The sequence below is a fragment of the Haemaphysalis longicornis genome, unplaced genomic scaffold (assembly GCF_048455015.1).
Source record: "Haemaphysalis longicornis isolate Haplotype H1 unplaced genomic scaffold, Haemaphysalis longicornis Haplotype H1 scaffold_10, whole genome shotgun sequence".
NCBI lineage: Eukaryota > Metazoa > Arthropoda > Arachnida > Ixodida > Ixodidae > Haemaphysalis > Haemaphysalis longicornis.
In genome coordinates, this window is record NW_027526204.1 from 47,497,193 (window position 1) to 47,640,592 (window position 143,400).

The following is a 143,400-nucleotide window of genomic DNA, read 5'->3' on the forward strand; positions in this document are numbered from 1 at the left end:
GTGAAACCATTATATAATACTAGCGGATCGAGAACGCGTCAGTACTTATCAGAACTTATCAGTACGCATCAGTACTCAGTACACACAGTGAAAACAAATGGTTGCAGTGGTTTACAACAACAACAAAAAGAATTTCAGTTGGTGGTGAAATGAGCGAGCTGTGTGCTAGTTGAACAAACTGTAGAAACAATATTACTACAAGAACTGGAAATATGCGAAAAACATATAGGGACAAACACAACGGCATAGCAAGTGACATCATTATATAATACAAGAGGATTGAGAACGCGTGAGTACTTATCAGTACGCATCAGTACTCAGTACACAAAGTGAAAAAAAAAAATGGTTTCAGTGGTTTACAACTACAAAAAAAATTTTCAATTGGTGGTGAAATGAGCGAGAGCTGTGTAACGATTTGATATTGAAAGGTAACGAGTATTTTGTAGATGGTAAAGGCACAAGAGATAAATGATGTAGGAGACAGACAGCAATGAGATGGCTATGGATAAATTAGTAATATAAAGAACGAGAAATATGCTGCGGAAAATACCAGTGCGTTTTGATAAAGACACAAATGCGCCAAGAAAAGTGACCGAGTCTGAGGGGTTAATTGCAAGGATATAGAACAGAATGGGTGGTATCGCGACAGCTTCTTTAGAGTGAGAAGAAAAAGCCATGTAATTCGTGTTTTTCGGATAATTTTTAGTTGATTCATTAAGAACCTGTTGCCAACATTATTTAGATAATTGATTCAAGTTAAATTAGTTCGTTAATATTATTGCTTCACTAAAAGATAGCTGTATTATCAGTATACCGAAGGGCCCATCAAATATCCCCTGTTCAGTATAAAAAAGAAGAAAGAAAAAGTCAGAAACATAATACGCAATTCTTTTAGACTACTATCCAATGATTACAGGATTGAAAACAAATAAAATATTAGTGAGGAATATTGATGCGATACAAGTTAATTAGTTCTAAATCCTTCACACGTGGTTTGGTGCTGGCAAGGTCCAAAAAGGTATGTTCCACAAACATTAGAGCTCTGTGTGCCTTCTTGGGATATTGAATGTTGAAAACCCAGAACGATGCAAACAGACTATACAGTCCTCCCAAAAAAAAAAGGTGATGCAGTCAAGACACTCTGGCCATCGATGCGGAGGCTAACTTCCCCGTTCACGGAATACAGGCTTCGAACATCTGCCTGAGAAAGCAAAAAAGAAAAAAAAATGCCCCACATGTAAAATTCAAGACAGACACTATGGTTAAATGAACTTAATAATTCGGTACAGTAATAAAATTGTTAGGCCAGGTTCCCTGCGAATTTCAGTACTTAAATTAGGAATGCAAAGGCTTCATAAAACCAAGTGCCAGTACATTAACCATCGTGGCTTTTGCAGCAATAAAAAAGATATTACTTCCGCACAATATACTCGAGCACAACTTTAAACGTCAGTGAAGTTAAAATGTTAAAATGCAAGTCTCTCTAGGTTGATAGATTAGCTCACGGAGAACACTATTATACCCCTCTTACACCTGGCTTTTTTTTTTAAATAAGGTTGAAACTAGCAAAAACACGGTTTCACCGGAAGGTCTTAAATGGCCTGACGCGCGCAACTTCTTTCTTGGCTGCCGCTGGATGGTGCTACTCGTCCATACTTGGGATGGGAGTACCGCTTTCCAAGGGAGCATGCGAGCTACGCACGAGAAAATCGTTCGACGCCAACAATTGCGGGGCCTCAAAAGGCCAATGTTTTTCTTCAGTGAAGCGTAAATACTGATCACGGGTTCAATGGAGAAACATTTTGCTTAGTGATCTGAACGGCAAATGACAGGGCAGTTTGGTTCCCGGAAGCATGAGCGATTTCACGGAAACCGACCGAACTGCCTGGTAATGTTGTATTGAGTTGCTTGTATACTGCTATTAATCACCGCTGCTTCACTTGCTTCCGGTTTATCCTGATGCAAACAGCGACTGCAGTCGTGTTTGCGTCACGTTTGACGAGCATTTGAACAGCGATTTCTCAGCACTTAAGGCATCTTGGCACTAAATCAATGCTGAAATGGCTATGCGGAGGTCCGACTTCCGTTTGAAACCAACTTGCTGGTTGCCTTCAATGACCATTTAACAACAAGTTACCCTTATGCCTCATCACTGCAACCGATTGTTCCTCCGTGTGGTGCAAAGTGTGTTACTGTGAGTATTTTCAACGTGAAACGAACCGTTTCTGTGATTTGTAGGACTGATTCTGCTATTAATTACTGCAGTGACAACAAGCTATGAAAGAAAATCCCGCCATCTCCACGAAGTGAATGATGATGAGAGGGGCGAAGCTAAAATGCTTATCAGCAGACAATGAGACGCATTAAGTGCAAGCTGCTTTCATAGTGTGTGCATTGACATTAGGATTTGGCCCCCTGGCAGAATGATGCGCTGCGCGAGATTTTGCCGTACCTAAAAAGACAGGCAACTCATTTTTACGGATTATAGGATCTGTAAAAGGGTTGAGAGTTGGGCGAGTTGGTAATGATGCATCTCGAAAAACAAGCTGCGCGCAAATTAACGAGGACAAGAACACATGAAGACGGCACAAGCGCAGGCTCGCAACTAGTTTATTATTGCACAATTCAAAGCTTTAAATGCCCAAGCGCCCAATTGCCGCGCCCCCAATGCGTCACAGTTCTCGGCGCACTCAGCCGAAAATACTAAAAAACCGTAACAACAAAACCACAAAACGAACTTTGAGGCGCACGAAAGGCGAAAAATCAGCAAAGATAACCGCATCATACATGGATTAAGACCCAACTCCCACCCCTAACACGCATGCCCAGAAGAGGCACCGAAATAGCGCTCAATGTGCGTCTAAATATGCGACTTCTCGATTAAGCAGGGCGATAGAGGGATGACTGATACATTCGGAACCAGCTTTTCTGATGTGGCTGGCTTATACAATTTCTCGCGTTTGCTGGTTCTTATGTCGGAAAAGGATGGCTGTGCGCTCAAACACAGGGACACAATCAGGTCTGCATGCACGGCAATGAGAAGATAAGTGGCTCAGGTCACGTTGAAAAATGAAAAAAATATACGGTACTTTTAGACGTCGTACGCTCGAGTTTGTGACAACGTACCCGTGTGCGGCTCTGTCCTAAAGTTCGGAGAAACGCAGGCGGGTTGCGTTCTATTTCTCGTCTTGCATTACGCTTTCTTTTATATATTAGCGCCCTCTTTCCCGATCTATCTACCTTCCTTCCCGCTTGCGTCTGACTGCGCTGATTTTCGCCAGCACGAAGTAACCGTCACGTTGCTTTGAAACGACGCCGCGCGCGACAAACCATTTTATCTCGAATGCCCTGTTACAAACCGGCCTACAAAAGAATGCGAATGCATACCTCAAAACCCACAAACAAGTAAAATAATACGAGTGTGCGCTTTTTTCTTTGCCCGTGCGTGTACGTGCTGTGAGCGGCACGGGTACGCGGGTACTTCGATGTTAACCCTATCCAAACGTTTGACAAACGCATCGACTTATGACAGACCACTTACCAGCGAGCTGTCCACAGCTGTCGGCGTATCCAAATGCTGTTTGAGGCCGTTCCTCGTGTGACAGGGGCACATGAAAATCTTTCCACCAAATTGCACTACTAGTCCTTCACAAATAAGAAAAAAACGACGGCCCAAGGCGAGGCTTGAAGCTCCGGCCGCACCGAGTCACCGGCCGCGCTGCGTTGATAACACAGAGGTTGTTTACATCCGGGCAGCCAGTCGTGCCGCCAGGGCAATTTGAGTCGCTGCAGTCGGGTGCGTTGGCGCGCTGGCACGAGAATTTAAATCGTCTATGTACGCGCAAGCAAGCGAAGCAGATGAACATTGCAATTGTTTGCAACGGCGAGAACTGTCTCTTCGTTAGCAGCAGAGTTTGACAACACCTATCACCAAAATAAACAGATTGAAACAACACGGCCGCGCTGTCTGCCTGTGATCGCGCTAGTTGAAGCATCTATACGGGCATACGTACGGTATCGGTTTTGTAGCTGCATGCGACCATCGCGTCCTGCTTACTCGTTCTAATTAGCATTAGGCCACGGTTGAAGTGCTGATACACGGAAAGAACACAAGACTAACATGGCGACCGCCCGCTTGAGATGATTACCTCTGATGGGGAGTTTATTGTGGACGTGGTGGTTTACAAGGAACCGAACGCCATCTCACAAATGGTGTTAAGTGGTTCTAAATCCTCCCTTTTGCTACATGAATGGGCAAGGGTACTACCATGGAGGTTCGTCCACTTTTTTAGATCATGCCTGGAGTCCATTTTTTGGTATAGGTACTTTTCAGGGCACATTACTTGATTATAACTCCATTTCCGGCTAGTTTGCGTTTACAGTGTAAGGAACTGTATTACCTCATCATCTAATTCCTGAAGTTGCAGCATTCTCCACAGCAGTTCGCTGTTTACGTTGTCATATGCCCCTTTAATGTCGAAGAACGTAATCCATAATGGTCTATTCTGCGCTTTCGCAATTTCAATGCATTGCGTTATCACGAACAAATTATCATCCAATCGCCTGTCGTGTCTAAATCCAATCTACAGTTCCCCAGGGATTTCATTTTCTTCCATCCATGCTTGAATTTCTGATTTTATCGCCTGCAATACGAATCTATACACCACTGACGATACTGTGAGTGGTCTGTATCAATCAATACAGGCTTTGTTGTCTCTACCTTTATATATTAAATTCATGTTACTTTCTAGCCAGTCCTCCTGTATTGCCGCGGTGTAGTGGCGTCATCTAGGTTGACAACAGTAAACACCCCTACACTGTATACAACGCACGCTGTTGGAGGCACTCGAAGTACCAGCCGTAACATGCGCGGATGATGTGCTGGCCTACTCCAGACCAATGCTGAAATGCATGGAGCAACGCCAAAACGAGTTGCGCCGTTGGCTTCTTGGAGGCAACTGTGTGACCCCAAACTCCGCCATCACAGGCGAAATGGGCTGGTCCCCCTACAAAGTCCCAGAGGCGAGGGCAAAACTACATTAAGCTGGCAGGATCAGATTCATGGCGACCGCAATCTACTGCAAACGCATATACATGCACCTTCGTTACAGAAATTTGAAAACTGACTGGATAAAAAGACTCACCAGCCTCGAAATGAAATACAGCCGAAATTCGACAAAACATGAAGCTAAATCTGAACAAAAGTGGCAAAAGATCGTCAATAAAGAGCTAGCAAGTGCGAGCACATTAACCTGTCGCGTAGCAGTCTGCAGAAAGCTAAGCCTCGCCGAGTACTACAAACTTAAGGAAGAGCCAGCGCAGCGCCCTGCTGTTCCAGGCACGCACGGGATCCCTGCTCATGCAGCAAAGACGACACCAGTTCGGCGCGGACCCAACGGGTCGGCTATGCGGAACGCAGAACGAGACGATAGCGCATGTTCTCCCCGAATGTCCACAGCTAAACGAACATCAAGAAGCGACGGCATTAGCCGACAGCCTGGCTTTCACGGGCGCCTCAGAAAAAACAAGAGCAGCAAGACTCGGACACCAAATGACGACTGCGTCGTTACTGCCGAGGTCTCGAAAAGGTCCCCACTCGCCGCATTTCCTGCATAGATCAACAAGTGGGAACTAAGTGGACCGGCCCGCCGGACCTGTCGACAGCCTCACTTTTCTGCCACAACCGGACCGGTCGTGGTGGCACCTGACTGCGACCGGCCTTCCACGCGTGTGTGCGAGCGCGCATGTGCTTGGTGTTTACCGTGTACTCTGACACCCGTGGTGCCTCCTGACGGGGAAAAAGAAAAAAAAATTACACCATCTTCCCGCGAGGGGAACAATGGGGTAGATGCAACGCATCGGGGGTTGCCGTTGCGTTTCCGTTATGTTAGCGATGTCAGCGTGTGGATTGCTTTTGTTGTGTATCCTAATTACGCAGCATGTTCACCCCGGATGCGTCGGGAGCGAGCGCAGCCGAGCGCAAGCTGCGCGCTGACCGCGGTGACGCACAGATGGAGCTGCGGTGAGAGCGGCGGAGCGCGCAGCTTCTGCGGCGAGAAGAATGGGGGAGGGATGCGGACTACGCTGCGACAACGACGCGGGACAAGGCGAGTTAAAGAGATGCGTTGCATCTAAAATACTGTGCCAGGAAAAGTTCTCGTAGTGCTGGTGCAAAAACTTTATCGCAGGCGGCACACAACGAGTGGCAACAATTTATTAAGCGCAATTTCTCCATATGTGCGAACATATGTTCGAACTTCCTGTGGCGCTTGATGCGCCTGCCCTAAGGCAAAAAGGATCAAGACCACGAACTTACTAAACAAGTCTCCGCTCCAAACCAAGTTTGGCTGAAAGGCCTGTTATCATGATGTCATTGCAAACGTCGTTAAAACACGCGGTTTGGCTCGAGAATCAAAATATTAGCTTAAATTGATTAATTTCGCAGTGAATAAACCATCGTTTGCTTCCTGACAAGCGCTGGGGGCAATATAGAACACGAAATCTTTAGAATAAAACAAACTTGTATTTTGTCCTCATGTACCCTTTAAGTTCGCCCTGGTTTCATCCAAGAATAAGACTATCTCTCCCCTGCTGCCCATCTCTACCCGCCATCGGGCCGGTGCTCTGCGTAGGGCGCTCGCGGAAGGGGGTGTGGTTTGACCTGTAGCTCTCAAGGTCAAAACAGGTCACCCCGCGAAGAGTGCCCGAGGTAGCGTAGTGTAGCTTTCGCTACAATAACGCTGGCTTCCGCCTATCGCCCCCGCAGCGCCCGCGAAGCGACTGACAGCGGCGCGTTTGGGGAAGTCGATGTTCATGCATGTATCACGTTCTTTGCGCTTGGAGCTGGTTGCGTTTTAACAGCGTGTTGTCTAGGAAGACTGTCCTCCCTGTTCAAACCGCGAATGAATGCTACGTATCGTTTTTTTTTTCAGAAATAGGCTATCGAATAGTGGCGGTCTCACTATTCATCAAGCCTAGCCCATTCTTTGGAAGGCATAATGATTTTTCACATATAGAAATTAATATAGCTCATAGGCCACTCTGCTATCATATACTTGGACACTAGCAAATTGTTATCTTTGCTCCAAGTTTCAGCCCTAGAAAGCAGTTGCTTAAGCTGGGCGTGTGGGAGTCGTATCTTCTATCACATAACGGAAAATAACGTTATGGCGTCATTCTAACTAAAATAACTCCCACCTCGCTTCTTCTCAGAAAGCCAGCTTCTGCTGAGATCAGAAAAGTGGGTGTTTAAGCATAGTTAGAACACAACCAAGGGATAAAGAATACCCCAGAGAAAGAAGAAAAAAGTGCAACACAACTAAAACGTTTATTCATAAATAAGTTCATTCTTGGAGATTCACAACACTGGTTCAAAATTTGAAAGCACGAAGCCATAGAACTGTCAACATAAGTTAAACGTAGAGCAAAAATACGAAGTGGCAGCATACCGCATAGGCTCGATATCAAGCACATTCGAACCGCAAAAATAATTGGTACTAGGCTGAAATTAGCAGTTCGAATAAATATAACATGGAAGCACATAAACAGGTTAGAAAAACTGTAGTGTCGTTACCGTCTGCACATTTCATGAGGCACACTTACTTTTACGCAAAAAAAGAAACATCGTTGGCATCCGCACTGACGCAGAATTTGTCAGATAAGTTGCACCACCTGGAGTCCCTTACCTTGCACCAGACACGGCGCAAAGCAACACATTTATTGTATTTCACTTTCAAGACTGCCGCATCAATATATTAAATCTGTATCCTTGAGGCGAGGAGAAAATGGCTGAGTAAAATCACAGTGACTTAGTAGGGCGCACCGGACACTACAGTAAGTTCTCTTGACTGGAACGTTTTCTGTTAGTGTATGAGTTAAAGTAATGCACAGCGAAGTATTCGAATTTCTAAAGCAAGTAAAATTGCTGTAGCGCTGCTTTTATGCAGTCAATTTTCATTGTACCCTTCCAACTCAATGACACGCCAATACATTTGTGCTAGTGGCGCACGCGTGATTTCATTTTGGGAGGTGGTTGTGTGTGTGTGCGTTGAGGGGAGGGGGTACAATTCGAAAAGGGAAGAGGGAAAACATAAGGAAGCAAAAGCGAAGGCAAAAGGCAACACAAAAGAACGGGGACACACTGGCAAGGAGACAATTAGGACCTAAAAAATGAAACACTTCGGGTTGGGGAAGGGGGTATTTTTACGTCTTGCGATGGCTTTATTCCTACCGCCTTGTTTTTGGGAGCGACATACCAAAACGGCTGATTGTCGAGGTAACAGCGGACATCGACGTCACGCGTAAGGTGGGCTTCTAGCTTGAGTCAAAAAAGAATTGCCCGTAGACGTAATTTGCTACTACGCGAAGTTTAGGGGCTCCTTTTTTCTACCTTCCTTCTTTTCCTGCGCCGTTTCGGAAAGGTTCGGAGACCCTTACAAGGATCATTACGCTACTGACGCAAGTTATAACTGTGAGATAACGCCACTGTTTGTATGGTTATGGGGATCATTACTAAGTTCAGGTTCTCGGTGTTCTACAAGCAGACCAAATGAAACAGCTGGAAATGGGTTTGCAACGTTAGAACAGTTTATCCGGTGCGAGTGGCTTAGTTATAAACGGCCTCAGCGACTGATGGTCGTACACACGGAAGCACTGTTATTCATAATGCAGCAAAGACGACCAGTAAATTAAAACGTTGTAGAGATAACCGCGGAAGACGAGGTTCGATGATTGTTGATGCCGGCCTCGAGAGCCATGTTGTAAAACGTCGATGAAGGGTCGGAGAGCAGCCTTGGAACGGTGTCGAACTCGCGGACTTTGCCGTCGTCCAGTACGAGTATCCTGCGAGTGCATGATTGTCCAGCAAGCTCAGGTATTCCAGCAGTTTTCGGAGCAAGAAAAAGCAAACACTTAGGGAGCAGTTTTCGAGCCCCCTTCGTCCATTCCCCCAAACAAAAACAGCCCTTTCATTTAGAGCGGCGAGATTACAATTTTGGGATCACCTTTGGAGCTGTAAAAAAGTAGCTTGTATTACCTGGGCGCTGTGCTCTCTTAATATTGCTACACCAATAATACACATTGTTCCACAGAACACAAGAAGGCCCCCAAAATGTCGCAAACCTTGGAAGTTCCATAAGAGTGGACCCCCCCCCCCTCCCCCCCTGTAAAGAACGTCCACATCCTCCCATAATCCTGAAAGACTCTTGTGTTACCATTTTCGACTGCAGCCTGCGCGAAAACAGCGAGAAAGCATGGGACATATCCGATTCCAGTGGATGGCATGCTTCAAAAGAGCATATATACGAGTGGCATATCGCACAAAAAGAGACCAGCCAGTGGAACCAATGATCAGCAGAGCCGTCGAAGAAATGAGGTGCACGTCTTTGCGAGAAGAGTGTTAGTGATATGTGTTACCAATGGCCAAAGTCATGTACAGCTTAAGCGGAAGTCGCCAAGGGAAGACCAAACTGTATGGGTAGCGAAGAACAGCTATGTCTGGCTAAACAGGGTTACCAGCGCACGCAGACGGGGACACAGAAAGAAGAAATGACAGGGCAAGGCGCTTTCAATGCCTTGTCCTGTCGTTCCTTTCTTTTGTGTCCCCGTCTGCGTGCACTGGTAACCCTGTTAATATGCATCACGAACTAGCTCACCAAGCCATTCCCATATGCCTAGCTGTTGCCGGAATGAGCCGTGTAAATGCCTGCGTGCAAAAGACAGCTGGTTATTCGTAACCTAAGCGGATAATTTTTCTTATTTAACGGTCCACAATAGTTCCTGGAAGTTTTCGGGCAGCCCAGGACTAGGAATAGAAATTTCGCAGCTTCAACAATTCGCAATAGGTCTCGCAATAGGAATTTCGAAATGGGTGTAGCACGTGTTAAGAAAAACTGCCAGGATGCATTAAAGTCCAGATGTACATGTCATGGACAAATTAAACGCGGACACATAAATATGAACCAGCAGGACACACAAAATTGAAAAATACTGTTCATGGAGGTCCGGTAATGGTGCGCTCTTGGTATATTTGGAAAGCCAGATTTTCAAACTTCGTTACGGTAATTAATTCCCGCGTCAATTTGATCGAACGGAAAGAAATTGCTTTTTTGTCTATTCTGGTTCATATTTTCATGTTCTAGTTTAATGTGTCCACTACTCTACACAGCGCTCGTCTGTGTATTCATTTGACTTTTAGTCTACGTTTCTCGAGCTGTTTTCCTGGTCAGATAGAACCAACTGGCCCCACTTCAGGAGGTATTAAACTATCGCGCTCTTTTTTCCCGTATCATGAACCATTTTTTAAGGTGTGAAGCCCCTTAGGGGCTCGGGCTGTTGGCATCTCCTGTCGATGTCATAAGCGTCGCTTCATGTAGTCACGGTACTAAAACACCGGGACACTCGTTTACGCCTCGCGCTAGAGAGCTTCGTGCTTCAAAGACACGAGACTTTTACAGCAAAGCTGTATACCTCTACTCCCCAACGGTTTCATCTCCGTGGGCAGAAACACCAGGGCGTCAAGAATACACTTATACACTGCTTGCTTCGCCTTTCACTAGGTTTCACGTTAGTGAAGATGGTCCGGGATCTTCCCCAATGTCTTAGGAAGGCCTACTTTGCTGTCACGACTGCTGATCTCAGCAGTTGTCATAATACGACACATTTACCGGTTTCGTGCTCTTATCCCCGCTGGCAGGCCTGCGACCTGCTTACAATAGGACACTGCGGAGGCCGAGCCTCACCTGTCGTAGTCGAGTACCGTGTGCAGGCGGTGCGCGATGGTGAACAGCGTGCAGTGCGCGAAGGCGTCCCTGAGCGCCACCTGGATGAGGCGGTCCGTGTCGCCGTCCATCTGCGACGTGGCCTCGTCCAGCAGGAGGATCTTGTTGCCCCTGAGCAGGGCACGCGCCAGGCACACCAGCTGCCGCTGCCCCACGCTGCGATCGGCACAGGGAAGCGTAGTCAATGGGACGCCCGGGGAGATTAGTTCTTACGCAAAATGGAGAGACGAGCTAGCTGGTGAACATCCATGAGTGAAACTTAAGCGCAACCTGACACAGGGTCGCGAAAGGGAAAACGACACGAGCGCTTGTATTGCAAGCGCTGGTGTTTAAGCGTTGGTGTCGTTTCCCTTTCTCTTCCCTGTGTCAGTTCGCGCTTTAGTTTCGCTCATGGATTAGTTCTTGTGTAGAATTGTTTTCTTAGGACGATATAAGACGCCAGCAAGTCCAAAAAAAAAAAACAACGGAGAAAAAGCGAAGGTTGAAACATTGCTCGAGGCAAATAAAATACCTCTCAGTGAACCGTGTGTACTGTGCATGGTGTGGTACTGTCCTGTCGTTACACGTATCTCAAAATATAGCTCGACGTACTTGGTAAACAAATTGCGGGTGTAACTTCCAAGCTGGGACCAGCTAGGACTGATCCTAGTTTGGAAGAACAGCTGACTATAACGTGTCGGAAGCAACTATAAATGGTTCCTGCTGAGACCAGCACGTTGTGCTACACTGTTGGGACTGTGTCCACGAACCAGTTGAACTGGGACCAGGAACCGGAAAAATATTTTCTCTTGGAATTATGAATCCAACAGGGAACTTTGCTGCAGTCAAACAATAGCCATGGCGCAATAACAAAAACGTCAATTCAAACTGAACCTACTTACATACTTGGGGAAGGAAACGAAAGGGTAGTGGTCCCACGAGGAGACTTTCTGTCGCTGAATGAGGTCACTAGGAGCTCTTCGAAACAGGCCTGCACTGATGCTACTAAACAGACTGATGCTACTAAACTCAAATGCGAAAGGTCGAATCAGGAACGGGACGCCATCTGTCTGAGGTCATAGCAGCGTAGCTAATACTAGTACCGGTTTTAATTGAAGGGCGAAGCATATGACTGGAAAAGGACCCGTCTGCGCAATAAACTTTTTTTTATAGTGTCCCGCTTCCAGAGCCTGTCTAGCTGCCGGCAGACCACCCGGACCGGCCGCTATTTTGCCGCACCGCGTCGGAAACCGGATTTGTTGAACCCACACGTGACCAACGCGTGATTTCTTCGTAGCATGGTTGCAAATGTCAAAGAGTGCAAGTACAGTGACTTCATGCGCACCCTCCCCGCACAGGTTCAGTTCCTTGCACCTCTTACAATCCGGGGCCGGAAATAGTGTGCGCATGCGTCCCCTGTATCTTCAGCAGCAAGTCTGGCAAGTTAACAGCGCACCGGCCATAACATTACCTCCTCCAGGTTCAAACTGCAGCTATAGTTCAGCGAAGACGCCTGAAAACGTGCGCAGAAAGCTTTGAAGCTCCAAAGAGTTGAAACTTGGGCTGGTTAGTTCATAACTTTGAGAGAAAGCGACAACACGTCAGGCGGGACGAAAAGGGGGGAGACAAACGCTTGCGCTTGTTTGTCTCCACTAAGTGTTTGCCTACTCCTCTTCCGTCCCGTCTGGCGTCTCTCACTTTTTCTGTGCAAGCTTTGAAGTGTTTCCACAAGTATTTTTTTCAAAGCCCTGTAATTCCCTCACAAACCTTAAACTTCGGTCGCACAATTCACACGAAAGACGTGAAGAGGAAAGGCCTGTCTTAGTCTTTCACATCCTTTATTTGCATTTTCTGCGCTCAAAAGTGCTGACCATGGAGTGACAACTAGCCCGATCACACTCTTTGTTAAGTTATATTCCCACTGGCCACGCCCATACCATCCACTTCGTCTGGCTATGCCTTAAACACACCTTACCAACCCCAACTTTTCTGTAGAGAGATGGGAGTGCTTTTTGCGCAGTGGCCGCCTTGAAGACCTGGTTGTACTAATCAACCGAGATAAGGCCGCAGCGGCAGCAGCCCTTGGTCGGCCGGAACAGAGGACCACCAACCCCTCCTTCCTCATTTTCCCGGCCTGTTAAACTCCTTCTTCCTGTATTAATGTTTTACAAATGGACGAAGGAACGCACAGGCCATAATTAACGTACACACACAAAACTTCTACAACGAACCACCACTTAATTTCCCTATATTATCTCGAAACGCCGTATTTGCACGATTTTAATGCGCACTTTCTTTTGCCAGAAATTCTGGTGATAGTTACAATTGAGCTCGAAACTGAAATCGGCTTCAATGACACCAGCAGCATCGCCATGGACCTGAACTCCTCCAAAAAATCCGACTGATTCCAATCCCAAACAATCCTTCAACATCAAGGGTACCACAATGAAACGCCCACCAAGAGCAAGGTAATTTTACTTGTCGACAACGCGGGGAACCAAGCAGCATCATTCACACTGGGAGTTCTGGAGACGTGAGTGCGCGACTGACAAAAACAAAGCAGATCTAAACAGTTTTAATGTTCCCCGCGCGAGTTGTAACTCCAGCAGGAGGTGGATGAACAAGTTTACGAATCACAGGGAATTTTCGCTGTCACAGTTGCGTGCGTCCAGTAAGATGTGCTATGCCAAGTACGTGGTGTTGCCCTTTACATGTGCGCGGTTGCATCTGCGTCAAAATATTTTCTTTTCGAATTTTTAATAAACACTTTCCTGCGCCAAGTTATGGCGGACCACACGTTAGAATCGTGAAAATGGGATATAAACCCGGTGCACCATTTTGCTTACACAGGGTAGTGGACCTGAACACACATTTAACAGTTTTCAGTGGTTCCATTAGTTCCTTCGGAGTAAAGTGGTAGCGTGAGTACGGGACCACAGGTGTCAGGTTAATTCCCACGTATTTACACGCATTCTTTTTCTAGTTAAAAAGCGGCGACACCCTGTATGGTATATTGGTGTTGCGGAATCAGCATAATCGCACAGCCCTACAGCTGGTACGAGCGGCAAGCGGAGCCGCTCATAGCAGCTGGGGTGATCGGCTGTGACTTCAGACTGAAACCAAATCCGAGTGCAGTGTCACAACCTAATGCTTCTTACATCGTATTGGCGCAACAAATGACAAGCTACGGAACTTCGTGAGATAACCAGGACATATCGCCAATAGGGGTGAACAAAAATAAAATAATCAGCTAACAAAAATGATGCAAGGGCAAAAAAAATCACAAAATTTCGTGGACAGGACTCGAACCTGCAGTCTTCTGATCCGATCATGGCCTTTTCCATTACGCCACGCGGACTGCGTGGTTGACGGCGTAAATTTTCGGAGTGTTAAGGCAGTTTAGCCAACTGGTGCACCGTGGTATTGCATTCCCCGTTTGGTGTGGCGACACAAACATAGGTTTTGTGGCCCTCCTTAAAGGAGTACTGACAAGAAATTTGAGATGCGACGCATCTCTTTCACTCGCCTTGTCCCTCCGGCGTCCGTCCGTAGTCCGCACGCCTCTCCCCCATTCTCGTCGCCACGCCAGCTGTGCGGTAACGCCGCTCTCACCGCAGCGCCATCTGTGTGTTAGCGCCCGCTCTCACCGCAACGCCAACTGTGCGTCAGCGCGCGTTAGCGCTCGGTTAACACATGCGCATGCGCTGCTCTCATTCCCCTCGCCGTTAACGCGCGGTACATATAAACGCGATAACTGCGCCGCTCCGCTCAGTCGTTCCATCGCCGGCGCTCCGATGACATCCGATGACCACCGATGATTTGAATGGAGACTAACTATTCTGATATCGTGCTGGCTGGCGCGATCATACCCAGCACCAGCCACCCCGTTACCCCCGATGCGTCGCATCACCCCATGGTTCCCCCCGCGGGAAGATGCTTGTAATTGTTCCTTTACATTTTTTTTTGCGGCTATAAGTGCCTACGAGCCCAGAATAATCATAGAATGGCGAATTAGATTGTCGGGCGCAGCATAAATAATTACTTACAGCTCCGTTTATTCGTGTAAGTTTCGGTTTCGGTGAAGCGGCCACCCAGGCAGCCGCCATGACGGAAAGGCGTATTTGACGTTACTGTTATCGTCGCACCCCAGCCGATTGCGGTCCGGGCACGCGCGGGCGCGTCAGACCAACCCATCTGGCTGCAGTCGCACGCGAAGTGAGTCCCAAGAACTATGACGTGTGCACAAGGCGCGGCAGCAGAACCGCGGTCGCCTGGATATGTCACGGCAGCCCTGACGTCGGCCGTTTGGGTCGAATTGCAGATGCCGTCATGAGCTCGCTCGATGGCGCGGATGAGCTTTCTCGTACGCGAAAGGATTAAAATTGATTTAAAATATGTTATACTCCATGGTTTCGGATTAAAACTCCGAGGGGGCATCTTTATATACAAAGGAAGCTTTTTACATAGTTATCCGAGCTTTGAAATTTTGTGTCAGTACTCCTTTAAGGAATACTGTTTGCCGACACCGTAAGTTATGACAGTCAATAAGTGTCGAGAGGACATACATAGGAGCTGCGAATATCGGCGTGAGAAGTTATTGCAAACAATTATTGGCCTATTAAGCTTAGCGGAGTTCTAATTGGGAAAGGGAAGGCCTGTAGGCCAGAGTGGTAAAAAAATTCGGATTTTCACAGTTCAACGTTCGGGCCGTAGTGAAGGGCTGCGTATTAATTGTTACCCCCTGGGGTTCTTTAACGTGCGCCGGAATCTTGATACAGGGGCATTTCCGGTTTTCGCCTCCACCTCAAAAGTAGCTACAGTCGGCGGGACCGAACCCGCACCTCTGGGCTCAGCAGCACTACGCCTTAATTAACCACTGAACCACCGCGGCGGGTAGAGGGGTAGATGGACGTAGCAGAGGGGCGGAACTAAATTCTTTGACTGATTATATTGCCAAGCTTTGGCCGAATTCCCGCCGTGGGTACTTTCCGATCAGTGGGTGTGATTGAGGGATGACAACCAGCCAGGCGCAAATATAGGGCAAAGACTGGAGGGGACATTCCGTTGCCTCGTGGGCACAAGCCCGCCATTTCCTGTGCGCAGTGAGCGCCATCTATACTGCTTCGCTTGGAACACTCCTTCTGTTCTTTTATGCCAGTTCTAACACCCGTGCCACACGTACACGAAATATGACCTTAAAAGACCTTAAGATACCGAGTTACATTATTTGGGCGGGCCTTGCTACATGCGAAAACGCAAAGGCATTAAATGTGTTAGGCGTGATGCTCATAATGGCCAAAAAAAGAAATGCACTCATACTTTAGAAGTTCTTAACTTAGGTAAAAATGCATTAAAATGTTTTTTTTTGTGTGTGTGAAATAAAAGGTTATGAGAAATAGTGTTTCCAAAAAATTGGTGTGAGCCATTTCTAAAAGTGGCTTCAGCAGCTGCCGTCGCCTGCCAGCGGTAGCCAAATCCGAAAAATTCAAACCGACGATTCACACGATGTTTTGCTTTCTAAGCCGCTGTTTTAATGAACTTCGTCTTCTTCAGAACTTCGCCACCAAGGGGGCGTTTCCAATTTCAGCTATGTTTCCGTTTGAAAACTCTGGTGCTGAGAGTTTTGTTGGTTTTTGGTGTTCATAGCGTTCGAGAGTAGGCAGATTGAGGGCGTTCCTGAAGGGTAATGAGTTGTGTGGAACTCCTTAAACCAATAATAACATTAGAGCGAATGACATTAGATTTTTGCGTGTGGCAGCCAATTAATGACACAACTGAAGTCCTTAAGCACCTAATGTAATTTTTCGTGTACGTGTACCACAGGTATAAGAGAGCTCCGCTGTTCTGGCTCAGTACCCTAGGGGTAGAATAGGGTTGTTATGGCCAGTATGTCTTCCAAGACTCCTTTTTTCCTTTAAAAATGTTTCCTTCGTTCAATTCTGTCCAGTCTTCTCGTAAATAAAACTGTTTTGGTATCTTCTAGGCCACTTTGGACGTGGGGCACCGCACATCAACACGTTTTGCATCACACCGGCAGTGCCGGGGCTCGTACCTATCTTGGAACGGAATGTTGCGATCAAAGGGCCTGAATACCCCCCCTTCCAGTTTTGATGTTGACGTTCGTGGAGAGGGAAAGTTCAGCACCGCTAAAAAAGCTACTGACAGTTTTGCGAAACATGTTTCGCATGTTCTAACAGTGGCTGCTCTGACAACGGCTGAGGAGGTAAAGCTTATTCTTCATGTGCTAGCCATAAAGCAGACGAAATTTCAACGACCTGCAGCGGTATGGTTATGTGCGGAGAGAGAAGGTCGAGCTATTTTAAAATAGTCATTTTAGCTGCATTTGAGCATGATGGGGTGTGTGGAAAATAGAAGGCTGCGAATGACCGACTTTAGCAGCCGCATGCATCTGTTTATTTTCATTTAGGCCGTGCCTATTCTTTGGACCAGTGAGTGACGATGATCACGAATGCAGGATAATATGCAGCATTATTCAGTGGACCAGAACATAGGGAAACGTTCAGGCTTTTTCAGTGGTTATACGTAAAACTGGGCATACGGACGGGACAAGGAAAAGAAGAGACTGGGCGAGTGCAGACTCAGTAGTTCATTGAAAAAAAAATCAACATGCTAATATACCCGCACCAGCACATGCGCGCACATGGCACCATCCGTACCACATGATATAACGGTTTAAAAATTCATACTCATTTCCATACTTCCTCTGTGGACCGTACGCCGGTATAGTTGATCCTTATTCGCCTAAAGCAACCTAAAAGATACCAATCCACGCTTATTTACATAAATAATGCGTAGAATTGACTTGCGAGAACTAGTCACAGCAAAAAAGAAAAGAAGGTACGTAACTGCTAGAACTCGAACGCAGGGTGTTAGCGCAAAAACTCAATTCTCTAACTTTGCGCAACGGAAGGCGACGAGCCGAGCCCTCTTAGCAGTAGCTCAAAACTGAGCATAACCCTGTTTTCTAGACCCCAGAATAAAGCTGAGCATTATTCTGTCGTCTGATCCACACAATAGGCAGTGCGTTTCATTTGTTCGTATTTCTTTTGGCATGACAAGTGCGCCAACCCCATGGCACTGTTCGTAGCCCTTTTTCAGTTTCTTTTAAACTGCTGAACTCTACACCTCCTTTTTAGTCCACAGTCGGCCGTTAACACCGGTTATACTTGGGCGGTATACCGGTAGGCGGCGACGTCTCTTTACTCGAAAGATCCCAGGTGGTCAAAATTAATCCGGGGCCCTCCACTACTGCGTGCCTCATCGCCTGTGAAGCGTCAGCGCGTTAAAACCCCCTAATTAGTCAGTAATATGTTGTTCGTTTGACTAGTGCTTACAAAGCACTGAAAGAAAACAAGCAGGAATACTGGTAATTCCGGGAAGCTTGGTAACGGGAAAACTTTGGGACACAAGGGTATAGAAAAAAATTAAAGCCGTTGCACCCAATGTGAAAGCTGTCGGAAATGCAGAGCAGTGATTCGCCATAATGGGCTGTAGCGCTGTTATCCGCTCACTGCTGCCACCCAACGCATTTCAAGGTTCCCACCTTCTCAGTGCTCGCGCGCCCCCTGCCTGAAACGACGCCAGCGGGAGTTAGGAACGCAACGAGCGTTCCTAACTGAATGAACGGTGGCGCTGCCGATTAACTAGGTATATTTTGCCTCAAATGTTCCTACACTTTTCTTTGCGCTAAACAACGGGGAGATGTATGACAAGCGCCAGCGGTTCACGAGTTTCGAACGCTTCTGACCATATATAAACCGCTTGGCTTTCGAAACCTCTAGGTTACGCTGCGACGACAGCCGCTACGGCGAAATGCCGTGTGGCTCTACTTGGGTCCAGCGAGCGAGCTACGACCACAAGGTGAGCCCCTGAAGTGCTCTGCGCTTAAAATTGCGCCCGAAAATGAACCAATAGCTAGCTTGCACTGGCGTCATTGTAGCTGACACGTTTCAGCACCGCGTGCAGCATGAAACGCCGCAACCTTAATCACTGCTGTCACCTCAAGCCGCGCTGGAAAGCTGAGAAATACAGTGCGCCAGAACGAGTGGTGGTGACGTCATGTGCGAGCCATGTTTACGGCCGCTTTTTATTTTTATTGCCTGGTTTGGGTCAATACATACATGCAAATCATCGACTAAATTACACCACGTGAAAAAACACTAGCACATACCTTGCTAGTGTGTAAGGTTTAAAAAGGCGGTAGTCTCGCCACACTCTCCAGCACAGTCAGCCACTCGGGTGGACTAGGCTCGGCTTTCAACACCTCTACTACGTAGCGGACATTTTCACAAAAGTATTCCCTCCCTGGCCTCGCATCGGCATCATTGTACCGACGAGCCATGCGAGCCTTCCATATACCGTGTAGGGCCAGTAACATTATGAAGTCGTATGGAACATCCCCTTCATTTTCTATGGCTAAAAACCGAATTCCATGTTTACGGCCGCAGCTGTCGCATGGGATGGAGATTCGGGGGGATAGCACCGGGAAGACAGCTCTCCCTGCATCCCTTTATGTATAATTACCAAATCTTCGGGATGCCACTGGCAGGATACAATTCAGGCGGAAAAGTTCGTTCTCAAGCGGATTTACGAAACCATTATGCCTCCCCATTCCCTTGTGCGTGCACGCAGATGAACGTGGAACTAAATGCTGAACCGCATGCCGTATTTTTGGACGCGAATTCAGCGCGCCAGTGCGGTGCACGCGTTTTTTTTTATACTTGCGGCGGCGATTCCACCTCGACGGCTGTTTTCTGTCTCCGGTGGGTAGCGACGTGCGACTGGCGCGACAGTGGGAGGGGCCTGCCTCTTTGCGCCCACAAAGAGAATTAGGCGCGCCTATGGCGGCGGTTTCAAAGTGTTAGCAACTGACTGGCCCTCTTACAAATGTTTAGGCTTACCATAATACAAACAAAGAGGCCATAACAATCTGATCCCCAGTACCTTACAAAGTTCGTTACGATCCAAACGAAAAAGACCATACAGCGATCATAGAGATATCAAGGCTGGTCAAAAGGATCGAAGACAAGAAAGATTATACGTCAGAAGGAACGACCATGCACTGTAATAGATTATTAGTATATTGATATTGTCATTAATTTAGGCGGTCTCAGAATGTAACGCAGTTGTTGAAACACTTTTTAATTTGTTTTCTGCTCACTTTGACTAATGTTCTCATATTTTGTTTTATAATGTTGCGTATCATTGTTTTATTTGCCGTATAAGCTTCCCGTTGTACTTCAGCGGTACAGGATGGCATTTATTTTGTTTTTGCTTTTTTAAACACACAATTGCTACACAAGGTTTTCACGTGTTTGTGTATGCTGACTCGGTGGGAAAGAAATGCAGCGTGCGGTCAAATGAACCCGACTTGCCTGAGGTTAGTGCCGCCATCTGCAGTCTCAAGGAACAACCCCCTGGGGTCGCTTGATACAAGCTTGGCTAGATGGGCTCGCTCTAGGCATTGCCACACCTCGCGGTCCGAGTGAGAATTTGTGGGGTCCAAGTTCATTCGCAGGGTTCCTCTCACCAGGCTGGGATCCTAGAAATAGGTGAAGCGCCAGCGTCAAGCCGTGGAGAATCACTTGTTTGAAACGAAAATGCGGAATCACTTGAGTGATTTTTTTCGATGCTAATAAGTTACAGGGACTGTGCAAGACTTCTGATAAACGCTTTCACTCTTTTCTTCGCGTCTGGAAGCACTGAGAAAGCTATAGTTTTCGCCAGCATGGAGCGGCACTCCGTGATTTGCTCGTCACAGCAGATGCGCCTACCGTGTTTTATTTGCTCTTGTGGAATTTTTAAAAGTGGTTAATGAATTCGTTTGTAGCTGCGAGGGAAAGCCAAGAGCCGCTACATCGCTGTAGCCACGTGATACCAGCGGTCGAAGAACGCCAAGAATGGGTAAGAGAGACAAATCTTTTGAATAGTCTTTTGAAATAATCTTTTGAAGTTATCTGATGGGCAGAGAGCAGCAATATTTGGCTGAGGTACTTTGCGACCGCTGATACTAAGTACTGTGTGTGTTTGTTGACAACGTTTTGAAACCATTTAGGATATCAACAAATGTTGGAAAAAGTGCTGCAGGCTCCCTTTAAGCTTCGACTTTAATTGTAAAACGCGTTAGCGTTATGGGGCCCCTTTCGCATTGCGTTATCATTCGCTCGTAATGCTCGTGAGCCACATTATGACTGAGTCATCGTGACACAACCCTCGTTTATTTTTGTAGTGCCCACGAGCGGTGAAAACTTTCCGCTCCTGTCCGCAAGCCATCTGTTGGGATAGTGCCTTACAGTCCATCCGGGGAGTTTCAACGGGCGCCACAAAGGTGCGCTAAAGGATTTTCCCCTTACGCCGAGTTTTCGCTAAGGCTCAACGCCGCTGAAGACGTCAGCTTTTCCGCTGCACGGGGAACTTAACGCTACGCGTTATAAGGTGGACACAACTTCTTCGATGTCCGTGTACCGTGCCACTAAGTTGATGAAGGTCTCTTATTCTTCGTAGACAAGCTTATCCGGTATCCAGTGGCTCCTTCAGATTAGGCAGGCTGTATGCAAACACGGCCGCCAGGAAGGAAACGACATGAGACTATAGACAGTGCAAAACGTGGTGGCCAGGTGCGGCGCACGGTGAAAAAGAATAACGTGAGCTGTTTGCCGAGTGCAAAATGATTGCCCCGGTTTTCTGTTGCATCGACAAGTAACGGTAAAAAAAATGTGCGTATACTGGTCAATTGCATTCGTAAACCGTGAGAGCAAAAGCGGCATGCATTGACGGAGGAAGTTGCATCACTTGAAATGCGCCGTTCCATTTCTTCAGCAGAAAAAGTAGGTAACACTTTTGCACCAACAACCTATATATCACCTGAAAAGTGTTCCTAGCATTATAACTTTGAAGAAAAAAGGCGGCAAAATATTGCGTGACTAACCGGAAATTCGTAAATATTACCGTCAGCAATACAATTACATCCAGAAGGCAAATGGTGAATAGACAGAGCTGGTGCATCTAAAAAAACGCGTTCTTTTCTTGCAACAAAATTCACCCCATTCATATCTTCAGTTTTTATTCTTCATATTAGGGGAACTACACCAATTGCTTCGATTTTATGTATCTGTAACTAGCCTTTCGCTAGGAATTCGAATGCATACTTCAGCCTTTCCATGAATTAAACGTTATCGAAAAAACACACTCGAGCGCATTGCCAGTTTTAATCACCTGAGGGATGACCGTAATGCTGCGTCGTAGCTTGCGAAGCGGCACGTCAGCTATGTCGATGTCATCGATGAGGATTCGCCCCTGCGATGGTCTGAGCATGCGCAGGAGGGCCAGCACCAGCGAAGACTTGCCTGCTCCCGTACGGCCAACCACGCCGACCTGAAAGTTTGGTTGAGCTCTTGGTACTGGGTATCCGGCTCTTTCACTTCAGTGGGCTTGTGATACACAACGGCACACACACCAACGGGACAGTTGTCCAAGGCACAATAGTTCAGTAAGGCTCTATTACACTTCCTCACTTAAGTAGGTAACTGGACGCAAAACTTGTGAATTCCACAATGCACTAGTAGTGGAGGGCTTGTTTTAAAAACCAAATTTCGCTTCCACCCAAAACGTTCAGGGAGAATACTTGATGTTGAACCAATATGTAGTCCGGCTGACAGCTTAACGAACAGTCTCGGCTGTAATCGATTATCTTGGTAATAGGCCAGTACGGCTGTTCCACGAGCAGTAGACGGGCCTACACGAGCGCCTTCCTTCTTTCCCACTTACCTTTATGCACAGCCTTCACTATATGCCACCATAGCGAATTGGAAAAAGAATAGACCCGGACACTTGAGAAAGATTTAAACAGCCATACTGACACTTGCACTGGCTTAGTCTCGCAGCGGGCTTGCGAGCGGTCTCAGGCGAAGGCGGTCGCGTGAGCACGCGCTCACATGTCTCGGATAGGAAAAAGAATAGGAGGGTGACGTGGGCGCACTTGGGCAGTGCTTCGCAAAGTGAACGCCACGCTGGTTCCTTTTGTCTTGTTTTGGTCACAAGGTCACCCATAATAAAAGTCCTTCGTTTAATTGTCATTCGTGTATACGCGACAATGTAATGTGCATGAAGGTGTCGTCGCGTAAACTACTGATGAAAAGGAGGAGCAGGTACTGGATATCCGGACGTGGGGCGGGTTGCCGGAGTCGACAAAGCTTAGATGGATGCGCGATTGTGACACCATTACACTCATTTTTGGGAGGCAGTTACAATGTACGTTCCTGGTTTTCTCACTGAAACAAGGCGCCTTGAAGCTGCTCAGCGCGATTAAGTGAAGGTTGAAAATTCCAGACTACAAAGGAAATGAAGGGAAATCATCTTCATTAAAACGTGGACAAACCATATTGGTGAATATTCAATATTTCAACCCATGGCGTTGAAGGGGCCACGCAGACATGATACAAGTTCGGTTTATTAAAACACTACTTCGTCCTGCTAACAATCATACCATTTTTATCGCAAACTACAAAGGAAGAATGAAGATATTCCGCACAGCAGATGCAGCAGTGGCGACTCCACAGCCACTTTCTGGCAATTCCTCTGTGACGTCACATAATCTCGTTTGTGCGATTGGCGGCCGCCACACAAGTAACCGTCAAAAGACATAACTGTGGGGTGCAGTAGCATGTGCCTCTAATTACGCTTGATTGTACTGCTCGGCCACTAACTTATCGCTTGGATGCAGTTAACACAACAATAAGTAGGTTTTCAATGCTGTCCTATACTGCGTCACCGCTGTCCATATTCCGTAACTGCGGAGCGAAATTTTAGTATTTCATTTTTTTTGTTTTTTTTTATGGTTGAAAATTGTCTTTCGTGGCTAGTTTCCAAGGCTAGTTCTATAAAACTGAACCAAGTTGAATTTTGTCTTCACGGCACCTTTCAGTTGGGCACATCGAAAAAGGAGTCACATACCATCGGTGCTAATGGTGTTCCAAGCACGTTTGAATGACGTTGAACTTCATTTTTCTACTAGCAAACTCACCTTCTCCATGGGCTTCACTGAAAATGTGACGCCAGTGAGGACGTTGGGAAGCACTCCAGGTCGGTAGGAGGCCGAGTAGTCCTGGAACTCGACTTTCCCTCCTATCGGCCACTTCGACAGGGAGTCGGCCAGTTGTCCGCCGCTGCTGTCGTCTCTCATTCCAGCGGGGTCACTCTGCGAAAGTTCGCCATTTTTGTTTAAGTTTCGGCAATCGCCCATGCTGGTGTTTTAGGGCCATACACTCTTCCTTCAGTAGTTGTGCTAAGGGCCAAAGTGGTGCTCAGATATGCAATTTACTTCCACAGGTTTGAGAAACACAGGAATATAACAATTAATCGAAGTAAAGACACAAATTAGGAATTGATCTATCAAGGCAGCATCCTACGGGACAAATAGCATTATTGCTAGGGAAGCTCGCGCAAATGATTTTCTGAAAAGTGTCCACATTATACAAACTGATCAGTACCACCTTAACAGAAACCTCGATGTTTTGGACGTTTATTTCCGAACGTCGTAATTTTATTTCGCGTTCCTGTTTGTATGGTTTCCTGTTCTAAAATTGTGAGAATAGGATTTCTATCTTAGAGATTGCTGCGCCCAGGTACTGGTTCCGCTGGAAGTGATAGCCTGAGTTTTTTCTTGCTTTCCTGAAGCACAGATACTTTTTTTCGAATTCGAAAAACTTATATTTCTCTTCAAGCGAGGGGAGACTGGGACTAAAGGCACAGACTGCCTGAACGACGTCCTCAGCCCCCTACACATTGTGTCAGCAGCCCTATGTCGCCAGCAAAACATTTTCGGGCGCATCAGGGTTACACCAGTGATGAATTTTGTTACACAGAGCACGCCAATGTATTTTATGACTCAACCAGCCTGTATTTGAGTGATACGTACGTAATTTTTTGTCTGATGTTAAATATTGCTTCAAGCGGGTAATTTGTTTCTGAATGTCTGTTTTTGATTGCAATTAACATGTATGTTCGAACTGCACGAGGAAATGGCCTAGACAGCCTAAATTATGAATTAGATTGAGCCCCCCCCCCAAGGATTGTTCATAAAAATACAATAATCAAATATGTGCCTCGAAGGCGTGCTAAACATTGCTACCGTAATTACACTAATCTCAGCAATTATTGACATTTTGAATGAGCAGAGTGATTTACGAATAACGTGTTATTCCCGAGTCTAACGGGAGCTACTTCTTGCGATAAATGTGTACTCCCAAATTCACAAAACAATAGTAGGCATCCGCGAAGTCTTGATTTCACGCATTTACACGCATGCTTTTTGCCATTCTCAATCCCGGAGTAAAAACATCGTGTACGCGACTTCATAGTTGGTCGTCGCCACCGCTCAAGTTCTACCCTTGTGGCAACTAAGAAACACACACCGCGGGATAACGTGAACGACTAACTTAATCAGAATAATTTTGGTCCATTTGTTTTCTAAACTGTTATGCACAAAACTCGTATTGCTGAACAAAGCAATCCCCCGTACCTCCGGAGGAAGCTCTGTGTACTCGAGGCAGCGTTCGTAGGAGACGACCATTTGGAGACAAGTGAACAGCATCACGCACAGCATCATCATCGACAGCGGGACCTGTGTACACGTCGGAGAAAATAATCAGGAATCGAGGATGTGGCTGTTAGTTTCGAGAAGTCGAGATCCAGACCGCTACTTCGTCACGTCATCATACGGGAATTTTAATAGCTAAGCATGCGCTGCAATATAGGGGTAGATTAAATTGAAAGACGTTTTGTGATATGATTGAGCGAAACTGTGAGCCATGGGGAGACATCCTAGTTCCGTAGTTCACGCTTTGCTGCGGCGGCTCGGGCGCGCTTCACGAGAAACTCCCTATTCGCGAGCTGGCCACTGTACAGCAAGCTTTGCCACAACTCAGGGGTGTGTTGGTTGGCGGGGGAGGGGAGGGGGTTATGGCCCAGCCAAACCAAATGAATTGCTGTATTCTGGGTGCCGGGAAGAGTAGATCGTTGGGGGGTATGCGGCAAGGGAAATAGAATGAAGGAAGGTGTTGTAGGTGTTGGAGTTCTCGCCAAACGCTTGCGTCGGCAGCACGTAGGGATAGATGCGAGGACGGTAGCTCCCTGCGGGAAGCTCAGTAGTGATGGAGTATGTCGGAGTAGCTGCCGCTGAATGGTTCGTCGTCTTCCCCTTAATTCTGGGAATACCCGCTGGGCGCGGTTGTGGGAACTAGCATAATTCTCTAGGAAAGGAGAAGCATTGCTTCTAGAGAATAATGACAGAAAGGTCCGCTGTTCATCCCATCAGAGGAAAAAAAGTCCCCTTTAATACTTTTTATGTTTCCCAGCGTTACCCTCGGGAACGTGGACGAATGGTTTTATACGGGCGATATTTTGTACAAAGCGGACTTTTATTTCTGACACTAAATTGGCGAGAGAACGTGGTTGCAATATTTGCATTCCCAAGGGCAGTAATCGCAAAATGTTTTGCCAAGCGTAGCCATTTCCGTGCATAATCCAGCTTTGAGGCACGCTCTATTCTGTTGTGGAGTCTATTGTTCACCACAGCCTTTTTGGAGTATCTTTAACCACTACGCGTGGCTACACTTCTAGGGACCATATAGTGGAGACAGATGTAAGCTTTTAAGGACCCCTGGGCCTTCAAATCTGGGCCCATCAGGTCTGTGCATACAGCGACTAAGCACGATTGCTTAATCCCGCTTCGTGCATGTTTGCAGCGAAGCGGGATTATACGGGATTATTGGCCTTCACGATGGCGAACTGTGACTGGGAATGGCTTTTGTCAATAAGTGGGAACTTCGGCGACACACATGATCAGCCTTAGTGCAAGAGATGGATTTCACAAAAAGCGAGACAGATAGTCAGAAAGAAGACCCCAGGGAAAGTAAGGCCAAGATTTCTACAAAGAAGGAAAGTAACGAAATTACGCAATAGATGACCACGCATATAACAATTGTAGCTATTTTCTTAAGTCGTCTCTGTTGGCATGAACAAACTAAGGCTGTGCAGACCACATTGAGGAATTAAACTTGCTTATTTTAAGGGACCTCGCAACGCTTTTCTCAACTTTTTTTCTCAATTTTAAATGCTTTCAGAAAGTAGTAAACAAATGCACACAGTACACAAAATAAGGGGTCACAAAAAACCTCATGCAAAAATTACTGCTCTATGCCTATCAGGCAAATTGGATACCTGCTCAAAATATTTACTCTCTTTTCCGAGTGTTGACGTCCTTTGAGCGCTCGAATTACGTCACTTACTCAATACAGCTGCTTTTGGCCGCTTCTGTTGTAGCAATCAACGCATTGGAAAGCCGCTAATTAAAAAAAAGCCACAAAAGCAAAGCAGTAACGGGAGATGTATTTGGTGCGACGAGCAAACCACGCAGTGCCGCTGCGTGATGTTAATGACTACAGCTTTGAATCCACCGCGGTGGCTCAGTGGCTAAGGCGTTATGCTGCCGAGCACGAGGTCGCTGTTTCGATTCCCGGCCGCGGCAGCCGCTTTTCTGATGGAGGCGAAAAGCAAAAGCACTCGTGTGTACGAGATTTCGGCGCACGTTAAAGATCCACAGGTGGTCAAAATTAATCCGGAGCCCCCCACTACGGCGCGCCTCATCGCCTGCGTTGCGGCAGCGCGTTAAACGCTATAATCAATCAATCAATCAATCAATCAATCAATCAATCAATCAATCAATCAATCAATCAATCAATCAATCAATCAATCAATCAATCAATCAATCAATCAATCAATCAATCAATCAATCAATCAGCTATAGCATTTATAATGCTTTCATAAACGGAGGAAAGAGGGAAAGCGTTTATCGGAAGCGTTGCAGAGTCCCTTTGGGTGTAGGCGGAGCGCAGCCTTACCGACATGGCGACGCTCAGGGCCAGTCCGAGGCTGCTGGGGTCGAGCCCCTCGGGGCCGGCGAACACGGTGTTGGCGAGCAGCGTGCACAGCACCACGAGGAAGCCCGACGTGGACGACAGGAAGCGGGTGAAGAGGAAGGCGAGGCCGAAGCCCGCGTAGCCGCGCGTCACCTCGTCCGCCAGGCGGCAGAAGTGGCGCTGGAAGCGTTCGGCCACGCCGTAGGCGCGGATGCTGCTAAGCGCGTCCACGGTCTCGGCCACGTGCTGCAGCAGGCGGGACATGGCCAGGCTCTCGTAGTAGCGGCCATTGTGCGATGCCTTCATGGCGAGGTTCTGTGAACGGCAGGTCAAATAGCAAGCGATTGATATGAAGGCATTATAGTATACAACTTAGGACACAGCCAGAACGATTACACTTCGCCGTTTCAATTACTTGGCTTCCTTAGCTTCCGGTTTAAGGAAGGCATATTAACACCTCATTTCCTATGCTGGACCACGCAGGCTTTGAACTGAGGGCAGCTTTGGGCCCTTGGTCGGACCCACGCCAGGCCGTGCGGGCTACCAAAGCTCTGTTCGGGCTCTTGCGGAGCACTGGCATTGAGGAAGTGTTGTGATTAACTTCGCTGCCTAACTCTGTGTATGTGTTTGAGAATTCGTGCGCATCACCTCACTTTCTAACCCTACCCTTGACAGTGGGTGGCGACGCTGACCAGCTCCGACCCCTGCTCCCAGCTTCGGCTGGTGAATAGGGCACGAAAGGCCGGCTACAGCCAGGGAGTCCTCGACTGAGGACACCCCTCACTGGTCCGGAGTGACCGCAATTGTAATGTATGGGATAAGTAATGTTTTTTCCTCCTCATACTTATCTAAATTCACAGACCTCCATGTTTTTGTTCGTCATACGGCGTAGCTAGCTAAGCGAAATGGATCGGCCAACCTCGATTTTACCATTAAATGTATTCTCTCTCTCTCTGACTCTCAACGTACGTTTATGAAAGTTACCCATCCTGAAATACTGTCCGTGTACTTTTCCCCACCGAATTAGGTATTTGCTCACTCATCCCTACCTTCTCATGTAATAAGTGATCTTTTTATGCCGGCAGACGTTCAATGCAATATCACATTGCCGCTCATGAAACTTCGAGAATTCATCCACGAGCTTAGCCTGCTTGTATTCGTTTGATGTTTTTTCTTTAACCGAACGCAACTTGTAACGGTCAATGCACACACCTAATGCTCAGTGACTGTCGGAGCTGGTGCCGTCCCTGCATCACATCACATGCTTCCTTAATTTAGTTACCTGGCCATTGTTCAGATATTCGAGGATAGCTCCAGTACGCCCACACACTCACTGAAACTATTAAACACTGACAGCAAGACTATTGTAATGTATAATGCTGCTACAATAAAAAAAAAACGTTTATACAGCTAAACATTACGTTTAGAGATATATTATATCTAATGGTGCACCAATCGGTGCACCATTTTGCTTGCACAGGGTAGTGGACCTGAACACACATTTAACAGTTCTCAGTGCTTCCATTCGCAACTGCGCAGTAAAGAGTTAGCGTCAGTACGTTACCCCAGGTGTCACGTGACCACATGTGTCACGTATTATTTACACGTATTTTTTTCTAGTTAACAACCGATGAGGCCCTGTATGGTATATTGTTGTTGCGGAATCAGCATAGTCTTACAGCCCTACAGCCAACAGCTGGCGATGCCACTCGTAGCAGCCGGGGTGATTGTCTGTGACTTTTTTGACTTCAGGCTGAAACCAAATCCGAGTGCAGTGTCAAAACCCAAGGCTTCTTACTTCGTATTGACGCAATAAATGACAAGCCACAGAATTTCTTGATTTGACAAGGACATATGGTCAAGGGGGAGAACAAACAAAAAAATCAGCTAACAAAAATGACGCTACGGAAGGCGAAAAAAAAAAAAATTTTGCGTCCGCGACAGGACTCGAACCTGCAGTCTTCTGATCCGAAGTCAGACGCCTTATCCATTAGGCCACGCGGACAACGCTGTAGACGGCGTAAATATGTTCACTGTCAAGAAGTTTAGCCAACTGGTGCACTGGGGTATTGCATTTCCCGTGTGGTGTCACGACCCAAACATAGGTTTTGTGGCAATTGCTTGAGAAATATTTTTGCCAAAACCGGCAAGGTATGGCAGGTATTGAGAGGAGGACATACAAAGAAGCTGAGAATATCGGTGCGAGAAATTATTTTGTCAACCACGAAGCTGTTTAGCAAATCATTATTTTTTGTGTCCGCATTTAAAAGTTCCAAGAAATTGCTGAGTGCACGCACGTGAGCGCGGGTCTCCCGGCGACCTCTCAAAAGTAAAAAAAAAAACCAAGAAAATGCCTAGCGCTCGTGTGTGCGTGCATCGCGGCGACCGCTCAGCGTCCCCGACGCACATTAGCAAGCCAAGCATGCCCATTAGAAAGATTGGCCAAGATTGCCCCCCCCCCTCCCCCCCAAAAAATCTCCAGCGTTCCCCCTAATCGTGGTAACACTTGCTCGGAACGAGAAAGATACGTCATAGCATACACCCCTCCAATGATTATTACTTTCAAAACTGAAGGAACCTCACACTTATCGCAACCTCGATGGAGTAAAGGTCATTGCGGCAGAGAAGAAGAAGCTAATCGGCTGCAATCGTGCAGACGTGATGGTCGTGAAAGTTGAGCGCAGCTTCGCTACCTTCAAGTTTTACGCGTTAGTGTGAACTTCCTTCATTTTTTTTTTCAAAGGATACAAAGACGCCATCTTACACTTCAGCGATTTACAGCTAAGAAGCTCTGCTGGACTATTACACTGGAAAACAGGAGGCGTCCCAATGGCATAGAAAGAAGCATGTCTCAACCCAATCGCCAAGCGCGGAAATTACTGAGTGGTCCTGCGGTACTTCCTTCTATATCTCTGACATGCACCATGGCACAAACTTTCGAGCATATGGTTGCACGCTGCCCGATTTGTCAACTAGAAAAGGATCATGCCTTCACTCCTGTTGAAACAGGTTTTCGGACACACCTATACTTCCGACAGCCTGCTGATGATCATTCATGACATTAAAGCTGCAAAGCAACCAGATAGGCTCGGAATTTTGCTGCTTATGGACGCTAAGAAAGCGTTCCTACAATGCCCCAAAGCGGGAGACCTCTCACTCTTTCAATAACGGTTCGGGCCGCTTGGTGATACTCGCGGCCTTTCAAACACTTCGCGCAAACCCCTGTGGGCTATGAATCTTTCTACTGTGGCATAATTGTTGTAATTATGCTGTAGAACGATGGCGAGCTGCACTGGCCCATCCAATGTTCACACAATAATGTTCATCATCCGTCATCCCAGCAAGACACTCTCGGCAGACAGATGGCGCAACTTACCATTCCGAAGAAGGCGAGCAAGGTCACCAGGGCCGTGATGCCGACCACAACGGGGGACTGCGTGCCGATGACTGCGATTTTGGCGAACGTGATGAGCGCGTTCTGGACGCACTGCTTGGCGCTGAGGAAAGTGTTCGCGTCCATGGCGTCGATGTCGGCCGAGAAGCGGTTCAGGACGCGGCCTCGCGGCGACGCGTCGAAGAAGGACACAGGACTTCGAAGCACGTGGCTCAGCATGTCGTTGTGCAGAGACCTCGAGACCCACTTGGCCGTCACGGCCAGAAGGACGCCCCCCAGAAGGCGCAGGAGCACTGCGAGACACACCAGTGGCTGCAGTGTGCTGTGGACAGGAATTCGATAATAACGTGCGCTAATAACTAGCCCCTAAACATGCCTTTATTAACTGTGGACAGGAGTTTACCGTCTACTACCAACTAGCGGCGTAAGCACGCTTAAAACCTTGCAAGAGGTCTGTGTATAGTATAAAGCCCATTTCCGGATCAATACACATTGAAGGTGTCATTTAGACGAAATACTGGTTTGGTTTATTAAAAAGAACTTTTTGTCTCGACAATAACGATAAAAAAATTTATAGCAAACTTTCCACCAGTAGCCTATATTTTAGGGAAAACAGGCGAAGCAGTGGCGACCACACCAGCGACTTTATCGCCGGGTATATATGACGCCACAAAACGTTGTTTTATTGGCGGCCACCTACAGAAGCCACTACCGAAAGGCATGACTGTGCGAGGGCCTCCAGTTTCGCTTGATCGTACCGCTCGAATGCTAACGCGCAGCTAACACTCCGATAACAGTCATTAGGATTTCATCTACTGCGTTATCTCTGACGTCGTATGGCGCGAAGTTCGAAAGTTTTAAATGCAGAGCATTTCAGTAACTCACGATGTCACCCGCGTTGGCGTCCGTAGTCCGCATCGCTCCCCCTACACTATATAAAAAAATAATACTTACCGGCGCCAGGTTTCGAACCAACGACTCTGCGGGCGGAACGCAAGATACATGGTACCCTACCCACTGCACCACAAAGCCGACACAGAATGGAAGGTTACGAACACGCCTTATATCCTTGACTCATTCAACCGTCGGCCACAGGTGCGCCCTCTCCCCCGCGTTCTCCTCGCCTTCTCTCCGCTCGCAACGCCCTCTCTCGTCGCGTTCGGTTCGGGCGCACAACAGGTGGGGACGTGCGCAACACCCTCTCTCGCCGCGTTGGGTTCGCGCTGATCAACAGTCGGTACGCGCGCAAGAACAGCTGGGGGCGCTCGCATCGCGCTCTCTCGCCGCGGTCGGTTCGCGCTTAAACCACATATGTCGTTCGCGCGTGCTCCGGTCGCTAACGTCTGTGGCGTGATCGTGATGTCAACATCACGCGTTCGTGTGGTGGCGCGATTTTGGCGCTATAACACTCTCTCGCGAGGGGCATTGGATTGGATTCGATCGGATTGACTTGGCTTGGCTTGGCTTGGCTTGGATTGGTTTGGATTTGGATTGGACTAAAGTGGATTGTGTTGGATTGTGTTGCGTCATAGCCGCTCCACGTTGCGTCATAGCCGCGGCAGGGGGTTCACGGCACGTTTCACGTTTCACCACCGACTTCATCGACAATGTCTACGCTGGAAGACAACAATTACAACAACAACCAATACGTAATCCATACGACTTGCAGGCGCGCCCCCTGCGGAAATGCTCTGCATTTGATCGTGCCCCTCGCCAGGGGGGTGTTTTTTTGCGTTCCAAGTTTAAAGAATCCCTTAAAAGAGTTGACTGATACTCGGGTTTATTGCGCCGACGCTTCACAGGCGACCAGGCGTGCCGTAGTGGAGGGCTCCGGAATTTTCAACGGTTTTCTCTGTTTCTGGTTAAAAACCTCTGTTGTGGCTGTCATCAGTGGAATCTTCATTGGGTATCGTTAGTTGTGGCTATCGTCACTGGGGGTCGTCAGTGATGAGCATTACCATCTCCGATGCACAAGGTCACAAGAATAGCCACCCAGGGCTTCTGTTGCGTCGACGAGGCTTCATCGTAGCCAGCTGTGGTTGCATCCGTCCAATCCTTGATGACCAGCTGCTCCATCGCAAAGGCACAGGCAGCGCAAACGAACACGAGCACTCCTAGCGGTGCCGGCCACCGCGATAGACGGAACAGGCTTTTCGTCAACTGCCACGCTGTCTGGGGGGAGTAAAAAGAAACGACCTCGTTATTAGTGAAAGTGAAATCAGGCGTTACTGCTCCACAGATGTAATTACTCTCGATGACAGTGGTAATATGCGTGTCAAAACGTCGAAATATTTTTTTCTCGCCAACCAAAAATTTGTTCGGCTTCTTGCAAATCTGCGGCAAAACAATATTCCTTGAAGCAGCTTTTTCTTGGAGGAAATGGCGCCAGCCTTCGTGGAAACGGCATTGTCGTTGCTAAAAACATTTGTAGGAAAGTAAACACATGAGTGTCAGCCGTGCCGGCTGCTTTTACGATCGTGGAAGCTTTGCGCGGCCTCATGCGTATTAGTTCTTTAATATGCGCAGTTACTAAGGTAATTTTCCAGTTAATTTGCATATGCCGTATGTGACACGTTTTATGCGCAACCACGAAAGCCTGTGAAGGCTTTGAATTCAGTCGTTTGAAAGGTTTGGTTTATTATTAAGCCGTAATTTGTTCAAAAAAAAAAACAAAAACAAAAAAAAAACCAAGAGGGCAGGGTGAGGAAGAGATAGGCGTCGTACGGTTCCATAAAAAAGGTAGACCAGACAGCAGCACGATTGGGGGAAAGGAAACTGCAACGCGCTTAGCTAGAATTGGCAGAATTTAGCTTTAATGAACAATTTATGACTCTACAAAGGGTAACTCAATGTAAATGACGGCCTGCATACCTGCGTTCTTATTTCCTATCGCCCCGAAATATACAAGCCATCGCGAATTTCACTTGTGCCTCCAGAGCCTTAGGCATGCCGCAAGACTTGAATACAAAACCTGCAATCAGGTTCCTCAGCTGACTGGGCCCACAGGATAAACATAAGTGCAGTGCCTTCCAGTGCATGCATTTCCAATATGCAGTGGTTTTTCAGTGGAAAAAAGCACCAACGGCGAGTTTGTGGTATTTTAATTAAGAATGCTTACCCCAGTAAGTCTTAGAAAAGTGGCGCCAAAAAGGGCCATGAAGCCAAAATACAAGTTAGGTTAAGTAAAATAACTTAATTGACACAGTAATACTGAATCCAATTTTAAGGCAATCTTCCAGGAACTAACCAAGATATTAACAAACACTAATGAGGCAGTGGAAGCTGCCCGGTCACTTTCTGGACGTCACAGAATAGTGCTCGCGTGTTTGGCAACCGCCGACCAAAGTCACTGCAATGAAAGATGAGTGGTGATTGTAGTGGTTCCTCTAGTTTCGCGTGATCGTTACACTCGTATGATAACATCCAGTTCATACGCTGACATCTATGTCTTAGTGTTTATTTCTACTGCATCACTGCTGAGGTTTTGGAAATTTGGAAGTTTTTAATATTGCTGTTTCTTGGTTGAAAAAACGTCTTCTGTGGCTGGAATAGAAATGAGTGAGTTAGCAGAGGCTATTTCGTTCAATCTGGATAAAGCAGTAATTATTATTTATGGTTCTTTTATAGCGTGCCTAACATAAACTCGTGTACACCTGTCAGAAACTTTGGCTGCAATTTCAAAGGAAAGTTGAACCCTGGAGGTACTCGATGCTTGGGTTATTTCGTATGGAAACTCCGATCATTACGGGTCTAATAAAATTATTCGCCTAATCAACGCTCCCTTGATGCATAAAACTAGACCTTTTATTTCTCTTTGGAAAATATTGCGGCCTAGACGCATAATTTTTTGATGTGGTGGAAGTGGGACATTCTTTCCTTGTGACAGCTCTACAGCTTTTCATTCACCGGCCATTCTTTTAACAGAGAGTAGAGGTGGCCATAGGTACGATCACCTGTTCACATTGACACTTAATTGATATATTTGAAGGCTCCACGCTGCTATTATTTCGAATATGAGCGTGAAAAGTATTACGTCCACAAAATTGTTAAATGATGACACAGAAATAGCTGAGGCCAGATGATGCTAAAATTTACCCACGCTTTCTCCCAGTTAACTAGTACATTCCTGACGGCATTTCAAACCTTTAATTTTAGGAATGAATTCACATGCTCAGCGCTTACTTTTGTGGACACCCCCGATTCCTCTTCCGTTATTCTCCCAACGGTGTCGTTTTCTTCCATTTCTTCAGTTGGTGGGCTGAAAAAAAATATGGAGGAGACAATTGGCTCCAAGTTCAATGAATTTCATGCTACTAGTGAGATTAGGGCTGGCATACGTCTAAATTTCGTACGGTTCTGCAACTCCTACAATGATCACAACACCGTTAGATATAGTTATCATAAGCGTCAATTGTGATATCTATTGCAGGACATTTAGGAATGCCTGAGCACTAATTTTCTTTCCCTGGCGAACATGAGGCTCAGCGTGATGCGCATGCTTTGCTACGGGTTTAGAAGCACACAACGCGAAGTTTCTCGTACGCCTATCCCCCACCGAGCCAACCGTGTTGTAATGCAACCTGGAATTTGTTTACGAATCCCGTAAGCGGATATTGTAGTATAAGACATCTGTAGGCTCCGAACCCAACAGTAGTAGTAGGAAATTCCTTTATTGGGGAAAGGTAGGCCGGTTGGCCAGAGGGTAAAAATTACCTGTACCAGTACGTCGGAAGTGCGGGTAGTCGCAACGACGTTCAGGAAAATCCGATCGACAAGAACGTTCTTTCGCATAGCTCAGCTGTAGACGTCGAAAACCAATTCACATGCTGCGCAGCATTTTCACCTCTCTATCCTTCCTTCGCCATTCTGGGCAACGCTTAATAAGGCTTCGGTTTTACAAGTAATTTGTAATCGTGTTACATGCAATTATCACAATATGAATACTGTACTCAAATAAGCAGCATCGTCCAAATGTTTAGGCGCCTAAATTTCACCTACCATTTTCTGGCAAACTCACCATTACCATATCACTAACAATACCAATCGCACGCTCGATTACCTTTGTCGCAATTTCTCAATGACCTGTCCCAACATAAAGAAACTTCTGTACAAAACACTAGTACGCCCCACGCGTAACAATGCTTCTTTTGTCTTGGACCCTGGCGAAGACTGCCCAACAAATGCAACAGATTTTGTACACAGTCGTTGTGCTCGTTGCATTATTACCAACGGTTGTCGGACATCGCGAGTAACATTTATGAAGGCTACCTTAAATCTCCCTCTTCTCTCACACCGTAGGAAATTATCACGGTTAGAACAACTGCACACAATTTATTACTACAATCCAAAATTTAAAGGTAAGTTTCTCTCGGAACCTTCGTATATATCATCTCGTACCAATCATCGCCATAAATTGCTTCTTCCATATTTCCGCAAAAATCAATGTTCACTCATTTATTCCTAAATCTGTCAATGAAAGGAACAATCTACCGGCATCAATTGCTAGCATATCTGACCCGCTTGCATTTAAAATTGCAATAAAAAACATTTGTTAATCTGAACTGTTTGTTTTTTATTTTCCTGCTTTGGTAACTTTTACTGCATGGATATTCTGTATTCATTCCACCTCCTCCTGTAACACTTTCGAGCCTTTTAGTACAATAAATGAATGAAATGAAAAATAGCCTGTCATTGTTACCCCACAAAATAACGGGCGCTTGGTCCATTTAGATTGTTTGTGCACGCTGGATGAAAGATCCTATCACATCGTAAAACTTCAGAAATCTAAAAATGTTTGGTGTCGCAGGTGGAGCAACTTGGCAGCCGCGGTCTTTTCGTACCGGTATAAATTGGAGGAGGGAGCCGTGAGAGCCAGCAAGCTTCAGGGAGTCCTGGGCTAGGAACGCTTCCTGAAGGGTTGAGGTCCTATCACCATAAGCTGGATCAAAGCTACATGTTTATAGGTCGATCATTGCAGACATAATTTCCCACCTGAATACAAACAACCCGCTAATAGACAACCAACATGGCTTCCGTACTAACCATTTATGTGACACCCAACTATTTGAATTGCTAACGGACCTGCACGATTCTATGAACAACTCTCGCTACACCGACGCGATTTTTATCGACTTTTCCAAGGCATTCGTTCGCGTGCAACACAAACGGTTAATGGCTAAAATCTGCAATCTACATCTAGATGATAAAACAACCCAGTGGATCAAGGGCTTTCTTAATAACAGGATTCAGTCAGTCAAACTTAACAACGTTGTCTCTAGTCCCAACCCCGTCAAGTCTGGAGTACCTCAGGGTTCCGTGCTCGGCCCTTTATTGTTCCTAGTCTACATTAATGATATCGGGTCCAACATTAACTCTTCACTGCGTCTGTTTGCCGACGACGTCGTCATCTACAAACCCATCTCTAAATCTAACGACATAACCATCTTGCAGTCGGGCCTGACAAAATTATCGGAATGGTGCCGTATATGGCAAATAAAAATTAATGTTAGCAAAACCAAGCATGTCCGTTTTTCATCTGTTGGAGATCCTTCGCCTAACGTGTGTGTCATAAACAACATAGTAATCCAGACTGTTCCATTCAGTAAGTATTTAGGCATTCTTTTTCATTTCGATTTATCTTCGACTAGCCATGTAGAATATATAACCGGGAAAGCATTAAGAAAGCTCGGCCTCCGTAAACGTCGTTTGAAACTCGCGAACAAAGACGCCAAACTTCACGCATATAACGCAGTAATCAGGCCAACCTTAGAATATGCTTCAATTGTATGGCACCCGCACACAGCAGTTCTTATCGAGATGCTTGAATCGGTTCAAAACAAAGCCGCACGGTTCATCTCGTCATGCTATTCCCGTTATGAAAGTGTGTCATCCATTAAGCAAAGTCTAAATCTCTCCCCACTTGCCATGCGCAGAAAATTTTCCCGCTTATCCTTCTTCCACAGGTTATACCACACTGATTCGCCATTTCGTCGCACTTTCATTCACCCGGCTTCGTACACTTCCATGCGTATCGACCATGATCATAAGATAGAACCAGTATTTTCTCACACAAAGAAACACCAATTTTCCCCTCTTGCTTTGTCAATAGATGAGTGGAATTCACTACCTGCTAGCGTTGTCGCACACTCTCTGCAATCAATTTTTCAAACAGCGTTATTTGCTTTTCTTGAAACCGATAACCAATTTTAGTCATTGTAATCTCTTGATTGTGTAAAAATGATAAGTACTGCTTTCCCAATGTGTTTTCTCTGTGAATACTTGTTGCGGTATTTTCTGTATTTTTTTGGAAGTCCGACTGAATTTATTGCTGTACCCTGTATATTTGAAGCAATTTTTTGTTGCTATTACTGCTGTATGTCACCCCCATTATGTAATGCCCTATTGGGACCTTAAGGTATATAAATAAATAAATAAATAAATAAATAAATAAATAAATAAATAAATAAATAAATAAATAAATAAACTCCTTCACAGGAGGGGCCAACTGCATGTTTGGCGGGAAGGAACATTCATGCTACGCCACAAGGTTCGCACGGTCTTACCCGGTCTTGGTGAACAGTTCTGAGGGTCGTTGTTCAAGAGCTTTCCGGAAGTTCTGCGGTGACTGTGGGTCCTTCAGAAGATCTTGCAGCGTGTCGTACACCCGGATATTTTTGCCATCCACGATAACTAGTTTGTCCATGTGGTGTAAGTAATGTCCTTGGTTGCATACCATGATGCGTGTCTAGGATAAAAAAAGATAAAATATTATTGAGTTACAACAGTGACCCGCCAAGTATACAAGGTCGTTTCATTCAAGAAACACTACACATACACGCACCCGCGCAGCACGCAGACAGACAGACAAACAGACACGCTGAAATAAACTTTTCGGTTTGGAATCAGCTTGCACATGCAACGTTTATGTGCCACAGGCGCTAATTATTCCAAGGTTTATCATTCAAAAAAGCATTGTCAAAATTTGTTGCAAGATTTGCCGTATACTAAGTTATCCGTTAGAGGCATCAGTGCGAACTTTCCAGTTTTCTGTAACTACCAACCAAAACATGAAAAAAAAAACCGCAGTGGTGTTAGCCCTATAGTGTGTCGTGGTCACCTTCATCTATATAGTCGAACCTGGACATATCAAACTCCAAGGGGATCGCAAAAGAGTTCGATATATTGATAATTTGATATGTAAAGTATTTTTTGCATAGGAGTTCCAAGAAGTTTCGACATGGGATTTCGATATATACAATAATTCGGTACATCTGGGTTCGATATATCCGGGATCAACGCTATAAGCAAACTGGTGATGTCGATATGCATGCGACAATTTCAAGGATGATCGAAACTGGCAACTTGGAACTTGTCCGAAGAGCACAGCGGCTATTGTAAAAACTTGGTCTTTGTACTGATGAGAAAAAATAAAAATAATAAAATATAAAAAATACGAACATTTAACTATTAGAAGTAACACTAAGATAGCATTAACTAATTTAAATTGAAAAATATTACGTCATATGAATAGAAGCGATATAAGTATCGACGTAGAGCCGCGAGATTTTTTGATAATATCGGGGAAGCGTCGACCGGCGGATAGGTCAGCGCCTTATAACGATAAAAATTGGCGAAACAAACGAAGGTATATCGCACAGTGCATGCGGGAACGAAGCCGCAAGTGCAACTCTCGTCTGTTAGGCTGTTCCCAAAATCACGACACAACCCCTTTTCCCTGCTAATCTATAGGGAATCTTCATTGCCGGGTGGTTACAGTGATTTCTTGTCCAAACTCCGTCCAAAGATTTCGGGCATGACCTCTATGGCACCCTCTTTTATACGCCGCCGCGTCCATGTTTGTGAGGATTCCCGCGTAACCTCAATTTTGGGATTTCATAACCTTTTTTTTGAGAATTGCTGGCATTCTTTAAGGTTTTCACTAGTATTAGAGACTATCACCACTATTTACCCTGCTAAGTTCTTCAAATATCACGATAGAATTTAAATGTTGTGTAGTTTCATTCTGGGGACACTAATCTTGCGTCGGATGTATGACCGCATCATTGAACCGTGCTTATAAACGACACAACGACTTCAATGATATACCCGCCGCGGTGGCTCAGTGGCTAAGGCATTGCGCTGATTAGCACGAGGTCGCGGGTTGGATTCCCGGCCGCGGCGGCCGCTTTTCTGATGGAGGCGAAAAGCCAAAACGCCCGTGTGTGCGAGATTCCGGCGCACGTTAAAGATTCCCAGGTGGTCAAAATTAATACGGAGCCCTCCAGTACGGCGCGCCTCATCACCTGCGTTGCGTCGGTGCATTAAACCCTATAGTCAATCAACTTCAATGCTATGCGCAAATGCTTTAGAACTCCGCCAAATGGCGGCAGTGCTAGGCTGTAGAAGCACCGCAATTTTTTAGAAACATAGACATAAATTTTTCACTAGTCTTTAACCAAGCGTGTTTTTCAATGTAGACAAAAGAAAGGAAAACGCCATATTCCTTTTGGATTAATCACTAACGAGCTGTGTTTTCTTTAACGTCTTCGTGTCTTCTCAGCGCAAATTTGACCCATGCGAATATATTTCCGGTTTTAAGGATAACATGCTGATATTACGACCGACATTACACCTCTGATGGAAGTCACGTGCATATGACAGATATTTGACTGCACATGGGCATGCGAACACCGTCAATAACTATCTTTGGTGCAGGTTGGCTTTAGCTGCCCTTGCATTACTAAATACATGCAACATACATACGACACGCTCCTGCAAAATTGTTACTCCGCGTAGGCCATCACATTAAATCTTTACAGCCGAATGAATGGGCACAGAATACACTCAAGCACGAACGAGTGAAGAAGTTCGACACACTGCGCCATGACTCCGGAATAAAACAACTTTTACACCTAAGCTAAGCGTGTGCTTTTTTGTGTATCGTCTGAAATTTGCATGAGGATATTCAGGAAGGAAGAATTTAGAAGAAAGGCAGGAACGTTAACCTGGCTAGAGCCTAGTTTGCTATCCTGCACGTGGGAAAGGGGAGATGGGCAAAAAAGAGAGGGGAAAAAAGAGGAAGAGTTGGTCCAGACACGTATGCCCAGCACTAAGGCACTGACAGTGATTGACAGTGGAGGCTCTCAGTCTATAGCCTAGTGTTCAAGTTCGTCGCCCATAGAAAACGTAATAGTTCCTTAGTCGCCTTCTGAGCGGATGACTGAGAAGGCCAGTGGCACAGAATCTTCTCCTCCGAAAATGGCCGCCGAGCGTCTAAGTTCCTCAGTGCTGATGACAGCTTCTTCCTTGCAGGCGAGTAGCGTGGACACTCGCATAAAACGTGGTGTATCGTCTCCGATGTGCCGCACGTTTCGCACTCCTCCCTTGCTGCCATTCCTATTAAGTACGAGTAAGCATTTGTGAATGCCACCTCCAGCCAGAGACGGCAAAGAAGAGTTGCGTCAGACCGTGGGAGGCCTAGTGGAAGGGGACGTTGCAGGTGCGGGTCAAAGCACCAATGCGTGCACATGTGAAATCTTCTGGAGACCATTGGGCGATAGCTGTTTCCCGGGCAAGAATGCGGAGGACCCTAGCTGCGTCCGTCCTAGACAATGGGATGAGTACAGTTGTCGCTGTTTGATGCGCCAGCCGGGCGGCAGCGTCTGCACTTTCGTTGCCGACAATGCCGCAGTGGCTCTGAAGCCACAGTAGGGTGACATCATGACCCGCCTGGGCAGCACGGTCGTACACCATTCTTATTTCTGTCAGGAGCTGTTCGTGAGGTCCCCGGCACAGCGCTGTCTGAAGTGACTGAAGTACAGGCTTCGAATCACAGAAGATAGCCCATCTGCGGCACGAACTTTGCTCGATGGTGTGAAGAGCGCTACGGATGGCCGTAAGTTCTGTAGCCGTGGATGGAGAATATTCAGAGTTGTACTAATTCCCGGGCCCTGAAAATTCGCGTGTTAGTTCCCACAAGCTGTCGTGCTGTAAGAAAAGTCAGTCAATTCTGAACGTTTCACCTTGTTTTTCAGGAGACCCTGATTTCCGATGACTTCCCTGAAGACCCGGCTTCCAACGACGGCGTCCAGCGCGCTCAGAGGGTCGTCCAGCAGGTACACGTCGCTATGGCTGTACACGGCGCGGGCCAGCGAGATCCGCTGCTTCTGGCCACCGCTCAGGTTCGTGCCCTGTTGGCGCGCATGCGTACAAAAGATAACTCGGCTATGGCAGGGGAAGTAAGCCAACCTAACGCTACGTGAATAAGCGATGCTGGGGGTGATTATTTTTTTTGTGTACTGGATCACCTAGAACGTCCCTGTTAGGTTCACGTTGTGGCACAGCGCAAATGACAATGCGCGAAAAAAAGGAACACGGACGAGCACTGTTTCTCAACTTGTATATAGCCTTGCGTAGATAGTCGTGCTAGGCTATGTAAGAAATATATTCTGTGCAGCGCGAGGGTCGTCAAGCGAAACTCAACTGCAAATTGACATCTCCCTATTTTTATGCATAAAAGCGTCCAGCAGAACGTACGCAGGAAAAAAAAGATTATCGAGGTTGAGGCTGTCGGCTTTTGCTTCTGGACACCGCTTATGCAACTGGCCTTAAACTTCATAGCTCTTTGTCCGCGTTAAAGCGAAAATTAATGCCCCAAACTCCACAATGATGGTGTTAATTTATTTGTCATTCGCTTTCTTTAATTTGGTCAGCAGGCCCTGCCGGACACAATATTCTCCAGCCAAGTAAAAAGTGTTCCTGAAGGCAAGGCAGGGTAAAGCGGGTACATCAGGACGGCCACATGCGCATTATAGTCGGCAGCCTTGAATTCAGCGAGAAGGGAACGGCTCAGGCCTAGGAAGAAGAGGTGTGGTTTCTCGGGCTTAGTAGATGTTACCAATTGTTTTATAAATGCTGTGCTGTAGCCTGAGTTACAGACATTGTACCCACAGCTGATGTTCATTTTTGGAGCGTATAACCAGGAAGGGGAGGCATGGACACAATATTAGCGTGATAGCTAGATGAACGGGGCACTTGGTCTCTCCACCGGCGCTGGACTATGTCGTTGTGGTATGAATAAGGTGGTTTGTTGAGCCCTCCAGAATGTTTCATCGCACTATTCTCACACAAATTAAAAGTCCTAACTTATTTCTTATTTTATTTCTTTCTTTGCCTTTGCCCTACTGTCTTTCGGAGCTTTTGTTTCGAACCTACCCCTTTGCCCGCCGAGTATCATGTCTGTGTCTAAGATCTGGCAAACATCTTGGCTTTCTCTTCTAACAAAGAACTTTGTCCCTCTCTCTCCCTCCCAACCAAACTTCTCAGTCTTAGCAACCGGGTATTAAAGAAAGGAATATAGAGACGTGGTATCGCAAAAAAAGCATGTTCGCGAATTTGTCGCATGCTTTATGAAAGTTTTCTATGAATTTATTTTTTCGTGTAAGTGATGTTCTATGGGTCACACAAGAAGATTGTAATAATTATCGTCTGCAAGCGCGCTATGAGGCATACAAAACAATTTTTAGCTGTGCACGCATTTTCGGTGGCCAACCAAAAGAACCAACGAACTCATGAGATTTATGAAGCGTAGAATATTCCAGAACGCAGCGACGCGAGCGGGAGTCCTCCGTGCTGACAACATATATAACTATGGAAATAAACTAGATACATGTCACATTTCTTATACTAGGAGCTTTATGTTTACTCACACACTTTAGGTTTGTGTCCCCGTTTTAGGTGTCTTTAAAGCCGTTCATGTAAATAAAGCATTGGTTGTTAGTTGGCGCTTCGCCATGTTGGTCCACCTTTGTCGTGTCCATGCCAAAAATCTACAGTGTGAACATTTTTTTTTTCACACTGAGACTGTTAGGCGGGAATTGGTGAGGTTTGATGCGCTCTTAAAAGACATGACATTGGCCGCGTGACGGAAGTAAATCGATTGCCACAAAATTTATTTTTTCATCTGCATGGCACAAAGAGACGCAAGAAGTTAAAAACAGAAAAAAATCGCGGATAGTATGTGCAGTCTCTCTCAGAATTTTGTAGGCAACGTCGACTTTGGCTGTAGCAGGTGCGCGGCGGAGCAGAGGCACTGCGGTTGCTGCTGTCGGCTGGCTGCACGGCTAAAGAGAGCGCAGAGGAACTTTCTCTTTTGCTTTCATAGTGCGGCCGGAACCACAAGTGCGCTGGAAGTGCCCGCACTGTGCGAAGTGCCTGCTTTCAGAAACCGGCCGCACGCCGCACTTATCGCGCTTTTAGTTACCGAGGAATAAATTTGTGAGTATTCGCACATAGGCTGCAGAAAGTCGAGTTAAATAAGTGCTACCATGCACGTTTCAACGTTCAGGTGGAGTGGAAAGCCCAATTTACGCCCTCTTCATACATGCCAACATACGAGGAACAAAAGCCCGAGTGCGCAGCGGGCGCTGTGAGGCAAGAGACCCCGACTGAGTGCTTGCAACGTGTACCAAAAAAGCCTGCTGTATTACCCGGAAAAACTCATTGCTGATGAGCATGGGTACCATGTAGATGCGATGACGGAGGAAAACACGGATGCGTTATCGAGATGTGACAATTAGCGCTTACTGCTTGAGCTTATCATCATATCCTGTTCGTATCCACTGCAGGGTGAATGTCTCTCTCAAAAATCTTGAGCCCCTATCGCGAGTTTGCCTGGCGCATTCATTTACCCACATTTCTCTAGTTCATCCCTCCACGGAGTTATTTTATTTGTTCATTCATTTCGAATACTGTTAGCCCGTTTTGGGCTGGTACAGGGTGGGAGGATTGACACATTTTGTCAACGCATCAAGCAATGAAACAAAATAAACGCATCACGAGAGGCCCATTTCCAACTTCCGTTCAAATGATTACACAGTCATTGCGCCATCAAAAATATGTGCATCAAGGGCATTCCAATCTTCTATTGTCTTAACAAGGGCAGAATATTTACAAGCATCAATTCTGGCATTGTAAGGCGTAAAAACATACGGGTGATTCACACGGGGAGAGACTCTGCCAGGGCGGAACAAATAGTAGTAAGTGTATTGATCTGAACTTAATACTTTTACGGTCTACTGGTATAGATATACAGTGGAATGGATGGTCGACTTGTTGTTCATCATCCTCGTTACATGACCTTCCGAACCCCGCTTGTTTCGCCTAATTTGAACCAGATAGTCTTCCACCCGAGCTCATTTTGTAATCCGTGCTACTGTTTTCTCATCTCTAAATGTGACTCCCTCCCAGCATTCTTGAAAGTAATTATAACTGCTCGGCGGGTTTAGAGTACAGGAAAGATGTTGTTATATTTTCGCGTGTTGATCACAGGTGCAATATCCTACCTTCTCTCCAATTTCGGTCATGTCTCCCGACTGAAATTTGTTGATGTCGTTCATGAGTTGACAGCTTCGAAGTACACGCTCGTATTTTCTCGGATCCATCCTCTTGCCGTAGAGAATGTTGTCTCGCAGCGTCATGTTGTGCACGTTCGGAAGCTGAGGTACGAACGCTACGCGGCCCTGAAATAAGAACAAGATCAAAACACTTGTGAGCGTCATTGTGTGATAAGGTTGATTGGTTGACTGTGGGGTTGTAACGTGCCGATGTCTACCTGGGCTATTAAGCGCGCCGTAGTGAAGGGCTCCGGATTAATTTTTGTCACACGGGCGTGAAATTTAGACGAATATTGGCGTGTTCTACACTCTTAGTCGCGTCCCGGATAGCGTCCTATTTATATACGGTTGGCAGCCTCAATACCGTGATATAAGAGGCCCTGACAGACTTCTTTTCCGTGACAAAACCTCAGGTGGTTACAGCATGCTTATATGCTGCGCCAACGACCCGTGTCACGGCTATATACTAGCGGACAGCCTGACGCCAGGAAATAAATAAAAAGAGGGGGGCAATCGTGACGCTCCGAGCGATATGTGTTGCTTGCGGCGCATGCGCGTATTCCCCCTCACACAATGGCCCGCAACCTTCCTTTGCGGCGGCCGACGACACGCGCCCGACGACGCGGCGACAGCCGAAAAACATTAAAAAAAAACTTGCGCGCACATGCGCAGTAGGAGTGGAAAAAAGTTCGTGCGTGGCGAGTTGTGGTCCGGTAATTCGTCTTTAGCGCGCGTGCGCAGTATGGAGGAATTTCAGCACGGAGCAGGTTGGGGTCCCGCGCTTTGACTCATGCTCTGTGTAGTTCATACTCAGTTCCGAGCGTTCACACTTGACCACGTTCGCTTCCGCTGACATCAAATGTGTGCATCGAAATCAGTGTAACAGGAGAAGCAACTGCGAATGCAGTTGCTTCCCCTGTTAAACCGACCCTGCTACACCGGCCACCGGGAACGCAAGCCAAGCAGCGGGGCCATATCAAGCCGGCTGGTGTGTGTATTAGGGGCATAGCCTGGTTGAACACGAGCGGATAGGTAAGTCCCTGGATTTCTTTTTTAAGTGCGAATGCACTTTATAAGCGACCCCAAACCATCCACCGCCGGCGGCGGCGGCGGCGGCGTCCGCAGTGCTCCTCTATATTTAAAAAAGAAACAGCATCCGGCGCCAGGTTTCGATCCGAGGACTTTGCGGCCGCAGCGCGACGCTCTACCGACCAAGCCACGGACGCGACGCTGATATCAGTGTTAGTGACGCGCCTTATATCTTTAACGCATTCAAACTACGTCGTCAGCGGCGTTATAGCGGCTTGATAACTGCGTGGTGTACACGTGATACTACAAACCCGATGGAAGAGATGGAAGAGAAGGCGGCGAGGCGGTGGGCTGCGGGGGCCGAGCGCAAGCGCCGCAAGCGGGCTGACAACCGCATTCGTACTTTCACATTCTCCCCCTCGGGGAAATGCGGGGGAATTTTTTTCGAGGGGTGGGCGAGCGCAGACTGTAAAAATTTGTGTTTGCAGACAATATAGCAAGGACCACAAAATTATGCCTTTTGCGTCGTCGTAAGAAGCCCGCGCCAAAACCGGTCTCCGATACCCGTGGTCGTACGGTAAATTTGACGTTCTTATAGAGAGGATTCGGTTTCCCAGTGCGGCGGCCGTTTTGGGATCCAGGAGGAAAACGAAAACGCTTGCGCATGTGGGGTACTTCCGTTGCCGTAATGAGTATACCGCGGTGCCATAAAGAATTTCCATTTTTACACACGTCCCATTTTCAAGTTCAAACCACATAAAACCCAGTTTGAATTTTGTATTTTTCAATATTCTATGTCCACTGCTTGCCATTTTCGGTAAGAGTAGCAAAAAGTTAGTTATAACGTTTTTTCGTAACCAGATTTTCGCGTCGTCGTTTCGGCTAGTGAATTTTTTTGCCCGTTGAGTAGTCTGGATCCTGTGGCGATTTGGAAACTTTCTTACGGTGCGTTTAAGTGGTAAAGTTTTCACATGAAGCAATATTCATGAGTAACACCAGCCTCCATCTTGTTGTGTTCGGCAGAGCTGTCGTCTGTCTGGAGTGTCAACTCGCGGTTTGCAGAAACATGATGCAATGGCAGCGCAAACGCAGCGCGGCGCCGGCGTGGAGGTTGCTCAAAGCGGTGGCTTCTAATGTTGTTACTCAGCCTCCTGTAAAGGCGTTATACAGATGCGTTGGCTGTTGGTCGGTGCGTGCAGTTTACCTATGCTTTAGCAAAAGATATTGCTAGCAGTTTTATTCGATCTTTCATAAAATGTTTTGCCCCATACTATTGGTGGAAATTGTTTCATAAAAAGAAACTAGGGCACATTACCCTCCGCGTGTAACAGCGAAAAGGGTTTTTTTACGACGTACAATTGACGTGCCAGCGTCAAATAAAATTATGCCAAAGTTTTCTCGCACGCCTTCACACTGAAAAAGCGCTCGGCCTTCCTATGTACATGACGAAACGTCCTTTTGGAGAGCTTTTGAATATAAAGCAGAAAGAAAGAAATAATTGCCTAAACTACAGCGATGCACTTGCCTGATTTATGATATTTTCACATATCTGCTAAGGTGTTGGTGATACTTCTGCTGCGCTCCTTCAGGCTATACTGTTTTACCGCCGATAAATAACGCCACAATTTTGTACCTGGTCACTTTTTTAGCTGCTGTTTCTTTTCTTCACGCAGTGCCAACACAACAGAATGCTACACGTAACTCAAGGTTTTTGAAATGTTTACAACGCTGTTTCCATTCAAGTGCGACGAAATTCCAGAAGCAGCAGCTCCCGGGCCAAAGATTGCTGGGGGGATTCTACATAGGCCTTCTACATCATCGGAAGTGGTGTATTTCTACCCCCTCGTTTTCCCTTTCTCTCCCTGCGATACATATGTGGTGCAGGCTGGGAACCTCTTTCCCTCTCACAGTCACCTCACCTCACCTGAACCATAATTGAAGCCCGGAGAAAGTACTTTTTCTTTGTTTGGTAATATATTACATTAGGACATGAGGTATACCCGTCAGCTTTAGGCCAAACATTGGGCTTTATACAGTCAGCAGCCTGCAAAAAAGATTAGTTTCCTCCCTGTTCAGCAAGCTGCTGAAAATTCCATATATGAAAGAATAATTTTATCTTGACAGGTCCTTATTTGCTCTTCCACAAAAGAATATTTTCATTTGTGTGTTCCATAAGGGCAATCTGCTAATATTTGTATTTGTTATTTCAGTATAAGTATTTCGTGTTCGTATTTGTATTTTTGATATCAAATAAAAAGAAAACATCGTTCCTTGGACATGGTGTCATTCATGTAATTTTAATCTCACACTTGTGCATGGTCATGAATTCAAAATTGACAAAATACTTAAAATTTACATACCCAACTCAGCTCTCTGCTAATGTCCCAAGCATGTATGAGTAGACTATCACTTCGAGATCCGGATAGGTTTAAGGTATACAGATATTTGCTTTACAGCTTTGCTTGTAACATGGCATTATAAATATAGGGAGTTTTTTTTTTTAATTCGTGGTATGTGCATTGAGGCCTGATAGATCAGCTGGCAAAACACTGAGATTATAAAGGTAAAACCTCATTGCATGATAACTGAGGTCATGAAGGTGTTCCAGAAGTGCACAAGTCACAAATGTGTTAGTGCAATTACAGCCATTGTAACAAATTTATTGGTGGCAATGTTTTATACGGTCTAAACTTCAGATGCACAAGTGTGTTCATTACCAAGTGCTATGGTTTTGGTGAACGACCTTGAAAATGTTGAAAATGCTCAACCGTGACCTTGCGCTTCCGCGTACAATAATATAACTCGCTAATAACTGAAGCGCGAGTTAAATGAGGCCACTTAAAAAAATTGCAAAAATTAAGAGAATTGTCTACTAATGCTCAGCATTCTTATGACGCTTCTCTTGAGTGTGAGTCTTTTAGAGCCAAATTTCTTGAATTTTCTAAGTCCTGTCCGTCAAATAATCTCCATTTACACTATTATAACGATCACAGGTGTTACTGGCGCCAAATCTGTATTTTTTGTAAATAAAGGGCGTTACACGGCTCACCATTTCTCGTATTTGTTTATATTTTTCTTGGTTTTTCGTTTTTCAAAGTTATGTTCGGCCAATTCTCTCGATCTACGCTATGATAATAATTCCAAGTTTCCGCAAAATCTGCATTATTGTGGAAATGCAGGGTGTTATACTGTTTACCAGTCTGTCATTTTTTTATATTTTTTTTATTTTTTGGTTTCTCAAAATTTCGTTCGACAAATGATCTTTACGATACTATAACGATTAAAGGTGGAACTTCCGCGAAAACTGCATTTTTCTGGAAATGCAGGGGGTTACAAGTTACACGGCCGAGCGCCTATCCGATCTGCGCGAGAAAACGCTAAGATATTCTTTGTGTGCTCGCGATCACCAATTCTTCAGGCGACGCGGCAATTCTGCAGGCGTCGCGACACAATGTTATATAGAATGAGTAATTTATTATTGGTTCATTACATTACCAGAGACGTAATTTACTACCGCCCCATATTACAAAAATAAAGGTGAAGGCCTGTAACAGCACCATCAGAAGAGCTACGACGAGCAGAAAAAATTCAGTACACCATTTAATGCTTGGTATACTTGCCACTCGTGACCAAACAGCTCTTATGTTCAGCACGACAGTGCGCCTTACGTGCTAGTTATTTGCAAGCATTGTCATAGGGGGCACTTTCTGCCAATGGCCACGAATACTTTTGGTAACCAGGCAGAATACCTGTTATCGATTCCGTTTGCATCGATTGAAGAAATCCCCGCACGGCGCATCATACTGTTGGAACGGGCACACAGCATGACAAAAGGTTTCCGCTCATACCAGAGTGCTTAAATTCCCGCAAGCCGTAGTGTTATGCTTCTTTGGTAGAGCGATTCAAAAACGGTGGTCTAAAGAACGCCACTCGCCACCGAATGTGTTATTTAAGACTCCTGCTTTACGCGCAAGAGCATGCAGAATACTTATAAGCCCATGTTTGCACTCCTCAGCAGCCTGTGGGGTGTGGTGCAGTGGTTATGATATCCGCCTCTTGATGCGTTGTAGTAGACCTAGGTTCGAGTCTCCGTAGGGTTGTGTGTATGTGCCTATGTGCACTGTGTGTGTCTCGTATGATGTAACGTGTGTTAGAGCATTCGTCACGGGATGCTGACGTTGACCTGGCAATGCGAGCAAAAAAAAAAAAAAACCGGATAAACTGGATTCTGGCCGATTGGCTGGTTTTTTCTTCTTTTTTTGGTGGAAAGCAACAAGGCCGCTTATTTGAGGGGCCGTATGATTTGCGGGCCGCTTCGTAAGCGGGAATAGATTAGCATAACGGGCCGCGTAAAACAATTACGGCCAGTGGCCTGCCGAACACACGGCCCGGTGTTTAGGTGGCCCGCTGGTTAGGTGGCCCGCTGGTTAGGTGGCCCGCTGGTTAGGCGGCCCTCAATACGGCCGCTTAAACACCGGGCCGCGTGTTCGGTGGGCCGCATGTTTGGCGGGCCGCTTGCGCGCGAGGCCGCCTGAACCGCCGCTTTATAAGCGGCTTTAAAATGACGTGGCGGCCCGCCTGCATGCGGGTCGTATAACCAGGAATTGACTGAGAGTGTAGTGTCAACAAATAGAATACGTGTTTTTACCTGTAATTTTGAGTTTTAACAATTAAACCGATGTTTTCTTGAGCGGCCACATTAGTACGTGTGGAGGAACTCTGGCTTCCCACATAGGAAAAAAGTTTATGAGGTTATGATGTGACGTAAAGCGAATGCGCAGAATCAGCTGAATTAGAATGCGCCCGTTCCAGCTTGTAAGGCGGCCTCTTATTCGGTTTAAAAAGCTTAGCCGAGAAGCGCGGAGAAAGCAAACTTCCCAGATGATCGTGCTTGTGCAGCCGAGTTCATCCTGGAACGTGCCCCGTGCAAAAGGAGAGAGCCTGGAGGAGAAGAGAGATCACAGAGAGCAGTGGGTGATGCGCCATTTCGTCACTTTAGCTGAGCAGGCGGTGGGTGAGGCATCTGTCGTAGGCTCAGCATAATTTTTTGCGCCAAACGAGGACTCTTCTTGCAGGAGGGGGTCACGACGAGCCAGTCGGTGCATCGTGTTGACCAGGATAATTCGAAACAGCGGTAAAAACAGGACAAGAAAAGACCGCACATGACGCTGACTTATTAGTAGCGCTGTTTAAAAGCTCTGTTTTGAATGATCGTGAGCATGCACCAACTAGCCCGATTCACCGCCCTAACGTCTCGGTCAGAACACAGAAACGCGGATATAACCGCATCTCGAACTGCCTAGGCGCTAGCCACGAGATTCGCCGCTGGAGCGTTAGAGGTCGCCTTAGAGGTTAGAGGTAGTGTTTTTAGGCTCTGAATAACATTTTGCTCAAATGAGTCAGGGGAACTTTATGAAGCGGTGTGGGTTTTCAGAACACTGGTGCAGAGTTCACTGTGGGCAGGTAAAGCAGGCAGAAAGCCGCTCGGCTAGCCATGATGGTTCATGACGTGATGGTCCAGAGTAGTTGGTGGATCGCTGAGCAAAAAGCTTTGCGCTTAGAAAAAATTAGCAAGCGACGAACGGTGAAGTGAACGTGGCACAGAACAGGACGAAGTGGAGACTGCGAGTGCTTTAGTGCACATCACGCGCAATCCGGTATTGAACGTATTTTGAATTTCAGAGGCTGCTAACCAGCAGTAAGCGATACGTGGATGGGACGTGTCACAGATGCCTAAATATGTCCTTTCAGGGGGACGAACATCCCTTCCTAAACGCTGTTTACGCGTAGTCTTCTTCCCTGTCTTCAGCTAATGACCAGCTCTCGCTACGGTGTGCCCTTAACCGGCGTTTTCCGTAGTACCGAAGTTGGTGTCCACGTTTCCACGGAGTGGCCCTCGAGCACCTTTAGATGTTTACGTGGACATTTTCCGGGACGAAAGATGCCTGTGGCTGCGTTTTTCTGTCCGTTTTTCTCCTGACCGGCGGTGTGCAAGTGATGGGCAGCTGGCTGACAACGTTTCCATGGTGCGTATGGTTTTGAAGCTTTTGCATCCAGATGCTCACGTGGAAGAAGAGAAGTAAAAAAAGTGTAGCCTAACTATTTTAAAAGACGTCTGCGGATAACCAAATACGTGAATATTCTTGGTCGATTAAACATAATGAATAGGAGTTCGGGAACTTCTCAGAAAAATTTCTTTACCAACTTATGTTTATTGTGTCGCGTTAAAAGCTCCGTGTCGCCGAAAAGCCGACGTCATCCAAACATTGGCGTGTGTGAAACCCCCGCCATTAGGCACTGCCGGAGGATGACGTGAGGGCAGAAGAGAAAAGATTTCACTGCTCATAATGTATTTATGCGATGTGAACGGGGCCAGATATATGCTATCGCGTTGCACGACTAAAGCTTAACAGTCCTCTAAATGTTTCTTGTACTTACCGAGCACGTAATGTTGCCCTTGGTGACGTACATGTCCCCCAGAATTGCAGCCAGCAGGGACGACTTGCCGCTTCCGACGAAACCAACGACGCCAACCAGCGAACCGGGCGCCACCTCGAGCTCGATGTCCGAGATGACCGCCTCCGCTTTGCCATCCACCGGTTTGCTCCACGACAAGGAACATCTGTGCATCCTCACGTAACCTGGAAACGTGTGCACCGCAGGTACCAGGACGTTCGTTACGAGGACATTTAATGTCGTTTACGTGTTCATAAATGTTTTACTATGGTGCTTGCTGGGAAACCAGGAGTCGGTAAGTTAATGGGCTAAATTTTCTTTCTGGGTGAACTGTACAACACCGGTACTGAATACGCAAAGTAAAGCCGTGGCGAATCAGCTACCAGATTCGAAGAGGACCATTATACAGAGGCCGTTACGAAATCATGGTTATAGATGTTTAAATTAAAGTGCTTCTGTTTTTCTAGTTACAACGTAAGACCTTCGAGCAGTTTCATAAAGAAACTTGCAGAGGGCGAACAGACTTCATTGTCATTCCTTTTAAAGACACGTGCACCTCGCGGGAATGTCCTTGCAAATCTGAGTAAATAAAACATGGCCCATCCCTCGAATGCCTGCGCGGCTTAAACGAAGTGAGATGTGGGCAAGTTGGTAAATGTTTATGATTAGTTTTTAGCGCACGAAAGATGACGCAAAATGTACTAACCGACAGACAGCACTGTGCGGTCAATTCCAAATTTTGTTACCGCCATTATAAGACATTAAAGACACTTAAATACTGCGATGAGCTTGTGTGAATAAGTTTCAGCAAACATCGAAAAGAGAAATTTCTGAAGCCTACGTGATAAACAAGATGGGGGATAAATGATTTAGGAAGCCCTCAAAGGGGTCTATTTTCTTGCGAGATCGACTATCTGTATCATAAGAGTGCGCACCTGCCGTCATTTCTCTTACATGTGTCTTTGGAGCATTACCACATGGTGCATTTTCTGAGCATTATAATCGTCGTCGTAAACGCAAAAACAGCGTAGTTGATAGAGTGCCCCTGTCCTATCAATGTCAATTAAAGCGGAGAGTTGGACGAATTGGTTATTGACTGTACGTACGTGTGTTTCGTCTTTTGCTTCTTCGTCAAGTGTTAAAGTTAGTTAGCAGTATGAGTTCATTAGCGTATCCATGCCTTTTTCCTGAAGTCCTGCTTGGCGCTTAAACGTAGCTATTATGATTATATACCGACTAACTTGTATCGACACATTGAACAGTTCTCTACCGGATGCTTGTGTTTCAACGAGAAAATTTATATAACATACATAAATTTTGCTCACTATGTAAACGCATGCCGATATCAAATAAAGCCACCTTCCAGCCATAGCCCGATCAATCTGTTCACCGTCTTGTCCCTGAACCGCGCTAAACTTCGTTTTTTGTATACACCACCTTTCTTCTCAGTCGACGGGAAGTCGGAGTCACCCCTGGGTTCCTTATGCTCGTCGGACGTGCAGAAATCGGCAATTCTATTCAGGCCCACGGATGCCTGATGGTAAGAATAAAAGAAAACGGAAGGAATGACACAGGTAAAGTTAAAAACAACAAGGAATGCGGGTGTTAGGGGTAGGATAAGTATAAATGGGCTTTTATGTTTTCGTTAAATGTTTATTTTTTGTTGTCCTAAGGTTGAATGGGATAAACGTGTGCACAAAAAGCCATGTTTATGGTTTTTTACAAAATAATGTTTACAAAAAGTCCACAATTTATCAATGTTTTTAATCTTTGCGGTACGCTGTTATCGATAAAGCGAGCCTTAAATTTCGTTCAAAATAATTCTAAACGTTTTTATAGATGTCCTGCAAATTCGGTCAGAGAGGTGTTTTTTTCGACCAATTTTCTCATATTTTTCCCCCTAGAAAGCTAGGTCAAAACCTGCTTACTGTATTTTACCGCTCGCTCAATTGGCTGTCGAAACCACTCACATAAACACCTACCAACGATATCCTGACATACTCTATAAAGTAGCCATTTATTCACTTAAACTCATCCTCGCACGGGTACTCTGAATGCTCATCCTGTATTGTATCCTTCGCTACGACGCCCCGGACTGAAGCATGATCCAAGGCTGAAAAAAGGCAAATTCACACTGCCCAGGGAGAACTCGTGTGGTACCAGTTTGTTGTCTCGGTACTAATCCTTCCCCCCGTTCTTAATCCCCCTACTTGCACCACGAGTCCTCCTGCTCAATAATAGGATTCCTTATACTATTACTACTACTCTACCGGGCTATTGGTTGCTGTTGTAATTGCAGCTGGCTAATGAACTGAGGGGGTTTGTTTTTAGGTTACACATTCATCCTTAACGTTAGGTTAACTAGTGTTAAACCTAACGACGGCCCAAGCCACCTCAAACTCACTGCACGCCAAATATTGGGTACCGGCTGGGGACGTTATGCCAGAAGCGTAGCGTGAGACTAACTTTGTTGAACCGGTTTCGAGCTTCTGAGGGTTGAGGGTTATTTATTTAAACCAAAAAAGATTTACATACAATGTACACAGGGACCCAACAATGTTGTCAAAGGGTCCCAACCAAAAAATACTACACTTTTATAACAAGATGGTACTGGCAATAGCAGCAACAAAAAAAAAAGGATAAAAATGAAGAACAAAAATCACGCTATCACATGCAATTTTCAGACATAAGATGTTGCTTGACACGTTTTTTAAACACTATAAAAGAATTAAGGTTCTGAGTTTCGGCATTCAGACTATTCCAGGAAGTTGCTCCTGTAAATTCTAGTGTGTTTTTTCCATAATTGGTACGAATTTTAGGCAACAGAAGACGTTGTGGGATCGCATCAGTGGATCGATGAGAAGGTTGCAAGCAAACAGTGTTTATATTTAATTTGTGTTGAGGAATTTGGAACACGAGTTGCGCTATGTTATACGCTACTAAATTATAAACATTAGGTACACCAAAAAATTCAAACATATTCACTATTTCATTACTTCTACAACGTAAAACAACGCGAAGTGCTCGTTTTTGTAACTGAAGAATAGGCAACAGATGTGTTTTATATGTGCAGCCCCAGACTACGATACCGTAATTTATGTGACTGTGTACGAATGCATAGTATAAGTTGACAAGTATATCCGAAGTAAAAAAATGTCGACATCGCGCAAGTAGATGCAATCCATAAGACGCCTTTTTTATGATTAAGCGTATATGATCAGTGAATTTTAAATGAATATCAATAACAATACCTAAAACATTTGTGTTGCTAGTGCGTGCAATAACCGACGAATTATAAATAACAGGGGATAGCTCTTCTACTCGTTTGGCCTCTGAGTGGAATAATATGTAAACTGTCTTTTGAGGGTTAAATTGAATGGCATTAGCTGAACACCATGAATATACGGTTGCTGATGTTGTCCCTTGGCAATTAGTCTGAAAGGGCATGCGGGGGTCGTATCCAATTGGAGTTCCGACGACAGCCTCGGATCATCCTCATTGGAAACGGTGACTTAGAACAACTAAAGCGCTAAGTTGGGAGAGTTAGTTACTAAGGAATTAATTGTACTAGAGAACATTAAGACAGGGACAAAGCTAAAGAGGAGACGAAACACACGCTAGAACTTCATCTCAGTTTATGCCACAGAAACAGGGAAACACCGAAATGTACATGATATTTGAAAGGGGTATCATACAAAGCCGCGAAAACAAACAAAACAGTATCACTCATATCGCAGGCCACATTACAGCGTCGGCCCATATCACATGGCGTAAATTAAGCCCACACGTGTGTACAGCATTCATCGATCTACTTTTGCCAAACCACTTTTTGCCAAACAGGTCAAGCGATGCGCGAGTGACGCTCAGGCAATAAATGCTGTTAATTAAATTTCTATCTGGTAGTAGCAGGATGGGTCAGCAACCTTAGCTCGTGCGGAGTAAAATCACGCATCCATCTATAGCATGCTTCATGCTATCTGCAACAAACTGAATCAAAAAGAGCGCAAGTCTGCCAAAATTTTTCGCGCACACGCCAAGCCCATATACCAGCTTTATATGTAAGTAACTGTTGGCTGCCGCTCTTTGGATTTTTAGGCCTTGTAGGTGTCGTAGGCGTATAGTTTCATATTTACATATACTAGCAGGAAATCTGGCGCTGCAGTCGCGGGCCGTCGTGTGCGCCGCCATTGCTGCTAGCGACATTCCTCGCCTACTTAGCTTTGCTTCACACGGCTTCTTTTTTTCTTGAAGCCGAAATCAACAAAAGAAGGTAACATGGTTTTTTTGTTCATCTTGCATTAGGCTACTAATTTATCCCTGAGAAATAAATCCTTCTGTAGCTTTAATTTTATAAAAACAAAACAAATTTGATGAAGCTTCTACAATAATATTGTGCTTTTTCGCAGCCAGAGGCAACTCTCCAGCCTGTTCATGAGCCATGCCACGGACAAGTGCAACGTGCCTGCCAGGTACATGACGGAATGCTCGCTGTAGTGCGGCTGCCCTAAACAGTGGCGCGAGGTTTCCCTCTACTAAATATTAGTATGAAAATCTATGGTCGTAGGGGCATGTTTTGCTTGACACAGCTGGTCTATTTGCTGTCCGTGATTTCGCAAAAGTATTACAGGGAAATTTTATTTTCGCTGATAAACTGCTCGGAGCGTGTTTTTTTGCCTCTCAATCTGGGTGCTGTCTACAACCCTAAACAACTAACGGCGGCTTCTCTTTTGCACGTTGCGTACACACATGAACTTCTTACCTGGCCGAACGTTCTTATTGCCTGGCCGCAAGTGTTCCAGGTCAGCTCGGTCATGTAAATGAGAGAGACGCAGGAGAAGGCCAACGATGGGGTCAGTGAGATGTCCGGCTCCAGCAGTGGCATGGTAGCAAACAGGATGATCATGAGCTGGAAGAGATTTGACAAGGTCTATTGGTTCAATGGCAATAGAACGGTTGTGACTTCAACCGAACAAAAGTTTACTGAACAGCATTACCCAAACACAGTAACCTATCAGTCAGTCCGAAGGTACCGCGTATGGCTCCCAATATTCCTCTTATTCCCGAGTAAGTGAAGGGCATATTGCCGTAAACTGTAACTTCTGCTCTGTTTACTTATGTGCTTTGTTGCCAGCGTCTGGCTGCGCTCAGCTGTCTTATCAAAGTTATGAGGGAAGCGCGCGTTTGAGTCTCTGTCTTTTGTATGCTGCGCAAGCTATCTGATTTCTCAGGAAGAGTATATCGGCTGTCATCGCTAGAAAAGAATGTTCATCTTTGATCGCCAATGTTCCAAATCTGATTCGATGGTTCTCGAAGGATTAACGCAGAAAGCTAAATGCTGGCAAGGAAAACACCACGTGATTCCATTCACCGACACTTGCCTACGCAAGTCACCTTGTTGACTGCTCCTTCAACGCGTGTGTATTCTTTGACTTGTTAGCAGAGCACAAGTTCGCTCCAACGAACTCTGTTTTTTGAAAAAACCTCCGTTGTCCTAGACTGCGTGACAATATTGTCGCAATAAACGAAGAACACACAAAGCACTCGTAAAACATTGAACAAGTGCCTGTGATTCCGACTTGAGAAGCGAACGGCCCTGAGTTCGCTCTCCAAAGCAGAAGAATTAGCCACAGCATTCTGTTTTCTTGGAGTGTGCTCGTTCCTGCATGTCCCGTGATACCGGTGATGGAGACTTGGCAACTAAAAGACGCAGGACAGTAGCACATCACTGACAGAAGTCGGTGCTATAGGAGTTTAGGTGGCCGCGTGACATTCAACCGTAAGCGGTGTAAGTGTAGCCCCAATTGACAGCCCTCAAAACCTTGGTACATTTACGCCCGCAACTGACAGAGAAATACATGAAGTTCGAAACACACTGCAACGATGTCATGACTCGAGAAGTGTGCCTCCATTATAAGCTTCAGTTAAATTTCGCGTGTAGTTGTCCCACCTGATTTTCCTGCGTCATCGAACATTTACGCACGTGTTATTTCTCGTCGTGGTCGCCCACCAGGTTTCAAAAACTGGCTTGTTGGCATCTCTCTCCCCAACAGCTACGTTTCCTTAAGGAGGCTGAGGAGTCGTTAGGGCTAATTTTCTCCCTGAGGAGTACACTGTCTGTTTATATCTCACTTTCCTGCACACGCATGCGCACAAGCACACACGCAGCCTTGTAACTAGCGCTGACTATTTCTATGTTTTAGGTTACTGAACACAGTAAACTAATAACCTCCAAGAACATTTTTTTATGTATAATGAGTTCATACATTCTTTGGTATGCTGGTTACTCACCTTAGAAGGGCCATGAAGACAAAATACAACGGTGTTCATTTCGAAAGCACTAGTCTTTGGCAACCCAATCGGATCCATCCAAGCCACGAAAAACGCTTTTTAACTGAGAAAACGCAAGCCTTAAAAATGTCAAATTTCTCGCTACAGTGACGTCATGGGCACTAGTGAAGTGATATGGGACAGCACTAAAACATAGTTAGCAGTATGCTGACCCCACGTTAGAATTCTACTGCTACGATCGAACCAAACCGGAGGCCCCACTACAATGGCCCAGTCATGCATCTTGGCGGTGCCTTGGGACCGCGGCCGACAATCGCCCAAATGAGATTTTGTGACGTCATAGAGAAGTCGCTAAAAAGTAGCTTTGGAGGCCCCACTGCTGCACTTGTTTTCTGTGATAACTCAGTTGTTTCTTTGAAGTTCGCGATGAAGCCGGCGGCATTTCTATCGGCACAAAGCAGACTTTTGCATCTACAAAACTTGTACAGTCATGGACAAATAAATTGCAAACACGAAAATATGCACCGAAACACCTAAAATTGACAAATACTGCTTGTGGAGGTCCCGTAATGGTGGGCTATTGGTATATACTTGAAAGCCCCATTTCCCAGCTTTGTTATTGTAATTAAGACACGCAGAAAGCCATCGCGCTACTTGGGTTTTGTGGTTCATATTTTCGTGATCGCGGTTGATTTGTCCATGACTGTGCATAGTTTCTCTTTGTGGCCCTTTGAAAGGCTCAGGAATCGTAGCCTCTCTTGCAGAGATTCTGTTTGCAGCAACAGGAAGCAAAAAAAAGTTCACGCATCTCCACAAAGTAATTCATGACGAGTGGGCGAAGCACTGGGAATCGTTCTTACCGTAAAACACCCGTGAGAGTGCTTACTGCTGCTAAAACAATTTCCAATCACAATACAATCCAATACAATTCAACTTATTCCAATCCAACTCCAAATCAATTCGATCCAATCCAATACAATTCAATGCTCCTCGCGCATGCGCAGCACGGCTCTCCAGGAGCACTCTCTCTCTCTCTCTCCCTCTCTCTCACTCTAACCCATAGAGTTTCATACTAATATATACTAGACGGGAATCTGGCGCTGCATTCGCGGGCCGCCGTGGGCGGCGCCATTGCAGCTAGCGACGTTCCTCGCCTCCTTGGCTTGGTTAGCCACATGGCTTCTTTTTCGTGTTGAAGCCAAAAGGGGTAACATTGTTTGTTCATCTTCTATGAAGCTTCTAAATAATCCCTGACAAATAAATCTTTCTGGAGCTTTAATTTTATAATAACAGACCAAATTCGATTAATTTTCTGCAGTAATATTGTTGCATTTTTGCAGCCAAAGCCGACTTTTCAGACTGTTCGTGAGCCATGCCAAGGACAAGTCGAACGTGCCTGCCCGGTACATGACGGCACGCTCGCTGAAGCGCGGCTCCCCTAGACAGTGGCGCCAGATTTCCCTCTAGTATATATTAGTATGAAACTCTATGCTCTAACCTTTTGTGAACCTTTGTTCACAAATGTTTTGATTTAAACGGTGCTGTGCCGTGAGCAGGGACGCCGGAAAAGCCTCAGCCTTAAGGTGTTTCGCCCCTAAAAGCAAGCAGGCGCTGAGGGCGCCGCAAAAGGAGCTATATATGCGTTTAAAAGAGCATAACCGCAGCGTCGTGCTGTTCCCTTAAGCCCAATTTTTCTCGCAAGACACGCACCAAGGAGCTTCCGGCGCTGTAGATGGAGTCGAGACAGGAGTCCAGAAGGTTAATCCGGAACAGCCACTTCAGCTGCGTCTCCCGGGCGCGAACCACGTTCTCTTGCAGGGCGTCCTCCCAGGCGTACATCTTGACAACTCGTATCGTCGACAGCAGGTCCGTGGTGGCTTTGAGCCGCTCGTCCCGTGCCTTGATCGCGTGGCTCTTGATAAAAATAATGCAGAACCGGGTATGGGTACCAGGTTGAGGGTAATGAAACACGCAAAAAAAGTTGGGAAATGAAACGCACGCGGGTAAAAACGGTGTGCACAGTAGGCTCAAAATGCAACACTATTTATCAGCTTAACCCGCCTCTTCCGTGAACGGGATTCAAAGTTTGATGCCATAAACCTTTAAAGAATTTGCTGACTTTGGGCTGTCCCTTCAGCCCTTCGTATGGCGGTAAGTGACAAATTCCCGAGGACACACTACAATGGGGGCGGGGCTTAACGGTAACGCAAAACGTATCCCTCGGCGCTGCGCCCGCCAGTTTTAGGCTTCCAGCGTCGTTCATTTTCATCAGTATTTTTTGAAAGGGGGGTGCTTAGTTATCATATTAGTTGTTTGCTCAATATACTCAAAAGTAAGCAAAAGTGTGAAAATTTCTTGTAGTGTTCGCTACCTGCTGTTTTCCAAAATTCACACTAGGTGTGAAGTCTACTTTCACCATTCATATTGCTCGCCGATGTTTTCACGAGAACTGCGAGAAATTTGTGTAGCACAGAGTTGCAACGTTTTTTTTGCTCGTGCTTTCCACATTACATTCTTTGAGACTTTTGACATGAGCTATATTTTGTTCATTCGTTCTTTTAAGCCTGCTAAAATGCGCGACGGAGACTAAGAAGACACAGTGACCGGAGGACATAGTGGTGGCCCTGCATTTTGTCTGTCTTCACCTTAGCCTCCGTCGTTGTTGCGCAGTAGCAGAATAAACAATTACCAAGTACCGCAGTTCACAGTACTTCTACATGCGTACCTACAGTTACGCGTGCGTGGCAGCAAAGCACGTGGCTGCCTCATAGCGACGTAGAATGAATGAATAAAATCTTTGATCAACGACAGGTAGCAGCGTTAGGGCACCCGTTCGATGGTAACAGACACAGACGTGGAGAAAACGAAATAATTCATATAAGTTAAAGCTGTGTCCTGGGAGTTATAATTTCGAAGTTCCAGCGGTAATGCAGCAGCACCTGTTCTTGATTAAAAATTTTGAATGATTCACACGAAAAAGGTAAAAATTTGTAGAAGCCCAGCGCTAAGAAAATATACGAATTGTTTTTGTAAATATCATGGTTGTAATGGTCTCTCTATCCGTGTGCACCTGCAGAGTTCTGCTTTTTTGTCTAAAGTTATCGCTTGCCTGACTGTGTGCAATTGTACTGTTTTTTTCAAGATGCCGATTGATTATGCGCGCTAATATATATAATGTTTGTGCTGTTGAACCCCGATGTGTATTATTATGTGATTTTTCTTGTACAGCTGGCTAAAAAAGTTTCCAAAGCAGTATTACAGAATAATTTTGACCCTTGAGCTATGTTTACCCGTGAAACAGCGAAATTTCTTGACCGTTTGCTCTCGCACATTCCTAATATTTACGTGTTGCGGTATGCTGTCCCTATAAACAGGGCTGAGGGTTTTAAAGCTGCCAAAAGCAGCTTTATTTTTTGCTCCCTAATGTCCTACTTAGAACATAAAATAAATACTATTATCATCATTAATTGGTGAAGTTGAAAGGGCAATCGAACTGCGCATCCTTGCAGTTCCATCTGCGACGGGCTGAGATAAAAATGCGGAAACTGGGCAATATTTAGGCCTGATAGCGAGCCTAACCTTCACCTCAAATGTCCCCAAACAGCGACGCTCACCCAGAGGCGCTTCTGAAGAACGGAGCTCCAGAAAGGCAGGCTGAGCACCACGATGAGGCCGGCGGCGCAGCAGAGCGACGGCCCGACGCCTGCGCGGGCAGCCAGCATCCAGAAGAGGAAGGGCAGGAAGGCCAGGCCGAAGATTGGCGCGAAAATGACCAGGGCCATGTTACCCAGCACCCAGCAGTCGACGCCGATCAGCGAAGTGATGTGGCCGGCAGGGTATCCCGCCTTGGAGCCGGCCGACATGGTGGTCACCTGGAACGCATCATGGCTGATGTAGTTGAGGAACAATTGCAACTGACATGTCTGCATGCTCCAGTCAAAAATTGAAAAGAAAAAGAAAACCAACGAGGAGGGCATTGATGGCTACCGTAACAAGACACCAAGGCCACGATAAGAATGAATGTCCAAACAAGGTCTGTTAGTGCAACGTACGCACGCAGTCACGTGCACACTATGCAATATATACACATATAAATACATACATACATGCATACACCTTTTCATACATAGCTATATACGTAGATACATACATACACTGCGTGCGATTTGTGTGCTTGCTTCGGGCCCAAGCAGACAGAATCTAGATAAGCACTGCTCGACAACATTCCTCAGATAGACACCACGGACCAAACTCATCCCAAGCATTCCAATATCACTACAAATTCCATCGTAGATTTTTACAAAACTTTCACAATTGTGTACATGAGAGTGCGTGTGATTGAGAGAGTGAGTGACAGAGTGAGTGAACGTTCAGTGAGGCGCAGAACCCCAAGAGCTACGGGTGTGTGGGGTACACGTGTTGTACTTATGAACGTGTGCTATTTTATCTTTCCCGTGTGTTTGATTTATCTGTTTTGCTACCATGAAACCGAAACAAATTTAATCACACTTTTTTTCTTGTGTGGTGGTCACTGCGTTGTTATGTTGCTCAACATGATGCGAAATCAAGGCGTTTTTAAATACCGTCATTCGACGACACTTTCCAAATGGTTTGAGCGAATATTACGTCGAAGGGCTGTAAACAGCCCATGCTGCTGCCCGTCTTCAAGTCCATCGTCTGACATGTATTGTATACACAAAGCTTGCAACCACACGAACGTTTTGTGACTTAAATGCATCAGGAAGAATGGAAGAGTTCAAATGAACAAGAACAGAAGCCCGAACACACATGTTTCAACCGCCAAGCTGTTTAGCAATTCGTTGATTCCGGCGGTTCACAATACTCAGTATAACAGCATCAAGAGACCACCGCAATCGGCAGGATTCGAACCTGCGTCTGGTAGATCAACGGAGTTAGATTCGGGCGCCTTACCCACTCGACTATGGCCGTGAGTTAGCACTCGCAAGTCAAACGGCTTACTCACTCGGCTGTGACTGCGGGGAGAGGAATCACACCACCTGCTCGACACAGAACACGTTATAGGGTGCAGGTTGCCCCTGCAGGCGCCTAGTTTAAGTGAGCGCGTTCCGTTAGTTCGTCCTGCTTCTTCGATTCACTTCTTCTTCGCCATTAAAGCAACAATAATGGAGTAAAGGTAGTTGCGGCAGCGAAGAAGACGCAAATCGGCTGTAATCGTTGACTTAAACCGTCGTGATTGTCGGGGAAGTTGCGTACTGCTTCGCTACCTTCAAGTCTTATGCGTTAGTGCGAGCTTTTTTTATTTTTGTTTCATTAGTATGACAAAAAATATTTGCTTTCTGGAAGTCTAGGAAAGTTATAGTTCATTTACCGAGGTGCAATGACTAATTGGCGTCTCGTTCCCGGAAGCAGGAGTACTGTCATACTGTCACGATTGGGCGTCAGGACGGGTCAGTTGGTGGCCTTTGGACCAAAAGCTATGTACAAAAGACGGTTGAAACATTATTGTATTTGTTTGTCGGAAGTAGCATGAAAACAACATTTATTGGCGCATTTCTTCAGTTGTGTCGTTTGGCGGCCAGAGCAAATCAGAGCCTCTCAATGTTCGTAGTCCTTGCGCGTCGCCCTAAAACGCTGCCACGTTCACACGTGCTTGAATATGTACAGTTTAATCTTAACACAACTATTCGCATCCCAACTCAAGGTTATTTCATTTTAAGTCTCCTTTACCCCTTACATGAGAGGTGGTGGACCGAATAACTTGAGAGAAAAAAAAAGCAACATAATAACGAAATCAAGGAATGTTGACCGCCAAGCAGCAAACACCTGCATGTAGTTTAATCGCACTAAAATGCGTAAACTTTGGAAACATTTGTGCTGAATTTTCGTTGTTCCTTCAGCCTGCGTTTTAGAAGGACCGTGTGGTGCAAAAAGGAGCAGGCGAGCAATAGAAATGGCCGTCGATTACGCTTTTCTGCACTGCGACTTCTGAGTGAAGCTGTTGAAATAATTTAATTTTGCAATAGAGTGCGCGAGAACGAGGAAGAAACCAGCGCATAAGCGCAACTTTAGTCTCCTTTAGTCTCCTTTGGCATTTATTTCAGCCCAAAGTTTTAGAAAGTACATTTTTAGACCGGGAATTTCAAATCGTTTCTTTTTTTCATTTTTAGAGACGACTGAAACATTAGGAATGTAAGAAGACTGCAGTAACTGTTTTAGAGTTCACAGAAAAAGTGTAAATATTTTCAAAAGTATAAACGTTGCTTCACGTGTTACTAAGTGAGAAAACAATGCGCCTCCAACAAAAAATGCTCGAGCAATGTTTCGTTCTACGCTACTGAAGCAATATAAGGTTTAAAAAATGTCAGCGAAGGCGTACCTTCTTGAAGATTATCCCAAGAAACATGGAGCGAGATCTGAGGCCGAATGTTTGCACGGTAGTCATTTGGTAGCATGAGACGAGGTACTCCATCGTCGTCGTAGCGGCGAAAAGCACCAAAGCTGTCGTCAAGCTGGAACCTTTCGAGCTGTTTATCAGCAGCCTTAGAAGTGAAAAAGAAAACAAAAGTCGACGAGCTTTTTTATGATGCTCGTATGACACGCAAAGGCGGCAACAAATGAAACCCTCGAACGTATAGATGCTATTAACTGAAAAGTTTGGCTGTAAATTTTTTTGCTTGGCAACACTGGAAACGGCCACGGTCATGGACGAAGCGCCACGGACATGGCGTGGCTTGTGCCACGGCGCCCGCATGCGGCATAAAAAACAATACACCGGCGTGCGTCGTCTGCTCCATTTCAACCTGATTCTCTCAACGGTGGTGTCAACAGAGATGTTATTAATCGCACTCACATTGGAGTCGAGGCATTACTTTTGGTTCAATGGGGGCACAGCTTGGAACCTCCAACACACATGCGCTTAGCACTAAGGCCCCTAAAATTTTAGGGGCCTTACTTAACGAGGATTAGTACCGCCATCTCGCGGAGCCCGGCGTAATTAGTGACGGCACACTCACATGGTACCTGCATGCATGCCTCGCCAGTGAATACAACCTATACTGTCGCATATGAAAGCGATTTTGTGTAAACCATGTAAAGCCTAGGTGTTGAGGTGATGGGGGAGTTCTGGAGTGGAGTAGCTTGTGTGCTCACTCACTGCGGGTTCACATTCGTGTCCGCCAAGGAGCAACTACTTTGCAAAGAAACCGCCGACGGCTGTTCGGCGAATCTCTCTATAGCATAGGGGGGATAGGTCTTGTTCTGGCCCAGGGCGACCAGTCGCGGGAAAAATGAAGTCGTATGCGTTTCCACTCATGGGGTTTCGGGCCCGCCGGCCATAGCTGGAGTTTTGGGTGTCCTTGAATGATCGCTACAACTAATGTGCGTTCACGTTGGGCGCACACGTGTTTGGTTTTGGTCTTCGAACTGGGAATATATGTGCGAGAGATGAATGGGTTGTGGGACACACAATTTCATCTCTTCACCCTGAGCGTGATGGGATGGATTTGTGAAGAATTTTCACTTTTATTTTTTTTAAATTCAGAGTACGCCTAAAGGCTTTCTCGAAGGAGGGTATTACATAGGGTTGGAGTGGCACATACAATGTAACGAATGAACAACTAGTCACACAAATTCTTCAAATTAGAAAACCCACAATCATTAGGAATGAAATTCAAGCGCTATTATTCTTGCCGTATATTGAATAACCATCACAATGAACCTGATTGCCTCAATTCGAGCGAGAGGTTGCGGTATTGACGATCCTTTTTTATGCAATTGTAGTGATAAACGTACCCGACAACAAAGTTAACAACGGCAAAAAAGTTGCGAGAATGTCTTGAGAACGCCGGAAATACGGCAGGTAAACCCAGAGAAATGGGCAAAGAAAAATTATAAATACTTAGCGACTTTAATACAGCCGCTAATAAACGGGCGGAGTGCTCAGTATTGCGTCAACATTTGTGGCAGCTTTTAATCATTTATTTGTTTTAAGAGTACTAAAAGCGAGTGTAAACACACGCGAGAAACATTTATGTAACGGGCGTGAGACACGAGCAAAGCTCGTGTTTTTTTATACTAGCAGTCTGCTGCGACTTAAGACAGCCTCCTGTGTTTTTTCAATGCCAAACGCATCGCCCACTTCTGGGTGGGAGTGATGGGGACGCCCGTTTTGTCCACATGCCGTAAGGTGGGGCCGCAAAATTAGCCGCGCTAAGCCAATTGTCCAGAAATCGGTAACGACTTGTGACCGCTGCTGCGGCGCTCCGGGCAGCGATAGAAAACTTAAAGGGGCACTGACACAAAAATTTTGCATCTTGTTTTTTTTGTTGCGATAAGTAGCTAGTGACCTACTTATAACCTGTAGAAACCTCATTTGCTTCAGCGTGCGATGGTTGTTTAATTAGAGGCATTTTCAATGCGGCCAGTCGCAGTTTCGGTTTCAGCGAGTGCCGCGAAACGATGGATTTTGTGGATTTTGTGTGAACAAAGCTGTCCACGTGACCGTCGGAGGGATATCACAGAGCAGAGCCACCGTAGCACTGTCGAATCCGCATCGACGGCAGTTTCTGCGAATGCCCCCACGTACTGATCTCGTGAAGCGCTTAATTAAAAAGCGACCGTGGATGTGACGCAGGCGCTGCGAGTGCAAATGCTACCGCGGCTAAAGAACGACGCTCGACGCTCGAGACGGTGGGTGGCAAGACGCGCGCTGGGAGCAGCCGGCCGGACTGCCTACAGGTCCGCCTACAGATGTGTTCGGCTTAGCACTGCGGCGGATATTCGAGTGCCGCTCTCGTAAGCGGTGCAGATGACAATTTTTAAAGCAACCCGCCATCGCACCATTAACTCCTTTCTCATGTAAGCCACCATGGTCGGGACTTGGGGACAATTTCGTGCAGCGATAACAAGCTATCACTCGAGCTACCTGCGCCGGCCTGGGCCACTTCGCGGCCGTGGCCGCCGCCTGCACAGCGACCGTGCGGCTAGCTCAGTGGGCTTTTCGTGCCTCCGGCGCGTTTTCGCATCCAACGGTAATAAACAGTAATAGAAACAGAGTGCCTGGAATCGCTGTAGAACTTTGGTCGCGGCCAGCTGCCCGATTAGCTGACGAAATCACGGCGCCTCCGCCGCCAACGATCGGGTCGTTCGTTCTCGAGAGCAGAAGCTCCGCTCTCCGGCCCTCCGATTGGAGCGGCGAGCCGGGCGACCTGGCGAAAAACGCCGGCAGTGCGGAAGCGGCAAACACAAACTCGTGACGTGTTTGAATGTTGTTTATTTACACAATACCCTCGGGATGTCGATTGCGCGTGGTCCTCTGCTGGCTGCTCGGTTGCGTTTCGCACACTTTAAAATTGATTTTAAATATGTTCTAGGCTGTATTCGCCGCTGATATTTTGCAGATGATGTATATGTGTTCCCACCAATCTATCTCCCAAGTTATCTCGCCTTCAAAGCACGTTACGCGTGTACTTTGCCGCTTTCCACCACGCGTCACCCCGGAAGTAACTGGTCACGTGAAAAGCACTGGGAATGGAATTGTCTTCCTTATGAAATTGTTACTAGTTCATCCCTTGATAATTTTGCTTCTAAATTGTCTAAGTTTTTGCTTAATATTCCTTCTTGATATATGTTCTGTACTCCCTATTGCTGAATCTTTCATGCGCTTCTCGTTGTTATCACTTGAATTGCCACGTATTAATGTGTGTAGTCTGTTTGGCTGATATTGCTGTTTTCACCTTGACCCTTGTTTCTGCTTTCGTGAATTGTTTAAAAAGAGCACGCTTATTATTCCTGTATCCCGCAATCCTGTAACAGCCTCTAGAGTTGAGGCTAGCAGTATCAATAAATAAATAAAAATAAACAATTGGGAAGGGTAGCAGGAGTAGCAGGAAAAGGCTTAGTTGGCCGCGTGGGACTGGTACGTTTGACATAGAAAAAACACAGGAGGCGACGGTAAGAATTACGATTTTTTAAACTACGTTGCACTCTTCAACAGCAAAGGCCTTCCCGATGGGAGGATTTTTATTTTATGGTCTAGGGTAAAGCGTTACTACTGTTTGCTTTCTAGAAACCTTAACAGCAGGCGAGGCAGGTGGACACCACCTTCACTCGACTCTCCCACCATAACAAAAAGACAGAGGGAACTTAGTGCAGTTTACAAGGTTTGAACTCAGCTCGTCTTGTAACTATACTCACTCAAGTGCTGGGATTCGTGCGAAGATGCAGGCGAAGTATGCCATGTAGCTGAGAGTGATTCGCAGAACGTCCACCCACAATACTTTAAGAGTGTTGAATAAAAAGGCCCTCTTCTGTCCGGCCAAAATTTTGCTAAAAAACAAGAACACAGAGATTAGGAGTATAAACTTTATTTCTACACCATCAACTCGTTTGTCAGTCTCTCAAAAAAGCAAACCGGCCTTAAGCATTCCGGTGCTTCCATCGTATACGCGAGGAATGGTATCACTGGCCTCCGCGTTTCATAAGCAGATGCATCGCGATTTAGCTAATAATACTGTGATGTGGCGGGGGTAACGAGGAAGCCGACGCCTACGCCATCTGACGTATGTGCAGTGTGAAACCTACTGCGCTCCTACAAGAAGTCTTCAAACGGCTTCTTCTAGAAAGCAGCGAGGCAAAAATATAAACAAATGTTGTGTGAGCAGTACTTCTTTAAAAAATACTACAGGACAAAAAAGGCCCGAAGTAAGACAAGGTGCGTTTAAGACAAGTGTGTTACGCTGTTTACCTACGAGAACCCATGTTTCCTGGGAACCAAGCATGCATAAAATTCAACAGTGAATAGTTTGGGGATTGGCTGATTGCTTTTCTTCACAGACCGCTTCAGAGATGAAGTCCACTGCCGAGGTATCAGTACTGAATGCCATTTTGAAGGCTCAGTTCACCCATTTGGAGGATGGTGTAAAGTTCGTGTTTAAGTATATAGTAGAACATTTTATCATGCCAGATTCAGTAGTTCCTGTCCGAAGACAAGGTTTTTCCATGCTTCTGTTTGTATGACTGTCGTAAAATACACAATGCCATCATAATCACCATTATTAATCTCCCGGGGGAACCTTCATCAGAGTTAACTCTGAAGGATGACGATTTTATAGATTGACGGATAGGCACTTTACTAAGCGCAGAAAGACGGCGTGAATCAGCCGCCTCGGTCCAAGCAGCCACCGCGGGCCCTGATGATGTTGGCCACTAGTTGCCGTGGTTCCTGGAGACGTCGCAAAAGGCAGTCCCTCTCTGGTGTAATCGTGCGGTTATGCAGGACTATAGGGCAGCCCCTCCGAACATGGTCCCGGGTAGAAGGACGAGGCCTAGGGATATGGTGGTGACGCGTGTAAGGTGTGCTGTGAAATAAGTGGAGTCAAGCCTGTCGTATGACTGTTTGCTGGTGGCGGGTAAGCCCGGCGCGGAGAGGATGGAAAGTGTAATGAAAGCTAACTAGTTCAGTTATAGTGAGGACGGCAGGTGGAGGACCAAGATTTGCCTACCGGAGTTCATCAGGGCTTTTATTCTTGTGGAGAGTTTTGCGGTAAGCTGAGGAGTACGTTCAGTTACTTGAACGCGTTCGTTACCGAGATTTCAGCGTACTAGCAATGGTCCTTTAGCATCGTTGAGGAGGTAGCAAGAGTCCGCGTAAAGGCAGGATAAAAGACGGTTCGACGTGCCAAGAAACATTGGTCAAAGGATATATGCATTTGTAGGTATACAACATGGTCAATGCACAGGGTGCAACGAGAACTAGTTTCTCTCCACAGCGTTCCCTGGATGTTTCCCCAGCATTATCATTACCCGCACTGGAGAAGGCGGAGCCAGCTCAGCTTTTTCAGCAAATCTGGGAATAGGTAGGTTTGAGTTTCGCTTGGTGCGTTGTCCATCGTGCTACGCGACTTTGCTGTATCTTCTTACTTTCTGAAATTCTAAAGTGTTTGGAGTTGGTTACGGCTACTTCTGCACGAGTAATGTTAGTGGTGGCGGTTGGCACGATATGGGGACAACCAGTAAGCATAACCATCAGCGGGACACATCGAGTAAGCATAACCATCAGCGGCGAAGATAACGGGAACTTACTCATGTTTCAGCCGGGCCGTGATGGCATCGACGAGCCTTGTGCAGTGCAACCCTCTCCGCAGGGGCATCATCTGTGCTGCTGCTGCTGTTCCTTTTAGGAGCGCTTCTTTGAGATGACTGCGTTAGAATGATTCTCGTCAGTTGGCAGTCGTGTACTACTGGAAACAAAAAAGTTAACCTCCACCTCTAAAAACCGAGAAAAAACTAATTTGACAGCAATATGCATACCTAAAAGAAAGCTTGGGTAGCTTATATTGTGCTTAATTGTAAGTGACATAAGTACGACCCACCGCGGAGACTCAGTGGCCAACGTGTTGTTCCGCTGAGCCCCAGGACGCGGGTTGTATCCCGGCCGCTGTTCTTGCTTTTCAGACAAAGTGGAAGAACGAAAGCGCCTATGCACCAATATTTCGGCGCATGTAACCGATCCCCAGGTGGTCGAATTTAATAGGGAGCCATGCGCTATGGTGAGCCTCACAGGCCAGGCGTAGCTTGGGTATGAGGCGCTGACATTAATATGCACGCGAACAACTGGCCATACTTGGATTTCAATCAGATGAGCCAACCACCTCTTCCTGTAACCACTAGTCGGTTCACTAATTCGATTCACTAGTCGATTCACTAGTCGAAACCATTGTTTATTCACAGTAAGATAATGCCGGTGATATTGCTGCGTGACTACCGTTCAGTCATATTGCATAACATCATTCATAAAAACTTGCCTTTTCCAGCGACAATGCTTAGGAAATCTAACATAAGTAGTCATTCTGCCTCTCAAGGCAAATATTTAATACCACCTATACACAATGTATGCGGCCAGCGGCGATTGCAGTATGCTGGTGTGAAGATGTGGAACGAGCTTGCTTGTACAGTCACCTTGTGTTTAAATCAACGTGCTTCTAATGTCACGACGTATTTGAAAGCTTATTTTTTATCTTCGTTGTCCTAAAATCACACTCCTTTTCTGGTACGGCAAGCTGATCATCGTTATGTATTGCAATATTCTTGTAATATTCACTGTATTTCTTGGGGTTTTGTTCATCTGTAAAATATTTTTTCAAGTGTTCGCTTGTATCGTAAGGCTTTAACTAGTGATTCCTGAATCTTTCTGCTTTACTTTATTTTGTGTGCTGTGCTGTTCGCAAGCTGTCTTTATCTTTATAACTTTTTAATGAATTGTTGTACGCGTGTTGGTACTCCCCTATGTCAATATCTATGTTTTGAATGGGTCCATAACTAGACTAAGGCTAAGGACCACGGTTGTTTGTATTTTGTACATGTGAAAGCTGCACAATAATAAACAACAACAAACAAAAATTTGAACTGCACTTGCGGCGCATCCTACCTTGCGGGTTCAGGTTTCGCCTTTTAGATGTGTCTGAATTCCCAAACTAGGTTTACTTCACTTACGGAAACAAGGCCGAGCATACTTGACGACCAAGCACCGAGATCGTATCTTCGTTTTTTAACTTCTGCAAGAAAATGAATGTGGGAGACTAGTTTTACAACCAGTATGCGACAAATAATGCTTTAATTATGAAGTTACTGAGTTCGCAATTTGAAGCATCTGCAGCGAATAGAAGCAGAATCACAAAACGCTCAAGTTAACATATGCTTCCTGCATGCTGGCAAAAATATCTAAAACGCGATCTTCGAATACAGAATATGCAGTCTGAAATAGCCGGAAACTGCGGGGTATGAGTTGCTCTAGCGATCGAGAAAGAGCTGAAGGAAGCGTAGCCCGAGAGTGAAATGAATTTGTGGGCGTGAAAACACGGAGCAGCTTGAAATTAAAGTATTCTGCATATGCACTTCGCTCAGCGAATCTGTAACTTGTGGCCAGTGTTTACCTGTGTCTCGCTTGTTATGGCGCATTAATGTCACTAAATCGTGCGTGTTCGTGGTATTGTGCGGCAGGTGTTTGCCATTTCCTTATTCCATATTTCCTTATGCCGGTGTTTGCCATTTCATGAGCTTATTCAGTGTTTCCATAATAAGCTCAGCAGCCGGATCAACCATGACACGGCAGTTCGCCCCTTCGGTACTCGCACGGACGTCTTTCGTAATTCTTTTTTTCCCGATGTCGTAGAAGCATGGAACAAATTGCCGTGACGTATTCTTGAAAGTTCTGACGTTAAGAAATTTGAATGTGCTCTTGATGTTTACTTCGCCGAGCAACGAATATGCTATTGTGGTATTGTTCCAAGTTGCTGAAAGTATCAATGTCTGTATTTGCTTTCCATATCTTATGCTTCCCTCTCTGTAATGACTCCCAAGTGAGGGTTGACAGTGTAAATAAATAAATAAATAAATAAATAAATAAATAAATAAATAAATAAATAAATAAATAAATAAATAAATAAATAAACAAACAAATAAACAATAAATAAATAAATAAATAAATAAATAAATAAATAAATAAATAAATACATTGTCACCTCCGCGCTGCTCGGACCACACCGCCGCCGGCCCTACCCGCCGTTGTCGCTGGGGCGACAACTCGGTGGCGCGCGGTGCTTCACTAAGTAGCGCGCTGCGTGTGCGCTCTCTGCGAGAGAATGTTTCGCGCTTTCCGATGAGCCGTTTCCACTTACCAGTGTCGGTAGATGTGAGAGTTAAACTACGTCATCTGTAAACTAAACCGATCTCTCTACCTTGCTTCTCACTCCTCACCAACCTGTTTCTTTTCGCGCATGAGGAGCGCCGAAGGAGTTTTCTGCGCACACAGGACAGCCGGATTTTCTGTTTGCCTAGCCGTGCAAAACTGCGCTTTAAAACGATTATCATCCCGGCAGGGCCGCAGATATTAGGCAGAAACGCACAATCCCGCAAACCCACAGACACGTGCCCAGGAGAGAGAGTGTGTGTGTGTGTGAGATAGACAGACAGACAGACAGACAGACAGACAGATAGATAGATAGATAGATAGATAGATAGATAGATAGATAGATAGATAGATACATAGATAGGCAGGCAGACAGACAGACAGTCAGACAGCCATATAGATAGATAGATAGATAGATAGATAGATAGATAGATAGATAGATAGATAGATAGATAGATAGATAGATAGATAGATAGATAGATAGATAGATAGATAGATAGATAGATAGATAGATAGATAGATAGATAGATAGATAGATAGATAGATAGATAGATCGGGAGAGAGAATAAGTGTTAGAGTGTGCACACAAATTCGCGTCCGCACACCGGCTTTAACTTATATAAAGCAATCTCTCATTCAGCGACATGTAAGCGAACGGTGAGAAGGTATTTTGAAGGTGTGCACTTTCCTTTGGCTGTCCTGGCGGACGTAGATGCTGTGAAAACACCTTTATACGTTTCCGTAGAAAAGAAATGCGGTTGAGATTCACGTAGAACTCTTATCTTGCTGGTTAACAAGCGCAGAGTTCCTCTTTTCTTGTTGGTTAGCAATGAGAAACGAAATTTTCGGAGTTACTTCGTTAGTTGTCGGAGTCACTACGCCTACTGCTCGCTCTACATCGGTTGTAAAATTGCTGGTGTTTTAAAAGCAATTAATGTGGTCAGTGTGTTTGTCGTTGACGCCAACGACGCATTTATTCTTCTTTATCTCTTGTGTTGTGCAGTCCTGCTGCAAAATTTTCTTTCTCGTCGGCATGATTTCTGTATCAGCTGCTGTATGGTTCGCTATCAGTACCCCAGTGAATTGCTTTCATTTACGAGTTCATGTATACGGTTTCATTTGTATATTGTATCGCTCACTCCTGCCAAGGAACTTGTTTCAAAGGTCGGCAGTATTAAATAAATAAATAAATAAATAGATAAATAAATAAATAAATAAATAAATAAACAAACACACAAATAAATAAATAAATAAATAAATAAATAAATAAATAAATAAATAAATAAATAAATAAATAAATAAATAAAATCAATAAATAAAATAGGTAAATAAATAAATAAATACCTTCTATGTTTCTTTAATTTTTTGTAACGTGGGTACCAATCCAGATTTTTTTCTCTTGCGCATCGCTCACACTGAACGCGATATCCTTTCAAATCTTTCTGTGCTAATCGTCGGTAGTCACACGTAATGATATATCGGGGGGAACATTTTGCTAAATATAAACAAAATATTGCCGTTTCATTGAACGTGAAAGCTGTAGGAAGTGCAGAGCACTGACTCGCCAGAGGGTCTGTGCTTCTGTTTTCCGCTCGTTGCTACCACTCCTCACGCTGCTCCCCTCTGTATCTCACACTCGTCTTTATTAATCGGACAGAGATTTGTTCGAAGCTATTCAATTTTTCCGCCTTCGCAGCGCTCGCGAGCCTTCTCCTCGGACAGCTTGGATCCACTTCTTTATCTTTTATTTCTTGTTCTTCTTGCAACAGCACGAACGGGAGAGTTCTGTTCGGTTCTTTTTGTGCTTGGTTTCATCTCACACAAGCTACAGCCTTCTGCATCATTGTGAAGAAAGTGTATTTTTTTCTTCAGCGGCCACTTTTTAACCCCTACGGTCGTAAACAAAACTATTGAGCATTTCCAACTACAGGATAGCGCGGAATGCCGGTTATTTACATATATTTTGCCTCAAATGTACCCGCGGTTTTCTTTGCGCTAAATAATGGGAGCATGCATGACAAGTGCCAGCGGCTCCAGGAGTTTTTAATGGTTCTGCCTATATAAACCTCTTGTTCAAGTGTGCTCTTAACTTTTAGGCGCAAGGCTGAATCGAGGGACAAGCGGGTATTTTTCGAAGCTTCTGCTTAGATGCGTGACGCCGCAGGACGCTGTTTGGGTGCGTGATGTCGCGTGACTGTTGTGGCTAGACAGCTTGACTACGGACGAGCTACGACAACAAGATGGGGCCCGAAAGTGCTCTGCACTGAAAATTACCAATTAGTTTTGCAGCAGTTACGCAAACGGACCGCTATGTCCCTGTACGCAGCATGTGGCATCGGTTATTCACATCGGTTACTAGAGAAGTTAGGCAGATTTTCCTGGGGTTATTAAGACAATGTCAGAATCCGGATAATTGATTCACGCCATTTTAAACCGATGCGTTTCGGTAATTAGATAACCTACAGAAAAACAATCACTTGAATTTTAATCAAGCTAAGTTGCGTAAGCACAGCAAAGCGAACAGCCATTTCACGTTTACCTCGGCGCATCCCTCCTTAATGTTGATGATGGTTTGAAAAATAAACGGGGATATTGCTCTTGATGAGTATTACACCGTAAAGCACCACCCAAAGGAACATCTAGCTGCAAAACGTACTTCGCAATTTAAATACGCTTTTTGATATTTTACTTTTCTCTGGTCAGTGAGCACGCGATTGACCCTACCAGTAGTTTGCATCCTCTGAAGAACTTTTTGATAGTACCACAAATACTTGTGAATAAGCAGCTGTCAGTCGGTGATGTATGTGCCTTGTAATTATGAATTCGGGTTATACAATCTCCAGTATATCTTGCCTCAGAACCGCATTAGGAGCTGCTGATACCACCTAGCCATTCGATCGTGTGGCACCTTCGCACGTCGTAATGATGCTTTATTCTGTTTGTCTTCTACAAATACCTGCATTCGAGCCCTACAAAAGTGACCTAGGGGCATCGTAACTGTACAGGCCGTAAGTTTGTCCTTCGGAGAGGTATGTATTTCACCCATTTTGTTTCACACCGAGTTCGTGGCTTCGTCAATCACGTCAGCGACATCACAAATGGCGGAAACTGAAGACCCTGTAGCGCACAACCGCTTCGGATAAGGTTCTGTCATTTTTAAACACGATAGTTCTTTTTGGTCTGGATAAGCGCTGGAAATTTGGTTGGCGTGTCTGTTCTTTTTTGTGTCGCCCAAATCATTGAAAAAGCAGAAGCTTTTTCAAGGGGGCTACAGCTTTATAATCAAACCCCCTTTGATTTGTAAAAAACGGCAGCGATATCCAATAGGTCGCGCACAATGAATGACTAAGGTGTTCAGAATGTACTGAGTGTCATTGTACCATACGCACGGGCGTTACCTATGACGGTGGCGAATGTACTACGACTAATACCATTTAATAAAAATATATACCAAACGCAGCATCTCTTCTGAGAAGACTCATCGTGCTATTCGGGTACTACTGCGACGCAGGCGTCACAGGACTGTTGCACTGTTGTCCACTAGCGCAAGACATTGAAACCGAAGATGATTTCATGTATGACATGCGGATTATGAAATGTGCAAGGAAAATGAAGTGTAGGCGCGTTACTGTGCGCCGGCCGAAATACGGTCTTTTCGACACCATTTACATTCAAGCAAGCAAACAGATGGTGAAGCCTCTAGTAATTTTTTTCGAGATCTCCGAAAATACGTCATTCGGATCCAGAATAGAATCTGGCTGGAACACAAATGGAGCATGAACTCGGCATGGTAAAACAGCTTTGCTCTTTTCCCTTAAGGTGCACTGTGTACCTTATATAAAGGCAGGTTACCTAAAACCCTTGCGTTACGCCAGTACCAGCTTTGCAGGGTTCGATTTTTTTCCGACTGCTCGCAAAGAAGTATATAATACGCAGGTTATTACAGCCTGTACAGAAACTTACCTTCGGACGAGTCGGTCTCTCGAGTACCAAGTCCTTCACTTCCGATCCAAGAAAATTGCCGGCCAGTGAGGCCGCAAGAAAGAAGGTTACCACTACTGATGTCTCGTCGATATGCTCTAATGATTCTTGGATTTCCTGTGTATAAAATTGACATGATTTACTTGAGACCTAAAATGTCAAAAGTAAGTACAAATGATGCTGTTAATTGTAAAGGAAGACGCATTAGAATAATAAATAAGCATGGAAGTCATCACACATGATTCTTCACTCAAATGTTGTAGCTTGTGCACCTGGGCGGAAGAAAAAAAGTCTCAAAAAAGATAAAATATTCATTGTGATCACCTTTCTGCCCGTACAGTTACAGGAACACTGACGTATTACATATACACTTAAATATGAGCGTACTGCGTAGTGACCAGGAAGCTTTACTTCCTTCAGCGCCGGCATTTCGGGTTCCTACTGTTATGCACTTGTTTATTAATCTGTCCACTCAAATTTGCTTCTGTTGCTATTATGTGCGTCTCAAGATGGTTGCGTTCACAAAACGTCTTCTAGTACCTGTGTCAGTTTGTGTGTCTATCCTCTTCTGTACGTTCGTCTCTTCCTACTTGCATTTAAAGTGGAGTTTAGTACTCCAGGTACAAACCCGCGATGCTCGCGGTAGCACCTCCTGACGTTTAAGCTCAGCCAAGGTAAAGCAAGCGCCTCGTGAGGTTTCGCGGTGCGACGGAAGCGGTGGCCGCTGTCGCTTCGGTCGCCGGCCAAAGTAAAATTGAAGACACTGGTTAAAGCTGCCATCTAAAAAGCGTGCTCGCCACGCATGCCATGAAAGACGAGCCATGAAAAACATCTCCATGAAAAACATGCCATGAAAAACATCTCTTGGCCCTGAGAGAGCAGCGCGTCTCCTCTGCCGGCGCAGAGAAATGCTTCGAAAAGTACATTATGTGTGACCAATACGAAATGGATTGCAATTAAAGCTACGATTTACGTCGATTACCCCCTACCCGTGGGATTCGCCAATTTTATTTTTTTCGAAGGGATGCGGCCCAAAATTCACGAACGTACGCCTACTATTGTGCACAGATTATTTCACGCAATGAGTAAGGGTGGCGGTAAAGTGGTTAGGTGGAGGAACAGAAAAGCTGTGCCATAGGAAGAAGCTGGGCTTCCCACTCGATGCTTCAACATATCCCACCTGTTGCTCGGTATCACCGCCGCAGTTTGGCATGTTACGCTGATTGCGATCGCCTGTCCGGCTAACCGCAGCGACCATCGCTGAGGCTAACGTGCTCGAATCACTTAGTCGCTATTTCATGTCGCGTACAGAAATGCACACAAATGGACGGGGAATATAGATATGTGAGCTGTCTTTTTGCATCGTCCCTGTTCATTATTGCGCTCGTCTGCACGGAATGCGGACTACTTGTTACGAAGACAACACACTTCACACGACGGACGAAATCCCACGACGATCCATATCATTGATTCGGTCCGGGAAACGCGTCAAGCGTCAAGCGACGCGGTAAGTTCATGATTTCAGCAGACTTATTATGTGAGGCATCTTTTCACTTCGTGATGGTAGTGGTGGGTACAGCAATGGCGCACGCAAATGTAGATGATCCGGCAACCCTGTGGCTTTGTTTAGGGTGGCAAGCATTCGGCACGGCACCAGGCGTTCATTGTTTACACTTTCAGGCTACTTTGTGCCAGGCTTCGTTGCTTCTGTGCTGTAAGTTTCTTGCCAGAGACAAAACTCAAGTTGTCAAATTGAAAATGGCAAAAGAAGATGCATCTGCTCGCATGTCCGACGGCACAAGCACGCATTTTATCCTCTTTGTAAGTAAGTTTCCGGCTTTGCCAAATCCCAGCAGTGACGATTACGGCTGCGAGCTGGCTATTTTGGAAACATCTAGCACTAAGATAATTCTGAGTGGCGATTGTGCATATAAGAAAATTCCCAGGATCTTTTTTTTTGTTACCTTTAAGACGACATCAATTGGAAAGCTGGAGTGGCGATGCAATAAAGCTAGCACATGCTTAAGATTGTTTCACTTTTTCTTTTTCAACATTGGTGCCCGAGTTCACAGGCTATCTTTATTATTAAATTTTTTTAATTAAAATCTTTATTATTATTACTTTTAAAATTCACAGGGTATCTTTATTATCCCTAAGACGACTCAAACTGGCGAGCTGGAGTGGCTTTGCAATAAAGACATTACAGGCTTTAGATTGTTTGAGTTGCGTCTAATGCTGACTTAACTTTATTCCTCTTTCGGTATGACTATTGTTCCAACCACCCTTACACCGAATTCAGCAAGAATTCGCTTTGTCATCCAAATTCTTTAAATGGGGTTAGTCAGCCTAATTAACTTCGCTGCTTGTACGCACCCTTCGGCTTCGATCTTCCACTCACACATCCTTGGTGTACTGGCTTAGACGGCCGCCTCTCGCTCTTGACGAGTTTAGTCTCACGCTATGGAACGCCTCGGCTATGGAATGGCTTTTGCGCTGTTTCTATTCAAAGAGGAATGTTTTTTTATACGGTGGTTCGCTCAAGGACGTTAAGGGGCGACTGGATGATGAGACATATAATTCATAATAATCCGTAATCCACACTCAATGATCCATACAAGCACGTGCTTTGGCTTTTAAGCACTGCATGTTTATGACTAGGCTATGGCCATTGCTGTACAATGAATGGCGCTTTCGGTAGGCCTCCATCTTTGCGAGTAGCGTCCAATGAACACTTTAACTGCGTGAACCCAGTATGTACCTCGAGAGTGTCCTCCACACTGCCGCGCAGTCGCCGATCCATTTTACCTTTGGTGGTGGTAGTAATACGCATTTTTGATTTACCAAGGATACAAAGACGCCATGTTACGCTTTAGCGAATTTTGGTGTCTAGGGGAGAGTGGGTAGTATACTGTAAAAGTGTGCCTGTCTAGGCCAGTTGGTGGAAAAACCAGCGAAAAAACCACGAAGACACATGTAAAAAAAAGGCCGACAGACTCTCTGGACTAGCAAATGAACACTTACACCTATACAAAGGTACAGGGAACATCAATTTTATGTCATGCATAAGTTTATGTCAGTTTTACGGAACATCAATTCTATGTAATGTTAAGTCATGAGTAACCTCATGACTTAACTTTGTATGCTTAGTTGCCAGTCCACCGAGTGTGTCGTGCTTTCTTCGACTTGTGTCTTCGTGTTTTTTCGCTGGGCTTGCCAAACCTTAGACGGGGTATGTTATGGGAATTAGGAAAATAGTTTAACAGATCCATTGGGGTAGGAAGCTAAAGGAAGTAGTCGAGGCCGAATGTCTCGAGGAAGTTCCGTAGAGTGATGAGCAGACGCCGTTCTTCGCTTGAACTAAGAAGGCAAGTCATTAAGGCTCGGTGGGCTTGCCAATCCAACATTTTTAAGGTGTGTTTTCTACAGTCGGCAAAGTGAGGACAGTCCCACAGAATGTGTGCAGTGTCGTTATTGGCTGAGCAACGCGAACACTTGGGATCATCTAGACCGCCGTGTCTTGTAGCGCGAAAATGTGGTGTCTTGCCAACCCGGTTCTAACCATGCGAACGAGAGTGTGCCATTTGCTGGGACAACGGTGATGAATATCTGAACGCTTCACACCAAAAGCCGCTCGTAGCAGTGACGTTCTTTCCACTTTGCGGCGGATGTGGAATTCCGAGCTCGAAACAGGTAAAAGTTTCTCCGCTGTGTTATCATAGGTCTCATCCATGTGCCCCTTCTGAGATCCAGATGATCGTGCTATGACAGACGGAAGCTCAGGAGAATGTCCAAGCACAGACGAGGGGAGGTGTTTGTGCTTCCTTGAAACGGAACGTTCGCTGCTGACGTCGAGCAACGCCACAAATGGGTCTGCGGACATATTTCGCGGGTGAACGGCCTCTGAATGACGGTGACGGCGGCCGTACTTAGCTCAGCAATGGCATGGTGCACTGAAGTTTTTCAAACAACGTGACGGGCTTTGTCAGCATAAAATACGGATTTGATTGACCCTACCACGTAATTTAAAAACATGCAACCATGCACTCCGTATAGACGGTGAACCAGCGAAGTGGTGACGTGCATCCAGTGCTGTACGTATGACGCGTGGCCTACCCGTTTCGAAGTAACGTGCGGCCGGTGTTTGCCAGGGCCACATTGACACTCTTCCGCCCGCAGCACCCGCCTTTATCGCTTGATCTGCGTTTCACACGGTCGCCCGCTGCGTTCGCGCTCCGCTGCGATAAAACCAGCCAATCTCTCTCCCCTCAGTTCGAACTCCTTCCCAATCTGGTTCTTGCGGGCATGCTCATGGGTTCCACCGGAGGAGTATTCTACGTACACGGGACCGCTAGATTTTCATTCTCCTAGACCCCTAGAGTTTCACTTTAAAACCACTTACACGAACTTCTCATGCTCTGCATGTTCAAGCCCAGTTGCAATCATCGACAGTATTGCGCGAGCAATAAATGAAAGATGCCAGAAGAAATATTCGCCACCGTCGATCCGCCAACACAGCGAAAGAAGCGTAGATGAATGCAGAGGCGCTGCTTCCTCACTAGTTCCGACATTTCAAGCGCGACGACAGGTCGAAGCTTGGCTCGCCACGTGCCTCTACCGTGGGGCCCTTAACACACCGTCTTGACGGGTGTCGTGACTCCCGTCACCGCTTGTGCGCGGTAGAAGAGGAAGCAATGGGTACAACAGCAACAAAATGCCCATACCCGTGGGAAAAAAAGACGCAAACGGCAGCCGGTGCCGGTGCGAAAGCGGGCGAGCGTTACCTCCAGGGTTGTCAGATTTGGCGATTCGTCATCAAACTGGCGACTTTTAGAGGATCGTGGCGACCAAAATTCTAGAGTGGTGACTTGGCTATTTTCTGGAGATTTTGAGCGCTTGTGATAATTTATATATTCCTAGGCTTTTCCGACAGATCACATTCAAGAAAAAAAAGCCTTATTTGGTCGTTCAGTACTTTTCAGGACTCCAGATAGAACTGCAAGCCAATTAAAACAAAAAAATGGGGACAATATGGCAAAGCTGGGAATAGGGCCGAAGGAGTCAGTGTCACTTAAAACACATAAACGGACACCGCTACTTACCGGGCCAACGCGCAACGTTTTGTGTTGCTTTTTTACATACCCGCTACCTGCCTTAAAGGGACACTGAAGTGAATTTGTCAAGCTCCCGTTTTTGCTTGCACTGCGTAGACTGGGTCATATTAACACACTTTTCATCATTTATCCGGTTGATAAGTCGGCAATTATTTTATAAAGCCCGAAAAAGAAGAACTACCATGAGAGGTCTGCGGCGGCTGCACCAACTAAAGGCTGTGACGTCAGGAGGAGGTGCACCTTGATTGGAGTGTTGTGAATAATGAATAAAATAGGCAGGGCAGCACGGGCACGCGTGTACGGGCATAGTTCGCGCCTCGTGCTCGGGGCAGTTGGTCCTGATCAGCACAGCGAAAGGGCGACCGGCTGTCTGGCTGCCTTCTTGCGTCGCTATCCGCGACATTCTGGAGCTGTCAAACCCGGGAGACAACCCACGAGCAGACTTCACCTGATGCGGCGCAGTCTTCGATCTTCGAGGACGCTAGGCCTGGGGTCCCCTGGAAGCTACCCAATTCTGCGAACCTCGTCATCGAACCCTGTCTGCCCCTCGTGCTCGTGCCTAGGACACTCGGTCGCCTGCTTTCGGGCCGTCTGCCATGGAGGAGCTACGCCGCCGCTGTGAAATTGTGAGGGAAGCCGTCACAAGGGGCGTAGCATCAATTTGCTGCTGCAGGATCCACTCATGTCGACCGGCCAGATCCCATCACACCTGCGCGCCGTAAACAGCAGGTATGAGGAATGGAAGTCTCTGGATACCCGCATCCTTGAGATAATCGATGTGGACGAGATGGAAGCTGATTTGCTTGAGAGCTACAAGTACGGCGAAAAGGTCGTCACGATCCGTACACAGGTGTACTTCGGCAGACCATCTGCCGTTCCTTCCCTAGTGGCTGCTAGGAGCACCGGAGCACCAAACCATTACTCCGCCGTCATTCGGCACGGCAACACCGTGGTGCCCTCTGGTGAGAGCAGGATAGCCGCGGAGGCTGACAAGGTGGCGGACGTTCCCGCTGCGTGTGAGCCGTGTGTTTCTGACCGTCACAACGTCCTTACAGCTGCCAACAAGTCTGATCCTCCAGGAAGACCAGCGGAGAGCACGACCGATTCCATTGAGGCACAACTGGGTGTACCCAGCCGCCCGACCAGCGGTGACTTAGTCGTCGTCGTCCAGGACGGCCACGGAACTGACCTCTCCAACGACCCCATGACCACGATGTACGGTGATGCGGATCCGTCCAGCGTGACGCTCCTCGACGCTTCGGACATCCCTCCCGCTCAGGGGGGGGTTCTTTGCTTCTTTGCACGTGGTCGTGAAGTGTCGCAAGCGGGCGCCGTTCCCACTTGTTCGACGATGGCCGTGTTGCTCCCCGTGCCGGCTTCTCCGTTGGCATCTCCGATGGAGTCAGCGCTTCCTGATGTCCGCGACTCTGATCGGTGCACCGGCCTTCCGAGTTGGATCTCAAGAACCGTCCGGTGACCCTGTTTGCGGCGAGCTCATGAACTGCAACCGCGCAACTTCAACTGCCACGCTTGGCGGCCCTTGGGAAGCTACTGTAAGCCACACCATCCGCTGCCACGATCACCGTTCCGGACCCACGGTTGCGCAGCTCATGATCAGGATCAGTGAAGCTCACGACAAGGAGTGATCACTAATGTCCAGCTACCAGCCATGCCACCCTGTACTGGCGACGCACGTGCCTGCAAGGGGCTCAAGACTGCGCCCGTTAACCGAAGACTCGGCCGCCAGCACGGTGAATCGCCCTATGATCCTGGTGGCTACGGAGCTCTAAGAGGCGACCAGGCAGGACACAAAGACCCCGGACATCGCTCTTGTGGTCTGCGTTTGGTGAGCGAGCTCGCGGTGGGCTACTGTGTGGTCACTTGGCGTTTCGGATGCCATACGAGTTCCCCTACGATCCTGGTGGCTACGCGGACCGGGAGGCGACAAGGACTGCGACTGAGACCTCGTGTATCATCTTGCTGCAAACCATGTCCAGAAATACCTCGTTGCTCTCTTACCATCAGCCACATCAAGATCACCCAATGAGGATGATGAAGGGAAGTTAGCAGGCGGTATCAAAGGCAGCTTGCCGCAGCAAGCTGAACAAGATGATAGAGACCTGTGCCTGCTGCTCTGGATGAATAGGCAGGAGGATATGATCCACGGCTGGCGGGACTACTTCGGTCTATGGTTGTGTCTTTCTTCCTGTACCGGCGCATCCTTATTTGTGCCGATGGACTCAGGGTGCACGACGAGATGTCCATAATAGTATCTCCACACGTACTCTTTCCTTCCCCGTGACTTATGCCTTTGCTCCCCTGCTGAACTTCAAGGTGCGCCTCCGAACGCCTGTTGCCAGCATGGCACATGGGTACATTTGTGCATCGGCCGCAACCCCCCTTATTTTCATACTTCTGCGCATGCGCACCTTGGAGGCGGGGGGAGTGTGTTGTGGATAATGAATAAAAGAGGCAGTGCTGCACGGGCACGCGGGTACGGGCATAGCTCGCGCTTCGTGCTCGGGGCTGTTGGTCCAGGTCAGCGCAGCGAAAGGGCGACCGGCTGTCTGGCTCCCTTCTTGCGTCGCTATCCGCGACATGGATGATGTCCAAAATTAGCATTCAAACAAGTTTCGGTTTCTGTTCTATAAAACAACATGCTTGACATCCGACGGCATCGTTGGATGGGCATTCTCGATATCTCAGTTATCGTCGTACCGCACTTCTGTCATGTTGTCGGTGTAAAATGCCTAAGATAAGCCTCCCAGGACGGCTTGGAGTCGTAGCCTATCACTAGCAGAGGCCTGCACATTGGATGAACGCCCTCCGCGTCCCCGGAGACGCTCAAATGCCATGCGCTTTTCCCCCGTATTTGGAGCTTGCCTCACTCATGCCTGTACCGTAAAAAGCGTGTTCGCACCAGGCCAAGGGTCTGTTGACTCTGGCCTGTGCCCACTGCCCGTAAGCAGTTGGTGCTTATGGCAACAGCATGCCGAAGAGAACTCGCTAGCGCGTCAGTGTCAGTATGCGCGCGTTCTGCGAATTCGCTCACAGAGAAGTGCACGTTACGGCCCAAAAATGGTGAACTCAGTATGGAAAACATCGGCCGAAAACGAAAAAATCAACTAACAAAGAAAAGAATGTACCCTCGGGGATTCGAACTTGCGACTTGCAAAACAAAATACCTAGCGCTTCAGACCACTGCGCCACGGGTATATAAGGCATATATTATATAACCAGTTTACATTTTTATTTAGTTTTCGCATTTCAAGCAGCTTAGGTGACTATTTGCCGTATAGCGCTCGTGCAGTAAGCGTCCCCCAAATTTCCACAATATCTCACTTGTAGCAATTGCATTTCTCAGATGGAAAAGCGTTCGCAGGTCTGTGGTCGTGCTGCTGACTGCTGTGCTTGCTCACGCAGCGCAAAAAAGTGCTTCCTGCTCCCTAGTTTTTTGCGCTGTGCGGTAAAGGTTTCGGCTGATTTGATTTTTTAATACCTATATCGACTTCTCTGACTCTTCCCCCGCCTTCAATTGGCATTAGAATCTCCTACTAGCGTAGCAGTCAGCGAAGCGTCGCATGTGCTCTTGTGCAGCGCTTGTGTGGAGCAACCTAGACTTGGAGCTTGGTACATTGTACAAACTAACAAAGTAAAGAAAGGCACATTCTTCCATTCAGAAACGTGTCGTGGCTTAGTTTCAACTGGGCGAACGAATTTAGACGACTTGTCGGCGGCCCGCGGACTAAACTCTGGCTCGGCTGACTCTGTCAGAAGGTCGGCGAGCCGTGCAGTCGCGCAATCAAGCCAAGTTATCTCCTCCTGACGTCACACAAAAACACCACAGAAAATGGGCGAGGATGAAGAGAGAAGGACAACATTTTCTAATTGATTTTTCTGCTAAATAAATTCGCGTAAACGCACTCAGAGTGGTCAAAACATAGCCTATGGGCTACGGACTACAATTTGCGCTAGTAATCACGCAATGTTCACAAATCACTTCAGTGTCCCTTTAAAGGGACACTGAAGTGATATGCAAACATTGCGGGATTACTTGCGCAAATTGTAGTCCGGAGTCCCCAGGCCATGTTACGACCACTCTGGGCGCGTTTACGCGATTTTGTTTAGTAGAAAAATGAATTCGAAAATGCTGTCCTCCTCTCTTTACGCTCGCCCATTTTCTGCGGCGTTTTCGTGTGACGTCGCGAGGAGCCGAGCTCGCAATTGGCTGCGCTACTGCACGGCTCCCCGGCCTTCAGACAGAGTCAGTCGGCCCAGCGTTTCGTCCGCCGGCCGCCGACGGGTCGTCGCAATTCGTTCGTTCAGTTGAAACGAAGCCAGGACACGTTTGTGAATGGAAGAATGGGCCTTTCTTTACTTGGTTAGTTTGTACACTGTATCTAGCTCCAAGTCAAGGTCGCTTCACACAAGCGCTGCACAAGCGCACATGCGACGCTTCGCTGACTGGTACGCCAGTAGGAAAATATAAGGCCTCTAGAAGGGGGAGAAGAGTCAGCGAAGTCAATATAGGTAGTAAGGAAATAAAATCAACTGATGGTTTTACGGTACAGCGTAAAAATAGGGTGCGGGAAGCACTTTTTTGCGCTGGGCGAACAAGCACAGCGGTCAGCAGCACGACTACGCATCTGCGAACGCTTTTCCGTCTACGAAATGCAATTGCTAGACGTGAGCTATTGTGGAAACTCGGGGGACGCTTACTGCACGAGCGCAATACAACAAATAGTCATTTAAGCTGCTTGAAATGCCAAAACTAAATAAAAGTGTAAACTTGTACAATATATACTTTATATTACCAAGGTCGGCGGAGCCCGTCCCGTGGCCGAGTGGTCTGGGGCGCTAGGTATGTTGCCGCAAGTGTTTTGCAAGTCACGAGTTCGGGTACGTGCTTTTTTTTGTAAGTTAACTTTTCCGTTTTCTGCCGATGTTTTCTACATTAGGTTCACCTTTTTTTGGGCCGCAACGTTCATGGCTCCACGAACTAGTTCACAGAACTCGCGCAGGCTGGCACTGGCGCGCTAGCGAGTTCTCGTTGGCATGCTGTTGCCACTAGTTCACAGAACGCGCTGGCACTAGCGCGCTAGCGAGTTCTCGTTGGCGTGCTGTTGCCATAAGCACCGACTGCTTGCGGGCAGTGGGCACAGGCCAGAATGAACAGACCCTTGGCCTGGTGCGAACACGCTTTTTACGGTACAGGCATGAGTGAGGCAAGCTCCAAATATGGGGGAAAAGCGCATGACATTTGGGCGTCTGCGGGTACGCGGAGGGCGTCCATGCACTGCGTAGGCCTCGGCTAGTGAATGCTACGATTCCAAGCCGTCCTGGGAGGCTTATCTTTATGCATTTTTACAGCTGACAACATGGCAGAAGCGCGGTACGATGATTACTGAGTTATTGAGAATGCCCATCCAACAACGCCACCGGGTGTCTTTTACAGAACCGAAACCGAAACCGAAACTCGTTTGGTTGCTCACCTTGGGCATCGTCCAATCACGGTGCCCGCTCCTCCCAACGTCACAGCTTTAGTTGGTGCGGCCGCCGCAAACCGCGCATGGTAGTTTTTCTTCTTTCGCGCTTTGTAAAATAATTACCGATTTGTCAACCGGATAAACGATGAAAAGTGTGCTAATTTGAGCCAGTCTACGCAGTGCAAGCAAAAACGGGAGCTTGACAAATTCACTTCAGTGCCCCTTTAAAGGGGGGTACTGGCACAAAATTTTGAAGGCGAGATAACTTCGGAGATGGATTGGTGTGAATACACATACATCATATGCAAAATATGGGCGGCAAACACAGCCTAGAGCATATTTAAAATCAGTTTATAGTGTGCAAAACGCAACTGAGGAGCCAGCGGAAGATGCCACGCAATCGAAATTCCCTGGATGTTGAGTAAATAAACAACATCCAAACATGTCATGAGTTTTTGCAGGCCGCCTCCGCACTGCCGGCGTTTCTCGCTGGCTCGAACTTCTGCTCTCGATCAACGAAGGATCCGATCATTAGTGGTGGACGCGCCGGGATTTCGTTGGCTAATCGGAAATCTGGCCGCAACCGAAGTTCCACAGCCATCGCAGGAGCTTTAGTTGTATTGCTTTTTGTTACTCGGGTTGCGAAAACGCGCCGGGGACACGAAAAGCGCACTGTGCGAGCCGCACGGTAGCTGCACCGGCGGCGGCCACGACCGCGAAGTGGCGTCGGTAGCTCGAGCGATGGCTTGTTACCGCTGCACGAAATGGAACTCAAGTCTCAAACCAGGCCGCACATACGAGAAAGTAGTTAATAGTGCGATGGCAGATTCTATTAAAAATCGTCATCTGCGCCGCTTACAAGAGCGGCAACCGAATATACGGTGCGGTGTCAAGCCTTACACTTCTGTAGGCGCACCTGTAGGCAAATCGGACGGCTGCTCCCAACGTGCGTCTCCCAACCCACTGTCTCGGGCGTCGCGTGTCGTTCTCCAGCCGCGGAAGCAATTTGCACGCGCAGCGCCTGCGTCACGTCCACGGTCGCTTTTTAATTAAGCGGCTGACGAGATCAGTACGTAGGGGCAGTCGCAGAAACTGCCGGCGACGCGGAATCTACAGTGCTACGGCAGCTCTGCTCAGTGATATCCGTTCGATGGTCACGTGGACAGCTTTGTTTATGCAAAATCCCACGTTTGGCGGCACGCGCTAAAACTGCAACTGCAACTAGCCGCATTAAAAACGTCTCAAATTTAACAACCGTCGCACGCTGCATCAAATGAGGATTGCACACGTGATAAGTAGGTCATTAGCTACTTATCGCAAAAAAAAAACAAGATGCGAAATTTTTGTTTCAGTGCCCCTTTAAAAATCATGTCCAAGTCTTTAACTAATACTGTCAGTTTAACGTGTGATTTTTGTGCAGTTCACGGTCGCTTGAGATTCCATGCATAAGGGTGGCAGCGTGTATGACGGTTTATAATAGGCGCGGGAATATAAGGAGGCAGCGAAGGTGCGCAGCAAACACACGTTCAATGATCATTCATATGTAATTTGCATGCTTTACGTAAACTTACACATTTTAATGTTCTTAGCAGACAATGGGGATAACTGTTGTTTTGATGATCCGTAGCAAATAAAGATTTGTGGTCCAGTTTTGCTACTTGGCCAAATTTCAGCTTTTGTTTCGACGCAGGCCATTGGAAAAATAAATCTCTACTATCGCTTTGCTCAAAATGACGACTTTTCTTGCTCTTTTCAAACGTTGAGCTCCAGGTGGCGACATTTCTGGCTACTGTGGGCAATTTCCCGGCAACGTTGTGTTCTTAGGTACCGGCAACCCTGCAGGTTACCGCTGAGGTCGTTGGAGGGCGAAGCATGGTTGGCACGGCCTGTGAAGGACGCGAGAGAAACGGCGTGTTGCGTACTTGTAAAGCCGGAGCAAGACGCACTGATTGGGCCGAGAATCAAGTTCGCAAGGGAGGGACGCATTGCTCACGTGTTCTTAAAGCTATACCAGTAGATCTCCTATTTTTTATTGTTACCCCGCAGATATTTTGCGGCGTGCTTCTGGTCATCGGGTCCCCTAAAATTTACTAGTACGTTCGCGCTTTGGTCGCTGGCTACTGAGTATATATCGTTGTCACAAACTGCAGGCCAGGCCCTCCATTTTTTATATTCGGGCGGCCGACATGACGGCCTCCCGGGCGGGGTTCGGCCATTTTGCGCCTCGCGGAAGGAAGAATTCGGGGTCCCCCCTTCGGCTTTGTGCTCACCTCCTTTGTTTCGCCCTGCCTGCTACAAGGACAATGCGAGCTGGCGCATTCCAGCGTGCAGGTGCGTAGGATGACGTCACGATCGCTAGCTCGGACGCGCGCGGACGATCGAGGCGAGCTGCCGAGGGCCCCGAGAGGGGGAAAAGAGGAGCAATGGGAAGACGTCAGAGCAGGACTTCAGCGGTCGGCGAAAGTTATTTAAGGGAGCGCACGCGGGCGCTTGGGGCAGTCGGCTGGAGATTCGTGAACGTGGTACGCGGGGAAGGGTCCCGGGGGTGACGCGCTTTAGCAGAAGTACATCGGTAGGCTCGTGACGGACCGGTCCATGCCTCGGCTCAGCGCTCGAGTTCGCCCGTCGCCGCGGGTCCCATGGCCGACCAGCTTCTGCACCCCGGACCCCCGAAACACGTGAGCTGCTGCCCGGCGAGGCAGTCTCCACCTCTTCGTGACTTTCTGCCGTTGAACCGGCGGGTTCTCCTTGCCTCGTAGAGACTTTCTCTTCCCGCGCTCCCTCCTTCGTAATTGTTTGTTGTATCGGATTAAGATATCCGCCTCCGGTTTGTTTTTCTAGCGTCAGTTGTAACTAACGATGTTTGACCCCTAGAGGGTTCTGCGTGTTGCGTAATTGTTGCTAGTATTTTTTTTTGGTAGTTGCGTTGTCGAGGTTTAAACAAGTGTTTGCCTCTAGAGTGTTTTGCGTGTTGCGTACTTGTTAGTACTTTTGTTGTAGTTGCGTTGTCGAGGTTAAAACAAGTGTTTGCCTCTAGAGTGTGTCGCGTACAGCTGTCTGAGTTAGCGCACGTGCGCTTAGCGTACGGTCGATTAGTGCCTGCGCGCACACGGCCGATGGCAGTGTGAGGGTTTCTTTTTCTTGTGTCGGGCGTTGCCCTGTAGCCTTTTTGTTTGTGCAGTAAACCTATACAGTTCAAAACTTAGTTGAGCATCTCCGTTGTGAATTTATTCACCCCAGCAATCGCGGCACACGTGAAAACTCACGGGCCGGCCACCCTGCTAAAATCTAAATAACTGTTGTCTCGCGCCCTTCTTTGGTATTTGCAAGCGGACGCAATTATCCGGGGGAGGAGTTTGTGACAATCGTGCAGTGCCAGATAAGCTCTTTTCTTGCTTAAAACGTGACCGTAAGGTGTTTTACACATGCGTGCAATTAATTCTTGCGTTCGAGGAATATTTCTGCGTAGACATGTTTAGGTTCGCCATATCTGTTGTTTCTCAAACCAGACCCTTTTTTTGCACGTTTGTAGAATAAATGCGAGGCTCCTTCTCGTAAAGCAAACGCCGTGACAGGGTTTACTAGCTTACCTCCAGCCTCACGGCCTTTGTGAACTGCCGGAAGGCGTCCAGTATAGAGGCCGTAAGCAGGGAGCCCAGGAGGGCGACAGCGAAGCCGGATGGGGGGAGGCACCGCTTCCAGCGTCGACGCAGAAACAGCACGAGACAAACCTGCGGTGTGGGCCAGCGAGCACGGAAATATAAATAATCACCCCGCAATCCAGAACAGCCACTCAGATATCGCTGAAATAATAGCTTCTGTGAGGTATGGTAACGTTTACATTACTCGGTGCAGCTGATGCACAGTCGCCGTCAGTATGAACAGGAAATTTTTTTTTAGTATTCACAGCTGCGTACAGCCGACGTCTTTTTTTACGGGGTCCCAAAATCGAGTATAAAATTGTCGCAGCCCTCATAACAAAGCCAACGTGTTACAGGCCTACTGTACGTGAATGCACAGTCATGGACAAATTAAACGCGAAGACGAAAATATGAACTGGAACACACAAATAGCGCGATTTCTTTCCAGGCAAGTCGAAATGACGCGTGGCTTAGTTACAAAAACAAAGCTGGGGAATAAACCAAGAGCACGTCATCATCGGATCTGAACGAACAGTATTTTTTCGATTTCGCGGATTTAGGGTGACATTTTTTTTGGTTCGCATTTCATATATCAATGACTGCACGTACCATCAATTTCTAAACACAAACACAACACCCATATGTTTCCGTAAACCGAAAGTTCTCTAGCAGGTTTATGCGTACAGGCCCCGGACACTCCAGTTTGCCGGGCAACCGCAGCGCCAGCCGCGGCAGGCGCGCACAGCTCTGGGTCGGTGGGGCCGCGCCGACCGCCTTCATCGCCCTCAACCGTGCCTTCGCAAAAACGTCTAGCATAACTGTATTACAGCGCTTACCTACAGAATACTGCAACACGGCAGAAAGAAATGTTGGAGAAGGTAGAAACCACCAAATAAGACGGCGCTGATCGAGTAATTATCGCCTTCCTGCCGAGCCGCAGGCCGGCACACTGTGAAGGTTGCTTTGAAGGATTTGCGTTTCCTCGCAAATTATTCTCACTGTTTTTTTTCGGGAACAAAGCCTTAGTTACTGCATTAATCACTGCGTTTTAAAAGCAGAGTAAGTGAGCGGATTACGCGCTGCTATGAAATACGAACAGGTGGTTATATGGTTAATTAGCAGACTGTAAGTTGGCATAAGTGCGCATTGCGCAGTATATTTGTTCACAACGAGGACGCTCAAACGTGGTTATCACAGCGTTTTTTATCAGCGGGCGGTTTTACTCTATGGCACGTCTATTATTTCACGTGGCTACCGCCGTATTTATTACAGACAACATGCCGTGCATGCTCTTTAGGCGTTGATGTTCCTAAGTGCTTCTTCAGCTATTGAATATCGTAAAATATCATTGGCTTTTCTTGCAAAACAAACTATGTAAGACTGTCGTCTAATCCCCTGAACGGGTAAGAAAAATACAGCGAAAAAATCGGCTTTAATAAAAGTTGGACATAGGCCAAACGCAGGACCAAATGTTCGCTTTCCAACTATTTTTGTCGTTCAGAATTAAGCTTTTGCTGCAAATTGAAAGTCGTAAAAATGGTACAATTTCTTTCTAGTAGACTCCTCACGCCAGAGCCGTTAGTGTAGAAGAAAAAAAATTGCCGCATATGAATATTCTAAAATATTTCTATTACGCTTATTGGATATCCTGCTCACTTCTTCTGCCCCCCCCCCCCTCGCTTTCCTTCTCATACAAACGAAAGTTCTTTGATAGCCTTCTGGCGAAGAGTTTCTTTTTTTCGCGGCGTGTTTTTATACATCTGGTGTGCTGGGTTGCACAGAGAAACCCGTACAGTTCATTGGTGGAGGGGCCAACACATGACACAAAGATATATATTTTTCTCTATCTGTAAGGCTGGAGATGGGGACATTGGCCTTGCGGTGCTCCGGTCGAAGCGAACAAAAAAACACGAAAAGAAGATGACACGGTGGGACGGATAAACACTCTTGTAATATTTAGGTTGTTGTATTAGAAGCCATGAATTCAAAATAAGCATTGGATTTTCAGCTCTCGAGACGTCGTATTCGGTGGTGCGTTCCATTCATTAACTTCACCATTTCTCATACACAGAAAAAAGTGCGAATTATATACTGTTGAATATGCCAAGTACCATATTCAAACCAAGCGTAACGCTCTTGTTGCCCAGTCAGTCGCTCTGCAGTCAACAACGTATTTCGACAAGTGTACTCAAATGGATCGGCGAACGCGCAGAAACATCGCGCAACATCTGATCTCGTATTTGCAATATATCCGCTTTATCCGCTTTAGAGGACTCGAAACCAATAAAGTACTGTTCCTTTCGAACCAAAACACGCATATAAGTTGTGCGGGCCAGCCAGATGACGCGTGAGCAACCCGGCGCATGAGTGTCCCTTCTGGGCGGCATGCCAGTTTGTTTCGACTTTCCATCCCATACGCGAGTTCAACCGAGAAAACCCGTCTTTGTTCTCATGCACGGTCTAGTAGAATTAATGCGAAAGAGGGCAGTTTAAATTTACTTTAAACTTTAGAGGGGCTACTTTTATGATTCACCCGAGTGCGGCGGGAGAAGAGCGCGGCCCAGTAACGAGCGTACTGGGGCGCAGTGACCGACCCAGTGTTGCACGTATAGGCCGAAGGCGGCGCTAGGTGCTTTCACTGCCTCTGGGCAGTGAAAGCAGCGGTCACTGCTTAGAGGGCCCGTGCCTCGCAGCAACCGCCACCCAGAGAAAACAACACTGGATTGCGAAATCTACCGGACTTTATTCAGGATTACGACACGCCCGGACTGTGCAGAGCAGAAGCGTGGTTGTAAAGTTTGATATAACGCCAACAATACGCGGTGATCGCATGCCGCAAGTATACAAAGGCAGAAGGTAACGCTGTGCAATTGCGAAGAGTAAAATTGCCGCCGCATTTGCACACTCACAACAGGCGTGCACGGTTCTTGGACAAATTTCTCTCGGTTCATCTTCAAAGTTCTTACTCGACATATTTAGATAAGGAAGGAAGGGATAAAGGTAAAGGAAAGGCAGGAATTTCAACCAGGCTGTTACCTATAGATTACTATCCTACACGTGAGGAAGGGGAACACAGGGGAAAAAAGATGAAAACAGTAAAGGAAGGGGAAGGTATGGACAGAGCATAAAGAAGTGTGGCCAGCCTTACGACACTATAGAATATAGAGTTCATTGACTTCATAGACAGTAGCCTTTTGTGCTACAGTCTTCTGTGCAAGTTCGTTGTTTTTAGGAAGCACAGGAGCGCTGTTGTCGCCTTGTGCTAGATGACAGAGAAGGCCAAATTTCCTAACATCAGTGAAAACCATCGGAAGCCTTTGAAAGCGCTTTCGTCGTAACACCAATAGACGATATTTACCGAGGAATTAACCCTTTTTGACCTCCTAACGGTTGCCGCCTTGTGCCTACTTTTGCTCTCAGCCTTCTTACGAAGACGTTCTCGAGACGCGTCACGGTGTGGGACATGAGGTTGATTGTCCCATAATTTTTACCGCCTTGTACGTAGTTGACCTCTTTCTGTTTTAACGCCTTCTTAAAGGAGCCATAAAGACAAACACAAGTTTGTGTTATTCGAAAGATTTCGTGTTTTATATTGCCCCCAGCGCTTGTCCGAATGCAAACGATGCTTTCTTGACTGAGAAATTAATTATTTTTAAGTCAAAATTCTATTTTCCCGCTGAATCGCGCGTTTTCGTGGTCTGCAATGACATTACAGGGCCGTGCTTACCGTTAGTGAAGCTAGATGGCGACACCACACCGTGGCAAGCCGTTTTCTGCCTTTGGTTTGTTTGTGAACGTATTTGTACCTGGCTTGTTATGTTCATGGAGACAATCGTTTCGTTAAACATGGTGCTCGCTCGACAAATACGGTCACGTAAGACATCGTCGCTTGCGTCAATGGGCCAGTGTTGTCTGAAACAACCCCAAAACCCCGCAGTCCTCTGCAGATAAACCAAGCATACTGCGCGCCGTACCAACAGCAGTACGCATCGGTACTGCTATGTTTACTGGGGCTTTCGTAACTTCGACTGTTTGTCCCACCATTCTTAGGGCTTTAAAAAGAAGGTGCCCTAAATTTAAGCGCAAATAGCTCGTTGGGCAAGCTTATACGCTTGCCTAATTTGCGTTTGCTTTTGCCGCCCTCCGCCAAACGCAGAGCTGGCTGGTATGACATCATAGATTCTGTTGCGGGAAATGAGGTAGTGGGTTGCATGGCCGCTCCCTTTTTTGCTAATTATGTAGCTTATTTGAGCGAAGTTTACGTTAAAAGTGGTGTCAGTATGATTCTAACGAGGCAATCTTTCGAATGAACCAAACTTGTGTTTTGTCTTCGTGGCTCCTTTAAGCGCAGATGGCATCACCTCTTCCTATTTGCAGACCTCTTGCACAGTGCCAAACATCCAGTCCACTATCTCAACCAATGCGATAGTTCAGTGGCTGAGGCGCTGTGCCGGTGAGCGCAACGACACCAGTTAGATAACGTCTACCGCGACGATTTTTCTGATGGTGGCGAAAAAAGACTGCCCCCGAGGAGGAGGAGAAGGTGAAGGAGAAGGAGTAGGAGAAGGAGAAGAAGAAGATCTCTGTGATGGCCGCTGTGTAAATAGTGTAAGTGCATCGTTCGAATTTTTTATCGTTCAATTTTTGTTCTGAAACGCCGTGAAAATATCTGCAAACTATAGCTCCTGCAGCAGGAATAAAAATTTTGAAAAATTTGTTCCTTTAGAATATGTTCGATAGACAGCGCCAATAAAAGATCACACTATAGAAGTCTCGTCTCGCTTTTTTCTCAAAACTGAACGCCTGAAACTCCCCGAGGCGGAAAGGAAGGCTGTATAAGTACGTTGTTCTGTTTTGTAGCTTGAGCTACACTGGCCGAGGTTGAGCAGTTTCGCGTGGACCTTGAAGGGCCGTTCTGCGCAAGCGCGAGGGGCATTGGATTGGATTGGATTGGATTGACTTGGCTTGGATTTAGATTGGATTGGATGAAGTTGGATTGCACTGGATTGGATAATCCAATCCGATTGGAGTGCGGGTGTGTAGAGAATTACGTCTGCACATTCACCGGTCTCCGCATTCCAGAGCAGTGATGTCATAGCCGCGGCAGACGCACTGGCGCCGGCGCGGGCCCAGCTGTGTGCCTCCGTTGCGCAGTAGCCAAGTCTGACGCTGCGCCGGAGCCGCTTGATAGCCGTTTTGCGTGGCTCCTGGAGAGCCGTGCTGCGCATGCGCGAGGGGAGCAGTGACTGGACTGGACTGGACCGTACGGGAGTGGATTGGACTTCCAGTCCAATCCACTCTTTTAGCAGCAGTATCCTTTTAGCAGCAGTAAGCATGATCATCAGCTAATCCGAGACAATGAGGAAACCTAAGAATAATCCGATGAACCTTAGTTCACGCTACGTATATCCTGGCATAGCCGAGCTAAGCCACTGCTAATTTTTGTTTAAATTGAAAGGTGCTCAACTCGCGAGACTCCCCAATGGCTACCTGTTCCACGCATTACGTTCTAGTCCTTGCCTTTACTGACTGTGCGCGCGTAGACCAAAGCGACTGTAACCACAGGAGTTTTAACATGACATGCTTTCTAGAAAAGAATGGAATTATTTGTTGTTTCTGCGTGCCACGTTTGACCGAAGATGTGCTCACGATAGTAACTCTTTTTTTGGCGACTGCAGTTGTATTGGCGCCCGCTATTGAGGGCCCATGCAATTGGCGTAGTATTTGTACAAGCAAATAATGCTTTCGCGCAGTCTTTAGAGTCCGCCTTCGGGCGTTTTGCTTGCCAGTTGAAAAATATCGACAGAAGCCTTTCTCTTTATTAATGAACTTACGGTGTTGTAGTTACCTAAGGGAACCCCATTTTTGTACATTTTAACTTTTCCTTCTGGAGACAAATTTGTAGCTGTGTTAAAGAATACGGAGCTGATATATGCTGTCATTTTCAAGCCTGCCTCACGTGTCACATACGCGAATATGGGACGTCCAAGAGCGCAATAATCCACTGTCTGGAGGGGTCATACGGTCACACTGCAATTTGCTTTTCATTGCAGGACGCAAAATCGTCGTGATATAATTATTATTATGACACTTAGTATTATTACTACGGTGTCAAAGCAGCTTACATATGAACAATTTTTTCCTGCCTTGGGCAAAGCAACACATATTTATGAATGCGGCAGTCACCGGAAACAGCACGTCGTTTGTATTCGTAGCACTTTCCATGATTTCGTTCGCGGGCCGAGCACGTGCGTTCCTAGAAAACGCTATGCGCTCTCGAGCTGGGAATTGGCGAGCGCAAAAGAAAGAAATACTAGCGTACACGGATGTTACATCTCCGTGAAATCAGCCACGTTGCCGTCCCACAGCAACACGAGTGCAACCTGCAGCTGGCGTCAACCGAATCCGAGGTTCGCGCTCCCGGCCGTGTTCAGCACCCGCTGGTACGACGACCTCTTCTACCTCCCGCTATCAATTACTGCCCTTTATCTGACACCACGTGCGAACGGGGCACGACCGAAGACGGGAGCGGAAGAATTTCTCACCCAAGTCATTTTGCCCTCTCAGCTTCCCTTTCCCTCTCACCACCACTCCATCCCGCACGGCACTGCAAAACCACCGAGACTCCTCACCAATAAGAATTTTGAAAGCACTTATGGGGTCAGTTTAAAATGCGACGCAATTTCTTGGCAGATCCATCAACATTCCCGGTCTTGAAGTTTGCAAACACAAGCTCGTTACTGAAGATCAGGAACACTCTAATCGCGTATATTTTCTCTATCCATAATGAAAGGGCCTCACCTAAAACACTAACCTGAAACTGTTTTGCTGACAGCGCCTTAGAACAATTGAAATCGCAATTTTTAGATCTGCAGTCCATCTGCTCAGACGCTCTGCGCACACTTGGATTTTTTCATCGTAATCTAAAATCTGCATCTCCCGACATGAAAAAACTAGCATACTTCACACACGTGCGCCCAAAGCTCGAATACGTATCGTCCATTTGGAATCCATCCCAGGCATATCTCATCAACGAATTAGAATCAGTACAGAACCGTGCAGCTCGCTTTATAACCTCACAGTTTTCTAGAGAAACCAGCGCCACCGCTTTTACACAGTCACTCAACCTGCCATCTCTCGCGTCACGTCGCATCATCTCACGTTTATGCCTCCTGCACAGATTCTCTTTCCGCCCCACAGTCAAGGCACGAAATTTTAAAGCCGCCGAACAGAGCTTCTTCCCGCACTAATCATTCAAACCCCATTGAATGAATTAACGGCCGTACATCCGCAATGAACGAATCCTTCTTCCCCCATGCAGTTAAACTGTGGAATAACCTCCCCGACAACTTTGCTGTTATACCTGACCGGACATCATTCCGACAGAAGCTGGAAACCCGCTTTGATTATAGTCAGTAACCTAACACTACAGCGATAGGGCATCAGCGCAGAGTATAATTATTCTTACCAAATAGTTCCTGTCCTTGGATCTAATCCCCATTGAAAGTGTTTGTTTATGGTTTTGTTGTTCGTTATTAGTACGCGCGTTTACTATTGTATAATGTGTATTGTTTCTCTGCATCGAATTGTACACTGTCACTGAGTATTTTTTGCCCTTCCTTATGTAATGCCCTCGGGCATTTAAGGATGCAATAAATGAAATGAAATGGAATCTTACAGCCATACGTGTCGTGCCAAAAAGAATGATGGCAACCCTGACAGTGAACCATGAGGCAACATAATTTCAGCTGCCAGTGATATGAAAAGATGTGCGTCAAACCTTATCCCGGCGAAAGCAGCAGTAATGTACAGTCTTTCCTGCTCCTTTATGCGGTTTTTGAATGACGCGCTGAAACCGACGGTGTTGATTGGACACGTACGGCGGGGCCACGTTGTGATACTACATGGCCCCACATTTCAGGCTCAAGAAAATTTTGCGCCAAATTAAAATATTTTTTCCGCCACTTAACTTGTAAATTCCTTGTGGTTACCCCACTATTTAAAACGCCGGCTTTCATATCAACTACAGATCATGCACTCGCAAAAATCTGTGGTCTGTCCCTTTATTGTGTCAACGTTGAGCTGATAGCAGGTGTTGGATATCTCCTACTCATGCTGCGAATTCATTTATTTAATTACGCAGCGCTGCCATCTTAAGTTAAGAAGCTGTTATCGTAAGTGGGCAACAAATCGGTAAAAGAAGGAAAAAAAAGCTTAATTTTAAAACAACTATGACAGGGCAAGGTCGAAAGATCGGCAAGTAATCTAGTGAAATCCTGTGAAATACGGAAAAGGGTAGTAAACAGCAAAAGCATGCAGCGAAGAAGCTTTAGGACATTTTACGCGACAGAACATCACATTACCTCGCAATAAGTATTAAAAAACTCGACCTGCCTAAAGCGAAGTAAGTTATTTAGCGTGCAATCTAAATCATCGGTGACGAAGGAAGGAGTGGTATATAAATATGACGACGCGGAACTACTCACTACACGCATAACGTGACGGAATAAGTGTGGGTCTACATTGCGGACATGAACGGTTGAATGTTATCCCACCTTACAATACCAGCGTGTAGTCTATACCGTTTGCGTATAGTAACAGTGTGTTCATTTAGGACTTTATTTTGGAAAGCATGCTACTCCACGCTCTATGTCGTCTTGTGCATGGGACTAAATTAAAACTTCCAAAAGTGTTTTCGAACGGCTCGAAGGCTCAACAATACAGCATCGTCAAGAAGTGACCATTTAAGCATCACAATAGAAGAGCGGACAATCACAAAGCTAGTGTTGCCTGACGGAAATATCAAGCTGTGCTAGAATATATTCTCGTGAGATAAGGGTGAGATTACCCGTAGCACAAAAAGATACCTCTTAAAGAATCATAAAAGGGCGCCGCTTACCAAAGAGACGGCCATTGCAAAGTCTGACGTTGCTTCCGTCAAAGCCGGGGTGACCACCGCATTTCCCACGACGACATGCTTCGTAGCAACGATGCCTTTCGCCAAGGTCAATCCCGCGGACACCAGTAGCAATACCTGCGCAAACCAACCACTGCTTAGTCTCGGCATATCAAATCACATTTCTTGAAAAGAGATCGCGTTTAACTCAAGAACAAGATACTGGAATCACAAGGAAGATTTTTACCGAACATCTGCAGAAATGCGGGAAGGTACGAGCATGCGCTCAGAAAACAGTGTACCGCCCTAATAAGGACTTCATATTGACAGTAATAAAATTTCACACCAAACTATATTAAGAGCATTAAAATTCTATAACAGATTAGTATTCGGTTACTTGAAATAAAATAACCAGCTAAATAGAGGAAGAGCTCTATAAAAAGTTTTCACCATCGCCATTTTTTTTAAGAAACAATTTTATCTGTGGTGTAGGAGCCCTACAATTAAAGAAGTAAAAATGTCCTGCAATGAAATAACTCCGAACTAAAGGACAGCCGCCGTGAACAACAGACCGGTACTAGCCTTCAAAAATGGTTGCTTTTACCCAGACGTTGTTCATTTTGGCGAGTGAGTATTTGTTTCGACCATATTGAAATTTGTCACTGCTTTATCACGACACGTTCATTTATTTTATTTATTTAAGAATACACTGCAGGCCGTGGAGGCCTAAGCAAGAGAGGCGTAAGGTGGTAGAAATATCAACCATACAATAATACAGACAGCAAAAAGCAGAAACAAGAAAAGGAAGTCTAAAGCAGTGTTCGCTAGTCACCACTAAACAAGCACAACTAAACTTTTGCTTGTTAAACTAAGAGAGTTGGGAAAATTTCGGGTATATTGTTCCAATCACTAATTGTGCGGGGAAAAAAAGAAAATTTAAGCAGATTGGTAAAAGCGAACATTGGAATTAAGGACAGAGAATGGGAATCATGAGTACAGCGAATAGCAAGGGGTTTCAAGGAGGGACTCCAGTCCAAAGAAAGTTTGCGTTGATAAAATAAATACAACAATTTAAGGCAGAGAAGCTTTCTTTTGGACTCCTGGGTTTGACTTCCTTTGTTACGCATCAGCTCGAAAACAGAATCTGTGCGACGAAATTTGGAATAAACAAACCGAATAGCCCTTATTTGAATCTTTTCTAACGAGTCAAATATTTTTGTTGCGTGAGGGTCCCAAAGAGCGCAAGCATATTCCAGTTTAGGTTTAATTAGCGTTGTGTATATAAGTAATTTAACATTAGGTCGAACGTCTCGGAGCTTATGTCGAAGTAAACAGAAGTTACGAAAGACAGAGGAAAAACCATTAATAGCATGCGAATTCTAGCTTCGAATATTTGTTAAGGTTATGCCCAGACATTTATATTCCTGTACTTTGTTTAAGAGATTTGCTGCAAGAGAGTACGAAAATTGGTGAGGATTTTGTTTTACGGTGATGCGAAGTGAGGCGGTTTCTTCGGGGTTTAATGTCATGGCCTATTCAAGGCTCCAGGAGAGGATTGCAGTGAGTGACGAGTTTAGAGCTTCTTGGTCACTGATAGAATTAATATTATTAGAAATAGCGCAGTCATCGGCGAAAAGTCGAATTTGGAGGAGTTCTTTTATGACGGAGACGATATCATTACAGTAAATTGGAAAAAGTAAGGGACCAAGAACGCTACCCTGAGGGACGCCGGAGGTGACAGGAAGAGTACTAGAAATAGAACCGTCAAGGCCTACACATTGGCTTCGATTCGACAAATAATTCAGAACCCATGCTACAACAAAGGAAGGGAGCCCGATGAGATGCAGTTTGTGAGTTAGTTTATGATGCGGCACGAAATCAAACACTTTGGTGAAGTCTAAACATTACATCTACCTTCCCACCATCATCGAGTGTCGAAGCGCAAAAATGAACTATTGAACATAATTGAGTGGTGGCTGGAAACCCCTACCTAAAACCATGTTTTAAACAAGGCAGAATCTGGTTTTCGTCAAGAAAATTTAAAATAAGAGTTCATACTACATGCTCTAGAAGTTTCTATGAGGATGGCAGAATAGAAATTGGACGATAGTTAGCAAAAGGAAGAGGGTAACCTTTTTTAACGATAGGAAGAACACGTGCCACCTTAACATCCTGAGGTATAATAGTAGATCTAATGGAAGCCTGAAAAATAATAATGAGGGAAGGGGCTAAGAGTTCATCATTCACTACAATTATGTGCTTTTCCAGCGAGAATGGGTCTGGGCAGGGCTGCAGTCATTCATAAGTAAACCCCGAAAAACGCTATAAGTAATAAGTAGCATGTCCTAATTCTTCTTTTCTTAGAAACTGAACGTAGAAACCCATCAAACGTTCACAGAATTCCTTCGACGGTAATCAGTCAACATAACAAGCTGAATTTGGCCTTCGTAAGAATTTTTCTACTGAGTCAGCTTTGTCAGTCAATGAACCTTGCCCCATTTCATGCAGACACCAATGTATTCATATTTAGTTTTTTTCAAGAACGACAGAACAGTGGAATTTACTGCCGGGTGAGATTAGGAGCGCATCGTTGATTCAATTTCTGCCTTTTCTTGAGAGTCGTGTCTAATCAATAGTTCCTTGCTTTGTTGTGTTGGTATGTGCGCCCCGTCCTGCAGTTACTACTCATTGGATGTATAACAATTTTTCTGTGTACATTGGCATCTACAGAATCGGGATTTGGTTCTGAATGGAATTGCCATGTGTGTAGGTGTGTATACTGTGTTTTCTTGTTTCCTAAAGTGGAGCATTTGCAATCACTGCTGTGTATTTCAACCACTCCTGCTATAGCCCTGAAAGGCCTGCAGTATGTGAAAATAAATAAAATAAATAAAGAGGGTGTTTAACTCAGTATATATAACAAGCTTGTCACTTAAAATCTTTGTGGAAATTAATAAGGCTAGTGATTGCCTTGATCATGACATTCTCGGAGAAAAGGTAGACATGCATGGAGTGCGTTGTGGGAGACTTGAAATGTTTACTTCACAACTAATGATGGGTAACATAACGGTTTTCGTTCATGCAAATTGTACCTCTAATGAACCAGTGTTAGAATTTTGTTCCAATGTTTACATAAACGACGTGGCAGCAATTTCAGAAAGACGCCAAATTTGCTATTTATGAGCGAAAAAAAACAGCGCGAAGAACGGGACAGGGAAGGACAAACGGACGAAGCGCTGTCCGTTTGTCCTTCCTTGTCCCGTTCTTCGCGCTGTTTTTTTTTTCGCTCATCAAAAAATGTACCAACCAGCCCAAATTTCCACCTTGTTGAAGTTGCTATTTATGCTGACGACGCCTTTCTATTTGTTGCTGTTCCTGTAACTACATAAAGAATAGCAGAACATAAAACTCGATGAAGCCTTTTAAAATGGTCAAAGGTAATGAATTTTATCATAAATATATCTTCAAAGCTCTCATGTTTTGCCCTGTAGATCGTCATACAGAGAATAGTGTATTCATTGGCTTAGGTAGTAATGGTATTGAGGCCGTAACCGAGACTAAACCCCTGGGGCTGGACCACCTTCGATGGATTGAGCACACTCATAATGCATCTGTTCAGCCAGACAACATTAAGTACACCGGAGTCTCATTCTTTGACTTGACAATTAATTCATTCATATTTAAAAATATATGCTCTTGTGTTGGCTGCCGTGACTGCCAATGGAGGGAAACGCATCCGACCTGACCCACACGACTCCTGCTGGCGATCGCTACCCAATCGAAACATTTCGAACAGATCGGAATCGATCTTCTAAGCCCGTTACTCAGTTACGGACTGAGAACAAACTGGTGACTTTGTCATGAATACTGAAATGGAAGGTACATGTTTGTACAGAAGGTACAGAAGATAGCTGCTTTGACAGGGTATTTTCTGTGACATTGATCAAACACCCCGCAACTTTTTAAAAAGGGGAGGAAGAGCACCTGGAGTCATGCTTGTGCACGTGAACCCCTTTCTCTTGTATTTGGCGAGTTTGCTTCCTTACGCTTGTGGCGTATTACGACTCTCACTCCTATGTTTTCATTACCAGTAGGGTAACGTTGCGGTGTTCGAACGTCTTGCCTACTTTTATATTGTATCCGTTTTAGTTTGTACAGTATTACTTTGTGTCACTCACTCAATCTGGCGCGCAATGGCTTCTGCGCGATACAAAATGTAATTATAAAGTATAAGGCACGCTACTCTCTAAATGCAACCAATTATAACTTTTCCCTCTTGATTGAATCTTATAAAAATATGCACTGTAAGACAACTAAAATGCACTTCATAACAGGGTGGTACAAATAAAAATGGGGCAATAAATACTGGATGAATGATGTGAAACAAGAACACAGAAGAACCAATTAAAAGAAGAATAGAAGGGCGGCGGGAAGCCTTGCTTAAGAGCACCCTGCCAGAAACATGCTGCAGGAGACACTATTCTTATTCATGCGGACACGCGTCTAGTGTGGTGTTGTGACAAAATTTTTGAAAGAACCCTTCGAGGATAGTACTGCCCACTGAAATGTAATAACGCTAATACCAAAGTTCGATGTGGAATTTCTTAAAAAGGGTGGCTTTTGCCGCGCCTCTCGCTGATGGCATATTTGTTCCAATGCACGAAACATGTGCAGCTTTCCCGCTCATGGCAGTCCTTTCAACAGTGATTACTCTGCAATGTTTTAGCGAAAGGAAAAGTTCCTTTGCGCAGCTAATATTTGGGGTGAGTACTTGCATTGTGCACAGTTTCAAGTCGCGAACGTTGCGCGACTGGGTTCCTGAGCCATGAGAGCTATCCCATAGAAATGCATGGGGAGTTAGATTTGACAGCGAATTACATCAAAAAATATTCAGAAACCTCAAATATTCTTTTAGAGTTTATTATTCACGTTGACTTCTAGCTTTATGCCAAATATAATTTTCCTAAAGTGGTTTTTCTAGGTTCCCGAGAGGTTCTAATTTTGAGCAAGAAAGCTGGGTATGATGTAGTTCACAGCACCGAAAATGCCACATCCTGCACCGAAAAGCTATCAGATGGGTTTAACCTGCCAGATGGCGTTGGCCACTGCTCGTGAAAAGTAACGCTCGAGCGCAAGTGCTGAATAACCTACTAAAGGCTTCAGTCATGACCTCTTAAAGCATGAACCGTCTGGTGCGGCTTTATGGCGCAGAAACGGGCACATTAGGCCAGCTGGTGGGTAAAACACGACAGCTGCGGTTCCCCTGATAGCGAAAGCATGACTCTGTTCGGCACTGCTGACAGAATTAGATTAACGCCAAACATTTGGTTCCCAGCTTTCTTCGGCTGCGCAGTGAGCACAAGGTTTAGCTGAATGCTAGAAAGGTGGAAAAAATGCGCCACCTGAAGGGAGTGCCCGTCTTGCAACGGAGTCACGTGAAGGGTTTATTTATTTATTTATTTATTTTAACCTATTAGGGCCGGTACAGCGTGAAAAAAAGCAACGTGGGGATAGGCAGCTGACAAATAAAATAAGCAGCACTTCAGGAACAGACTGTTCGAAACCTCATACATTGAATATAAAAAAGCCCACATCGACGCAGTTAGGCTTGCTGCCAAGTTGGTTGCGCTGAAATATTTCCCTTTCGAAGGACGGCAATGTTCAGCGGCAGCCTGCAAAATTTCTCATAGTTGGGGTTGGTATACAATTCTTCCCATTAAGCGCTAGGTGGGAGAACGGGGTGGTTGTGAATAGTAAAAGTGTTATCAGAAAGTTTTAGCCCTCCGTCTGTTCCGTCGTTTCCGTTCGTACCGCATTTACTGAGACCCGACTGAGAATTTTATTATTCGTCCAGGTAAGGAGGATTAGTTCCACAGGCCTCCCTCGCTATGCATTCGCATTCATTACGGTGGCGGGTGTCCTCCTCGCCTTGTCCCTGCGCACAGGCGCAGTCGAGTCCCGCTTAACACGGCACAAACGGAAAGGACGGAACAGAGGGAGCGTTGAAACTATCTATTATTCAGTGATATTGTAATTACTATGTAACATGGCTTTTTATGGTTTTCTGTCAGGTACTAAAGCTCCTGGGCCTAGCCAAGCTTGTGTTCGAGCAGCCGGCTGCGCGAGCACGATATGATTAACCAGCAATGATTAACCAGTGGCAGCTCTACAAAATGAAGGAAATAGAATAAAATATGGGTCCCCGCCGAATACGGATTTTAATGTAACGAAGGGACGGGGGGGGGGGGGGTGCGGCGTCAAGCAGAACCACCCGCCGGCGGCTGTCTTCGCTGTACCGGCGCTGCGTTCCCACCACTGCCGACCTAGCTGCTAAGAAAAGGTGAAGTCGAAGCGCTAGCGGCTTGCTGAATACGACGTCCCGAAGCTCCCCGTCAGCGTTTGTAAGCGTTGCCAAATAATGAGTGTAGCGATTGCAGGAACGATTGTGCGGTAAAAGAGAATCACATGAAAATTGCGACAAGAAATTCTGATTCTGGTGCATGGAATAGAGAGCAGCAAAGATGCCACTGACAAAGCGAGAGAACATGACCGCTGCAGCATGTAAAACGCGAAGCATGGTTGGCGCGGTGTGCGGGGGTTGTGCGGCAAACAGCGTGTTTTGGGCCTCGAGAGACGGGGCCAGGAGTGCGGATAGGACTGAGCTTCAAGGTTGAGAGTTCGAGATATTTGGTGCTGACTCATGCTTAAAGATCCGTCCGTAAATCTGTAATAGTATTAAAAATAAAATTTTAACATTTATTAGCTTAAAGATCATTTCGACCATTGGGGCGCTTTGTTAACCAGCCGTGAGTGCTGACGGATCTTATACGAACTTGGCGTCCTTCATCTTGCTCCTCCTGAATCATGTTGCTGTGGCTTGGTGTAGAAGACTCGTCCGCGTTGCTGATCTCCTCTTCTCCATATTCTTAAGCCAGCATGGATGTGTCCCCTGACATTTGTTTTTGCAGTTTATGTTCAAATACCTGTCCCGTGAAAAAATTGTCTTCAAGTATCGAAGAATGTTCAAAGACCTGTCCTATGGAAGAATTGTCTTGAAGTATCGAAGAATACTTAGGGAGATGTGTTCTCGGGATGTCTACGTTTTATGTATGCAGTGGTCTGTCCAACTTTTGTTCTTTATTCGTTGGACGATAACACACAGACACAAAAGGAGAATCAGAAACAACTGATCTGGACGTGCTCGGTCTTTTCTCGCGCTGCCACAGGACTGTTTTCTCGACTGTAAAGCTGACGCGTTTCATACCGACCTGTTAGGTAAGTTTTGGAGAGCCCATTGTGATATGAAAATAAAGCGTGTTCACTGTTTTCTCGATGCCAGGAAAGCTCCAGAGCTAAGTTTTATGGTAGGTATGGAGACATTTTCACTGATGAGCGTGCACTCCCCATGTGTTCTTTATTAAAAGTCTAACGGGTGGCCTGGTATGCTGGGATAATTACACACAGGACTATTCCATTTATTGTCATGTCACTCCGGACGTAACAGCTGTTATGCTGCCGCCCAGCCAAGGTCTTTTATCTCATTACATTAAGCTCATTACTTCCAGGACTGATCCAACACCCTATCACAATTTCCAGCAGTCAAGTAGGCAGGAAAATGATTAGTAGCTTCGTCCCAAGGTGACCCATGTAAATCAGTTTAAAACACTCCGTTGATGGGCGTTCTGGTTCTGACATCTACTTTTGGGTAGTCCACAATTAAGGCAGCTAAGCAAAGGTTCAACAAGCATCCTACACCCTTCGCAAGCGCTAGTTCATCTACTGGTAGAGCTGCCATGAGGTTTGCAAGAACCTGCTTGTAATCGCACGTCATGTCCTCCCACATTTGGTCGACCATCTTTCTGTGAATTTGCTGTAACAGCACAAGAAACACGAGACAAAAAGAAGGAAAGGGCACAAATACAACGCTGATTCAACGCTGTGATTCAGCGCTGCCTTCGCGCCCTCTTCTTCTTTGTGTTTCGTGTTGTTTGGGCTGTTACTAGAGGCAATGTACAGCGTGGTCCACTGTTAAAGGTAACCGGTGAGCGCGTGGACGCAGCGTGGCCACAGAAATGGCTAGAATCAGACAGCATGCACATGCGCACGGACTGCATGAAGCGGGAGGAGCCGCTCTTTCGTCTGCTACGACATTCCGCTGTGCCGCTCAGCTTGCGATAGCTGAAGGATTTGGCCGTGGAAGGATGCTGAGCATCATGGTGAAGCGCCGTAGCAGACGACACAGCGGCTTCTCTTGACTGGTGCGGTCAGGGCCCATGCGCTGGCTGTCTGATTCTAGCCACTTCTGCGGCCACGCTGAGGCCACACGCTCTCCCGTTTCCTTTAACAGTGAACCGCACTGTACGAACTCTTCCAGTCGTCTGTTTCCAGGAATTAGTTTGCTGCCGGGGAAACTCCGAACTTCGTGTTACCTCCTTTTGCCCCGACGTCGGTGGCGACGATATCGCACAGTGTTCAACGGAATTGAACATTATGAACCAGCTAATCGGAGCACAGTTGAAAACAGGAAGGTGATCTTAGCTCCACTGACCTGGAGCGGAGCCCTGCGACCGCTGCACACTAGGCTGCAGGTGCACGCGACAATAACTTCTTGCCGTATCCCTTCAGTGTGCAGCATACCGCGCACTGCGAACCCGGTACAGGCAAACGACCTGCTAAACGTTTTCAACTCCTTGCTGGGTTACCGTACCATACAAAAAATGACCGAGCGCTTATACAGCGCACATGAGGGAATAAGGTATCTGTGCATCTAATCTTTCAAACGCAGGTACAGTCCACTCACTTGTGAACTGCCCTTTCCATACCTTCCTGGCAGAGGTGGTTTTCGATTGCACGATACAAATGATTAGGGAAATGCTTTGAACTGCAGGGCTGACCGCGGTTCTTGGAAAAAAGCTGTATTGTAAGCATTTAGAATGTAGTTAAGGGTTGCATTTGACTACATAAGAAAACCTGCGCTGAGTTGTGGACTTATTCATGAACTTTGAAGCTTTTCAGCACGAGCGGCGAGAAGACTGCGTGATGGAATATATTTCCATTACAGCGGGTAACAGCCGCTCCACGAGGTAAATAATTTCTCGTTTTGAAACTGTGCAGACGCCAAAGCTAAAACAAGACGTATGAATAACCATTCCGTTACGCCTTAAAGGGGGAGTTTTCCGTCCCGAAGCAATGGGTTGTACAAAGGAAGGGAGCGTTAACTGGTGTTGAGTGGGGAGCAGCAAAAAGACATTAGAATACTTGTGGCAAAAGACCATCCAACCCACCGCTGCGGTGAAGCCAGAATCGTGGTTATCCTCGGACAATAATTCGAGAGTACATGTGAGTCAACAGATGCAGTAATATTGCTCACGCAGGGGAGATGCCCCTATTCAAAGGATAAGGAAGCTTTTAGCAGCCGTTGTGACCCCTACCACCTGAGCGCAGCGCCACAACGATTACCACTGTAATAACCGACACCATCATTGTAACCATCTCAGAGGTGGTCGTCTGCTCTTAAAGGCGACGGAATGCTGTAATTCCAAAGGCCGCCGTGGTCCGATATGTGGTCAAACGACGCCTTCCTTTACGGTACGTTCGCCGGTATGTTTAACAATCGCCGAAACAATGATTTAGAGCAGAAGGCTTACGCGCTTTGCATACACAAAAGAATTCTCCAAAGAACTTGTTCCACAGCAGCCGTCCCGTGATGGTGACAGTGCCTTGTACATCAAGGAGTAGCATGATATGTGCGACTATATCATGATATTTGTCGTTAAGCGAATGCATGAAGCTCTTCGGCGACGTTGAACTAACGGACGAAAGCCTCGCTGGCACACTCCTTTAAGGCACACTTGCGATGCGTGCTGGTACTATAGTGCACTACCATCTTCTACCACCTCTGGATTCACGTTTCGCCTTTTGACCTGGTAGGGGATGCTTAACTGAAGCCGTCACAAAATTGCTTGTTGCGCATCATACCTTCTTGCCTTCGGCACACACGTCTCCCATGAATAACGCATGTCCGCATGACGGGGTTCAAGCTGTTTGCTTGAAACTGACAGCGAACGTTGCGTTGGTTTGAACACTTGAGCTCCCGGATGGTTCGTACTTTTTCCAGGTAGCAATATGGCTGAAAGATTGTACCCTTGGCAGTCACATATTCAAGTAAGGTCTTCATATTATCCCCAAAAGCGTGATCTTGAATTCTGGGTCCCACGCAGTTCGGGAATTGTTTATTCCTACCACTGATAATGACACCATTAATTCCAACCCCTGTTAATTGTTCTTCGCTTGACGTCGGCTGGAAGCAAAGAATATAAATCCTATTATAGCACCAGGATGCCAAACTTGGAAATTCTTCATTCGGCCTCGGGATGCTTTTAGTCTTGAAGGGGCGTTAGTGAATTTCCGTAGTTCACTCCAGCATAGGGGTCTGAGTGCAACACCGTGTTTTGGGGTGCCTAGTTTCTATTCACTTGTTCGCACTAATGATTGCGGGGTTACACAATTGTTGGAGAGTTTCTAATATCTGAGACAACCCCGGCAGACCTAAGGGATCCCTCGCGAAGCTTTAGTTTTAATAAATGATGTCACTTGTATAACAACTGCTATTTATACATGCTGCTCAACAGGTACTTATACATTCTTGTACGGGACGAAACCAAAAGAAATTTTATGCCAAGGTCGCATGACGCCAAACTACATCATTTTAGATGCGCGCGGTGCGAGGTCGGAGCAGCGCTAAGGTAAAAAATTACGTTATTTGCCCCCAAACGTAATGCGTAATGTTTGCGGTGCTTGGTAACAACAAAAGTACTGTTTGCTGGTTTGGATGGCTGAAATGCCCCACCTTCTACTCGTCTCGCTGTGATTGTGTCAAATGTTTGTTTCGGTAACAATAAACACAACCTAATTTTCAGTCGACAGATTTGTGCACCAGAGACGCCGAGGAAGAATATGGACAACAGACTACAGGATGGAGAGGAAGCAGATGAGTTTGCCTCTGCTCTTGGCGACGTTACGATGTAGATTTATGTCAAATAATTGCTCTGCCGATAGTCCAATATAATTACCGTGACACGTGCAAGAATTGGCTGTGAATCTGGTTCATTCACTGCTGATGACGTCATAGGGCGATTACGTCTCTGCTTCGCCTACCACGTAGATTTTCTCCTCCCATCCTGGCCTCACGCTCTGTTCCCCTCTCTTCTTCCTCCCATCTACTTGCACATGACCTCATTACCAGGCTTGTTTCACCATCACATCTTTCTCAATCCCACTATTCTCCCTACGCTCACTTCTCCTCCCCACTCACACTTCCTCGCCACACTTTCACTCCCTAAACCCTTCCCCATTCCCCGAACCCCTTCCATGCGAATGCATAAACAGAAGTGACCGGCCAGCATCATCTCCGGAACTAAATATATTTTCATCATTGTGTTGTTGGCGCGTTAGCATTCAAGTGATGTGGTACGATCAAACGAAGCTATAATCTCCAAGTCATATTTTTTGGCGGCGACGTGGTTTGGCGAACGCCAGACGTACAAACAGGATTTCGTGACGTCATGGAAAAAGTGCCCGAAAGTGAGTTGGGAGTCGCCACTGTTGACCATGTTTTTGTAATATCTGAATTATTACTTTTGGTATTGCTGTTAATCAGCACACCAAAAGCCTCTTTAATAAATAGAACTTGCATGTAGCCTTCATGGCCCGTTTAACCCGCATTGACTGTCCTTCAGCGTCATTCATGCACAAAATTAGCCTACAGGGAATTCCATTGAGGTGGATGTTACCACAACGAACACTTCGCTATGAACTCGTTTTCACCTTCAGCTTTCGCTATGTTACTGAAGTTAGTTACATTTTAGTTAAGAAATACTTTTGTATCACTGCAGGCTACAATGATTAAAATCAGTGAATAATTGCGGTTGTTTACAATGCCGCCGTTGAAACGATAGGTAGTCATATGTGACCTTACCATGTGGGCGATGTCCAGAAGTGTCCAGTAGGGCCCCCTCGGAGCCTTCGGGTAATTATTAGGTAACGTTTCTGCCGACCCGAACAGGATCAGAATAGCCAGGGGAGAACATTTGAGGAGAAACGATGCGATTTCCGCTGGTCGAAGGGTGTCCGCCATCTGGAAGCAAGGCCATTGAAAACCACAGGATAAATTTAGCGGCGAAAGTTTATGTGAATGCGTGCGCAGCAGTAAAAAGAACTACAGATCCAAACTTTGGGGATCACCACTCGAGCGAACGGTTTTGATCGACTCGTATTGAAGCAGCTGGCCGTCGTCAATTCTTCATGTCGTGGTTTTCATTCGCCGATCCGAAAGCTGCTTTTATGGCATAGCGGAAAAATCTCCTTTGTGCGAAAAATGTCCACTGCTTGCTTACACGCAACACGAAAAAATCATCACTACCCCTACCGCAATCACAACCGCCCCACCACCATCATCATCATAATCATTATCACCAGCAGCAGCAGCAGCAGCCTATTTAAGTCCACTGCAGGACAAACGCCTTTCTTAGTGATCGCCAGCCGCTCCAGTCCTGCGCTGCTCGATTCCGTTCCCTGCCTCTGAGTTTTTTTCTTTGATATGTCCAAGTTATTACCCTTCCGCTACTATTCGTGACTCACAGTATCCGTCTTTTGCCATGTACCCCTCTTTTTCCATGGTGGTTTACCGGTTGTCCCTTCCTCTCACTACATGGTCGGCCCGAGTCAATTTATTTTTCTTAATGTGAACTATGATATCTTCTACTCGAGTTTATTCCATGATCCAGGAATATAGTTTGCTCTCCTTTGCCTACAGTATCCAGCAACTGTAAAGCACCGGGCCACGGCGGCGGTCAGGCCAGCGACACAGTAGAGGTTGCTAAGAATCTCTGGGGCTGGACAGGCCGCCTTTGGAATTTGAACCTGGCAACGTTCAATGCGCAAACCATGTATAGCGAGGGAACTTTAGCAATACTACTAGAGGAGTTCTGAGAGGAGTTAGAGAGCTAAGCGAGGTCAGATGAACAAGAAAAGGCTTCACAGAGCTGACGAGCTGGCATATTCTGTTCTACCGAGGACCGCAAGAAAATAAAAAGCGCGGGGTGAGACGCAGAAATAGGAGGGAACGTGGCAGAAGTTTTAGCATTAACGAAAGAGCTGAAACCGTTGTGATGGATAAAGAAGCGATACAGGTTAAAGATAGTACAAGCCTATGCGCGAACAATTAGCTACGATGATAAAGCAGTAAAAATTTTCTACGAGGGCGTCGAATCCGAAATAAAAAAAGGAACCACACCGTTCACATTCGTGATCTGTGACTTTAATGAAAAAAACTTACACCATCTTCCCGTGGGGAACCATGAGGAGGATGCGAAGCATCATAGTGGTTCCGTGTAGGTTCCATTGTGTTGCCGTTATGTTGTTTCATTTATCGGAGCACCAATGGAAACGTAGTGTGAACCCCCATGTAGAGACAGAGAAATGTAGAGAAATATAGAGACAGCGAAGAGACCGACACCGGCGTTACCTGATCGAACACCTCCTGGTTCTCGACTTTCTTTATTGCGTGCTCACGCTCCTACCCCGCTGCCCGCCCTCTTCGTCCTCTTCTGTGGTTAAGCTGCAAGGCGCGTGGCGCTTGCCGCCACAGCTTTCCCACGGGAAATTCAACATCCTCCTCTAAAGTTTTCAGTTCATCGTTTCCGTTGACGTTCAGCTTCGCGTGCCTTCGTTGTATCAGTAGCTTCTTGACGTGAATGAGTGAAGGACATAAGCCGCGTTCGTAGCACATGCTCTCGTCTCGGTTTGTAGCGCAGTGGGAAGAGCGCCACGTACCTCCCGTTGCGGTCAGATAGTCATGGGATCAAAACCGGGCGCCACCTAACCATTTCTTTTTATAGTGGACTGCGCTGACGTCCAACCAAACGCTGACGGGGCTGAGTAGACGCGCATGCGCAGTAGAGTGCGGACGGTGGACAACAAAAAGGGAGGGAGGGACACAGCCCCGAGCAAGAGATGCTGCGCATCTAAAATATGTGACAAGGAAATAGGAGAATGGTCAGTGGGAAACATGGAATTAGACAATTGCCCCAGTCGACGAGATAGAGTGGTGGTATTTGCAGGGAGAAATAAGCTATAGTTAAGGCGCACAGTCTTCTACAAACGAAAGAATAGGAAATGGACATGGAAAGGTCCGAACGGTAAAACACAAAATGGAATTGAGTTCATTTGTAGTGACAGACATTGTGCAGGACGTTGAGGTGCTAGGCAAGATTCGTAGAAGCGATCATAGGAGGGTTCGGTGCAAAGTATTGCGTGCTGTGTAATTAATTTACGGTCTTGTAAACCTAACAACATTCCTGAAAAAAAATCCAGGCTGAATGCTGACCACGTGACGGTATGGTAAGGGAGTCACCGGTTAAGGAGATACCACTTTCGCGGGAGGCGGTGCCAGCCAATTAGTATTGTACATTCTTTCCACCATGGTCACTCAGCCAACTACTCATTTCCCGCAGGCTCTTTTGTTCGCGAGACAAATCTGTAGGCCGCACCAAAAGGGGGGAGATCGAGAACGCTGTGCCTCGACGAAGCCGCTTTGTAATGACTGCCCAGGCAGCAGGCTGGTTTTACAGCTTCCAGGACGATGACCGCCACCACACAGGAAGGGAATATAGAACTGAACTTCGGTAAAACAATTGTTTCTTAGGGACAGCCCTATAATGCTCCTAGATGCAAAAGACTGAACAGCTTTACTAATTATCTCTATTGTGGTTGAAAATTATATTAAAGCGCCCTTTTTAGATGAGAACAACAAGACAACAGAACTGAGCTGGAAACGGGTTCAGAAATTGTCTGTACTGCTGTTTATGAATGCTAATGACCGAATAATTTGAAACAACAAACCCTAAATGATGATCACCCAAACAAGGACACATTAATAACTGCAGCTATTGGCTATAGCTGCGCGAGTAGAGTGGTTCTCTAAGGGCAATAATTTCTGTGGTTGAACCGAAGGAGGAAGCTGTAAAACGAGAAAATATCTCGATCCTGGACGTTTACCTTGTGAACATGGGTATCGCCCTGGGGCAGGTGATCCGTCCTATGTACCACTAGGGTTATGACTGCTACCACTAGGGTTATGACTGCTATTTGTGGCCGATTTCCGTTCTGAACCTGTGCAAAGTCTGCGTGGCCTTGCATGTGGAGTAGTGACGACGGGTACTTCTGGCGTTTCTGTTTCTATTTGCGCGGACAACTGCAAGCGGGAGACTGCAAGCAAGCGACACGAATCCTGCCATTACAAAATGTTATCAGATTGGCCTTACTGTTACGGTGAACGTTTAAGGTGTGAAAGTTTTAACACTGTGAACAAGACATTCGATTTTTCGGCGGGTGCAGTGGTTCTTAAATGTAAAGTTGTTGGAGCGCCGAAATCGCGTTTGTATTGCGTGCATTCAAGGGAAAATTGAAGAGTCAGTTGGTGATGATTCCCCCTACAGAGGCACATGTGGCTGGGTTTGATACCTCAAGCTTCCGATGTGGGGAGATCTTTTGTTACCATGTGTGCGCGCCACCATACCGCTGACAGGCGCATTACGGCGTACGCATGACGACGGGCACTTGATATAAAGATATAACGCCGTAGAAGTACCTTATCGATCCTTGTATTTGCAACGGTCAGCATAAGATAGATTGTATGCAAGAGCACAAGCAAACAGAGATTTCGAATGAACCCCAGATGGAAGACTAAGCAAGTTCAGATTAAGGCTCAGGAAGAATAAGACAAAGAAAGACTAAGTTCAGATTAAGCCAAACATACTTCAGTGTTCTTCCACTCTCTGAAGAAGGATGAAAACGGAAGCTGGGCGCAGTCCAAGGAGTGCACAAAACAAAACACTTTTCGTTTTTGCAATTTGCGATTGAGCATACTTCCTTCCATACTTCCTTACTTCCTCATCAGCCGAATGAAACTTGGATGGACTGGAACTTTGTTGTATATATAGCGAAAAAACATGAGGCTGTCCGTTTCATTCCCATAGAAGTCAATGCATTCTACAATATTTACAACTTCACTTTGAAATGCGTAATTATGAAAAGTAACGGAAACTCCGCGTGCTCGTAGAGCTGTCTTAGCGGCTGTGATTGTTTTGTTCCGGCATGCCGTCGGCGAGCGCGTAAAGCTTGGCTGCGCGGGAACTCCCGCCCGCCTGCCAATCTCAGCCGTGCACGCATAAGGGGCGACCGGTGATGTGCAGAAGCTGAGACGGGAAAGACACAGGCCAAAACGTCGCTCTGGAAGCTCCTAAAGGTTCTCATGTATGGACGAGAAAAACACCGGCCAAAACGTCACTTCGGAACACTAGAACACTAGATGTGGAGACGAAAGATGTGGAGCTCTTCAAGAACACTAGATGTGGAGACGAAAAATTTGCGCTCTACGCCAGTTCGTCCGGGCGCGCTACATGGGTAAACTGAGAAATATTGAGCTCCGCTGTAAAATGGGTCACTCTCTTATCTGCATGTGCAGCCGGTCTGCAGAACATGCCGATCTCCTGAGAGTTTCGCATGAAAACTGGACGGCTATGCACTACTGAAACTTTGGCTGCGTTTTGTTACTCGAAAATCGGGCGCTGTGATTCAGTGAGCAGAAGGCGGGGGGAACATGGTCGGCCTACCTAAATTTTGGTAACAGCCACGGTTATTGAGGTAGGTTATGCGTACATGTCTCCCTCGAGTAGTAAGGATAAACTAATTTTCAGTGATCCGGGTGATTAGGAAACGTGCTTCAGGTAATGTCAACTGGTTAAAAGGCTCCAATTTATGGGGGCCTTTTACGCATAACGTTTTCCCCATTTCGGCGCATCGTTTTTCTTTCTTGACAAAAAGTTTAGAAGTTCTTGTGTGTTCTTCAAAAAACGTCGTGTGTCGCAGTTATGAATAGAAATATGCATGTGAGTAATGTCATATTCGAACGATGGTTACATAGGGCTGGAGATAGGTGAAAGTCATCATGCTTAACTCCGTGCTTAGAAATAGTGAACAAATGTGTTTGGGAAAGACATATTTGCACAAAACTCTATTCGTAGGTTAGAGTTCCAGCTAAAATCATGCTGCATGCACAATGTCACTTTTATATAACTATCACACTATGTTCCTAGAGAAGCACCAAATTCCAGAAAAAGCGTTATTTTAGGCAACTGCAATGCATTTTGGAATTACCGCCTGATACGAACTGCACTGGATATAATGCAGTATGTAGGTTTGCATTTTTAATGGCCTAGCAGATGATTCTACAATTTGTTTTTGTAGTTATTCGTATTTATTGTCTTTTGACTCTAAGACCTCTGTTTACCTTGATGAACAAAAATCTTATGTTGAATAAGTTTCTAAATATCGCTGCTGAAGTCCTTCAGCAAGGGATTAAAATGAGAAAATGGTTTGTTTGCTCATTTGTGATATGTTTATGCGTGACAATATAGGAGGAGGTCCCAGGGCCAAGGGCTGAAAGGGGACCTCCTGTAAGTAATCACATAGACAATCATACTTGAAGTATTGACAGTACGGGAGACAACTCAACAAAATGAACACATAGTCAAGGGTAACAGAACGCAGGCAGTTGCATATTTACTGCGTATGTGGTCATAACTGTGGAAAAAATTCAAAGAGACCCGTTTTAAATACGTGTAATGAATGAGTTTATCGTTAGTTGGGAAGGAAATCCAAAACACGAGAGCGGCGAAGCGGGCAGTGGGTTTTCCTATAACTAGAGTGTTCGATGGAAAATCTACAGAGAAATTTCGTTTGCTAACCTGAATTCGTCCGAAACATCTCTCAAGTTTATACTAAGAACATTTTTATTTTTTTGTTTCGTATACACTTTCTTGATATGCTGTAAACAACATGTAGAGGTTGTGTATACACCTCCCAGTTTCTTACTGATAAGCAGCTTCTCGCTTTTCTCGCGAAGGGTTAGCATGCCGTCCGATCTATGCCTATCCCACACAAGCCACGCGTAAATGTTATCAGCGCCCGGTTTCACCCAGCTTTATTAAAGCAGACGTCACTGCTGAGTCAAACAGTCGTTAGTAAAACGTCAAACTTTAAATCTTAATAAATCATATCTCAAGTTTCGATTGACGTCATTGGGGTGCCTTAATTGCGAATAAATCTGTCAGAAATGGGTGTTCTTTTGAATCTTGAATGGTTACCGTTTAGACGTTCTCTTATCAAGATTACATTCCATTCGGGAAGCGACTAACTTGCATCCTAACGGAGAGATGGTCATAATGACATGCATATATTTTACCGTTTCGCAAAAGTACAGCGGAGTGGACGAAGTGACTATCAGGTCCTTACAGTTTGAAACGATCCAAAAACAGTCGCGACCCTTGTTTCTATTGAAATATTTCTATCTGAAGTTACGCGTTCGCTGACTGTGATTCACAAATCATTTTGGTCGCTGCTGAGTCAAACAGTCGTTAGTGAAACGTTAAACTTCAAATCTTAATAAATCACATCTCAATGTTTCGATTGACGTCATTGGGGTGCCCTAATTACGAATGAATCTGTCAGAAATTAATGTTCTCTTGAATGGTAACTGTTTAGACGTTCTCTTATTAAGATCACAGTCTATTCGGGAAGCGACTAATTTACATCCTAATATGCACGAGGTATTACCCGTAAAGAAAGCCATTTTACCTGCGTAGTACGAAGGGCGCCTGTTATTGAGGTCTAGGTAGTCCAGGTCTTCTGACATTTGGCATCCGGCCCCACACAGTGCAGGACACTAGTCCACGTGACTTGCGCCGGAAACAGCTGCTGTAGCTCGATGAGAAATGAACCCGAACCGGAAGGGGGATTGCTTCCATGAACCGACATAAAGAGAAAATGCGCAAATAGAGACCGCTGCGTACATTTACGCCCATCTGACTGTAGAAAATAGGAGTAAAGAAGGCTCGAGCATAGTGTTTTCGTATACTTTTTTGGAAAATGCTCCACGTGCATGTTCAGTACTGCCGTTAGGGACAGAAGTGTGCGGCTACGTAAAATTTAGCTGCCATGTGTTTTTTTCCTAAAATGGTTGTTTTCCCACCTTTTCGTTTGTGTGCAAACTTGTATTGAATCTCGTTTAGCTTTCCACCCTACTGCAATGTCCAACGGGAAATGTAGGTATGTAAATAAATAAATAAATAAATAAATAAATAAATGAATAAGTAAGTAAGTAAAAAAATAAAATAAAATAAACAAATAAATAAATAGACAATTAAACAAATAAAATAAATAAATAAATAAATTAGCAGGACACAGCGGGTTTAAATTCTACCTAAAATTGTATCAAACAGCTTTTCCCACCACTTGCATTACTGATTTCCGAACACAGCAGTTATCGTTTTCGTTCTGTTACTCCACTCCTTTCAATCAGGAAAGAAATCACATTGATTGTTGAATGTACAAAGCTGGTTGTTATTGAATGTTACTTTACCAATCTGCCGTAAAAAATGGCCTGTTTGATTGCGTTTCTACGGCTCAACTTCTAAGTACGAGCGAATGGTTAGGCTCGGAGGTGAGTAACTTCTAAGCGAAAAAAATGGGACATGAATGCCGTGTCCCATGCGCCTTAAAGGTGTCATGCCAAGGTTTCTCGTGCCAAAAATAAAATGACGTATGTGCAGGGCCCTGTTGGTACCATTGATATGTTATATTTAACACCTATGCGTGAATACATCGGTCAAACCAGGAGGTATAAAAACACACGTAAGAGGCGACCCTTACAAAACGTTTGGCCCCTACAAATATTGTAAAGGTAGATGGAACGCATTTCTGTCGGGTATACTTTGTGAGAATAAAGCTGCCCCAAGGGGTATGCAGGCAGCATTATGCGAGGTTTGAGTCTCTGGCGCAACGGAACGTCTCTCGGTAAGTGATTGCCGACAGACATTGAAATTCTAATTTTAACAGGTAAGCGCACCGAAACTGCACCTTGGTTACTAGGTCAAGCGTAGAAGAGTCCTGTGGAGTAGTTTTGACTACCTGCGGAATTGTAACCTGCGCCGCAATTTCGACACACGGGCAGACAAATAGACGTGGTGGACGGAGTTTAACGCAAGTCATTGAACTCAGCAGCGCAACGTTTTAACTCTCGCAACCACAGCAGGTGACCAATATCATCTGAGGATGCGTGGAGCCATGTTTTGTCGAATGCCGTACTGTAGAAATATTCGTGAAAAACCTCTCAATTTAAGTTGCTGTCTCATTCTTCTTGTTTAAGTTCTTCCTTACAGCTACATTTTACACTGCTGAGTGGTAATCGCTACATCTGAGTTTCATGTTCTTTGTGCCGTAGTGATTTGTTGTCTGCAAACTGTGCCTTTCAAAACAGTTGTGCGCGTATCGTGTTCTCTTTTGTGTGAACATTGTTGCCGCTTTTTCCCCCCAGCGATGTGTAAACGTTTGTCTCCGGGTACATTTTTTTTTGTTTTTTTGAATTTATTCCTTGTGTGGCAATTTTTGTCATAGTGCCGTTGATTTTCTAATTGCGAATGGTTGTAATCTGCCCAATTTGCTGCAGTGGCGCGTTTAAGTGTCATGCGCGTAAAATTCTGTGCAGGTATGCGCTTTCTCGGTTGTGTCTTCTTTTGTTTTGTTTTTTTATTTGACAAATATTATCAATGTGCTTCATGTTATTTTTTCTATGTTTTCTATTTTTTCTATTTTTTCTAACTTTTGCGTCCTTGTGAATTGTGAATGTAAACCTTCTATTACAACTCCTGCCTAAGGCCTGGCACTCAAGCTGGCAGTATTCAATAAATAAATAAATAAATAAATAAATAAATAAATAAATAAATAAATAAATAAATAAATATGGGCGCGGACTCGCCCGAAACGAATAAATCACTAAGGGGGGGGGACAGTAATAATTGGACGTCTCTTCACCATTGTTAGGCTTAACGCTGCGTAGCCCTTACGTTGACCCTAAAAAGGTGCTAAGCAACGCCAAACTCATTGCACATCAAACCCAGGGTACATGTTGACATCATAAGACCTGAAAGAGCAATGCAAGGTCCGGTGGGAGGCCGTCGCATACGAGCTTCTCTACCTTACTCTGCGGCGCAGCATGATGCCGGGGGTAAGAGCAGGCAAAAACACTCCGTCTGGTTTATTCTGCTCCACGCCTTGAAAATGGCAGTTTCGGGCCTTGCACAGACGATACGCCAAATCTCGGGGCGCAAGCTGTGTACCGCTAACGCGGCCATATTAAAATGTCAATTGCTTGCGCAGTCGTCAAGCCTTTGCCTTCCTGCGGATGCTGCCCGTATTAAAAAAAAACAATTCAATAGAAAAGTTAGTCAACGTGGGAAATCATAAAGGCCACGGCGGTATCTGCAGCTGGCGACACGTGTGCGAGTTCACCATCACGAACGAAGGGGGGTGATGGATATTTGTTGTACAAACAAGCTTGGGTGTGTTTCCACCGGGACGTCAAATGGCCGTAATCGTGGTCATTTTTCTCCCCAATGGAAAACCATCCGAGGTACCTTTTTCTGGAACCTGGCTGCCCGAAACAGCACCCCTATTCGTCGAACCATTGGAATGACGCCTGTTTACGGGAAGGCTGGCTAAACAAACACTTGCACTTTTTTAACAATCTGGCCTTCTTCATGTCTGACAGTACGTTTCACAATGGACAAAAATACAGCAGCAGTATTGCTCCACCTACCTCCCCTCTTGGATGACTGCTGCCATCGAGGAGACGGGTCGCCAGTTCAGAGCGCCAATGGTAAACCGTGGTACGCTTCACGGGTTATTAAATAGTTCGCTACTTTTTAGTGTACGATTTTTAGTCTACGATCTATTTGTACGATCTAAGTGTACGATCTATTTGCCCCATTATACTGTCCTTATATTACTCGTTCATGCATAGCCACCTACAGTATTGCGTTTCATCATGGGGAAATACTTACTTAACCCACTTGTCCCACTTACAGCATCTACAGAGACAGGCTGTAAGACTAATTACCTTTAACAGTCATTTTTCAGAAGCAAATGCAATTTTCAGGAACCTCAATGTACTACCATTACACAACCTTTTCCAGCAAAAGCTGACAACAATTATTTACCGCGTAGTTAACAACAAAATATCTATTGGTACCTTAACACAATCTAACCTGCTTTACCTAAACACCACGAGATTCTCTGAAAATAACAATCTGCTATTACCCAAAGTTAAAACTAACTATGGAAAATTTACGGTGTATTTTATGGGAATTACGTTCTGGAATCAACTACCTACTAACATCAAAACCTCTACTTCATCTTATTCATTCATAAAACATGTCAAACACCACCTAGTTACCACAATGAATTCATCAATGGCATGAAGGCTGCCTAAATCAATAAGTACCTATTGCTTATGTCGCTGTTGTTTATATTAATGATGTAAATAATAGCAGTGTGTTTTGATGATCCTTTGCGTTGCACAATTTTTTTTGCAGTACATTTATTTAGTCGATTTCTTTTTTTCGTGCCTTTTATTCTCACTCATGTTGTGTAAGCATGCTTTTAGACTTGAATGTTTTTTGATGTACTAATGCATTATAACCACTGCCTGTAAATTTGTACTTTTCATCTGTTTTATGTATTAATAGGAGGTCCCCCTGACAGTTTTGTAACTTTGGGACCTCCTTCTGTATTAAATGTTGTTGCAATGTTGTTGTTGTTGTTGCAATAAAGAGTAGCCAGTGAAAAAAAAGCGTTGGGTGATGGTGTAGTTACTTCACATATTCGTAAACATTTCATTTGAGGCTTACTCATTTTGCGTTCGGAAATACTTCAGGCAATCTGTGAGGACTGAGCGAAAAACGTTTGATGTCACTCATTACCGAAATGAAGACTAAAATTTATAGGTAGCAAACTTCTTAGAGAGAGCAGTGCATAAATTTATGTGACATTATTTATATTAGATGTATTTGGGCTGATGTATTTGATATTAGCCTCAGTGGGCTTTACGCACAGCCTGCCGTATCCGGTCGCACGTTTCCAAACACTTCGCTGCACAGAGGACCCACGTGACATCTCCGCTCTCACTGCGTGCGCTATTCTTTTGAGCGCCTGCTAAAAGGAGCCTACCGTTCGGGATCTGTCGCCACGATGTAGAGTACTGAGTACTGCCGCTGACGGCGTGGGTTCCAGAATCAGCAGGTCTATCTCGATTTTTTTTCATTGCTTACCTTTTTTTTCTAAATTTATTTTCTTGTAAACACAAATCTATGTGTTTTTTTTAATAGCGAATTGGTATGTTTTTTGTTCCTGTAGGTTTGGGGCGCAGCCAATGACGGCATTTAATTACCGTTCTGCAGCGCGCGAACAGACATGTCAAGTGGGTGCTCTGCGCAGCAATGCATTTGGAAATACGCCTCCCGGTGGTGTCGCGAAATATTGCAGTATTTAAGAAGATACATTACATTTGCAGCTAAATTCCCCGTATGAGGTTTTAAGTGCGTTTGAGGCAACGCAGAATGTATTGCGGCGCCAGTTCATCCAAAATATGGAAAACAACTGGTCGTGAATGCAGGCTTGATTTTAGAAGACATAGATACTTTGTTACAAGAAGCACTGCGAGAGGACGCAGGAAAGACGGCATGAATAGTTTTACAATAAGATCCATCTTCTTTTTTACATACATGCTGATGCTTCCGGGGCAGGTATTTGTCTCTATAAGAAACTAGAAGACTGCCAGAAATAGTCTCTCAAAATTGTACCAGAGACAAACAAACAACAACGCTACAAAGGGTATTCCGCATCGAAGGAATAAAGTATTCTGCACACAACACACCGAAAAAAAGAAGCGTGCTGAAAAGTGCCGGCACTTCAGACTCGACAACGGAATTCAGTACACCCCCCTTACCCGCCGCGGTGGCTGAGTGGCTAAGGCGTTGCGCTGGTGAGGACGAGGTCGCGGTTTCGATTATAGGCTGCGGCGGCAGCTTTTCTGATGAAGGCGAAAAGCAAAAAACGCCCGTGTGTACGATATTTCGGCGCACGTTAAAGATCCCCAGGTGGCCAAAATAATCCGGAGCCCTCCACTACGGCGCGCCTCATCGTCTACGTTGCGTCGGCGGGTTAAACCCTACAATCAATAAATCAATTTAGTTCAGGCTAGATGCACTTGTTGCACACGGTGATGGCTTCCTCATGTTTGTAAACTTGTGGTTAGGTGGTGACCGAAAGATTAGTAGAACATTTGTCTCATTGATATCACAACGCCGTCGGTAGTTACGCTATTTTTCAGGCCTTGTAAGCGAAGTATCATGGGCACCGGTGCTTGTGGTGATGGCTTCGTGCAGTTTATTTTGCGGAACATTCGGCAACGCTGAATTAGCTACCCTACAAACTTCAATGGTGAATTATTCTCCTTCCCTTTCGTTCCATACTGATGTCGTTTCGTAGACTGCACATGCCGCGAATGAAACCTTGACACGAGCTCGGTCTGGCGGCCAATTACGTTATGCAAGGTACCTGCATATGTGCACGTTCTGGGATGGAAGCATTTCTTTTTCAGCCCTGTACTATTCCCGGAGCACCTGTACAACATTCATAAGCGCGGTTTAGAAATTCCGTAACGAGATTAATGTTGCGCAGTTCACATGGACTGAGTGAAGTAGCGTTATTTTAGGGCCGAATGAAGACTGGCAAGCTTGCGGCGACGTATTCTTAGTGCGGGGGCAGTTCTCGGCGATGGTTGGCCAAAAATGAGAACGCCAACTACTCGAGATTTTGGTGCTCGTTAAGGACCCTAAGTGGTTTAGATTATTCTTTGCTCAGACACTACGCCGTTCCTCATAACCGAGGTTTATAGGACCCATGCAGACAAAACACGCGTTAGTGTTATTCGAAAGATTTCGTGTTGTATAGTGCCCCCAGCGCTTGTCCGAATGCAGACCATGCTTTATTCACTGAGAAATATTTTTTTAAGTTAAAATTTTGATTTTCCCGCTAAATCGTACCTTTTGGTTGCCTGCAATGACATCACAGGGCTTTGTTTACCGTTAGTGAACCTAGTTGGCGCCACCACACCGCGGCAAGCCGTTCTTTGCTCTTGGTTTGTTGGTGAACGTATTTGTACCTGGCTTCTTTTGTTCATGGAGACAATCGTTTCGTGAAACATGGTGCTCGCTCGACAAATACGGTCACGTAAGACATCGTCGCTTGAGTCAATCGGCCAGTGTCGTCTGGAACAGCGCCAAAGCCTCGCAGTCCTGTGCAGCTAATCCAAGCATAGTGCGCGCAGCACCAACAGCAGTACGCATCAGTACTTCGATGTTTACGTGTGCTTTCGTAACTTCCACTGTTCGTCTCACCATTCTTAGGGCTTTAAAAAGAATGTGCCCTGAATTTAAGCGCAAATAGCTCGTTCGGAAAGCTTATAAGCTCTGGCCAATTTGCGTTTGCTTTTACCGCCCTCCGGCAATCGCAGAGCTGTCTGGTATGGCATCGTAGGTTCTGTTGCGGGAAATGAGCTAGTGGGTCGGATGGCCATTCCCTGTTTTCCCAACTATGTAGCTTGTTTGAGCGAAGTTTACGTTAAAAGTGGTGTCAGTATGATTCTAACGAGGCAATCTTCTGAATGAACCAAACTTGTGTTTTCTCTTCATCGCTCCTTTAACGGCACGCAGTATGTTCAAGATTTCATGGTTATGAGACCAATTATGAGTGACCTTATTGGCGTTGGCAGCAGGAACGAAAATTGAGCGCAAACGAAATGATTTGATATTCAAGTTTTTTTCACTCTTTGCAGTGTCAGTTTTGTCGCACGCCATCTTTACTTACACGCCTCCGTGGCTCAGCGGCGAAGGCATTGTGCAGGGGAGCCCAAGCACGCGGGCTTGATTCCAGGCCGCGGTGGCCGCTTTTCAAATGGACGGAAGAAGCAAAAGCCAAAGTGGAGAGATTTCAGCCAGTGGAAAATATCCCCAGGTGGTCAAAACTAATCCGGAGACCTCCTCCACTACGGCGCCCCTCAAAGCCGAGGTGTACCTTCGGCGCATTAAAGGCCGCCATCAATTAACGAAATCTTTATTTGCTATTTACTTGGTTTAAAACGGGGGACTTAGGAGTTATTCGAATTGTTAGAAAACGGGCCGAAGATACACTGTTACACTGGTAATCACGTCAGTCAGCTCCTTTGTCGCGGCGCTCTGCGCTGCCGCTCTGCCTGGGCGCCTTCGTAACCTTTTTACTTCAGGCATTTCCCTGAGACGATAACAAAAAGCCATCTCAAGCGTCTGAAGAAACGCATGGTGAATGCCATAATTTTCCCTTTATCCGAAAACTGGCGAGTGATAACCGAGAGAACGGGCACAATAGCAGCAACACTGAAAAACGCGGTAGACGATGAAATTATTAATCAAGCATTAAATCAATCGAAAAGACATGTCCTTTAATAACGTGAAAAAGGAACATGCAGATCACCCTCCAGCGGGTGCTCGCGAGAGTGCTCGGTTGCGGCCGCCGCAACAAACAGAAACCGAAAGGCGTTCCGTGGCGAAAAGTGCAAGTTACCAAAGCTGGAAGAAGAACTAGTTTCCTATGTGGTCGGCGCACAAAGCGACGGCTACACCGTATCGTCCGAAATGATGCATGTGAAAGCGCTAATATCCCTATATTCGTATATAGTTTCGTCTTGGGTTCAATATGTCTCAGTTTGCTCAAAAATGAACGCACTCACCTAACCACTGACGTTACCACACTCCAATGTGTTTTTACTGTTTGCCGGCAAACATTCCATTTGTGCATCTGTGCGATCGAAACTCCCCATACTGCGGCTGACAGTGCGAAAAAGTAAAAGAAACAAAGGGTAAACACCTACCAAGCCATCCGCTACTCCACTGGCGCGCACGCAAGGCATCTGGAACGTATACATCGCGTGCAGAACATCGCGCTTGTGACTGACGGAAAGTTTATAATTTTAGCTGATAAGCACAGTGCTGAAAACACTATTCAGGCATTGTTGCGTCTTTGTACGTCATAAAATTTATAAATAAACATCGAAGCATCGAAGAAGGGCTACGAAGGACTATTCGTTTTGCACCAAAACTGGCACTTGCACTTTCGGTTTCGTAGACGCCTGCTGGGTTCATGGAACGGGGGAAGTTTTTTATTTTTAATGAATAAATGAAATTTTACAAACACTATTACGGCCATGTTAGAATTTTCTACCTTGTACGAATGTCAAATAGGAAAACCACAGCGAACCAGGGCGCTTTTGTGCGTCACACAAAAATGGCACTTTGAACTATCAGTTTCGGTTTCGCACATGCAGGATGGCTTTACACCTGAGGAGGATTTCATGATAGAATTGATAAGCAAAATGTTGAAAGCATGTTGACGGCAATATTACTATTTACTTTATGATTCTATTGGTAAACAACAAGCAAAGAACTGCGAATTAGGGCATTTGTCTATTGCACACGAAGGGGTACAGTAGAAACTTTATTTTACGAAACCAGATTTTACGAATTTCCCGGTTTAATGAACAAATTCGAATCCCCCGCAGTTGCCGATATGCTTAATGCTTCTACTAACTCGAAATAACCAAACAAACTTCGCCGCCTAACCCGATTTAATGAAGCATGCCGGGAAAAAAACATGCAGAGAAAAAGAGTTTTTTCCCAATTTATGGCGTCTGGATGTCTGGCTGTGTGCTGCCAGCGCAGTGCAAGCACACGAGCTGGAAGTGTGCTGTTAGCTTATGTTGCGGGCTCCACAAGACCGCAGCAGGAGCAGGAAGAGGCATCGCCCAGTTGTTGGTAAGAGTTTCGTCGGCTTGACGATGTAGCCGGAGATCAGATCTTTGTCGAGTTCGTGAACGCTGATGCAGGCGCGCACGCTGACATAACAGAAGTTCTCGCCGTGGAGGAGATAGTGAAGCTTGTTTCCGGAGCACGTGTCTGAAGGTGGAATGATCCGGATACTGTGGAAGCTCCCGTGCCCGCACTAAGCCAGGTGATGGACGCCGTCGACCTTCTGAGGCGGTTTTCTGGGGCACATGAGGGTGTCGAGAACGGGCTCTTTGGCTTCACTGGCCAGCTACGAGAAGTGTATGCCCACTCTGCTCACAAGGGGCTCGCATGCGAAAAACCCAAGCTTTTTCTCTCGAACGGAATTTGTCGTTCTCTCGAACGGAATTGGTCATTCTCTCGATTTTACGAAGTTCCTGCTTTAACGAAGTAATTCGTGGGTCCCTGTGACTTTGTTAAATCGAGGTTCAACAATATTTTGAAATTCTTTTTCGTGATGGCGTGTAGGTTACATTTTTGTGTATCTTTTAAAAAAAACGCTCAGGAGGAAATCTGCTTAGCAAAAAGGTGTGCAATAAATTCCACATTAAGCAAAGCGAAAAACAAAAATTTGCATTTTGAAGAAATCTTGCGGTCCTGATTTCACCTCACACCCTGCGGTAAACTGATCAATTCCAAAAAACGCACGCTGTTACTGCCATATCTTAAAATAAATCTTAAAAACGCATCGATACCCTGTATCTTTACTGTGCGGCCGCGCTTAAAAACGTTTGACTATAGACTTACTTCCTCAGCTTACCTTCTTCAGTATTGCAGAGGCTAGATGCTGAATGCAGCAGCTGCTTTCCAAAACGCCCATTCGACAGAGAAGTACGCTATCGTGTCGTGCACATTGAGACCACAATTTCAATGCCCTCGGCACCTTTTCGTGGCATCATACGACCAGGTGAAAATGCAATCAGGGTGATCAGCAGCCCATAATCTCCACGCCTGATTCACAGCAGTATATGAGAGAATCAGAGCAAAACATAGACAGGGCCGACATTAAACCGTTTTAGCGATTCCCCTGTTAACCTCCTCTGGGTGACCTGAAAAAAGCAAAAATATTTATTTTCTATTGTTTGAGGAATATCTTGTCACTACAGGGCTGGAGCGAGTGCATAAATATACTTATTTATCTAGTAAAAATGTGTTGCGAGTTTTCACCAGTATTGTGTGCTTCTCGTGTTTGGCTAAGCATTCCAACTTATTGACGGAGCGCTCCTGGTACGCGCACAGTTTGAGGAATCTTCGAACGCCGTTGCCGTCCTTGAGGGAGGGAGGGAAAACTTTATTTGGTTCTTGAAGTAGTGATAATGAACCACTAAGCGGGCCTCTCCCACGTCGAGACCGAAAGGTCAAGCCTCACAGCCACGTCGTGAGCTTGCTGGACAGCCCATAATTGATCGTACAGGTCCGGACTGCGAAGTGCAGCCTCCCACCTGGACGCGTCTTTGATAGCCGAATCTTCAATTCGCTCGCAAGACCAGATCATGTGTTCCAGTGTGGCTAAATCACCACAGTCCATGCAATAAGGCTCCGTATACGTCGCAGGATAAAGCATGTTGAGCCTCCGCGGCCAAGGATAAGTGCCAGTCTGCAGTAAGCGTAATGTAAGTGCCTGAGCCCGGTTTAGTTTAAGATGCGGCAAACCGTAAATCCTGCGGTTAAGAAGATAGTACTTAGTTACCTCATTTTATGTGGAAGGGGAGTCTCTGTTCTCAGGGAGTACTGTCGCACCTTGGCGCGGGGCAGAGTGGAGGGTAAGATCTCGCGTTTCCGCATGAGCAGACTCGTTGAGATTCAGAGGAGCTCCTTCAATCACCCCAAGGTGAGCAGGAAACCAACATAAGTAGTGCTGAAAGATTTCACAGGTCTTCATAATTTTGAAAGCAACCTCGGCCACCGAACCCTTCTCGAAAGCCATAACGGCCGACTTTGAGTCACTATACACAAAAGGCCTGCTCCTGTCAACCAGGGCGAACGCAATAGCCACCTGCTCGGCGACCTCTGGTCTATCAGTCCGAGCGGAAGCAGCGTTGACGACCGTGCCCTAATTATCCACGACAACTACGCTAAACGCGTCCTCTCTTCGTTAAAGAAAGAGAGAGAGAAAGGACTTTTATTGGTTATCCTGGACTATCGGTGAGGGGGATCACCACACAGGGTTCCGCCCTCACCGTCGGCTGTTGGTGTTAAAGCCGATCCGGAGACGGGGCCGCGTCCGGCCGGAGGCGTCGGCGCTGGGGGGTCCGACCTTTGACGTGATCGGGAAGCCGCCCGCGCTTCTGCCTGGCCAGAGCTGTCTCCAGCTGCTGGATCACCATGAGTTGGAGCTTCCTATTCGGGGAGTTCATATTTTGCACGACATGTTTTGGTAGTTCCGGTGGGTAACCCCTCACTCTGTGTTCGTCACACCCCCACATTATGTGAGGCAGGTCCGCGCGCACCACACTACACACACAGCACACGTCACTCTGGTAGAGGTTCGTTAAAGGAAGCGTCGACGAAGCTAACCCTCTGATTCTCATTGCGAATGAGTCTCAGCAGGCAAGTCCCCCTGGCCTTTCTTCTACCCGCATTTCGCCCCGGATGCATGTTCCTGGGAATAGGCATCACTTGATACCGCTGACGGGCCTTCAAGGGTATACCGACGTGAAGCAGCGAAATCCTCTCCTGAGGAACACCTAACTCTCTCAGAATTTGCCAACCCGCGCTAGTCGTAGAGAGACACACCATCTGCGCACCCTCCTGAGCCTCAGCTATCTCATCCAAGGTATTATGTATACCCAGCTGGAGAAGCCGCTCGTTGCTGGTGCACGTCGGCACTCCCAACACCTTCTTGGTGATCTTCCTTATCTGCGTGTCAAGCTTCTCCTTTTCTGAAGGCTTCCAATTGTGCATAGCCGCCACATAGGTAAAGTGACACAACACAAAGGCGTGCATAAGCCGAATTAGACTGTCCTCCTTGAACTCATTCTGTCTGTTTGCCACCCTCTTCACTAGGCGAACCGCATTCTCTGTCTTGGCAATAATTTTCGCGATCGTCAGCGTGTTGGCGCCATTAGACTGAATCAGCATCCCCAAAACCCTGATGTTATCTACCCTAGGTATGATATCCCCATTCCACGTGCAAAGTTGAATGCGAATCTTGTCCACGGGAACCCAACCCTTGGGCTTGAGTCCCCTTCTAGTGGGACTGTAAACCAACAGCGCCGACTTGGCGGAAGAGCACCTTAACCCCGTTGGGACCAAATAAGACTCGATTGCATCTACTGCCTCCTGCAGAACACTCCCGATATAGCCCTCACTATCCCCAGGACACTATAAGGTTACATCATCAGCATACATGGTATGTTTAATACGACCAATTTCTAATAACCTCCTGGCCAATCCGACCATGACCAGATTGAACAATGTGGGCGAGATGACGGCCCACTGAGGAGTGCCTCTGTCCCCAAGATCCAGTGTCAGAGACTCCAGCTCCGAAACCCTCAGGGTAGCCTTCCTACATGACAGGAAGGACCTGACATAGTCGTGGAATCGCGCCCCCAAAGACTTCAGAATATCCGAGTGTCGAGCGTTGTCAAAACCCTTCTCTAGATCAAGTTCTAGGATGGCCTTAACGCCCCCACTACCTCAAATACGTCAATGATCTCATGTTTGATGAGCTTCATTGCGTCTTGAGTCGACAGCCCGGCCTGAAAACCAATCATAGTGTGGGGGTACACCTCGTTCTCCTCAAGGTACCTCGTAAGCCGCTTGAGCACCGCATGTTCCGCCACCTTGCCCACACATGAAGTGAGTGAAATGGGCCTTAAGTTATCAATGCTCGGCGCTTTGCCAGGCTTAGGAATCAGCACCGTGAGAGCTGTCTTCCACTGCTGCAGAACCTCCCCATCTCTCCACATAGCGTTAACCTCCAAGGTAAGGTACTCGATCAATCTATTGTCCAGGTTCTTCAAAAGCTTGTTCGAAATCCGGTCCGGCCCGGGACCGGAGTTACTGTTAAGGTTATGCAAAACCATACGTATTTCTTCCACAGAAATGTCTGCATTTAAGGAAAAGTTGTCGTCCCTCGTGTACGTCTGCTCTGCCAGAAGATCATCCGGGGCTGCAACAGGGAGGTATATGTTGGCCAGCTGCTCAACCAGCTCTTCCTTCGAGGCAGACCTCACTGCATCGTGTGTAGCTCTAGCAAGGACGTGCCCCTGACTTGCTCTCGTATTGGAGTCGTTGAGCAAATGCTTAAGCAAGCCTTACGACTTCCCGTTGCGCACCTGCACATCCACCGAGTAACATATCTCATCCCACTGTTGCCTAGACAAAAGCTTGCAGTGCTCCTCAATCAGCTTATTCAGCTCTGAAACCTTTTTACGCAGCCTGCGATTAAGCCGCTGCCCCTTCCATCTAGCCAGCACAGACGTTTTGGCTTCAATCAGGTGGGCCAGCCTGCTATCAACACTGTCCACCTCCAGATCCATAGTGATTCTCTCCATAGCTTCCTTTACATCCTCTCTCACCTGGGCGACCCAATCCTCCAGAGATGGCCGGTTCATGCCTACGATATTCTCCTCCTTTTCAACTCCCTCGGGCGCCTACCCTCAACCTCAAAACTGACTTGGTTAATGTGATGATCACTACCAAGGTCCTCGGCAAGATTGTACCAACTAGGCCTCGTAGCGTTCTTTACAAAGCAAAGGTCAGGGATGGTGTCCCTACACGAAGACGTCCCTATGCGCGTCGGAAAGGCAGGGTCGGTGACTAGCGTAAGGTCGAACTCTGCAGCGTTCTGCCATAGGTACCTTCCTTTGGACGTGTCATGCTTGTACCCCCACCCGTGATACGCAGTATTAAAATCCCCGGCCACGATCAGCGGGTGGTTCCCGGGAAGCTTAGAAGCCTGCTGAAGAAGCAGCTTGAACCTCTGCGCCCTATCCCTCGGGCCACTGTACACGTTCAAAATAAACACGCTTCCCTTCATCACGCGGTTTGGAATCACCTCAATCATGACGTATTCCAGGGAATTGAAAGACATCTTAAGGTCATGCACCACCTGCGTCAGTTTGTTATCCAGCATAATGCAAGTCCCCGTAGCTTTAAATCCACCGAAGACGGCTCGGTAGCCCGTCAGAGAAACTTCTTCTGTCATTGTCTCCTGCAATAGGATAGCCTGCGGCCTACCCTCACACGTGAGAATATACTGCTGTAGAGGCGCCCTTTTACGATCATATCCTCTACAATTCCATTGCCATACACGAAAAGTCTCATTTCGCCGTGCCATGTTGAAGCTGTTGCTGCGAGCCACCTTGCTGAACCTCAGAATTCCCTGTCGGGGAACCTGGCGACTGAGATCTCGACCTCGGGGCGTGAGAGGCACTCAGATTGTACCTGTTCTCCAACGCCTCTATTCTACATCGCATCTCCGTGAAACTTCCATCGATCGAGGCGAGCGACTCAGTGAGACGCCTATTCAGCTGCGGAAGACCGTCGTTGACCTGTTTAATACTATCCATAACACCCTACATCATATCATTAACCTCAGACCTCAACTTCCTCGGCACGGGCACCGCCTCATGGGTCAATGCCTTCCTTTTTGAGGGGCGCGACCCACCAGCCTCACCTACGTCAGCAACATCCATGCTCTCTAAGGGCTCAAGCACTACACCATCGGCCGGTGCAGGGACTGCCGATACATCTGCCCTAAGCATCCTCATCATTTCTCTCAACTCTGCGTTTTCTTGCTCTATCCTCTTGAATTTCTCCTCATTCTTACCATGCTCTGGCCTTACCACACTAGGCATCTCCATTCGGGCACTTACCCGCTCCACCCAGGCAGTATCACTGGCCACTCCACCGTGGCCCTTGCCTTGTAGACCATGCAACACACCACTCTTGCGCACACCCAGCCGCTCAGTCCCCTTGGGGCCACGCACAGTCCCAGTTCCCAACTGTCTGTCCAGTCCGAAGCCCACCTTAGACGTCGATCTGCTCCCAGTCCGGCCGCCGGAGCGGATGCGAGATGCTCTTCCTGGTCCCCTTGATCTCGATCTGGAACGTCGACGCCCACGCTCCTGTCCTTGCCCACCCCCGGCGTCTTCCCCAGCGACAGAAACTGGTTTTCGTCGCACCTGAAGCCTCCCTTCTCTTCTTCCTCAGCCTTGGTATCCGCCATAGCCCGCTCAAAACGACGGCGCCAGGCCACATATGGGGTACGGAACCGCTGCTTGCACTCCTTGTCCGTCGTGATATGCTCACCTCCACACAGTTCACACTTGGGCGTACATCCATGGGGTTCCTCGGGATTGGGTGAACCGCAGGCCCTGCAGACCCCTTCTTCCGGTGAGGGGCAGACGTCAGCGTGATGTCCCGACTTTCCACACGCATAACAACCATCTATATGCTTGCAGTAAAGCGTGCACCTAACCAGTGCGTTACCATACCGGACATAATTGGGCACCTTGTACCCATCCAAGGCGATGATGACCGTGCCCGACTCCTTGATTCGCTTGGCAGCCAGGGCCAGGGGATTATGCGGGTTAACAATCTTGCGATGGAGCGCTTGAGGGCTCTCGCTGAGAGGAACGTTTCTTATTATCCCCTTGCACGTTTCATGCGGCGCCGCACGATATGCCGCTTCTTCATGCATGTGCCCAGCAATGCACAAATCCTTGATCCTCACGTACTTCGTAGCATTTTATTCCTCCGGCATGGTAACCACCACAATATTCTGTTGAAAATTCGGGCAGTTCGTGTACGCTTGTCGCTTCACATCGTCTATGCAAGCAGCAGCCGTGATTGCATCAGCCACCACGGTCGCACCAATTTTGGCAATATTCAGATCTCCCCTGATCCTGAAGATAATCTTAATGTCATTTTTAGGCAGCAGAGGCATTTTCCCGCGCCGGATAATACCCTTCTTGACACTAGCTGGCGTGTTTGTACTCACTCGGCCGTTCGTGGGTCCCAGCCCGACGTTAGGGCTGCCAGCGTTGCCGCCATATGGTAGCCTTGCCTTGGTCGTAGAATTCCTCTCGCTGTTACTTTTCCAGCCAGCATCATCCGAAACTTCTTCTGAGGCAATATCTTCACCCTCCACAGCATATTCCACCATGACAATAGCTTCAGACGGCCGGAAGGCCGGCGCGGCCCCCGAACACGGCGGGCCCGGCGATTAGGGCTAACACCTCCGCCGGCGTGGTCGAGACAAAAAAGGCTGTAAAGTCACGTACAGTCCACTCACTGGAAAATGTCCGCTATCCCGGTGGAGCTGGTAACTTCGCGGATCGGTATAGCACAAAATTAGGCACCAACAAGAAAAATATCAGGTCAGAACTGCTCATAAAGGCGGCAGCAGACACGAACACGTCCTGCCACTCCGTCGCCCCCTGGTGACCTCTGTTGTCCTTGAGCATCAGAAGTTTCATCGAGCTGACGTTTTCCTAGGGTAAAGCAGAACTCTGTTGGTAATGAATCTAATGATGAAGTCACCCAAAAAACTTCCAACTCCCCGCATGCGAAGGGGAAGTTTTTGGCATTCTGTGGTAACGCCAACGTTCCAACTGCCTTATACGACCTCATGGTAAAAGTAGACCTGATAGGCTTAGGGTTTTAGACCACTGGTACGGTGTTCCTGACTGTTTAGAATCTTCCTAGCGTTTTGCACGGCATCGCCTTCAATTCCTCCAGTCCTCCAGGCGGTTTAAGTGCCGCCCTCATACTGCCTGTTATATCCACTTAAATGTTAGTCTACGCGGTTTTTAGTTCGAACGAAGTAATGTAGCCGCATGGTAGAGGTTGTCTAAAGCATCATAAATTTGAAGCATAAGACACACGAGTTTTTTTATGGTTTTGTTCAGTTGTTGGCAGTCGACGCAGGGACCTAATGGGCCGATTTTTTTTCAACACACGTAGAATTCTTAAGGTAACTCAATGATTGTACGCTCACGTCAGCAGGAAAATTCTTGAACTTAGGTACGAATAGTTTCACGCCCATGTGAAGGCACGTAACTATCCATGCGGTAGGACAGGGGGGAGGTTATAGTTCGGTTTTCCACAGGGGGAATCCTGCACGACATCAGTATGGACGAAAAGCAGCCTCCGCAACGGTAGGACCGCGTCGAAGCCTGTTCGCAGCTGTGTGACCTCACTTCGCCTTGCAAAACGAATACTGCAATCTACACGATTTCGCCGCATTTTAAAGTGGGTTTTCTGAGCTTATTTTGCAGCCGTATAATTGCGAATCAAACTGTATGCACTAGAAAGAGATTTTTAGTTGAGCATGTTAGCAAGCGAAGCGAAGTATAATATGGAGAGGATCGAATATGCTGTTAAGAAGGGAAACAGACTGAAAGCAGTGAAGAGGCGTCTACGCGTGGGGAAAAATCAGATGTATGCACTTAACGAGAAGCAAGGCAATGTCATCACAAATAGGAATAAAATAGTCGTAGTAGCCGGGAAATTATTTAGAGAGATGTACAGTAGTCGGGACATACGAGATAATGCCGAACGAGAAAATAGTTCAGAGGAGATAGACATCTCACCAGTAGCGACAGAAAGAGTAAGTAAGGCTTTGAAAGAAATGAATGGGGCAAAGCACCTTGTGAAGATTAGATAACAGCAGACCTCTTGAAGGATGGTGGGCAAATCATACTAGTAAAACTGGCAAACCTGTACACGCAATGCCTAATGTACGCGATGGTACCGTATTCCTGGAAGAACGCGAACGTCATCCTAATCCATAAGAAAGGGGACATGAAGACTTTTTGAAATAACACAGGCCCATCAGCTTACTGTCAGTCGTCTACAAGGTTCTTACCAAGGTAATTGCTAACACATTTTTTGCCACCTTAGATTTGAGTCAACCTAAAAAGAAGCAGGGTTCCGTAAAAGCTATTCAACAATGCACCATATTCACACGATCAATCAGGAGATAGAGAAGTGCGCGGAGTATACTGAACCCCTATATATACCCTTCAGAGGTTATGAGAAAGCATTTGACTCGGTCGAAACCTCAGCAGTAATTCAGGCTTTACGGAGCTAGGGTGTATACGAGCATTAAGTAAGAATACTAGAGGATATTTACAATGGGTCCACAGCTACCATCTTCCTCCGTAAGTAGAGCAGTAAAATACCTGTAAGGAAGGGCGTCAGACAAGGAGACACGATCTCTCCAATGTTATTCACAGCATGTTTACAAGACGTATTCCGAACATTGTATTGGAACAGGTGGGAGCAAGGGTTAATGGAGAATACCTCAGTAACCTCAGATTTGCTGATGACGTTGCCATGCTAAGTACCTCGGCGGACGAATTGCAAAGCATGCTTTCCGCACAGAACGAACAGAATAGAACAGTGGGCCTGAAAATTAATATGCAGAAAACTAGAGTAAGGATCAATAACCTCGGGACAGCACAGCAGTTTGAGATAGGTGGCGAGGCAGTGGAAGTGATAAGCGAATATATCTACTTAGACCAAGTTGTGACCCCGCAGCTCAACCATGAGGCAGAGATGATTAGTAGGATAAGAATGCGGTGGAGTGCATTCGGCCGGCATTCTCAGATAATGAATGTCAATCTACCATTGTCCCCGAAGAAAAAGTGTATGACAACGGCACCTTGCCGGTACTGACCTACGGGGCAGAAACTTGGAGGCTCACTAAGAGGGTTCAACTTAAATTGAGAACAACTCAGCGGGCAATGGAATGCAAGATGATAGGTGTAACATTATTGGAAAAGAAGAGAGCCGCGTGGGTAAGGGAACAAACGCGGGTTAAGGACATATTAGTAGAAATTAAGAAGAAGAAATGGGCATATAATGCGAAGGCAAGATAACAGTTGGTCATTAAGTATGACAGGGTGGATCCCTAGAGAAGGCAAGCGTGGCAGGGGGCGGCAGAAGGTTAGATGAGCCCCGGCCGCTCGATAGGAACTAGGTCACACAGGACCGGGATAATTGGAGATTATTGGGGAAGGCCTTTGCCCTGCAGTGGGCGTAGATAGGCTGGTGATGATGATGATGTCGGCAAGCACCATCGCACACCATCGCGTCACCATCGCGTCACCATCGCTCTATCTCATGCGAGCTGCCTCTTTCCTTTTCTTCTGTTCTATTTCTTCTTCCAAAGTGTTCCTTTTTGTTGTGCAGCTTCTCACGACGGGCTGCCTCGTTACGACTACGCAGCTGGAGTGATCCCAGGCACCGTTTTTGCAGAAAGAATTGTGTCGGCCGGAAGGGTGTTGGGGATAAAACCTGCTGTTTGGAAGAGCTTACGGCGCATGTGACCCCAGCAGATGTTGACCCTAGGTGTCGCAGAGATTCTATGCGGTCACATCTGTCAAGGCCGCCTCATTTAGGCACATGTGCGCTTGTACTACGCAGTCTGTGTGTGTGGGGGGAAGGTAGTCCCGTCGGATGAGATAGGTGAGGACGTGTTGCTCGAACCAAGTGGTGACAGTCGGGCCGCTTGCAGAATCAAGTTGAACAGGTTTGTTCACTTGCGTTTTGGAACTGCGCATCAGAACTCGTCGTGGAGTGCACTGTGCATTGAGCAGTGCACTCTGTGCTGTAGATATAATAGTATCGTCCTATTGGACACAGAAACTAACTTGATCCACCACCCTCGAGACAGTGCTTCTACTATTGTCCGTAATGGGATACAGTTCACTTACAATACAAGAAAAATAAAAGCCTCATCTTTGAGCTAATACAAGAAGTTTTCCTAACGTCTTCCCATCCTTGCATAAAAGTTATTGGACGTATAACGTTAGCATACAAAGCGTCTAAAGTTAATGCCATTTCCCCGACGTGAATGCCCCGTAATTCATAATTACACACTTACAGGCTCTTCATTAAAATCCACGAATATGTACTAGTACTCCGGCGCCCGTATTACCAACAGTCTAGCTTGGACCGCACTCTTCAACATAGTGATCGCAATCGCCACCAGATCCCTCGCGTATTTGCAGCGTACGATGAAACGTGCTGCTTGGTACTGAGAACTGCAAGCCTATAAAACACTGGCTTGCTCAAAACTAGAGTATGCCGCCGCGACTTGGGACCCGCATCAATATCACCTCATCGACAACATAGAAGCCATCCAAAGCCGCACAGTTAGATTTATTTTCTTCGATTTTTCTTAGTTTAATAGCGTCAGAAACGCCAAATCACGCATTCCCTTCTCCCCTCAACCACCGTCGGAAACTAGCAAAGCTGGCACTCAACAGGTTTCACTACTCATTATCACCCATAGTTTACGTCCCGACTGAATGGCATGCATCAAGTCGCACCAAAAACGAACATCGAGTTCCATACTCTCGCTCGCGCACCAGCACATTCGCACAATAATTTTTTTTTCGCTTAGCCAAAGATTGGAAGATCTTCCCCATCACTTGGTACAGACCAGAGTCCTTGTAAAACACTGCTCATGGCTCTCGGAATTCTATAACGCGCTCATGCTTTCTTCTTTTTTCGTCGTTCTTTCCTTTCGTTTTTTGCTTTCTCCTTTTCTGACTTTTCATTTATAGTTGCCGATCTTCTTGTCTTTATTCTTCTGATTGCAGGCCGAGGCTGGACTGTTGCATACTCACATTATATTGGTTTTTTTCCATTCCTCTGCCGAATTTATAGACAGAGCTCTTTGCTGTTGTCTGCATCTGACTTGTATGTTTGCACCATTGTTTCAAGCAGTTTCAACACTGATTTCTGCGATGTACTACAGTTTTTTATGCTTTTTCACTAATTTATTGTTGTATCGGTCTTGTATACGTTGTATTCACTGACTAGTCACGCATGCAGGCAACTATGTGAGTGCGCTGTCACAGGTTACGTCGGACTCAGTGGGATGGCGATACTTGTCCGTTCTAAGCACATGATGTGTGTTCGACGTCCTAAACTACACCCCACTGAATGCAAAGGGATGCCTCTACTCCAACGTGAGGGCGATTAATAACATCTCTGTGGACACCACAGTTGAGAATCGGGTTGAAACGGAGCAGACGATCCACGCCGGTATTTTGCTTTTTTTTCTGTGGCGTACGGGCGCAGGGGCACAAGCCGCGCCATGTCCGTGGGTGTTTCTAGTGTTGCCAAGCGAATAAATTGAAAGCTAATCTTCTCAGTGAATACTATCGACGTAGTTAGATAGCTGCAACACCCCCTCCCTACCTTTGTTTTTTCTACTAGTCTGCCGCTTGTACCACCCCTCATGTAATGCCTTCTTGGATGCCCTTGAGGTATGAAAATAAATAAATAAATAAATAAATAAATAAATAAATAAATAAATAAATAAATAAATAAATAAATAAATAAATAAAATAAATACACAAAAAATAATAAATGAATAAATAAATAAATAAATAAATGAAAAAATAAATAAAAAAAAATAAATACCGTAGTTGTCGAGCGCTTTGTTTGAAAGGTAGTTTTACGACTTTGATTCAATGGTTGACTCCTAAAGATTTATTCTTCTAAAGAACACTGCAAATACCACTTATGTCTAATGATTTCTTTTGCTCAACCATGCTGACAAGTATGAACCATGACCAAAGTATGTTGGTCGTGGTATGCACATTGCTACCTGATCAATTTGTTTGAAAATATTTTGCCTCTAGACCATTTTGAGCGAGGAGTTATGTCCGCTTAGTGTAACTAGATAGGGTTACAGAATATCGGCACTCTATGCTCCTGTTGTTCTGTGCCCCACCGTGATCATTGGCCAGCTCACATCACGTGGCACTGGTTTATACTGCGATGGTTCATGGGCGCGGCCATATTGCCGCGAAGCAGGCATTGGGTTTGTTTGTTTATGTTTTGTTTTTACTGCCCAGATGAGGCCGGCTGTGTTATCTGTGTCCCAAGCGAAGCGCGTGTTCCATTCTTTATTTTTATACCGCACGGGTTATCTCATTCTGATACGGAGAGCGTTTCGGGCTAACGTCACTAGCCTCGAATAATCTTCTTCGATCTACAATGTACTAGATGTAAATCGACAGTTCGAGAAACACTCGCGACGAAAGATTAAAGCCTGCAGAGCAGACGCCGCGGTATCCGAATCGCCGACGCTCGCCCGCACACGTCACTTTGTTGACTGCTGCTTCGCCGCCTGTGTATTCTTCGAGTTGTTAGGGGAGCACAAGTTCGCTCCAATAAACGTGTTTTCCTTCAAGACAACTGCGTCGACTTTGGCTTCGTGACGATATTGTTGCTTATGCGTTTTCTGATGGTCAACTGTGGTAGTCTCAGCTCGTATTCCGTGCTCTGCGATCGCGCGCGACGGCGTCGTTCCGAATGTCCATCAAACATAACGCGCTTCGCAATATTTCAGCACCAGAAGAGTGTCCGAAGATACCGTGTGGCTGCGTCTGCGGCAGTGTTGTTTACAAACGATCTCGTCCAAGTTAGCGGTGAGGCCTTAGAAGCGGCAACCTGGCAACACTGATAGACAACAAAATGGCCGCCGTTGCTCACTTGTGTGCCTCAGTGACGGTATTCTATCTTATATAGTGACACTAGGCCCGCCTTAGCCAGATGGCGCCGGCGTAGCATTCGCCACTGCTGGCCTTTGCCAATTTCGGCTTCGCCGTACACTACAATTGTATTCTCGAAGTGCGTCGTTAGCAAAACGAATTAGGCACTGCGAAAAGTCGTAATTTAGTATTGTGGACACAGTCGTAGCTCATGTTGGTCTTGCGCTGCTGAGCACGAGGTCGCGGGTTCGATTCCCGGCCGCGGCGGCCGCTTTTCTGATGGAGGCGAAAAGCAAAAACGCCCGTGTGTACGAGATTTCGGCGCACGATAAAGATCCCCAGGTGGTCAAAATTAATCCGGAGCCCTCCACTACGGCGCGCCTGATCGCCTGCGTTGCGTCAGCGCGTTAAACCCTACAATCAATCAATCAATCAACCAATCAATCAATCAATCAAGCTCATGTTGGTCGCCGCGAAATGGAACAAAACGTTCGTGGAAGCGCTGCAATACATGAAAGCATGTGAATCCTCCGGCGCGACACCATCAAGCGTGATTCAGCCATTCGCCACTGACGGTTTAGGTCTTCTGCATAGGCCCCATGTGTCGCGCTTATTACGAGAAGCACAGAAGGCCAAGTGTGCAAAAGCAGAGAGGAAAAAATATATGATCGATTACAACTTTGACTCGGAACATATGCGCATACTGCGCCTCCAGCAAGCATCGCATATGTCTCGCGAAGGGCATTCTGGAAGTCTCACTATCTCAAACTTTGAGCCATACTTTTCGCTGCGCAAGTCGTTGAAGTAGAATATTCTAGCGCAATATTTTCAGCGTTGTCCGACGCATAGCTGCAACTGTGGCTGCACTAAACGGATGTTCGCCACTTCAACACTGTAAAGAAATCCTATATATGTAGGCTTCTAATTGGCTGCATACATAGTTATCGCAGTCAAGCCATTAGGTCACCAATCAACAAAACTCGCTGCACCAAATCGCACAAAAAGTAGTGCCCAAATGCATAAGTAAGAGAAAAAACTAAGGACCTACCCAAAATTGTCAGGTC

The 143,400-nt window shown here is 46.2% G+C and overlaps 1 protein-coding gene and 1 non-coding gene across 2 annotated transcripts; both read right to left on the reverse strand.

The window, feature by feature from the left end:
• Positions 1–7,337: 7,337 nt before the first annotated feature.
• On the reverse strand, positions 7,338–119,930 carry LOC144158457 (ATP-binding cassette sub-family C member 2-like). Its single transcript, XM_077689337.1, has 27 exons — positions 119,734–119,930; positions 113,015–113,173; positions 101,041–101,175; positions 92,091–92,231; positions 77,886–78,020; positions 72,728–72,789; positions 71,318–71,434; positions 69,431–69,562; positions 65,613–65,775; positions 62,869–63,126; positions 60,965–61,168; positions 57,726–57,872; positions 54,404–54,500; positions 52,949–53,151; positions 45,431–45,607; positions 42,110–42,277; positions 38,651–38,832; positions 35,271–35,346; positions 33,047–33,260; positions 31,071–31,381; positions 27,677–28,009; positions 25,297–25,398; positions 23,800–23,973; positions 21,993–22,151; positions 20,153–20,319; positions 10,740–10,934; positions 7,338–8,841 (listed from the first exon to the last, which is right to left on the reverse strand). Exons 2-27 carry the CDS (start codon positions 113,171–113,173, stop codon positions 8,688–8,690), a joined length of 4,365 nt encoding a protein of 1,454 aa, XP_077545463.1. The 5' UTR covers positions 119,734–119,930; the 3' UTR covers positions 7,338–8,687.
• On the reverse strand, positions 29,627–29,699 carry Trnar-ucg (transfer RNA arginine (anticodon UCG)). Its single transcript has one exon. It is a non-coding gene; the product is annotated as a tRNA-Arg (tRNA).
• Positions 119,931–143,400: the final 23,470 nt, after the last annotated feature.

Excerpts from the sequence above, each read along its gene's own strand:
- LOC144158457 (XM_077689337.1), bottom strand. The coding sequence starts at position 113,173 with ATGGCGGACACCCTTCGACCAGCGGAAATCGCATCGTTTCTCCTCAAA. Across the intron at positions 72,790-77,885 it reads AGAGACCGACTCGTCCGAAG|AAGTTAAAAAACGAAGATAC; the intron begins GTAAGTTTCTGT and ends ATTTTCTTGCAG. Across the intron at positions 23,974-25,296 it reads ACACAGAGCTTCCTCCGGAG|AGTGACCCCGCTGGAATGAG; the intron begins GTACGGGGGATT and ends GAACTTTCGCAG.